This window comes from Bos mutus, chromosome 21 (assembly GCF_027580195.1).
Source record: "Bos mutus isolate GX-2022 chromosome 21, NWIPB_WYAK_1.1, whole genome shotgun sequence".
In the NCBI taxonomy this organism is placed as follows: domain Eukaryota; kingdom Metazoa; phylum Chordata; class Mammalia; order Artiodactyla; family Bovidae; genus Bos; species Bos mutus.
This window is the reverse complement of record NC_091637.1, coordinates 36,814,154-36,958,332: the sequence shown is the minus strand read 5'-3', so window position 1 is coordinate 36,958,332 and position 144,179 is coordinate 36,814,154. Positions and strand designations below refer to the sequence as shown.

The window sequence follows — 144,179 nt, the reverse complement described above, 5'->3', positions numbered from 1 at the left end:
TGGAATATTGGACACAAATTAGGGGCATAAGTTTCCTGACAAACATTTGTAGGAGACAGAAATTAAGGAAATGTGAGTTTTGGAAAATGAGAAATAGTACAGTCTATGACAATGAAAAGTAGAATAGGTATGATTAGGAACTAAAGGAGATAGAAGTTGTTGTTTTTTCTTTTCCTGACATTATTTTTTAATCTCTAAAATAATCAGCTCAACTCCAGAAAAATAAATGACCCAATCAAAAAATGGACCAAAGAACTAAATAGACATTTCTCCAAAGAAGACATACAGATGGCTAACAAACACATGAAAAGATGCTCATCACTCATTATCAGAGAAATGCAAATCAAAACCACTATGAGGTACCATTTCACACCAGTCAGAATGGCTGGGATCCAAAAGTCTACAAATAATAAATGCTGGAGAGGGTGTGGAGAAAAGGGAACCCTCTTACACTGTTGGTGGGAATGCAAACTAGTACAGCCACTATGGAGAACAGTGTGGAGATTCCTGAAAAAACTGGAAATAGAACTGCCTTATGATCCAGCAATCCCACTGCTGGGCATACACACTGAGGAAACCAGAAGGGAAAGAGACACGTGTACCCCAATGTTCATCGCAGCACTGTTTATAATAGCCAGGACATGGAAGCAACCTAGATGCCCATCAGCAGATGAATGGATAAGAAAGCTGTGGTACATATACACAACGGAGTATTACTCAGCAATTAAAAAGAATACATTTGAATCAGTTCTAATGAGGTGGATGAAACTGGAGCCTATTATACAGAGTGAAGTAAGTCAGAAGGAAAAACACCAATACAGTATACTAACGCATATATATGGAATTTAGAAAGATGGTAACAATAACCCTGTGAACGAGACAGCAAAAGAGACAGTGATGTATAGAACAGTCTTATGGACTCTGTGGGAGAGGGAGAGGGAGAGGGTGGGAAGATGTGGGAGAATGGCATTGAAACATGTAAAATATCATGTATGAAACGAGATGCCAGTCCAGGTTCGATGCACGATACTGGACGCTTGGGGCTAGTGCACTGGGATGACCCAGAGGGATGGTATGGGGAGGGAGGAGGGAGGAGGGTTCAGGATGGGGAACACATGTATACCTGTGGTGGATTATTTTATTTCTTTTAAATAAATTAAAAAAAAATACTAAAGGTGAAAACAGATGACTTGTTTTAGTCCATGCTTGGACTAGTCAGAGTTTTAGGATAAACGTGAAGTTGAGATTGCTGGTAGTCCTGGGGGAGAAGTGGTATTGTTGCTATTAAGTCTGGAACCCAGGTTTAGAAGGCTTTGACTCGGAGAGTTCTTACTTCACTTGAAAATCATTTTATATAAATTCTTGCATAAATCTCTTTTTCAATACTGAAACATCTTAGTCTGTGTCTGTCCTCCCTGCATTCACACAGGCAGTCGTACCCATCTTTCCATACATACCTAAATGTTTTATCTCTGTCTTCTCTTGAATTGTCTCCCTTCTCCACACCTAGCTCCCAAATAACCACCTCCATTTTGCTCTAATACATGTGCTGGCAGGTAACTGCACAGTATTCAGTTTCTAGATCTCACAAGCTGAAAGAAGAGGAAACTGCTTTCCATGCCTCCACCTCAATATCTCCCCCAAATCAGTTTTAATGCTTGATGTCTAGATATGGCTTGATTCTATGAGTCTTCCAGTAGATTCAATCCATAAAGTGTTCCACAAGTGAAAACTTCTGATCTATTGAAGCTTTTAGCAGTCAACAAAATTTGAAACTACTAATACACATTATAATTTGTTGAACCGTTTAAATTATTGTTAAATTATGTTCATTATTATTATGCTTGAGTATTTTTCAAAATATTAATTGCATACTTACACTTTTAAATAAAATTTTTACCATTATTGCTTTGGGGCTCTTAGAATTTCAGAAGAAACTTTTACATATGCATTCAAATATATTTACTAAGTAAAAGCAAGTCTTAAACATCTGCTTCTACAAAATTTGCTGAGGTCCAGCTGTATAACAAAAATGCTGCCACTGAACCACAAGGTTAAAACCATTCCAGAAGAGACAAGCTCAAGTAGTCTATGAAATGTGTGGAATATTTCTAAGATAAATAATTACTAGATAAATAAGAATTAAGATAAATTAAATAAATAAGAAATAAATATTTCTAAGATAAATAATTAATATTTCTAAGATAAGTAATAAATATGAAGTATAATCATTTATAATCTCTTCATCAGATTGAAGTCCAGGAATCAGAAACTAACTATATAAATAATTTTTATAGTTGTATAAATTAAATTAACAACAGAAAGCATAATTTACAAATACTCATTAAGATTTTTGAAAATATAGAATGAAAGGGTCTGTTTAAAGCTTCTAAATGCACAGTATCACACTGTCTCCAAATTTTTTTTAAGTGCCTTCTCCTTTTGTTCTATATCATTCACTCTTTAATCGGTGTTTAGGTTTCAATTACTCTGCTTTCTCCATAGAGTTACTGGCACCCTTTATAATAACTATATTATTACATTCATATTATTTAAGCCCACTCACAATGCCAGAACTAGTAATCGGTAGCACTTATACTTGTATCGCAACATGAATTCCATTTGGATGTGTATGTTCCAAAGTCATTTTTTAGGGCTTAATCAATTGAATCATATACCTTTCAGAAATGAATCTGGATACTACAGCCAAATTTCTACCAAAATATTAAGATGTGCCTTGTCTGTTTTATTAATGTATTATAAGAATTAATTAGTAATAAGTTTTCGATTCCCTTGTCTTGGCTTTATATAATTTAGAAGTGATTTCACAGCTTCCACATAATTAATTCTGCTACTATTCTTTGATCTTTAATTAACATTTCACATTCGTCTGTTTATTTCTAATGGTACCCTGCAGCTTTTAAATTTACTTTGTTCCCACTTTATTTTCAAGGCCTAAAAGCAAAGCTTAATTTTCTAGATGTAACAACAGGAACAAAACACCTGTGCCTCATTTTCAATAGTGAAAATAAAATGAGAATTAAATAAATAAAAATAATTGAAACAAAATATAAAAAAAAAAAAATACTTTCTGTCAAATCCTTAGAATCTCATGTGCTGTTCTTACAGTTTTTCTAATCTTTAACATATATTTGCTATAAATTTGTCAATTTAAAAATCATATATATTTAAGACCTTAACATAATAAATATATTGATATATCTTGAGAAAAAAAGTTGTGACGTCTAAAACATATATGATGGTTTCAGGCATGTTTTATCTCAGAAGACCCATAAAGCTCACAAAACGTACCTATATCCCAAGCACTGGTGCTATTTTATGAGGTGCTGTGTATTGAGTATATACAATATATACTGATTGTCAGAATAAAAAATATCACAATAAACATTTGATTTTCTGCCGTAAGTTATAATTGATTCTATTTAACACAATCAAACATTCTCTAAAGGAGCACACAAAAAAGTTATACATGAATTAAATTAAAAAAAAGGTGATATGATTCTATATGTAGAAAATGGCATCTGTTAAGAGTTATAAATATGAGATATATTTCAATTTTAGATATGAGAAGATTCTACTTGCAAAATATTTTACTAAATGGTAATAAAAATAAGCTATTTTTCATAAACAACTCAATTTTAACATAAGGTGATTTATTCACTAACCTTCAAGATAATAAAATACAGTGTAAAAATACTCTAAATATATTGGTAACATCTGACTGGAGATAATGCTCTTTGCAACCCCAGGGAGTGTAGCCCGCCAGGCTCCTCTGTCCATGGAATTTTCCAGGCAAGAGTCCTAGTCAGTTGCCATTTTCCTACTCCAAGGGATCTTCCCAATCCAAGGATGGAATTTGTGTCCCTTGCATTTCCTGCATTGGCAGGTAGATTCTTTACCATTAAGCCTACTGGGAAACCCAATTTAATATTTACTTTTATACAAGTTTGTATTTTGGAATTTTCTCTTACACTTTTTAAATGTATTTAATATTTACTTTTTCATAGTAAATGTGAATGCTTACTATGATCAATGTTTTTTAAATTAATCAGTTTGATAGATTTGCATAAATGTTTAGTGGATGTCTAAAATGTTCTTTTCCCAAATTATTAAAATAAGAGAAACAAATATCAGAATAACTACAAAAATGTCAATGACAATTGCTTTAGGAAATATACACATTGGTAGTTAAAAGTTATTTGCCTGAACAAGATTTAGGAGATGGAATTGAGTAAATTAAAGAAAGGACGATATAATGGCTTGGTAATTGCCATGTAAATACCCCATCATTACACTGTGAATATGTGATTGCTTCTCTTCTTTAAAGAAGACTCCAGTTTACATGGTATTTACTTAGGAACTATTAAATGTAATTACAGGGTGCATGTCAGGAGAATGGAAACAAAGTGGAATTTGGCTTTGCATATCTATATCCTCTAAAAATTAATAGCTATTCTGCAAAAGTCACTCTGTTTGGATATGAGTACATTGCTTGTCCCTGTCATTGTCTGAGAGTGTAATTGCTCAGTTGTGTCTGACTCTTTGTGACACTTTGGACTGTAGCCCACCAGGCTCCTCAGTCCATGGGACAAAAATACTGGAGTGGGTTGCCATGCCCTCCTCCAGGGGATCTTCCCAACTCAGGGATGGAACTTGCGTTTCCTTTGTCTCCTGCATTGCAGGTGGATTATTTACCAGCTGAGTCATCAGGGAAGCACGTCCCTGCCCTTAACCAATTGATAAAGTTACACAGTGATGCCAGAAGTTTTTAACATGATATAACTTTCTCAATATGTTGCACATCTTATTTTAAAGGTATAAAAATATTGCAGCTGAGGAACAAAATGGGTGCTCAAGAAATTTGTCAATGATGCCACATGATGATCTTTGTTCCACAGTTTTCATTACAATGCTCTTTAGAACACAGGTGATAATATATAGACAGTAAGACTCTGTAGCAGACATTCTGTTTATGAAACATGTTTCCACTGCCTTTTGGGGAAACCAAAATATATTTCCTAGTCTTCCTTACACTTAGATGTGGCTATATGACCTAGGTGTGGCCAAAGGTCACACAGCTCTGGCCTCTCTGACCAAGTCCAACACTGTGTAAATACTGAAAATATCCACATTGTACTTTGTGTGAGTAAGAAATAAACATTTGTGTTAAACCACTGAAATTCAGAGGTATTTGTTATTTATGCATTCACCATAAACAATTATTTACCCTAAATTACACCCCCCAAAAAATTTGACTGTAATTGATGTGCTGCCACTTAAAAACTGAACTGTGTGGCATTTGTTTAGTTACCAAGGAATGGGCAATCAGAAAATAGAAACCTAGAGATTTATGTTGAGTTGTACCAAAATTTGCATCTGCCATAACTTGGAAGACAAGTCTTATACATAATGAGACAACTGTTCTAGAGAAAGTGATTGGGAAGATGAAGAATAAAAAGGTGCGTTGACTTTAAGCTGCCTTTACCAAAATGTTTTTAGAAAGATATAGTACAAAGTTTAAAAAGAATTGGAGGATGTCCAGAAATCAAAAGTCATTAAGGATTGGCAAGTCAACTATTTTAGACTCTCCTTTCAGTTCAGTCGCTCATTTGTGTCCGACTCTTTGTGACCCCATGAATTGCAGCATGCCAGGCCTCCCTGTCCATCGCCATCTCCCGGAGTTCACTCAAACTCATATCCATCGAGTCGGTGATGCCATCCAGCCATCTCATCCTCTGTCCTCCCCTTTTCCTCCTGCCCCCAATCCCTCCCAACATCAGAGTCTTTTACAATGAGTCAACTCTTCGCATGAGGTGGCCAAAATATTGGAGTTTCAGCTTTAGCATCATTCTTTCCAAAGAACACCCAGGGCTGATCTCCTTTAGAATGGACTGGTTGGATCTCCTTGCAGTCCAAGGGACTTTCAAGAGTCTTCTCCAACACCACAGTTCAAAAGCATCAATTCTTCAGCACTCAGCTTTCTTCACAGTCCAATTCTCTCAAACATACATGACTACTGGAAAAACCATAGCCTTGACTAAACGGACCTTTGTTGGCAAAGTAATGTCTCTGCTTTTGAACATGCTATCTAGGTTGGTCATAACTTTTCTTCCAAGGAGTAAGCGTCTTTTAATTTCATGGCTGCAGTCACCATCTGCAGTGATTTTGGAGCCCAAAAATTTAAAGTCTGACACTGTTTCCACTGTTTCCCCATGAAGTGATGGGACCAGATGCCATGGTCTTCGTTTCTGAATGTTTTCACTCTCCTCTTTCACTTTCATCAAGAAGCTTTTTAGTTCCTCTTCACTTTCTGCCATAAGGGTGGTGTCATCTGTGAAGCGTGAACTTCCAGATGTTCTAGCTGGTTTTAAAAAAGGCAGAGGAACCAGAGATCAAATGGCCAACATCCACTGGATCATCAAAAAAGCAAGAGAGTTCCAGAAAATCATCTGCTTTATTGACTATGCCAAAGCCTTTGACTTTATGGATCACAATAAACTGGAAAATTCTGAGAGAGATGGGAATACCAGACCACCTGACCTGCCTCTTGAGAAACCTGTATGCAGGTCAGGAAGCAAGAGTTAGAACTGGACATGGAACAACAGACTGGTTCCAAATAGGAAAAGGAGTATGTCAAGGCTGTATATTATCATCCTGCTTATTTAACTTCTCTGCAGAGTACATCATGAGAAATGCTGGGCTGGAAGAAGCACAATCTGGAATCAAGATTGCTGGAAGAAATATCAATAACCTCAGATTTGCAGACTCTCCTTTAGAAAGTGCCAAGTATGGGGAGAAAAAACCACCAACAGTTCAGTGAAAATGAAATAGGTAAAAGAACTAAACAGCTGACAGAGAGAGAAAAATAGAGAGTAAGATAACTCAAAACTAAGTGCAGTTTGGAGGTTCCTTAAAAAATTAAAAACAGAATTGCCTTATGACCCAGCAACCCCATGGTTGAGAATATATCTGGAGAAAACTCTAATTTGAAAAGATACATGCATCCCAATGTTCATGGCAGCACTACTTACAATAGCCAAGACATACTAACAACCTAAATGTCCACTGATGAATGAATGGATAAAGACGCGGTATATATACCTACACATACACAGACAATGGAATATTACTCAGCCATGAGAAGGCACAAAATAATGTCATTTGTGGCAACATGGATGACATAGAGATCATCATATTAATAAGTGAAGTAAGTCAGACAGATAAAAGCCAAATATCATACATCACTTATATGTGGAATTTAAAACAATGGTACAAATTAACTTATTTACAAAACAGAAGCAGAACCACAGACATAGAAAACAAACTTATGGTTATTATCAAAGGGGATAACCAGAGCCCAGGGGAGAAATAAATTAGGAGTTTGGGATTAATAAATACATACTACTATATTATAAAAAAGGGTAAATAACAAGGGCCTACTGTATAGCACAGGGAACTATACTCAATATCTTGTCACAACTTATAATGTTGAAGAATCTGAACAAGACTATAAAACTAAAGTGTATTTAAAACCTTTGGGAAAGAACTGGGTGATCTTATTGACCCATGGAACTGATTGGATTCATATAGATCAGAAGGTTAGCAAGTTTTTTTCATGAATTATATAACCCAAAGAAACTAAAAGTAAAATCTAAAAATACTAGTGGCTTTTCAAGCCTTAAAAAAAAAAAAAAAAAAAAAAACTTCACCAGTAAGCACACTGCAAGCACATGTAGACCCCAATCAGGACATACTTTATTCACATAAGATATGATCACAGAGAATAACAAGAAAGGCTCTACATGCATGGTGAAGCCAAGGCCCTAAGAGAACTATGGATAGAAAGAATAAGGATGTTTGTCCCCAAAATCAAAATCAGCCTAATGAAGGAATCTTCCTAATCAACTCCCACCATGCAAGAGTCTTCATAAAACATGCCTAGCAGGATATCAAACACTGAAAGGTATCTGCAATCCTGTGTCCTCCAGTTTCCATATTTTCTTTTGTCATTCTGGACCTTCTACCTCACTGTGTATTTGATGTATTAGGGACAGATAACTTGTCTTTTCCAGTTCATTGATGTCTGGACCAGAAAAATATAGCTGGACTTGATGGAAAGGATAGAGTATCATCAGAAAAGCTTTAAGATGGATGGAACAGAAAGAAAAAATGTTGGCTTTTCTCCAAGGGTTAGTGCATCAAATATGTGGGAGACAAGTACACGTTTGTTGATGAAAAAGTCAGACAAGCTATGCAGAGATTGCTTTCCCTGCTACCTTTGTCTGAGACTTAGTTCCTCCAAACCCGACTTGGGGATGCAGATTTACAAATGAGTTTGTATACCCGTGCACAGGAATGGAGGAGGTAGGATTCTGTAAAAGAAGTCGTCAAACTGTTATGAATTCACTACAAAAGTCCCAGTCATCCCACGGGGAACGCTGAACTGAGAGGGCCCTTAACAGTTGCCCTGCCTGTGGCAAGTTGGCCAGGTCTTTATAGACCACACTGACCACTCATAGAAGGGGTAGCCTCTGAGGATCAGACAAGAACTACTGTGTCGGATCTCTTCACTTGAGGGCAACTTCTAAAGAAAGAATTAGTTGAAAGCTATCCCCTACCAGCAATTCAAGCAACTGGAGAAATAAGCACCTCAGTCCTGATGGGGGATCTGAAGGACAACGACTATTCTCCAAGGCACCGAAAGCAAAAATATATTTGCTGCTCTGACACACTTGCAGTCAGGTATGGTGACACAATGAATGGATACATCCAATTCCCAAGCCTGGTTAATAAAATTCCCCTGCATGATCCTCAACATTCTAACCACCCCACATTCCCTGCCCCCCGCCACAAACACACACACCCTGCATGTTACAGATGATACAGCAAAGGACAAGGCTCCATAGTGAATCTAGAAGGTCAAACAAACTTTGGATCCTAAATGACTGGGATGAATATTGTCACTTGACAAGAAATATCTAAGTCTGAATTTTTCTATAAGGAAAAAAAAAAAATGAACCTGTTTTGTGTTAAGGAACAGAGATTTAGGAGTTACTCCTTTTTTATTTTATTTTTTAACTTTACAATATTGTATTGGTTCCTCCTTATAGACAGACATATTATTTATGATGGGCTTCCCTGGCAGCACAGGCAGTAAAGAATCCACCCACAGTGCAGGAGACCCAGGTTCAATTCCTGGGTCAGAAAAGATCCCCTGGAGAAGGGAATGGCAACCCACTCCAGTATTCTTGCCTGGAGAATCCCATGTCAGAGGAGCCTGGCAGGCTATAGTCCATGAAAGAAAGTGAAAAATGAAAGTGAAGTTGCTCAGTCGTGTACAACTCTTTGTGACCCCATAGACTGTAGCCTACCAGGCCTCTCCGTCCATGGGATTTTCCAGGCAAGAGCACTGGAATGGGTTGCCATTTCCTTCTCCAGGGGATCTCCCGACCCAGGGATCGAACCTGGGTCTCCTGCGTTGTGGGCAGACACTTTACCCTCTGAACCACCAGAGATAGCCCATGAGATTGCAAAAAAGTTGGATGTCATCTTTGGAATAAAGATCCATATTATGACAATAAATCATATATATGTGACAATATATAATTTTATCCAAAGTTCAAAATAACAGTAGTGGTGATATAATAACAAGAAAAAAATTACAAAAAGAAAGAGACTCTGCATATTAGTAATTCAAATTGAGCTCCCACAGTTTGTTTGTTTGTTCATTGGTTAATTAAAGAATTGGATGGGATCATCCAGGTTCTTTCCAGCATTAAAATCAGTAATTTTATGACATTCTCTCTAGGATAGAATGGTGGCAAACAATCATTTTTTTTTAAACTTCATAATTCTATAAAGCTGCGTGGGTCACCCAGTGTGAAATCTGATATTTAGAATTCACGCCAAAACCCATGTAATTCATTTACCGTAAGCCCTATGCTTTATCACTGGCCAAGATTCTGACTTAGATGCTACATGTTCATGATTAATGTGCTTCTTTGGGGATGTTCAATGCCTTTTATGCCAGAAACTAACTTTGCTATTGACTGAATGAATTATCACACTTTTCTCTTAGGACTGGGTGCTTCACACTCAGGTTATCCTAATATGTAGACGATTTATACCCTAGTAGAAGGAATCTGCTCTTGCCTGGAGAATCCCAGGGACGGGGAAGCCTGGTGGGCTTCCGTCTATGGGGTCACAGAGAGTCGGACACGACTGAAGTGACTTAGCAGCAGCAGCAGCAGCAGCAGAAGGAATCTGCAGAAAAAAATGTTCCCTCTTTCCTTCTAGAAACTGGTGTTTCTTGTGCTACTAGAAAATATTTCTATGATTAAGTTCATCATAATAATAAAGGTGCTTTCTCCTCAAAAGGTGTCTTTCCTGGCTATTCATAGTTGTTTGGCCAGTCACAGTGTCAGATTATGAGAGAATCCACTGGTATAATGTGTATTCTAGGTGTAAGTACCGCTTAACAGCAAATGCACAGGGCTTCCAAAACTGTGTGCAGACAATAGTCAGGAGGGAGAGCTTCACGTAAAATTAATAGCCACCTTGTGCTTTAAAAAAAAAAAAAATCAATGTATTATTGAAACGGTACTCCTTCAAGGTTGCACACAGCTGGTTTAATGCTGATTATGCTTTAAGACAGAGAGAATAATTAAATAGGATAGAAAATGGTATAAGGTTATTCATGACAGAAAAGATGCCAAGAACACTACAACAAAGGCCAGTGCCTGATAAAAGAAACTAAGATAAATTTAATGAAAAACTACTAGTTTACAAGTTTTTTTCCCCCTCATCTAGAGTTAGCTTGGTAAAAATACTGTACACACTTGAAGAGTTCTACACTTTAAAAACCACTCTAATACACATTCTTGTTCTCATTTCTAGGTTTATATGCAGTGAATAGGGCACATAAAACCCAATCAAGCTTTTTCATATATACGTTAATCAAAATAAAACAATGTTTTTAAAGCAAAGGACTCTTAGGGGCTAAATTAAAACATAAATGAAATAAAAATTTAAGAAATACAATCCTATCACAATTATTTTAATGAGTATTCATGAAATAAACCTATATCATTAGGTAATTTTAGGGAACTTCGGTTTCATTGCTAATGTTTTTAAAAAATTTATCAGCACTTGATTTTTTCTGTCATGCCCTTTTGTTAATGATGCATTGATACTAATCTTTTAAATATTGATGCTTCTTTAAGCATAATAATTAAAATTACTCAAATATTCCAATATCATTTTAAAAAAGCAATATTAAACCCATTCATGTTGTAATTCTTGTTCTCATATTGTAGAGAGTTAACATTATGATATTTTTCACTTGAAATGACTTGTCTCATTTAAATTAGGTTATTTTAAATGTTATTCCCTTGCTGAATCCATTTCAAAAATGTACTAGCTTTGTTATTATTGGTTAATATCCGAGATCTTTAAACTATTTAGTACACAGATGCATATGACTTAAAGGATTTCAGAATCTTTTAAGAAACAATTTAAATGTATCCATTACACATATACACACACACATTCACAGAGGCTGAGGTTTGGGGTAATTCTACTCGTCTCTGATGAAATCACTACAATTTACAAATTAAAGCCCTAACTATAATGGCTCTGATAAGTATATAGAAAACATCTAGTTCTTTAGTCGGATGGTTGCACAAAAACATTTCATAGAGGAATCACAACTATTTGCTACATTCTCTTCTATGAATTTTAAACTCTCTAAGCAATGATGTATCTCCCTGAGCATCTTCATTCTCATTACATCAGATAAGGCAAGAGCAGGATTAAAATGTCTCTTTAAAGAGGAAACAAAAGTTTGGGCTGGGAATTACTATTTTAAAGAAAGAATTATTTCTGCAGATTTTGCATTGGTTCAGTGGCAAAATTGCTTCTACACTGTTTAGCTCAGCATCCCGCTGGTTGTTCAGTCTGTCACAATATATAAAATATCATTGCTCTGATACCACTGCAAGCTTTCCAAGTGATTGCATTCCAGACATAATTAAGAATAAACTAATGCCTTCAGACATGCTACTTTCTCCATTTCAAATGATCATTTTACAGAAGAATGCATTATATTTTTCCATCAGAGTTTGATTTACTACTCATAGCTGAAGGATAAATTTGATCTCTTTTATCTATTGGATATTTTAGAATAAATGCCTCCTTTCATTTAAAAATTTAGTAATTTAAATTTATATTACCTCTTCTTATCAATTCATGTTCTCCCATAATTTTCAACTCTTTTTGAAAAAAGCATCTTACAACTTTTTCATATTACTTAAACTGATTTCCAAAGATAAGGTAATAAGAACTCAAAAGGAAAACCTCATTTTAGTTGCCCTTTAATAATGTGCTTCTAAGAGATATACTGGAGTTATATAATTCTTAGCTGACTTAACAAAATGGAAAATTTCCCAGATATTATCTTGGTATTTCAGGCATCAGTGAAACAGGGATATGAATGTTTTGATTTTTAAGTCAAACAAAAAGGTGCTTTTTGAAAAGTACTCAGATGTGACCTCAGAAAAGCCTAGTTTAGAGATTTTGGGACTTCATTCTGATAGCCAAGAGCACAGATATCATATTTCATCCTTCTCACCAATTCTTGAGATACCACATTTCATAGTAAATACTTCGCAGAAATTGTCAGTCACTCTTCCCATTGGGCTCCTTACTGTAAAAAACACTTCATTCTCAAATTAACAATTTTGAATAGATAACTTCTAATGGTGTTAAATGCAGAGACATTACTTTGTCAACAAAGGTCCGTCTAGTCAAGGCTATGGTTTTTCCTGTGGTCATGCATGGATGTGAGAGTTGGACTGTGAAGAAGGCTGAGCGCCGAAGAATTGATGCTTTTGAACTGTGGTGTTGGAGAAGACTCTTGAGAGTCCCTTGGACTGCAAGGAGATCCAACCAGTCCATTCTGAAGGAGATCAGCCCTGGGATTTCTTTGGAAGGAATGATGCTAAAGCTGAAACTCCAGTACTTTGGCCACCTCATGTGAAGAGTTGACTCATTGGAAAAGACTCTGATGCTGGGAGGGATTGGGGGCAGGAGGAAAAGGGGATGACAGAGGATGAGATGGCTGGATGGCATCACTGACTCGATGGACGTGAGTCTGAGTGAACTCCGGGAATTGGTGATGGACAGGGAGGCCTGGCGTGCTGCGATTCATGGGGTCGCAAAGAGTCGGACACGACTGAGCGACTGAACTGAACTGAACTGAATGGTGTTAAAAATGCCTCTAATTCAATTCAACCAGAATATTCATTACCACCACATTTCTATTCTCAAACTTGATTATTTTGGTTAATAGGACTTTTACAAGATCCCACTCAACTATTTGCCTTGTTTGAACCCCCTCTGTACATCTGATAAATGATTCCCCTGACTATGCTGTATAAGAGGCTATATGTAAATGTCTTTTCCCAGCTTCACAATGTGAGATCTAAGGAATTCCTTTTGCAATACTCCAGTCAATGGACCTCACACATTCTATTGCTTTATCTTGATCATGGGTAGGTTTCTTGAAAAATCAAGCAGAAACAAGTTACCTCTGAAGCATTAAACTATCTACTGTAGCAAGTACAACTGAAATTATTTTCTTTTAAACCAGTTGATTTCACATGTTTTGCCTTCTAAATACATCAGATCAGATCAGATCAGTCGCTCAGTCGTGTCCGACTCTTTGTGACCCCATGAATCGCAGCACGCCAGGCCTCCCTGTCCATCACCAACTCCCAGAGTTCACTCAGACTCACGTCCATCGAGTCAGTGATGCCATCCAGCCATCTCATCCTCTGTCGCCCCCTTCTCCTCTTGCCCCCAATCCCTCCCAGCATCAGAGTCTTTTCCAATGAGTCAACTCTTCACATGAGGTGGCCAAAGTACTGGAGTTTCAGCTTTAGCATTATTCCTTCCAAAGAAATCCCAGGGCTGATCTCCTTCAGAATGGACTGGTTGGATCTCCTTGCAGTCCAAGGGACTCTCAAGAGTCTTCTCCAACTGCTGCTGCTGCTGCTAAGTCGCTTCAGTCGTGTCCGACTCTGTGCGACCCCATAGACAGCAGCCCACCAGGCTTCCCTGTCCCTGGGATTCTCCAGGCAAGAACACCACCACAGTTCAAAAGCATCAATTCTTCAGTGCTCAGGCTTCTTCACAGTCCAACTTTCACATCCATACATGACCACAGGAAAAACCATAGCCTTGACTAGACGGATCTTTGTTGGCAAAGTAATGTCTCTGCTTTTGAATATGCTATCTAGGTTGGTCATAACTTTCCTTCCACAAGCATTTAAAAATATTTTTGTATGTGTTTAAGACAAATTTATAGCTACCCTCATATAGAATACCTGTATCTATCACATTTTAGCTGAAATGAACAGCCCAGTCAAAAGACAGTACTTCAATGGAATGACTTTTTAAACTAATTTTCATTAAGGCATCAAATATTTTATTCAAAGTTCACTTCTAATAAATAAAATTGTTCTAGCAATACAAAGATAAATTTGGTATGTCTAATACTGAATATATAAAGAAATTATTTAATTTTGAAAATTATGTAATTGAAGTACTTGGCTTACTCACATGTTATATCCAATCCCTAAGAAATCAATATTCCATCAACAGAAAAAAAAAGTGCATTTATTTGAGCAGCTGTTGCATCAATTGCCAGATTCACCCTGATTCATCTTTGTTTCAGTTTCTCTCCCCCTCAGCAGCAGTTCCACAGATAAACATACACTGACCTTTGGTAAGTTATAATCAAACCACTTCTGCTTTATATTCGTTAGAACCTATAGGCTTTTATAGGATAGCTTTGAGTAAAAAAAAAAAAAAAAAAAACATTAAATTGTTTCATTTCTCAGAGTGAGGTATGACTGGAACCACTTGGGTTCATGAAAAATCATGCTGAATCCAGTGAGAGATGGCTGCTTTTAAAGGCACAGGATGTGATTCCCCTGTCACTTCATGCAGCTAGATTGCCTCCAGACTACCCGATATGAAGAGCTGACTCATTGGAAAAGACCCTGATGCTGGGAAAGACTGAAGGCAGGAGGAGAAGGGGAGACAGAGGATGAGATGGCTGGATGGCATCACTGACCTGAGTGTGAGCAAGCTCCAGGAGAGAGCGAAGGACAGGGAAACCTGGCATGCAGCAGTCCACTGGGTGGCAAACAGCTGGACATGACTGAGTGACTGAGCAACAACAAAACCTGGCCAACTTGTTTTTAAATTCCTGATTATGCCATGTTTGTTCTGATCTGAAGGCCTTCATGAATCCTATTCCCTCCATCTGAAATTATCCAATCCCACCTCTCCAACTCCACTCCCTGGAGGACATGTACTCAATGTAGCATGTCTAGCTGACCTCATTCTCCTTTTCACCCCACCTATTCTTGGTCACATGCTTTCCCAAACACATGAAACTGCTCCTTCACTCCACTTTCACAACTATGATAAACTTACTTTTACTGTTTTCTTTTTCACTCTGTCAGCCTTACCATATGTTTTAATTGCCAATAACACTGCACCCGTGTCTATTTTATAATCACTTCATTACCAATAAATGGATGTTTGATAAATGTTTAGCAAAAATCTATTCAAATAATACAGATACATTTACAGAAGTATTTGGAATATAGACTTTTTTTTTCCAACAAGAATAATTCTAAGTAAGTATTAGTGGAGTAAGTATTACTATTGTAATTAACAAAATACTTAGTAGGTGCCTTACTAGTTAGGATACATTCTGCTGCAAGAAAAAAAATGATTAAGAATTCAAATTTTTAACAGTAAGGAAACTTATGACGATCAGGCATAGGAAGAACCTAGACTTCTTTTACTCAGTGCTCAAACATACGCTGAGGGCTCCGGGTTGTATTCATTTTAGAATCATAGGTGTTTTCTCACACTAGACCACTCTGACAAATCTATATGCCACTTCCAGAAATAAAAAAGAAAAATCAGAGAAACAAGTTTAATTTGTCTATTTCTCTTTGAAGCAGAATCTTTTTTTGTCAGCTGGAGTGATATTATACACCTTCAGTTTAACCATTCACTAACAAGAAGAAAGGGATCACCACGATTAGCTTAGAGAAGCCAGGACCTACTCGGACAGCAAAAAACTGTGCCAATCACCCCTGAGGCACAAACTATCAGGAAAGAGATAAAACAAATTCGTTTTCTCTTAGGAATGAGGAAATCATTTGGGGGGATTAAAATTAGGTAGGTAGCAAACAGTGTCAGAATTAGTGACTAAAACTGTAAGGTACTGAGGAAAATAAGAATTTTTTTTTTAAGTGATACAATTTCTTCTGGCATTTTATATTTTTGCTAAAGAAAACATTAAAAAGCACATTGTGGTGTGTCTTTTTTTTAATTTCCCCAGAACATTACACAATTTTCACCTCATAATTTGTGTAAGCTCTTTTCTTCCCTTTTAAAATATAAGGTATTATAGGCTTGAGGTTTGGATAGGGTTGTGCAAGAAGCAGGGGGAGGAACAACAGCAAATATGAACAAAAGTGATTGTCCTACTGTAAAATTACAAAAGTGAAAAGAGGCAATGTGTTCCATCTATCTTATAGGACAAAGTTAGGGCAATGAAGTATCTTTTATCTTGGGAAAAATATAGATAGACAGAGATAATGTCTGTATTATCTGCATTTTCTTCTAATATCAAATAAAAGCATTAAAAAGTGACATGGAATGAGGAAATATTTCTTGAGGTGACTTTAATTATAAATTTTTTATGATTCCATAAAAAGGGTTCTAATTTTTTCTTTATTTTCCTTTGTCTTTAAATGAGCTAATATCCTACTAATGAATTCAGTTGAAATTGGATATAAGGTCAATTAACATGTGTTCCTTGCAGTCAAGAATATCGTGAAAAGTATCCTACTGCTGCTGCTGCTAAGTCTCTTCAGTCATGTCCAATTCTGTGCGACCCCATAGACGGCAGCCCACCACGCTACCCTGTCCCTGGGATTCTCCAGGCAAGAACACTGGAGTGGGTTGCCATTTCCTTCTCCAGTGCATGAAAGTGAAAAGTGAAAATGAAGTAGCTCAGTCATGTCCAACCCTTAGCGACCCCATGGACTGAAGTCTACCAGGTTCCTCCACCCATGGGATCTTCCAGGCAAGAGTACTGGAGTGGGGTGCCATTTCCTTCTCTGAAAAATATCCTAGCATGATACTAAAACCTCAATATATATAAGCAGGAAAGTTAATCACCATCATTACCACTTATACCTCATTCTGATAACTGCTGAGTCTTATAGCAGTAAATTACATAGACACTATAAAACAGCAAAACATAATTATATTCAGCAGAGAACTCAAAATACCATATACAGTAACAGCCTTAGATTTAGTGATTATTTATAAAAAAATAAAGAAAAAAAAACACTAAGTAACACTGGTTTTATCATAGCAAAAGAGATTTCAAAAAGCTCTCTAGTTTCAAACTGGATATAAGCAGCCTCTTCTATCCTAGTATCACAATGTTTTACAATTGCTCTGACCAAAGTTAATCATTGATTATTCAAGGAAAACATACCACTATGGGCACTTTTCAGGCCCCTTTGCTTCAACTTTATTGCTCTCTTCCTAATTTTGATTATTTCATCCCTCATTAACATAACCCCTAAAGGATAACAGAAGGAATGAAGCTGAACACAGTACAAATAAATCGGTCAAAGCGACGCTGGTAGAGGAAAGGACTGAAGACTTTAGTTGAATATCAACTACTGATTATAGTGCAGTATTCAGAATACATTACTGAAAGAGTTAAAATGTCAAAAATATTACTTAAGTCAAGCACAAAGTATTTGAGTGGTATATTCCCTTGAAAATTTCAGAGCACTTAACAGCATGATAAAGTAACACTGCATTAAAAGAAATCAGGAGTTTGATTATAGGAGTATCCTATAAAAAAATGATGTTTTGATACTCAAGTAAACTCCCTATCTGGTCATTCCTACATTTTGGGACACAAAGAAAAAAATATGTTCACTTTTAGCATCTTTATTGAGATACAATTGAGGTAAAATGCGTTATATCTGTTTACGTTTTCACACGTGTATTATCACCACCAACATGGTAGTGAAGACATCTATCACCCTAAGTTTCCAATGAATTTTAGAGTCAGATTTTTGTTTTTAATTGCTCAACAAACTGCATTAGAATTTTGATAGGGGTTGAATCGAATCTGTAGATCACTTTGGGAGAGTATGCCACCTTAACAATATTTAAGTCTTCTGATCCATGAATACAAGATCTTTCTGTTTATTTAGATCTTTAATTTCTTTTAGAAATTACAGTCTCAGTGTATAAGTTTTATACCTCCTAGGTTAAATTTATTCTTAAGGGTTTAATTCTTTGTGATGCTATTGTGAAAGGAAATGATTTTAAAATTTATTTTCAGAAATTTATTGTTCATCGCTAATCCACATAAATACAACTGATTTATGTATGTCGACCTTGTACCCGGTAACCTTGTTGGATTTACTTAATAATTCTAGTAGCTTTTCATGGATTTCTTAGTATTTTTTTATAAATAAGATCATGTTATCTGAAAATAAAGGTAGTTTTACATCTTTCTTTCTAATTGGAATGCCTTTCTTTCTTTTTCTAACCTGACTGGTTGGTTTAGATGGAAACTCCAGTGCAATGCTGTATATCAGAGGTAAAAATATTCATCCTTGTCTTCCTCTTAATCTTATGAGGAAAGCCTTCAGGTTTTCACCATTGAGTAACAGTGGATTTTTCATAAACATTCAGTCATGTTGAGAAATCCTCTTTATTCCTAGTTTTTTGTTTTTCTACTTGAAAATATATATATATATATATATATATCATGAAATTGTTAGGTTGAAATGACTTTTCTGCATCAGTGGACATGGCCATGCCTGTTTTTCATTCCTTCATTCTACATTGATTATTTTTCATACTATGAACTACCCGTTCATTCATATATAAGTTCTACTCGGTCATAGTATATATAGTCCTTTTAATATGTTGCTGAATTTCATTTGCTAGGCAATGGCACCCCACTCCAGTACTTTTGCCTAGAAAATCTCATGGACGGAGGAGCCTGGTAGGCTGCAGTCCATGGGGTCCCTAGAGTCAGACACGACTGAGTGACTTCACTTTCACTTTTCACTTTCATGCATTGGAGAAGGAAATGGCAACCCACTCCAGTGTTCTTGCCTAGAGAATCCCAGGGACCGGAAGGAAGCCTGGTTGGCTGCCGCCTATGGGGTCGCACAGAGTCGGACACAACTGAAGTGACGCAGCAGCAGCAGCAGCAGCAGCAGTGTTTAATTGAGGACTTTTACATTTATATTCATAAAGATACTGAAAAGATAAAGAGATCGGCTTTCTTGTAATGCCTTCAATAATGCTTCTTGTAATCGCTTCATTATCACGTTAATGAGTTAGGAAGTGTTCTCTCATATTTTTTTGTTAGATTTTGAGCAGAATTGGTAATTCTTCTTTAAATGTTTGGTGGAATTAACCAGTGAGGCCATCTCACTCTGGACTTTTCTTGGTTGGGAGGTTTTTTATTTATTCAGACTCTTCTGTTATATCTATTCAGTTTCTAATTTTTGAGTCAGTTTCAATATTTGTTTTGGTTCAGGAACAAGCCTGTCTCATGTTGGCTAATTTATTGGTATATAGCTTTTCACAGTACTATCTAAAAATCCTTTTCTTTAAGTAAGGTGATTAGTAATGTCCCCAATTTTACTTCTGACTTTAGTATTTTGAGTTATATCTCTTTAATTCTTGGTCAGTCTAGGTAAGAACAATCAATATTTTGATCTTTTTAAAGAACTAATTTGGTTGTACTGATATTTCTGTAGTTTTTATATACTCTTGTTTCATTGATCTCCATCTTTTATTCTGCTTGCTAGTTCCTTTGGTTGCAAAATTTAGGCCACAGATTTGGTACCTTCCTTTATTAATATAGACATTTATACCTATAAATTTTTCTCTAAGCAATGCTTTCACTGCATCCCATAAATTTTGGTATGTTTGTTTTCACTCATATCTAATTTCCTTTGTGATTTCTTCTTTAATGCTTTGGTTGTTTGAGCGATTTTTACATTTTAAAATTATTTCCACAAATTTGTAAATGTTCCAGGTTTCCTTCTGTTACCAATTTCTAGCTGTTTCCAATGTGGTTGGCAAAGGAACTTTGCATGTTTAGTCTTTTATTATTTATTGATGCTTGTTTTTTGACTTAATATGAGATCTATCCTAGGTAATGTTTCATGTGTACTTGAGAAGAATATGTAAATTTCTGTTGTTTGACAGAATGTTCCATATAGGTATAAAAGAGTCTCCTTAGTGTATAGTGTATTTCAAGTTCTTTATATTCTAGTTGCTATTCTATTTCTTTTCTTCATTATTGAAAGTGGGATCCCAAAGTCCCAACTATTATTATAAAAAAAAATCTATTTATCCTTTCAATTCCATCAATTTTTATTTCATATATTTGGAGACTGCATTGTTAGATGTAGAAAAGGTACATGAATACACTGAAGAACTCTACAAAAAAGGTCTTAATGACCCAGATAACCATGATGGCGTGGTCACTCACCTACAGCTACACATCCTGGGGTATCAAGTCAAGTAGGCCTTAGGAAGCATTACTACAAATAAAGCCTAGTGAAGGTGATGGAATTCAGCTGAGCTATTTCATATTCTAAAAGATGATAATGTTAAAATACTACACTCAATATGCCAGAAAATTTGGAAAACTCAGCAGTGGCCACAGGACTGAAAAAAGGTCAGTTTTCATTCCAATTCCAAAGAAGGGCAATGCCAAAGAATGTTCAGACTACTGTACAATTGTGCTCATTACACATGCTAGCAAGGGTATGCTCAAAATCCTTCAAGCTAGGCTTCAGTAGTACATGAATGGAGAACTTCCAGATGTTCAGTCTGGATTTAGACAAGTCAGAGGAACCAGAGATCAAATTGCCAACATTTGTTGGGTCATGCAGAAAGCAAGGGAATTACAAAAAAAAATCTACTTGTGTTTCACTGGACTACACTAAAGCCTTTGACTGTGTGGATCACAACAAATTGTGGAGAAAATTCTTAAAGAGATGTGAATACCAGACCACCTTACCTGTCTCCTGAGAAACCTGTATGTGGGTCAAAAAGCAACACTTAGAACCAGACATGGAACAACAGACTAATTCCAAATTGGGAAAAGAGTACAACAAGGTTGTATACCGTCACCCTGCTTGTTTAATTTATATGCAGATTACATAATGCTAATGCAAGGCTGAATGAATCCCAAATGGAATCAAGATTGCTAGGAGGAATATTAACAACCTCAGACATGCAGATGATACCACTCACATGGCAGAAATTGAAAAGGAACTAAAGAGCCTCTTGATGACGGTGAAAGAGGAGAGTGAAAAGCTGACTTAAAACTCAACATTCAAAAAAATGAAGATCACAGCACCTAGTCCCATCACTTCGTAGCAAATAGATGGGGAAAAAGTGCAAACAATGGCAGATTTTATTCTCTTGGGCTTCAAAATCACTGTGAATGGTGACTAGAGCCATGAAATTAAAGAGGCTTGATCCTTGGAAAGAAAGCTATGACAAAACTAGACAGCATGTTAAAAAGCAGAGACTAGTTTGCCAACAAAGGTCTGTCTAGTCAAAGCTATGGTTTTTCCAGTAGTCATGTATGGATGTGAGAGTTGGACTGTGAAGAAGGCTGAGCGCCAAAGAACTGATGCTTTCAAATTGTGGTGCTGGAGAAGACTCTTGAGATTCCTTTGTACTGCAAAGAGATCAAAACAGTCAATCCTAAAGGAAATCAACCCTAAATATTTATTGGAAGGACTGATGCTGATGATGAAGCTCCAATACTTCAGCCATCTAATACACAGAGCCAACTCATTGGAAAAGACCCTGATGCTGAAAAAGATTGAAGGCAAAAAAGAGAAGTGGGTGTTAGAGCTGCTGCTGCTGCTGCTCCTAAATCGCTTCAGTCATGTCCAACTCTGTGCGACCCCGTAGATGGCAGCCCACCAGGCTCCCCCTTCCCTGGGATTCTCCAGGCAAGAACACTGGAGTGGGTTGCCATTTCCTTTTCCAGTGCATGAAAGTGAAAAGTGAAAGTGAAGTTGCTCAGGCATGTCTGACTCTTAGCGACCCCATGGACTGTAGCCTACCAGGTTCCTCCATCCATGGGATTTTCCAGGCAAGAGTACTGGAGTGGGGTGCCATTGCCTTCTCCAGGGTGTTAGAGGATAGGATGATTAGATAGCACCACCAACTCAACGGACATGAATTTGAGCAAACTCTGGGAGATAGTGAAGGACAGGGGAGCCTTGCCTACTACAATCCATGGGGTTGCAAAGAGTTGGACGTGACTTAACAACTAAACGGAGAAGGCAATGGCACCTCACTCCAGTACTGTTGCCCAGAAAATCCCATGGATGGAGGAGCCTGGTAGGCTGCAGTCCATGGGATCCCTGGGAGTCGGACATGACTGAGCGACTTCACTTTCACTTTCCACTTTCATGCATTGGAGAAGGAAATGGCAACTCACACCAGCGTTCTTGCCTGGAGAATCCCATGGATGGAGAAGCCTGGTAGGCTGCAGTCCATGGGGTCACAGAGAGTTGGACACGACTGAATCGACTTAGTGGTGGTAATAGTAGTAACAACTAAACAACAGCTGAAGAATTGATGCTTTTGAACTGTGGTGTTGGAGAAGACTCTTGAGAGTCCCTTGGACTGCAAGGAGATCCAACAAGTCCATTCTGAAGGAGATCAGCCCTGGGATTTCTTTGGAAGGAATGATGCTACAGCTGAAACTCCAGTACTTTGGCCATCTCATGCGAAAAGTTGACTCCTTGGAAAAGACTCTGATGCTGGGAGGGACTGAGGGCAGGAGGAGAAGGGGACGACAGAGGATGAGACGGCTGGATGGCATCACTGACTCGATGGACGTGAGTCTGGGTGAACTCTGGGAGTTGGTGATGGACAGGGAAGCCTGGCATGCTGCGATTCATGGGGTTTCGAAGAGTCGGACACGACTGAGTGAGCGAGTGACTGAACAACACAATTTCATAACTGTATGTTCAAAATGGATTCATTCTATCACTTTGTCACATAAAAGTTTTGCTTTTAATATACAAATGCATTTTATCTGCATATAGTATTATTCTCCATATTTTATTTCCAAAGTATTCATGTTTCATTTTTAAGTAGATGTCTTGTAGATAGCGATAGTTCAATTATGTTTGTTTGTTTGTTTTGTCAGCTTCTTTTAAGGGGAGAATGTATTTATCTTTAATATAACTATTATTAAGGAAATACTTCTCTCATTTGTTTTCTATTATTTATGTCTTTTACTGTTGTTGCTAATCAATTTTTCTATTAAAGCTTGTTTAATATCTCTTTTTGCATACATATCTTGATTCCTTTCTTCTTTTACTGTGTAGTCTTATTTTATTAGTGGGTACTCTGGGGATTGTAATTATCCTAAATTCTAATTATCTTGTTAAAATTAACAATTTTGTTTCAATAGTATACAAAAAGTTGCTCATATGTAGCTTCTTACCACCCCCCTCCACATTATATGGCTATTGTCACAAATTATACTTTTTATATAGATTGTGAGCCCTCTGAGGTAACTTTATAGTTAATATTTTATGCATGTCTTTTAAATCATATGTTTATAAAGAAGAATCTTGAGGGTAGCCTTGCCAGTTATAGAACTATTATTTACCAGTTTTCCTGTCTCAGGACTTTAAAGATTTCATTCACTATTTCTTCAGGACAAATGTGGAAGTGCAAGGTGTCTCAGGTCTTTTCTAAGGATGTGTCAGATTTATGCATGGCCTTCTAAATTTCACACAACATGCAGGAGCTTTTCAAAACTGACATTTCTCCATTAATCTCCTTTCCAAGATTCTTCCTTGTCAAACTTTTTGTTCTGCTTGTTGTTTGCCGCAAATGTTACCAGGCCCTATGTGTTAATGGTTAATTTCACTTGTCTTTAAATTCTTTCAACAAATGCTGCCCTGGAAGTGATCTCAGTTCTGGGGAAGGTCCAAGGCAGATGAAATAAAGGCAAACCCAAATTCATCCTCTATGTGCGTCTCCATTCCTGCCACGCAAGTAGGTTCATCAGTACCATTTTTCTACATTCCATATATGTGTTAGTATATAATATTTGTTTTTCTCTTTCTGAGTTACTTCACTCTGTATAACAGGCTACAGGTTCATCCATCTCACTACAAATGACTCAAATTTGTTCCTAGAGCAAGAAAAAGAGAGAGTGCAAAGAGGATATATATATATATATATATATATATATATACACACACACATATACATATACATACACATACATACACACACACATATATATATATATATATGTATATAACACACATACACACACATACATACATATAAGACCAATTCACATTGTATGGCAATATAATGTTATAAAGTAATTATCTTCCAATTATAATTGAAAGATAAATTCAAAAAATATTAAGTAAATAAAGGCAAACTCTTCAGGAAACCAACAAACATGTAATGAGATACAACCACAATTTTTGGAAAATAAGATCTGTTATTCCTTCTGTAACAGCAACCAGTACCAGGGATGCAGGCTGCTGTCTTCAAGGTTTCCCCAAGCTGAGGAGTGAGAGAGGATATTCAGTTCAGTTCAGGTGCTCAGTCATGTCCAACTCTTTGCGACCCCATGGACTACAGCATGCCAGGCTTTCCTGTCCATCACCAACTCCTGGAGCTTGCTCAAACTCATGTCCATCGAGTCTGTGATGCTATCCAACCACTGCATCCACTATTGTCCCCTTCTCTTCCTGCCTTCAATCTTTCCCAGCATTAGGGTCTTCTCTAGTAAGTCAGTTGTTCCCATTAGGTGGCCAAAGTATTGGAGCTTCAGCTTCAGCAACAATCCTTTCAGTGAATATTCAGGACTAGTTTCCTTTAGGATTGACTGGTCTGATCTCCTTGAAGTCCAACTGACTCTCAAGAGTCTTCTCTAACACCACAGTTCAAAAGCATCAATTCTTCAGTGTTCAGCTTTCTTTATGGTCCAACTCTCATATCCATACATGACTACTGGAAAAACCATAGCTTTGACTAGACAGACCTTTGTCAGCAAAGGAATGTCTCTGCTCTTTAATATACTGTCTAGGCTTGTCATAGCTTTTCTTCCAAGTAGCAAGTGTTTTTTAATTTCATGGCTGCGGTCACCATCTGCAGTGATTTTGAAGCCCAAGAAAATAAACTCTATCAGTGTTTCCATTGTTTCCCCATCTACTTGCCATGAACTGATGGGACTGGATGCCATGATCTTTTTTTGAATGTTGAGTTTTAAGCCAGCTTTTTCAATCTCCTCTTTCACTTTCATCAAGAGGGTCTTTAATTCCTCTTCACTTTCTACCATAAGAGTGGTGTCATCTGCATATCTCCGGTTATTGATATTTTTCCCAACAATCTTGATTCCACCTTGTTGATTCATCCAGCTCAGTATTTCACATGATGTACTCTGCATAGAAGTTAAATAAGCAGGGTGACAATACACAGCCTTGACATACTCCTTTTCCAATTAGGAACCAGTCCGTTGTACCATGTCCAGTTCTGTTGTTTCTTGACCTACATACATATTTCTCAAGAGGCAGGTGGTCTGGTATTCCCATCTCTTTAAGAATGTTCCACAGTTTGTCATGATCCACACAGTCAATAGCTTTACTGCTGCTGCTAAGTCGCTTCAGTCGTGTCCAACTCTGTGCGACCCCATAGATGGCGGCAGCCTGCTAGGCTGCCCCGTCCCTGGGATTCTCCAGGCAAGAACACTGGAGTGGGTTGCCATTTCCTTCTCCAATGCATGAAAGTGAAAAGTCAAAGTGAAGTCGCCCAGTCCTGTCCGACTCTTAGCACCCCATGGACTGCTACCAGGCTCCTCCATCCATGGGAGTTTCAAGGTAAGAGTACTGGAGTGGGGTGCCATTGCCTTCTCCAGTCAATAGCTTTAGCATAATCATAAACCAGAAGTAGATGTTCTTCTGGAACTCTCTTGCTTTTTCGATGATCCAAACGATGTTGGCAATTTGATCTCTGGTTCCTCTGCCTTTTCTAAAACCAGCTTATACATATGGAAATTCTTAGTTTAAGTACTGTTGAAGCTAACTTGGAGAATTTTATCATTACCTTGCTAGCATGTGAAATGAGTGCAATTGTGAAGTAGTTTGAGCATTCTTTGGCCTCACCTTTCTTTGGGATTGGAATGAAAACTGACCTTTTCCAGTCCTGTGGCCATGGCTGATAATAGAGTATGTTAAAATTACAGAGTTCTCATCAAAATTCATGTTTCATTTTTTTCTTTGTTAAGCATTCTCTTGCTTGTGTTAAGTTTTTGATTAAATGTTAGAATTGAAATAGTTTATCCTGACAGTTTTGCAAACTTATTCATTCTTATTGGAGGCAAGGAGTTTGAGATTTCCCAAGGTTATCATTTTTACTGATCTAATTCTAATCATGCCATTTTTAAAACAGTTGATATTTTATTTCTTCTATTTGAGGCCTTATGTTTTATTTTTCTTGCACAATTGCAATGCTTACAATTTCTAGTAATATTACAGTGTAGCATAAACGAGGTGATAGAAGTTATCTTTATCATGTGAACTAACAGGGAAAATTTAAGTGGATCACTTTTTAAATATTTATTTAAGAATAATTTGAATACTATAAAAATTACATTCAAGTGACTTTTTATAAAGTTGCAGAGCTGTGCACCCAAAACCATATTCCAACTTTAGAACATTTCCCTTGACCTCTACCCACTTGCAATTACTCTCCATTCCCATCCACAGCCACAAGGAATCACTAATCCATGTCACATATCTATAGATTGCCTTTTCTAGAGACTGCATATTAAGAAAGCATAGCATATGTCATTATTTTGTATCTAATATCTTTCAGTTGTCATATTGTTTTAAGTTCATCTACCATGTGGAATGTATCAGCACTATTTTCTTTTATATTGTTGAAAAACTTTCCAGCATATGAATATATCCCAGTTTATGTATCCATTCACCAATCAATATACATTTGGATTGTTTTCAGTTTCTGATTATTATAAATAATGCTGCTATAAAAATTAATATAATAATTTATGTTAATATATGCTTTAATTTCTCTTGATAGATACCTAGATATAGAATTACTGGCTTGTATGATCTGCCTCTTGAGAAATTTGTATGCAGGTCAGGAAGCAACAGTTAGAACTGGACATGGAACAACAGACTGGTTCCAAATAGGAAAAGGAGTTCTTCAAGGCTGTATATTGTCACCCTGTTTATTTAACTTATATGCAGAGTACATCATGAGAAATGCTGGGCTGGAAGAAACACAAGCTGGAATCAAGATTGCCAGGAGAAATATCAATAACCTCAGATATGCAGATGACACCACCCTTATGGCAGAAAGTGAAGAGGAACTCAAAAGCCTCTTGATGAAAGTGAAAGAGGAGAGTGAAAAAGTTGGCTTAAAGCTCAACGTTCAGAAAACGAAGATCATGGCATCCGGTCCCATCACTTCATGGCAAATAGATGGGGAAACAGTGGAAACAGTGTCAGACTTTATTTTTCTGGGCTCCAAAATCACTGCAGATGGTGACTGCAGCCATGAAATTAAAAGACGCTTACTCCTTGGAAGGAAAGTTATGACCAACCTAGGTAGCATATTCAAAAGCAGAGACATTACTTTGCCAACAAAGGTTCGTCTAGTCAAGGCTATGGTTTTTCCTGTGGTCATGTATGGATGTGAGGTTGGACTGTGAAGAAGGCTGAGTGCCGAAGAATTGATGCCTTTGAACTGTGGTGTTGGAGATGACTCTTGAAAGTCCCTTGGACTGCAAGGAGATCCAACCAGTCCATTCTGAAGGAGATCAGTCCTAGGTGTTCTTTGGAAGGAATGATGCTAAAGCTGAAACTCCAGTACTTTGGCCACCTCATGTGAAGAGTTGACTCATTGGAAAAGACTCTGATGCTGGGAGGGATTGGGGGCAGGAGGAGAAGGGGATGACAGAGGATGAGATGGCTGGATGGCATCACCGACTCAATGGACGTGAGTCTGAGTGAACTCCGGGAGTTGGTGATGGACAGGGAGGCCTGGCGTGCTGCGATTCATGGGGTCACAAAGAGTCGGACACAACTGAGCGACTGATCTTATCTGATGATAAATTTGTGTTTACTTTTCCACAAAACTACCAAATTATGCTCGAAGTGGCTGGTACATCTGACATTCCCCTAAGGATGAGAATTCCAGTTTCTTCATAATCTGGTCAATATTTATGAAGTGGTGTCTTATTGTCATTTTAGTTTGCATTTCCCTAATAAATAATGATGTTGATCACTTTTATGTCCTTGATTACCATTTGAATACCTTTTCTGCTGAAATATCTAATAAAAATCTTTGAATTTTTAAATCTTTACATTTTAATTGGGTTGTTATATTAATTGCAAAGTTATTTAAATTTCTGAGATACACATACTTTAAGAGACATGATTTGTAATTATTTTCTCAAAGTCTCTTAGTTGTCTTTCCGTTGGCTCACTGGTATCTCTCAAAGTGCGAAAGTTTTTAATTCTCATGTAGTCCAATTTAATTTTTTTTAATTTATGGATTATAGTTTTGCTATTGGGATTAAGAAACATTTGCTGACTTCAAGTTCACAAAAATTATTGCTGCATTTTCTTCCAAGAATTTTATAGCTTTAGCTTCTACATTTAGTTCTATCATCCATCTTAGTTAATCTTTGTATATGCTGAATTCATTATTCTACATGTGGTTATCTGAATGTCTCCGCATAATTTCTTAAAAAGACAATCCTTTCTCCACTGAATAGCCATAACATTTCTATAGAATTGCCTTGGCATCACTGGTAAGCACCTTTAACCACCTTTAAAGTAATCAAGCACATATTTTTGTTGTGGTAATTGACATTGTTATTAGAATTACTCTTATTATTATTACACCCAGCTTTTGTTAGAATGTAGAATCCTACATTATGTTAGCACAGGGACCTTATCCAGACTCATTGTCACCAGTTGTTTCTATTTAAAAAGCACAAAGCCATCTGAACAGCTGAATCACCTACACAATCTTTTCCAGAGTTAGAATAATCCTCAATTCATAAATATTTTATAATCAAAAGATACTCATCTGACACAAACACTATCCCCTAAGAATTTAAATGTTATACATTCAAATTATAAATAATGGTGAAATAAATGCCCCAATTAAGTATATGTCAATATACACAGACACACGGACCTTACTGCTATATACTGGATACACAACAGGATATACTGCTGTGTATCCTGATATTATTTCACTCAAAAATAAAGTATGAATGTATTTACATGTCACTGGTATTCATAGACATTTTTTTATAGCTTCACAGTGTTCTATAATGTGCAGCTTGTAATATAATCTTATTAATTTTCTATTATAGAGTATTTCTCTGGCATCAGTGCCTACATGCCACTCTTTTAAAATAGATTATGCTCTGATATCTCTTCAGTCTTCAAGTCCATATCCAGGTTATAATTTCATAAAGTCTAGAAATCTGAACAGGATGCCTTTACCTTGCTCTTGTTTTATAATTGCTTTACCTATCTTGAAATTCAATTATCATATTTTGTGTTCAGGCCAAGTTGAACAAACTACTACCTAAATTATAACTCAGAAATAATGGAGTGTGCATCAGTTAGTTCATACCTATCTTATACATTTTTAAAGTGATCTTTTTTTGTGGGGGGACTGAAAAGTAACATGTTAGACTATTAGAAGTAACTTGTGTTAGTATTACTACTGCTGTGTTGTATTCAACACAAGTTTTCAGAGTAAATTCTTACCTCCTCTATGTCTCAAGCTTAGACACTTAGGCACCAGTCAAAATGAATTGGTTATTACCTAGTCTCCTGATTTCCTGAGTTACATATCATAGGTCATGTGTAGATATACATACAATAAACATTTGAATCTTAGTTTGCTGAATAATTGTGCAGGATGGATTCAACCTCAACAGATAGCTACAGCTCGAAATGTTCTTTAAAACTTACTCTTTAAAAGAAGTTTATATATATATATATTTTATTTATATTTATAGACGTGTATATGTTTATCATATGCACATACACAGAATAACAATGAAAACCAGTCATATTTTTCATTTCTTCAAGACTGCTCATTGGATTTTAGAAAAATATGGCAGAGCAGCTATTACAAGACATCTAAAAAACACTTAAAAGACATTAGTTTTAAGGAACATTATGAAAGTGTCCTCTTGGGAAGATAAGCAGCAGCTTATAACATTAAAGCCCTAAGAACTGGGCAGAGCTGGTATTTCTCTATGTTAACGACTCTACAAAGTAACAATTATACAGTTATAGCACCCAGATCACTGCATCAAAATTTTTCATTTTTATGTCAGTGTTTTCACTCTTTTTCTGTTCATTTTGGGTTGCCTTAGAAGAGAACAGTTATTCTTTGTCAGGTTGAGGGCATTCAAGTGAACCAAAAGGTCAATCTAATTAAAAAAGGGAAAGAACTTCAAACCACAAGGGGAAAAAAGATCCAGCTAAATGCCAAGGAATTTATATTACTGAATGCATGAGGTAAACAGTCAAACAATGAGATGAATGCACAAAGGTGTCAAAGAGAAAATAAAAGAGTCTGTGACCTTTAAATTATTATTATTTTTTGTAAATTAAATGATATTTACTCCTTGAAAGAGAAACACTGCACATCAGAAACATTTAAAAATACAATTAATTTTTACCATGTCTTAGTTTTGAAAAGCTTTATTTTCCTCCAATGATTCACAACAATATTTATAAACTATTGAATACAGAAATTATTCCCAAGGATACACTTAATAATTTTAATTTTTATTCTTTGCAAAAACTATCCATCATTTGCAACTGCCCTCCCCAAAGTGCTATTCAAAACACATTGTTAAAGTTGAGTTAAACCTTTACAAGAACCGATTTTAACTCTGTGGTATTAATGGCTTACAAATCAAAATAGAGAAAATAATAGTATCTGGATTTTTTCACTGTATTCCCCCCTCTCTCCCCAAGCCATCCATGTGATTTTAACCAACATGGAGCCATACACTAGTGAGTATATAGTACTCATAGAATTTAAAAGTTTAATAAAGGGTGAGGGTGCATTAACTGTTAGACTGACTACATTGCAATCTGTCACCCAGTGATTTTTAATGCATTTTAAACATATAGCTAGATGCTTTATAGTAGAAGTCTTTTGCCAACTACTAAGGACTTTTGTGTCACCAAGAACTTTCGTGTCATGGTGGATGGGAATTGAGACATTCCATTAATAATTTCATCTCTTGTTAAATTTACTGGCCCAAGCATATGATACCTTGGATCAATCTTGTTTGTTTTTTGGGTCTATACTTTAGAAAATTACATGGGGAAAAAAAAAAAAAGCATAATGCCTCTGCAAATTGATGGGTTTTGGTATTACCTGGCTTGTCAATAACCTAAAATGTTTACATTTTCCTTAGCCAAATCATTTTTATTTTTAGAGAAAACCTAGGCTCCATTGCCCAGGTGGTAGTCGGGCTCTGGAATAGATTTGAGGCAAAACATTTCTCCTACGGCTTTCCTCCTTTACCTCAGCAGTTAATTCTGACTGTAATTATCCTAATTTCCTAGGCTAATATCACAGTCCTCCACTCTGATAGCACTCAAGCCCTCAGCACGCACACTTGGTTAGACCCTGGCAAACTAGGTAGATCTTGCCTGGTTTCTTTGCCTTTGGTGGTTCCAGCACCACACACACCTGCATCTGTTCCTGCTTTTTACAAAATACCACTCAAAATCCTGGGCACTGTCCACTGAGTTGTTCCTTATTTGACAGGACCACGGATTTGCCTCTAGTCTGACTCACACCCTGGATAAATCCTAAAGTTGTTTACGATGGCTTGAATTACAGTGGAGCCCACTGTATCTTTAGTTATTTGTCCCTTGGAGCTACTGATCAGGCCAGGAAGGACCAGAGGCCAGGAAGGACCAGCCTCTATAATGAGATTAATTAGCCCCAAACTAGCCATATATTTAAGGAGTGGGTTTTGGCTGAGTCCTATCTATCATGTCATGTACTTGCTGGATTAGCAAGTAATGTCAAAGTGTTAGTATATCTTCCGTTGATGATTTCAGTTTTAAGGCCTACCCAACTGTCATTTTCACTAAAAACAGAAGATCAATCATAATGTGGTTAACTGTGTGTCTGCACATAGACCTTGTCAGTTACCCTCTGTACCACCTACGTTATATGAAAACATTTCTGAAGGAGCATTTACTATAAATAATGAATAGGATGATTCACTATTCATCATTCCAACAGGCAAAATCAAAATCAGAATTCAAAAAATAATTTAAATAGTGATATAAAGAAAGCTGAGTGCAGAAGAATTGATGCTTTTGAGCTCTGGTGTTGGAGAAGACTCTTCAGAGTCCCTTGGACTGCAGGAGATCCAACCAATTCGTCTTAAAGGAGATCAGTCCTGGGTGTTCACTGGAAGGACTGATGTTGAAGTTGAAACTCCATTACTTTAGCCACCTGATGTGAAGAGCAGATTCATTTGAAAAGACCCTGATGATGGGAAAGATTGAGGGTAGGAGGAGAAGGGGACTACAGAGGATGAGATGGTTGGATGGCATCACCGACTCAACGGACATGAGTTTGGGTGGACTCTGGGAGTTGGTGATGGACAGGGAGGCCTGGGGTGCTGCGGTTCATGAAGTCGCAAAGAGTCAGACTCGACTGAGCGACTGAACTGAACTGATACTGTCCATGTTCCTTTCTTACTTTATAACTAAAATCCCTTTATCTTTGATAACATAAAGTTGAGGACATGTATAATTTTCAAAGATAGAACCATGTCTGTAAAACTGTATTATATATAAACTAATATAAACATGGGAAAACATGATAAATGGTTATAATCTCAATAAAGTTCTCAGACACAGAATATTTTCTTTTAATGGAAATCCACTGATATTCACTTGTCAAGTCCTCTGGAGAGCTTCTAGAGACTGTTCTTTGCTATGAAAGTGCTGAGATATTTAGATTTCCTTTCTGAACAGGATAAAATCAGTGGAGGCCTCCAAAAAAAAAAAGCAAAATAAATACGAAGGCAGACATCAGTGGATCTGATTTGTGGTAAAGTAGAAGGATTTTTTTTTTTTTTTTTACACTGGAGTACTTGTGCTTAAGTAGTGATTTTCTATAAATCTTTACTGATGGTCTAAGGATTCACTATGACTTGTGAATTGTATAACTGTCCTAGAGAATTAAAAGGCTTGATGACTTGGAACATAATGTTACTCTATCTCCACTCACTGTGGCTTGTCTTATGATCCTTCCTTGAAGAAATTCTTACTGGCTATAACAGTATTCACTGACTACAATTCACAATACAAATACAGTTATGAATCCATGATGTTATTAATGAGATAAAAATATAGTTTAAATTTTCAAGAGATCCTAATTTTTGGAAGGATTCTGAAAACGAAGCAGGAATAGAAAGACACAAAATATCAACTTCTCTTGGATATCTCCTCTCATTTTTTATCTCTAATACCACACACACATTAGGCAGCCAATATTTATTTTTTGCATGAATTGATTATTAATGTTTTGAACTGACCCTTCGACTTAATGCTCACAAGCTCCAGACTTCACTATTCTTGGAAATTCGACTCATGTTGCTAGTAAACAGAAGCTAGAATGTATAGCAATGATAATTTGTACTTTAAAATCTACCTTCTGAAGGGCACTAACGTTCAGTTTAGACAAGGCACTGGAAGAACAGAATTATAAAGTCAGTCTTTTGATGAGTAAGAGCCAGAGTAGAAGGAATTGATATTTTAGCACACCAGACTTGTGTACATCATTTTTTTGTTTTTTCCATATCCCTCATGGCATGTGGGATCTTAGTTCTCTAAGGATGGAACTCGAGCCCCCTGTGCAGTCTTAACCACTGAACCATCAAGGAGATCCCTGGAATGTGTTTCGTATATTAGATACAATTGATTCTTGGGGCACAGAAGAAAGGCACTCCTAATGATGCTTTTCCCCTAAACTTCTACACCATTGTGCTTCCTTCCCCCTGAATCAACCCCCACAACCATAATGTACATATTCTTTCTTTACATGTGTCAACACTTTAAGATTGGATCTAACTCTTTCCTTATCTGGTCATGGCACAATTTAGCCTCCTAAAGAAGGTTGCCTCTCCCTATGATTGTCATTTGTTGCATGATTATAATTTAATTCTTACATCAAGTATACTGATGGTCTCCCTAACACCTTATTACCACCCTACATCTATAATCTTGTATATAAATATATGCATTGTGAGCATCTGATATCATGATTTCTTTTCCCAGGTGGTTAGTTCTAAGCTGAACACAGGAAAAAGCAGGAAAAATTTCCCCTTTTCCTCACTTCTGTTCCAAAAGCAAGATGAGGATATTCAATCCTAAAACATTTATTGTTGAGAAAAACATTCCTTTGTATCCATAGGAAGCTACCATGTAACATTGAATATTTTTAAAAGTTATACTTATTACATACAAGTTATTTCTTCCTGACCTTTGCTAAATACACACACACAGCACCCCTCAAGAGATCCAATTTTTTTCTCACTTAAGATCTGATTTTTCTTTACTATATAGCTACATTTCTATGTTTACTACATATTTTGTCACACAGTGGGTATAAGTGTTTTACAGTTATAGGAGACACTGACATTTTACAAATGGAGAAATTGAGGCAAAGGAGAACTGAAGAACTTTCTAGGGTTGACAATTTGCCAATAGTTCAACAGTAACATATTTATTTGTGTTACTCCAAGGTTACAGCTAATTAAAATAGAGTTATAAACTGGATCTGCATATGTCAAAAGAAGTTAACTTTGAGCCATATTTTTGAGGTACTGTATACATTATTTTTTACCACATACAAAAATTAACTCAAAACAGATCATAGACTTAAATATAAAATCTAAAACTATAAAACTTCTAGATGAAAATAAAATAATTGAGTTCTAGTAGTATATTCTCTAATTTATAGAATGGCATATTTAACTTTTCTTTTTCAACCTTTATCTAATTTCAGCCTACAGAAATATTGTGGAAATGCTTTAATAGATAATAAAGAATTATCATTCATTATACTCCTACACCCGCTATTTCTCTGGAATTTTAACTAATCTACAATCCTTATTTGTTTTTCTTGCCATAAGCTCTACAAATAACAGCCAATCTTTGACTTTACTTATTGACATTCACATGTTTGCACTGACGTTAAAGCCTTTTTGAGGGATACCAGTCTAGGTGTACAGAAACTGCAAAACTGAACTCAAACTCTCTGGGATCTCTGGATAAAAGGACTGTAGAACCACACATCTCTTCTCTAAAATGTGCGCCAGTTTCTAAACCCCTTTCTGAGTTTTTCACAAGTGATGAGGCACAAGGCTGATCATTACAAAATCAAGAAGAGGAAAATGATATTTTATTTTCCAAGGGCCTATAAACCAGAATTCTAAATGTACTAGTTTTATCCCTATTGCAGCAAATGTAAAACACATTGAAACCAGCATACATTGTTTCATTTATGTTAGCATGGCATGGAATTATTACTATTGTAATATTAATACCCTTTCACAGTATACACTGAATGATACTCTAACTTTTGGAAAAGTGAAAGTGTTAGTCACTCAGTAATGTCCTATTCTTTGAAACCCCATGGACTGTAGCCTGCCAGGTCCCTCTGTCCATGGATTCCTCCAGGCAAGAATACTGGAGTGAGTAGCCATTCCCTTCTCTAGGGGATCTTCCCAACTCAGGGATTGAACCTGGGTCTCCTGCATTGCAGGCAGACTATTCTTTACCATCTGAACCTTGGCTGACTATGAGAAGCTTTTGGAACTTTCCTAAAAATGGTATAAAGGATATATGATTTTAAATTCTATGCTGCTGCTACTGCTAAGTCACTTCAGTCATGTCCGACCCTGTGCGACCCCACAGAAGGCAGCCCACCAGGCTCCCCCGTCCCTGGGATTCTCCAGGCAAGAACACTGGAGTGGGTTGCCATTTCCTTCTCCAATGCATGAAAGTGAAAAGTGAAAGTGAAGTCGCTCAGTCGTGTCCAACTTTTCGCGACCCCATGGACTGCAGCCTACCAGGCTCCTCCGTCCATGGGAGTTTCCAGGCAAGAGTACTGGAGTAGGGTGCCATATACAGTACACTTATTTTACTTATACTAGCATTTTAAGATCAGAGTAATCCAATGTTTACAGAAATTTTTAAAGTAGAAAAAAATGTTCAAAGAAATAGGAAAAAATATGTAAAATGTTTCAATTCAAACTTGTATTATTTTTCTAAGTATGTTTTCTTTAGGAAAGCAGCAAATAATAAAAAGATGAAGAGTGGCGAGAGCATTCATACTTTTAATAATTTACTTTGATTTAAAGAATTAATGCTGGCATTGTGGTAACAAAATGTCACATCGTATTATATACACATACCTTGCTTTGTCAAAGATAGACAATAAGACTATTGTCTAAGAATATTGACTATCTTTTTTTAAAAGATAGTAAGACTGAGCTATAAAACTAACTTGGTATAATGAAAAAACAAAGGAAGAGAATAACATCAATTAATAAAACTTTCACAATATTGCACTACATTTGTGACTTAAAAATCTCAAAGGTTTACGCTATGACACCCAAATTTCTGGGCCAGACATTGCAGATAGAGGATGATGAAGAGTAATCTAAGCTTCTGTAAAATAATCCACAATTTCTATTCATCTATAGCAAACTTAAAGTAATATGATATAGGGGCAAAACTCAGCTTAAAGCTCTTAAAATTAATAATACAACTGACTGAAAACAAAGGCTTAAAAGGAAAAGCCTTCATAATTTAATCAGAATGACAGCAAATGTGGCAAATAGTTGTACACATAAAAAAGTGAATTTTCAATTGTTCTTTAGTACATGAGACATTCAAGAGATTTTTATAACTGATGATTAACATAATTGGCAAGTTCCAATTTCTCTGTTTGCAAACAAGCAGCTTGCATTTTCAATTAGAGATGCTGGTAGAGAAATAACAGTTTTGACTGTGAAAATCTGCTAATGAAAGCTGCTACTTCATGCTCAATGCATAGAAACCGCATAACTACTGCAGTGAACTGATAATTCTTATACCACAGAACTTCACAAAGATATCAAAGGATGTAATTCATAGCTTAGTACTTCTCAAACAACTAGTGCTGAATGAGAAAGTGACTGATCAAGATGAAAGAAATGTCAGGAGTGAATATGTACAAAGAATGCAAAACTAGGTGCTTTTAATTTATGATAAAAATTTCAACTACATAAGATTTCTCCTCCTAGATAAATATAATGAATAACCAAACCAACAGTAATATATTAAAAAGCAGCCCTATACCAGATCAAAAATAGACATAAACTATTAAATGATAAACGGAAATGTTAACACAAAATGTTGGTTAGGGTGAAAGTATATATCTATAAAAGTATTAAAAAATTATCTACAGAAATTAGCTGCCATAACACTGGTTCTAGTATTAACACTTGTACTTAGTATGTTGTTGGTGTTTAGTTGCTAAGTTGTATGCAACTCTTTGCAACCCCATGAACCATAGCTCACCAGGCTTCTCTGTCCATGGGATTTCCCAGGCAAGAATACTGGAGTGGATTGCCATTTCCTTCTCCAGGGGATCTTCCTGACCCCGGGATTGAACCTGCATCTCCTTATCTTCTGAACCATCAGGGAAGTATAGTTAGGGATATATAACTATTAATACACAACAATACACAACTATCTCCTACAGGATATTAACTTTATTTTTCTGTATATGATATCAATAGCAGTTAATATCTTAGTTATAACATCATCAAAATCAAAATAGTTAATAACATAGATTGAATAATTTATCATAAAATAACAAGATATAAAAAATTACTATCATCCCTAATCAAAATCTGGGTAAACTGAGACACAGAGACATTTAGCAAGTTGATCAAGGTCCTAGAACTAATAAATAATAGACCCAAAATATAAATTTGGTAGTTTGGAGCTACGAATGATTTAGCACAAAACCCCATTATTTGAAATAGCAGGCGCAGCAAGGCAAAGAATATGCAAATGGTTCCTTTTGTTTCCCTCTTAGTCAGGGACTTTTTCAGCCAACCATAAACTTGTGTGGCAAAGTAAAAGAAAAAAAAAAAAAAAGAAAGAAAGAATGAGGACAGATTTGCTTAAAACTCACATATGATTGAGTACAGATTTCGGCTCTCAAATATGGTTAATAAAGAAATATTTTGCTTCAGACCAACATTATCAGCTAGAAAACGTAAAAAGGAGTACATCAAGGCTGTATATTGTCACCCTGCTTATTTAACTTATATGTAGAGTACATCATGAGAAACACTGGACTGGAGGAAACACAAGCTGGAATCAAGATTGCCGGGAGAAATATCAATAACCTCAGATATGCAGATGACACCACCCTTATGGCAGAAAGTGAAGAGGAACTCAAAAGCCTCTTGATGAAAGTGAAAGTGGAGAGTGAAAAAGTTGGCTTGAAGCTCAACATTCAGAAAACGAAGATCATGGCATCCGGTCCCATCACTTCATGGGAAATAGATGGGGAAACAGTGGAAACAGTGTCAGACTTTATTTTGGGGGGCTCCAAAATCACTGCAGATGGGGACTGCAGCCATGAAATTAAAAGATGCTTACTCCTTGGAAGGAAAGTTATGACCAACCTAGGTAGCATATTCAAAAGCAGAGACATCACTTTGCCAACAAAGGTTCGTCTAATCAAGGCTATGGCTTTTCCTGTGGTCATGTATGGATATGAGAGTTGGACTTTGAAGAAGGCTGAGCGCTGAAGAATTGATGCTTTTGAACTGTGGTGTTGGAGAAGACTCTTCAAAGTCCCTTGGACTGCAAGGAGATCCAACCAGTCCATTCTGAAGGAGATCAGCCCTGGGATTTCTTTGGAAGGAATGATGCTAAAGTTGAAACTCCAGTACTTTGGCCACCTGATGCAAAGAGTTGACTCATTAGAAAAGACTCTGATGCTGGGAGGGATTGGGGGCAGGAGGAGAAGTGGACGACAGAGGATGAGATGGCTGGGTGGCATCACTGACTCGATGGACGTGAGTCTGGGTGAACTCCGGGAGTTGGTGATGAACAGGGAGGCCTGGCATGCTGCGATTCATGGGGTCACAAAGAGTCGGACAGGACTGAGCGACTGAACTGAACTGAATGAAACAAAAAGAAATATCTGAGAGGAAATCAGGAATGAGAGATCAAAATCAAAGAGAGAAAGCAACCACAAACAGGTTAATTGATACTCTGCTCACCATCCTGCCCCTTTGCATAATATAATTCTTTGTACAAAGCAATAGGCTAAAATCCACATTCAGCATGTATGCAGAAACCAGATGAACCAACAATCTTGCAAAAACAGACTTATAGTTGACCTTTAAGAGTAATAACCAAATCTAGTGAACAATGGAATGACAGCTTTATAATGCTGAAATGAAATCATTGCAAGTATAGACTTCTGTAGCCAGTAAAAATATTCTTCAAAAGTGACAACTAAACAAAAATACTTGCAGATGATTAAAAACCAAGAAGATTCACTACCAGAAACCTGATATTACACAAATACTAAATCAACATCTTCACACAAAAGAGCAATGGTCCCAAAGTACAGAAATGCAGCAAGTGAATACAGCGAAGAAAATAATACTATAAATAACAAATATAATAATGTTTAAAATATATGCATAATTTAATCCATATATGTTTAAATTATATGCATGTTGTTGTTGTTTAGTCACTAAGTTGTGTCTGACTCTGCAACCCCATGGACTGTAGCCTACCAGGCTCCTTTGTGCATGGGATTTCCCAGGCAAGAATACTGGAGTGGGTTGCCATTTCCTTCTCCAGGTTATCTGAACCTACGTTTCCTGCATTGGCAGGAGGATTCTTTACCAGTGAACCACCAAGGAAGTCCTAAAATGTTCCAAGGCCATCTGATAAATGGTATCATTACATTATTATAAGTTAAGGATGCATATTATCATATATGGGTTCACTACCACTGTATGCACTAATACCATTAGCAAGATCTTTGTGTGAACAGAGTATCCTATCTCAGACTTATCTTCAAAGGATGATAGATGACAGAAGCCTAAGGATACCAATGGGGTGGCATCAGTAGTGTCTCTTCAGTGGGAATTTTTACAAAACGTAAGCTAAATGTTTAGGTAAAACTTGTAGAGTGAGTTAGAAAATACCAATACCTGTAGGTCACAGATCAAGTTGGCAAAGTAATGACACAGATCTCACCTCCCTGCCTGAACACATCAAAAATACATCTATATGTCGAACAATTCTCACAAACCTGCAGAAGGACCCCTGCACAACCAAGGCTATAACACATCTTGGTAAGGGATGAAAGACATCAGGGACAGTCCCCTGAGGGGGAACTCAGAGGAAAAGGGAGATTACAGGGATGATCACCTCCCTGGGAAGTGAGCAATTCAATCCAAAGACTGCACATTGCAATCACTGAGTTCTACTTAGGGGAGACACAGGATTCCTCTTGACTGGTTGGAGGATCACTGGGACTAATAGAAGGAGAAGTCTAGATTCTACTCGTGAGGAGTATACACACAGACTTGCCCCCAAGGCAAGGTGGACAGAGATCTCCTCTAGTGGTTGCAGGGTTTCCTATAACTGCCTCCCGATCTGTGCCCCAGTCCAAGCCGACCAATGCTTTAAACCTACTCACTCTGTGTCACAGTGCAGCTCTGGATATGGGGCAGTCAAGACTGGAAAAAAACACCTCACTGTGAGACAAAGAGGAGATCCAGTTCCAAGGCAGATCTGGTGGGCGAGTCAGCAGCCATCATTGGCCCTTATGTAAGCAGCCGTCAGCCAATAGGGTAGGAGGTCCCTGTAGAAAGAAAATCATGTGTGACTTTCTTAAGAGAAGCCATTTTGGGCCTATGTTATTTTGTGATCTAAGCCTGGCAAGAGAGCTTGCCTTTGAATAGGTCTTGATAATGCATGATTTTAAGGGAACAAAAAAAAAAGAGAGAGAGAGAGAAAGAAATTACCATTGTCAGGAAAGAGAAATCACAATAGCAAAGATAAAAATATCATTTGTAAAACTCCCAGATCTCTTTCAGTGGTAAAGATTAGCCTGACGTACTCAATCACCAGATCAATGAGAACCTAAGGGATGTTGTTGACCTTTTTCTGACCCTTGTGACTTCAGTCTGCTAAAGCTTAGACTGTCAACCACCCAAGCAACTTCATGAATACAGTCTTAGATTAAAATTTCCTGGATTGTGCTGTTTGGAGAGAAACTGCCTTGGGAAAGATCCTCAGTGTTCTCCTTATTCACTGCAAGTAATAAATTCTTTCTTCTCCCAGTCTTTGGCTTGGTTGTGTCTCTTGGCTTGATAATCAACAAAAAACAAATGCAGTTTTCAAGTAACAACTTCTCAGAAGCAGCCAAGATTTCTGATACTGGCCACTCCACCACAACTCACAGAGTGGGCACCACCACCTGTACTGCAGAGGTCTCACACCAGGATGGGGGCAGCAGAGGCTGGAGGTAGTTCTGTGAAGAACAAAAGGGACTTACAATAGAGGTTGCATCTGTGCAGAGGTGTGGATGCCTGCACATTCAGTTCATTAGAACTGTCTGCAGGGGACACAAGACAAGAGCCCATACAAACCTCACTTACATCAGCAATCCCCCTCTTTCTAGCAAAGATCCTTGTGTGGGGACAAAAAGAAAACATACACTTAAAGGAACAGAGCCAGCTTGGGTCTGATCCTCAGGGTTTCTGCTCGAGCAACTTGGGGTCAGACCCCACTTTCCAAAGGGCAGTGATGGCCACTGACCAGTCCAGCCTCACACCAAACATCAGCTCTAAGACCTCCATCTCCAGTTCTATCCCTTAACAAGGTGAGAGCTGCCAGCACGCTCTCAGGAAAGACGTAAATTGCACCCATGTCAAATCTAGTTTTTCCTCCAAAGGCTTTAGGAACACGAAGTATATATAAGGAAACTCCCACATAAGGTCACCCTTTTGAGATCACAAGAGGTCAATGTTTCACCCAAATTCATAAAAGCAGAGAAAGTAAAGCAAAAATGAAAAGGCAGAGGAATGACTTTCAATCGAAAGCAAGATAAAATCTCTAAAAATTAATGAAACAGAAATAAACAGGTTTCCAGATAAAGAATTCAAAGTATTGGTTAAAAGAAAATAACTGAATTGGGGGAAAAAACTGATGCACACAATGAACACATTAATAAGCAAATAGAAAAAATATTTAAAAAGAACCAATCAGAAATTAATAATTCAACAGTGGAAATAAAAAACACAATACAAGGAATGAAGAGCACATTAAGTGAAATAGAACGCAGTAAGTGACTGAAAGATAAAATAATGGAAATGTCCCATCAGAACATTTTTTCTTTTCAAAAATAAAAGCAAGTTAAAAAAAAGAGAACAGTCTAAGACATCTATCAGATAAGAGTAAGCTTGAATAAATTCACGTATAGTAGTCCTAGAACAAGAAGAGAGAGAGAGAAGGGAATTGAAAACATGAGGAAACTCTGGCTGAACTTCCAAAACCTGAAGGAAGAAATGGATATCCTGATACACAAGCACAGAGTACAAAACAAGATGAACCCAAAGAAACTCACACCAAGACATATAGTTAAAATGACAAAGGTTAAAGATAGAGAATTTTACAGGCAGCAAGAGAGAAACAAAAAGTCATATAGAAGGGGACCCCTATAAGGCTGGGCTAGCCTGGTGGCTCAGTGGTAAAGAATTCACCTGCAGTGTAGGTGACTCAGGAGACATGGGTTCAATCTCTGGGTCAGGAAGATCCCCTGAAGGAGAGCATGGCAACCCACTACAATATTCTTGCCAGAAAAATCCCATGGACAGATGAACCCAGTGGGCTACAGTCCACAGGGCCAAAGAGTAAGACCCAATTGAAGCAATTGAGCATACATGCACATTATAAGGTCACCAACTGATTTCTCTGCAGAAACTTTACAGATCAGAAGGGAGTGGAAGTATCTACTTAAAGTCCTGGAAGGAAAAAATATGCAACCTAGGACACTCAGCAGAATTGTCAATTAGAGTAAGAAGAGACATAAATAGTTCATCAGACAAGCAAAAACTAGAAGAACTCAGCAACAATACACCTACTCTAAAAGAAATATTGAAGGTACTTTGCTAAATGGAAAAGAATCAAGAATGTATAGGAAAGGGAAAATTCCAATAGGAAAGGCTATATTAGAGATTGAAGGTCATTTAAATAAGCCAGCATAAAGACTTAAAGAAAACTGTAAAAGCAACTACTAACTAAAATAAACAGTAAAAGGATAACCATGAAGATGTAAAATATTACATCAAAAACAGAATCTGGGGGAAGAAAATTAAAAAATATATAATATTTTAGAATGCATTTGAACTTGCTGCTGCTGCTAAGTCGCTTCAGTCATGTCCGACTCTGTTCGACCCCATAGACGGCAGCCCACCAGGCTGCTCCCCTGTCCCTGGGATTCTCCAGGCAAGAACACTGGAGTGGGTTGCCATTTCCTTCTCCAATGCATGAAAATGAAAAGTGAGAGTGAAGTCGCTCAGTCATGTCTGACTCTTAGCGACCCCATGGACTGCAGTCTACCAGGCTCCTCTGTCCATGGGATTTTCCAGGCAAGAGTACTGGAGTGGGGTGCCATTGCCTCCTCCGATTTGAACTTAAATGACCAGTTTAAAACAAGTAGATATATTATAGGTGAACATACTGAACCCCAAAGTATCTACTAATCAAAGATCTTTAATAGATTCACAAAAACGAAAAAGGAAAAAAGGCTCACAAGCATACTTTTACAGAATCAAACCACAGAAGAAACAAAAAAGAAGAAATGAACAGGAAAGACATACATAAAAACTAGAAAACAAGTAATAAAGTGGTAATAAGTAAATAATTATCAATTATTAAATGTCAATGGACAAGATGTTCTGACCAAAGAGCATGGAAGGGTGGGAGTTTGGATTAAAAAAAAAAAAAAAAACTTCTATATGCTTCTTATAAGAGACTCCCTTCAGTGCTAAAGACACACAAAGACTGAAAGTAAAAGGAGGGAAGAAGACAATCCACGCAAAGGTAAACATGAAAGTAGGGTTAACAGTCATAAAAGACAAAATAGGTTCAGGATGGGGAACACGTGTACACCCGTGGCAGATTCATGTTGATGTATGGCAAAACCAATACAATATTGTAAAGTAATTAGCCTCTAATCAAAATAAATAAATTTAAAATAAAAAAATAAAGACAAAGAAGGGCATTATACAATGAGAGAGAGCCCAATATATGGGGAGGATATTATATTGTTAATATATATGCATAGTATGTTGGGTGTACCCAATATGCTATGCTAAGTCACTTCAGTCGTGTCCGACTCTGTGCGACCCCATAGATGGCAGCCCACCAGGCTCCCCCGTCCCTGGGATTCTCCAGGCAAGAATACTGGAGTGGGTTGCCATTTCCTTCTCCAATGCATGAAAGTGAAAAGTTAAAGTGAAGTTGCTCAGTCGTGTCCGACTCTTAGTGACCCCATCGATTGCAGCCTAACAGGCTCCTCCGTCCATGGGATTTTCCAAGCAAGAGTACTGGAGTGGGGTGCCATTGCCTTCTCCGGTACCCAATATAGGAGCATCTAAATATATAAAGTGAATATTAACAAACAGAAAGGGAGAAGTTGACAATAGTAGTAGGGGGTTTTAACAGCCCACTTACAGCAATGGACAGATCATCCAGACAGAAAATCAATTAAGGTAAAAGCAGTTTTAAATGATACAACAGACCAGTTGGACATTCTTATTTTCTAAATAGGAAAAGGGGTACATCAAGGCTGTATATTGCCACCCTGCTTATTTAACTTATATGCAGTGTACATAACATCTGGGCTGGATGAAGCACAAGCTGGAATCAAGATTGCTGGGAGAAATATCAATAACCTCAGGTATGCAGATGACACCACCCTTAATGGCAGAAAGTAAAGAAGTACTAAAAAGCCTCTTGATGAAAGTGAAAGAGGAGAGTGAAAAAGTTAGCTTAAAAATCAACATTTAGAAAACTACGATAGTGGCATCTGGTCTCATCACTTCATGGCAAATAGATGGGGAAACAGTGGAAACATTGGCTGACTTTATTTTTCTGGGCTCCAAAATCACTGCAGACGGTGACTGCAGCCATGAAATTAAAAGATGCTTGCTCCTTGGAAGAAATGCTATGACCAATATAGACAGCATACTGAGGAAGAGAGACTTTACTTTGCTAAAAAAGGTATGTCTAGTCAAGGCTATGGTTTTTCCAGTGGTCATGTATGGATGTGAGAGCTCGACTGTAAAGAAAGCTGAGCACAGAAGAATTGATGCTTTTGAACTGGGGAGTTGGAGAAGACTCTTGAGCAAGGAGATCCAACCAGTCCATCCTAAAGGAAATCAGTCCTGAATATTCATTGGAAGGACTGATGCTGAAGCTGAAACTCCAATTCTTTGGCCACCTGATATGAAGAGATGACTCATTTGAAAAGACCCTGATGCTGAGAAAGATTGAAGGTGGGAGGAGAAGGGAACAGCAGAGGATGAGATGGTCGGATGGCATCACGGACTCAATGGACATGAGTTTGAGTAAACTCTGGGAGTTGGTGATGGACAGTTAGGCCCAGCGTGCTGCAGTCCATGGGGTCGCAAAGAGTCAGATGCAACTGAGTGGCTTGACTGAACTGAAATTATGTCCTAGAGGAATTAGGAAAAGAAGAACAAACATATCCTAACGTCAGCAGATGAAAGGAACAAAAATCAGAGGGGAAATAGAGATAAAACAATAGGAAAGATCAATGAAACTAAGTGCTAGATTTTTTAAAACATAAATAAAATTGATAAACCTTTAGTTAGGCTTACCAATAAAAAAAAGGATTCAAATAAAATAAGGAATAAAAGAGAAGAAATAGCAACTGATACTACAGAGATATAAGAAATCATAAGTGAATACTATGAAGTTACATCCTAACAAATCAGACAATCTAGAAGCAATGAACAAATTTCTAGAACATACAAGCTGACAATACTGAATCAAGAAGAAACAGACAATTTGAACAGAATGACTAATAGCAGTGAAATTAAATTTGTAATAAATTAAACAAAAATAACTTCCCAACAAACACAAGTCCAGGATCAGATGCCTTCACAGAGGAATTCTACAGAAGATATAAAATAAGTACTAATAACTATCCTTTTCAAAATACTCCAAAAACCAGGAGAGGATAGAACATACTCAAATTAATTGTATTAGGCCATCAATACCCTGACATGAAAACCAAAGCATTACAAATAAATAAAACTGCAGGCCAATATCTTTAATGAATATAGATGTAAACATCCTAAATAAAATATTAGCAAACTGACTCAATCCATAATATAGAAAAAGGATCATACACAATCATCAAGTGGGATTTATTCCAGGGACACAATTACTCAACACTCACAAATCAGTGTGATACACCACATGAACAAAATGAAGGATAAAAATCACAAGATCATCTGAACAGATGCAGGAAAACCACTGACAAAATTCAATACCTGTTCATGATAAAAACAAAAACCAAGCCTCTTAACGTGTGCATGGATGGGACATATCACAATACAGTAAGGACTATTTACAATAAACTCATAGTTAACATCATACTCAATGGTGAAAAGCTAAAAGCATGTACTCTAAATTCAGGAAAAAGACAAGGATGCCCACTTCTGCCACTTCTATTTAATACAGTACTGGAAATAATACGCACCTCAGTCAGACAAGAAAATGAAATAAAAGGCCTCCAAATTGGAAGGGAAGAAGTAAACCTGTCCTATTTCCAGATGACATGATACTTCATATAAAAATCCTTGAAGTCTACCCCAAAACTCTTTATAACTAACAAATGAATTCAACAAAGTTGCAGGATACAAGATTAATATACAGAAATCTGTTGCAGTTCTATACACTAATACTAAATTACCAAAAAGACAAAGTTTAAAAAAAAAAAAACTCATTTAAAATCATATCTAAAAGAATAAAATACCTAGCAATAAACTTGAGACAAAACACCTATGCTGTAAAATCTATAAAATATTCACAAAGGAAACTGAAGATGATACAAAAATGGAAAGATATCTTGTGTTCTCAATATTACTGTTAAAATGACTGTACTACTCACACACCTACAGATTTAATGCAATCCCTATCAAAATACCAATGACATCATACACAGTGGCTGACTCTTTGTGATCCCATGGACTGCAGCACACCAGAATTCCCTGTCCTTCACCATTTCCTGAAATTCACTCAAAGCAAAGTGATGTCTCTGTTTTTTAATAGGCTGTCTAGGTTTGTCATAGCTTTCATTCCAAGGAGCAAGCGTCTTTTAATTTTGTGGCTGTAGTCACTGTCTGCAGAGATTTTAGAGCCCCCCAAAATAAAATCTGTTACTGTTTCCATTTTTTCCCCATCTATTTGCCATGATGTGATGGGACCTTAGTGATGGGATGCCATATCTTAGCTTTTTTAATGTTGGGTTTTAAGCCAGCTTTTTCATTCTCCTCTTTCATCCTTATCAAGAGACTCTTCAGTTCCTCTTTGCTTTCTGCCATATTAAGGGTGGTGTCATCTGCATATCTGAGGTTGTTGATATTTCTCCCAGCAATCTTGATTCTAGCTTGGGATTCATCCAGCCTGGCATTTCACATGATGTACTCTGCACAAAAGTTTAACAAGCAAAGTGACAATATACAGCCTTGACATAGTCCTTTCCCAGTATTGAACCAGCCCATTGTTCTATGTCCAGTTCTAACCATTGCTTCTTGATCTGTATACAGGTTTCTTAGGAGGCCGGGAATGTGGTCTGGTATTCCCATTTATTTGAGAATTTTCCACATTTTTTTGTGATCCACACAATCAAAGGCTTTAGTGTAGTCAATGAAGCAGAAACAGATGTTTTTTTCCTGAAATCCCCTTGCTTTCTCTATGATCCAACATGTGTTAGCAACTTGATCTCTGGTCCCTCTTTTGTTTTAAATCCAGCTTGTACATCTGGAAGCTCTTAGTGCATGTACTGCTGAAGCCTAGCTTGAAGGATTTTGAGCATTACCTTGCTAGCATGTGAAATTAGCACAACTGTGTGGTAGTTTCAACTCTCTTTGCATTGGTTTCTTTGGGATTGGAATGAAAATTGACCTTTTCTAGTCCTGTGGTCATTGCTGAGATTTCCAAATTTTCTGACATATTGAATGCAGCATTTTGACAGCATCATCTTTTAGGATTTGAAATGCTCAGCTGGAATTCTATCACCTCCACCAGCTTCATAGCAATGCTTCCTGAGACCCATTTGACTTCACACTCCAGGATGTCTGGCTCTAGGTGAGTGACCAAACCATTGTGGTTATCCAGGTTATTAAGATATTTTTTCGTACAGTTCTTCTGTGTATTCTTGCTGCTTCTCCTTAATCTTCTGCTTCTTTTAGGTCTTTGCTGTTTCTATCCTTTATTATGCCCATCTTTGAATGAAATATTCTCCTGATATCTCCAACTTTCTTGAAGATATCTCTAGTCTTTTCCATCCTATTATTTTCCTCTATTTATTTGCATTGTTCACTGCAGAATTTCTGATTTCCTCCTAAATTCTCTGAACTGTGAACTATTTAAAAGAGCCAAAAGAAAGAAGCAACCTACATAAACAGAAATGGATATAGAAGAAGTGGTATATATGCACAATGAAATACTACTCAGCCATAAAAAGATGAAATTCTGCCATTTGCAGCTACATGGATTTACCTAGTGATTATTATTTAGTGAAATCAGTCTCAGAAAGTCAGATACTGAATAATATTGCTTATAGGTGGAATGTAAATAATAATACAAACAAAGGCATATAGCAAAATAGAAACATAAAGATATAGAAAATAATCAGTGGTAACCAGTGGTAAGAAGAAAGTGGAAGGTATATGTTAGACAGACAGGATTAAGAGATAGAACCTACTAGAAATAAAGTTGATAACCAACAAGGGTACACTGTATAGCACACGGAATGATAGCAATTATTTTGTAATAACATTTAATAGAATATAAACTATAAATCTCAAAAAATCTCAAAAATGACAGAATGATCTCTGTTTTCCAAGGCAAACCATTCAATGTCACAGCAATCCAAGTCTATGCCCTGACCAGTAATGCTGAAGAAGCTGAATTTGAATGGTCCTATGAAGACCTACAAGACCTTCTAGAACTAACACCCAGAAAATATGTCCTTTTCATTATAGGGGACTGGAATGCAAAAGTAGGAAGTCAAGAAATACCTGGAGTAACAGGAAAATTAGGCCGTGGGGTACAGAATGAAGCAGGTCAAAGGCTAACAGAGTTTTGCCAAGAGAACGCACTGGTCATAGCAAACACCCTCTTCGACAACATAAGAGAAGTTCTACACATGGACATCACCAGATGGTCAACACCAAAGTCAGACTGATTATATTCTTTGCAGCCAAAGATGGAGAAGCTCTATACAGTCAGCAAAAACAAGACTGGGAGCTGACTGTGGCTCAGATCATGAACTCCTTATTGCCAAATTCAGACTTAAATTGAAGAAAGGAGGGAAAACCACTAGACCATTCAGGTATGACCTAAATCAAATCCCTTATGATTATACAGTGGAAATGACAAATAGATTCAAAGGATTAGATCTGATAGAGTGCCTGAAGAACTATGGACGTATGTCCGTAACAATGTACAGGAGGCAGTGATCAAGACCATTTCCAAGAAAAAGAAATGCAAAAAGGCAAAATGGTTGTCTGAAGAAGCCTTACAATAGTTGTGAAAAGAAGAGAAGTGAAAGGCAAAGGAGAAAAGGAAAGACATACCCATTTGAATGCAGAGTTCCAAAGAACAGCAAGGAGAGACAAGGAAGTCTTCCTCAGTGATCAGTGCAAAGAAATGGAGGAAAACAATAGAATGGAAAGACTAGAGATCTCATCAAGAAAATTAAAGATACCAAGGGAAACTTTCATCCAAAGATGGGCACAATAAAGGACAGAAATGGTATGGACATAAGAGAAGCAGAAATTAAGAAGAGGTGGCAAGAATACACAGAAGAACAATAAAATAGATCTTCACAACCCAGATAATCATGAAGGTGTGATCACTCACCTAGAGTCAGACATCCTGGAATATGAAGTCAAGTGGGCCTTAGGAAGCATCACTACAAACAAAGCTAGTGGAGGTGACAGAATTCCAGTTGAGCTATTTCAAATTCTTGAAGAAAATGCTTTGAAAGTGCTGCACTCAATATGTCTGCAAATATGGAAAACTCAGCAGTGGCCACAGGACTGGAAAAGGCTGGTGTTCATTCCAATCCCAAAGAAAGGCAATGCCAACAAATCATTAAACTACTGTATAATTGCACTCCTCTCACATGTTAACAAGGTAATGCTCAAAATTCAAGATGGGCTTCAACAGTACATGAACCATGAACTTCCAGATGTTCAAGGTGGATTTAGAAAAGGCAGAGGAACAATAGATCAAACTGCCAACATTTGCTGGATCATCAAAAAAGCAAGAGAGTTCCAGAAAAACATCTACTTCTGCTGCATGATTATGCTAAAGCCGACTGTGTGGATCACAGCACATTGTGGAGAATTCTTCAAGAGATGGGAATACCAAACCACTTGACCTGCCTCCTGAGAAATCTGTATGCAGGTCAAGAAGCAACAGTTGGAACTGGACATGGTACAACTGACTGGTTCCAAATCAGGAAAGGCGTACGTCAAGGCTGTATATTGTCACCCTGTTTATTTAACTTATATGCAGAGTACATGATGAGAAACTCTGGGTTGGGTGAAGTACAAGCTGGAATCCAGATTCCCTGGGGAAATATCAATAACCTCAGATATGCAGATGATAGCACCCTTATGGCAGAAAGCAAAGAAGAACTAAGGAGCCTCTTCATGAATGTCAAAGAGAAGAGTGAAAAGATTGACTTGAAACTCAACATTCTGAAAACTAAGATCATGGCATCCAGTCTCATCACTTCATGGCAAATAGATGGGGAAACAGTGGAAACATGACAGACTTTATTTTTCTGGGCTGCAAAATCACTGCAGATGGTGACTGCAGCCATGAAATTAAAAGACACTTGTTTCTTGAAAGAAAAGGTATGACCAACACAGAGAGCTTATTAAAAAGCAGAGATATTACTTTGCCAACAAAGGTCTGTCCAATCAAAGCTATGGTTTTTCCAGCGGTCATGTATGGATGTGAGAGTTGGACTATAAAGAAAGCTGAGCACTGAAGAATTGATGCTTTTGAACTGTGGTGTTAGAGAAGACTCTTGAGAGTCCCTTGGACTGCAAGGAGATCCAAACAATCCATCCTAAAGGAAATCAGTCCTGAATATTTATTGGAGGGACTGATGATGAAGCAGAAACTCCAATACTTTGGCCACATGGCGTGAAGAACTGACTCATTAGAAAAGACCCTGATGCTGGGAAAGATTGAAGGTGGGAGGAGAAGGGGATGACAGAGGATGAGATGGTTGGATAGCATCACTAAATCAATGGACATGAGTTTGAGCAAACTCCGGAAGTTGGTGATGGACAAGGAGGCCTAGCATGCTGCAGTCCATGTGGTCACAAACATTTGGACACGACTGAGTGACTGAACTGAACTGAACTGAAACTATAAACATACTGAATCACTATGTGAAGTGAAGTGAAAGTCACTCAGTTGTGTCCTCCTCTTGCGACCCCATGAACTATATATACAGTCCATGGAATTCTCTAGGCCAGAATACTGGAGTGGATAGCCTTTCCCTTTTCCATAGCATCTTTCCAACCTAGTTATCGAACCCAGGTCTCCCACATTGCAGGCAGATTCTTTACCAGCTGTGCCACAAGGGAAGCCCAAGAATACTGGAGTGAGTCACCTATCTCTTCTCCAGCAGATCTTCCCAACCCAGGAATCGAATGGAGGTCTGTGGCATTGCAGGCAGATTCTTTACCAACTGTGCTATCAGGGAAGCCTATTGAATCACCATGCTATAGTTCTATAACTAGTATTGTAAATCAACTATACTTGAAAGAAAACAAAGAAACATCAATTTATATAGTGCTTACTAAAAATCACACTTTTAGTGTAAGAAACGATAAATTAAAATGTAAGGATAAAATATACATTGTAAGTACAGTAAACTAAAGAAGGTAATTTTTAAAAGGCAATTTTATTTGATAAATAGGTTAAAATTAGAAATTAAGAGGAATTTATGACCATTAGAAAATAGGAATTTATAAATAATATATATTCAAATTATAAGAATTTAAAACTGTAAAATATGAAAATATCCAAATCTGAATTACAGTAAGAAATTTTTAAATTATTTTCACAATAACTGTTAGTACATGCAAACAAAAATATAAAAATATAAAGAAAAAAACTGAACAATGCAATTATCAAGCTTGACCTATTCAATATACCTAAATCTGCATAATCAAGAAAAAACAATGCTCATTGTTTCAAAATGTGCATGAAAAATTGACTATATAGAAGCCACAAATTAGATCTCTAAAAGCTTCAGTATAAACTGAAACACCAAGAAGAAGAAAATTAGATAATCTCCAAAAGAAAGGATGTTAGCAATATATATTAAAATAATCCTTGGATGAAAAAAACTTTTCATTGGTAGTTATAAGACATTATGTAAAGAATAATAAAAAGTATATATTAAAACTTATTGATTATATCAAAGTTATTATAGTAATACTGTATAGCCTTAAAAGCACACAATAGCAAAAAATGAAAAGATGAAATAAATGATACTTCAGGAAATTAGACTAGGATGACATATTAAAGCCAAAATATAGAAAGAAGTTAACACAAAGTTGGAGTTAGTAAAGGAAAAAATTTACTGTAAACAACATCAAACCAAAATTTTGTTTGATGAAAATATTAATACAACAAATAAACTCTTTAGAAGTCTGATTTTTTTAAAGGGTGAGAGGAAGAGGAGGCACAAATTTCTAATATCAGGAATAAAGAAGAAACATGATATAGCCTATACAAAGCTGATGCTCAGTCGTATCTAACTTTTTGTGATGGCATGGACTGCAGCACACCAGGCTTCCCTGTCCATCACGATCTCCGAAAGTTTGCTGGAACTCATATCCATTGAGTCTGTGATGCCATCCAACTACCTCATTCTCTGTCATCCCCTTCTCCTCCCACCTTCAATCTTTCCCAGTATCAGGGTCTTTTCTATTGAGTTGGCTCTTCGCATCAGTGGCCAAACTATTAAAGCTTCAGCTTCAGTCCTTCGAATGAATATTCAGGAGTGATTTCCTTTAGGACTGACTGGTTTGATCTCCCTGCAGTCCAAGGGACTCTCAAGAGTCTTCTCCAACACCACAGTTCAAAGGGATCGATTTTTCAGCACTCAGCCTTCTTTATGGTCCAGCTCTCATATCCATACATGCCATACATGATACTGGAAAAATTATAGCACTAACTAGACATTTGTTGGCAAAGTAATAACTCTATTTTTATGCTGTTTAGGTTTGTCTTAGCTTTTCTTCCAAGGAGGAAGAGTCTTTTAATATCATGGCTGCAGTCACCATTTGCAGTAATCTTGGAGCCCAAGAAAATTGTTTGTCATTGTTTCCCCATCTATTTGTTATGAAGTGATGGGACTGGATGCCATGACCTTTGTTTTTGAATTTTTAAAAATTAATTAATTGTTTTAATTGGAGGCTAATTACTTTACAATACTGTGGTGGTTTTGCCATACACAGACATGAATCAGCCAGAGGTGTACAAGTTACCCCACCCCGATCCTGAACCCCTTCCCACCTCCCTCCCCACCCCATCACTCTGGGTTATTCCAGAGCACCGGCTTTGATTGCCCTGCTTCTTGCATGGAACTTACACTGGTCACCTATTTTACATATGGTAATATACATGTTTCAATGCTATTCTCTCAAATCATCCCAACCTCGCCTTCTCCCACAGAGTCCAAAAGTCTGTTCTTTACATCCGTGTCTCTTTTCTTGTCTTGCATATAGGGTTGTCATTACTGTCTTTCTAAATTCCATATATATGCGTTAATATACTGTATTGATGTTTCTGACTTACTTCACTCTGTATAACAGGCTCCAGTTTCATCCACCTCATGAGGACTGACTCAAATGTGTTCTTTCTTATAGCTGACTAATATTCCATTGTGTATAAGCCAGCCTTTTCACTCTTCTCTTTCATCTTCATCAAGAGGCTCTTTATTTCCTCTTTGCTTTCTGCCATAAGAGTAGTGTCATCTGCATATCTGAGGTTATCTGGCAATCTTGACTCAGCTTGGGCTTCATCCATCCTAGCGTTTCACATGATGTACTCTACATATAAGTTAAATAAGCAGAGTGACAATATACAGCCTTGATATACTCCTTTCCTAATTTGGAACTAATCTGATGTTGCATGCACAGTTCTAACTGTTGCTTCTTGACCTGCATACAGGTTTTTCAGGAGGCAGGGAAGGTGGTCTGGTATTCCCATCTCTTTAAGAATTTTCCACAATTTTTTTGTGATCCACACAGTCAAAGGCTTTAGCATTGTCAATGAAGCTGAAGTACGTGTTTATCTGGAATTCTCTTGCTTTTTCTGTGATCCAACAGATGTTGGTAATTTGATTTATGGTTCTTCTGCCTTTTCTAAATCCAGCCTGAACATCTGGAACTTCTTGGTTTACATACTGTTGAAGCCGAGCTTGGACAATTGTGAGTATTATTTTGCTCAAATTGTGTTTAGAATCAAACTTCATACCCATCAGAGATGCTCAGAGGGCACAAACAAAACCCTTGTGTGCACCAGGACATTAAAGTTAATATGATACTAACATTTTCATAAAATTAGAAAATGTACTAGGAAAATCTAAAATTGCTTAAAGATGCAATCTGAATAATTCTGTATTTAGTATAAAATTTTCTAAAGGTAATCAGTCCTGAATATTCATTGGATGGACTGATGCTGAAGCTGAAACTCTAATACTTTGGTCACCTGATGCTAAGAACTGACTCAATGGAAAAGACTCTGGTGCTGGGAAAGGTTGAAGGCAGGAGGAGAAGGGGACGACAGAGGATGAGATGGTTGGATGGCATCACCAACTTGATGGACCTGAGTTTAAGCAAGCTCCAGGAGTGGGTAATGATCAGGGAAGCCTGGTGCACTGCAGTCCATGGGATTGCAAAGAGTTAGACACAACTGAGCGACTGAACTGAATTTAGTGTAAAATTATATTTGTAAATAATTTAAAATATTCCTACAGAGTCTATCTTAGCCACAAATGTCTCTACCAAAGTCTTTTTAACCACAGATGTTTTTTCCAATTATTTTATGAAAGTATTAAAGAGATAAGAAAAATCACATACGTTATACTATAATATCAAAAAATGTGGAATATTTGCTAGTTATGAAGTGAGGATAACAATGACAAACAAAATTCACAAGTTCATTACAATAAAGAAAAACCACAGTTTAATCACTATGGTGAATATGCAAGGAAATTATAAAACAAAGTATAAACAAATTAATTCCAGGTGCATATGAAGAGGATAATATAGTATGACTTGGTACATATTCTCCCCACGGACAAGATTAATTTAACATTCAATAAATCAAACAATTTGGCACATTAATTTTATATAGGATTAAAAAAATAATTTTAATAGATATAGAAAAGGCATATTATAAAAGTCAACACATTTAATATTATAAAAACTTTTAGTCAACTATAATTAAAAAGGTGCTTTAACTGAAAAGAATAACTATAGAAATACATATATCAAGTTTTATATTTAGTTGGTGAAATTTGGAAAGATTTTCCATAAATGATATGAAAACGTCCAGAATCTCCATGAACACTGTCTTGGGAAATACTAAAAAAAGAATTATAATATAGGAAAAGAAAAAAAAAAAGTAGAAATTGGGGGAAAAGATGCTACCATCTTTCATAGGTAGCAATTTTGTACATGTAGAAAACCTTAAGTAGATTATAATTAATAAATAAATGCAAAAAGACTTCTGGACAAAAGATGAATAACATCCATTTGTTTATGCATACAGACATACTTATACACACTAACATGAGCAACTCACTATTTTCAGCCTCAAATCTGCTCTGCATAAAACAAGATATTTAACTGTTTAGGGCCTCCATATCAAGGCTGGGAATTCCAGGTCACCGTGAGAGCGTCACCCACAGGGGCAAAGCAGGAAAAAGTGTGGTTTAGTCGAACATCTGTCTCAATGACAGCCTCTAGCATGCAAGGAGTGTAAATTTCCACAGCTGCCACTGGCCAAAGAGCTGTGAACTGTGTGCCAAGGAGAAAAAGCACAGCACGTGTAGGGCTCTTGCCATACATGAGGGAAACCCAGCCCTGGCCCCAGAGACGAGACCGGGCAGACCGAGCCCTCCAGCATCCTGCCAAGGCCTCTCCTGGTGGAGACAGCACTGCATTTTTCCAGAGAAAGGAGTCTGTCCCTCACCTGTGGGAACCTGAGCACCCATGCCTGTCTGGAAATTTTCTTTTCTTCATCTTTGTATCCTGAATCTTTATCAATACATGATTTGAGAAAAAGGACTATGTCTTAGTCATCATTTTATATACAAAACACAGTATTTGAAAAGAAAAATGTTCAATAAATACTAAATGAATAACAACAACAAAAAAAAACAAGATATTTAACTATTCTCTGATCCTCTGGTCCTCTTGTATACACATCACTTAAATATCTGAAGAAAACTCTCCTTAGAAATGCAGAAACCCATATACTCTTGCTTCATAGAACTTCAGAGGTCTCTTTTACCTTTCTACAGTTGGTTTCTAAATTTCTTAAAAGCTCCAAACATCTGTGATTTCACGATTATGATATAGTCAGATCTATACACTCTCATGTATATATGTATATATGTGAACATTCACCATTCATTTCGGGCCTCCTATAACACCCTAATACATCATGGTCACCCTATATTCCTAGAACATGGAAGTAGCGTTTCACTCCTTTCAGACTTACTGAAATATTATATTGTTTACAAAAGTATCTAATTAAATGAGTGCTAATAATTTCTTCCAATAATTTACAATATCTCATGAGGATAAATCTATCTACTCGTGTTATTATGCATGATAATTGCATATTATACTGTATTATGTGTACGTATACATTTTAAAAATTTCTACCTATTTCCCTTTTAAGATTCTATTTGTTGTTCTGTGTCATCTAATGTATATTTACTACATATCTTACTGAAACTTGGCTTTTTAAAAGCAATAGTGTTACACATAAATCAAGGATTTAAAATAAATACGACATTTCCTTACACAGAGGGAAAATATGTTTAAGAAGGTAAAATGGATTCATTAACCAGGATACAGGTTTTTAGTAAAGCATGACTGAGTTGTTTAATAGAGTAAAGCCATATTTGTAGTACCATAGAAGCTCCTGGTGTTAAGAAGGATTAATGTACTTAAACATACTATCCGTTAAACTCCTGCTTTTAGGATATTTCTTCTTTCTCTTTTTTTATTACTTGGAGTAAAGGTACCCTACACATCTACCATGGGCTTTGAAAGAAATGTAGAATTATTTTCTCATTTTGCAAATGAAGTCAGAAACCATCTCCAATTGATTAATAACAGTAAAATGCATGGGGACTCAGAGAGATGCAAACACGAACTGCATCTGAGAAGGTGTGGCCCCTCTACCGCCCTTGTGACATGGGATCGTTTTGAAAGGTGATAGAATCTTTTGTCACTGACAGACATCAGGTACCATCAGTAAACTCACCTTGAGTTTAAGAAGGTTTTATCCTTTACATGGATGGTTAGATAAAGTAAACTTTTAACTCACTATTTCAAAGTCCATCTACCTCTGAGGATGTAAGTTTCCACATCTGCAAAGTGAGGGCACTGCACCAGAAAGGCTCTAATATTTCTGCAAATTATAATTTTCTATGAGTCTAAGTATTTGTTAAGAAAAAAAGTACTTTTCTCAACTTTAAATTCATGTTTATGTTAAGATACCCAATTATTTCTTTACTTTCAAGTGAATTTTAGCATAAAGCAAAATGACACGTTGTCATCAAACAAAATGCAGTGCTTCACTTTAAAGTTATATCAAAACAGCCATTGTATATAAAATTAATCATTTTATGTAGGATCAGAAATCATTTTATTTCCATTCTGCTACACAATGTAGAAGTCAAATGTAACATATATGATACTGCCCAGACAATATTCCTAATATTCATAAAGCCAACTGTTTTCTGCTCCAGTGGTGCAATGAATTAATTTAAATTGAGTGTATCTTAACATAAATTTTGAAATGCCTTTGCTATGTTCCTTCTATTAAAATTTGCACATATTAAAAATTCATTAGAAACCAAGTGAGTTCCTGAAAATCCTCTTAAACCTGTTATTTTATATAGTTTATATCCATTCACCTTGATTTATACAAATTATTGATATGTGGATTAATGAGTCATCACATCCTATATAAGATCATATTTCCCCTTATTGTATTATTCCTTTATGATTAAAACATTTTATTCTGAAAGAGGAAAATATTACTGGCAATGTGGGTTTTGATGTATACATCTTATTAAGACCAGAGGATGTCAAGGCATTTTATTGTGCTGCCAAGAGAATAAAAGACATAAAAAGGTCAAATATGAGCAAACTAATAAAAGAAATTATCTTTGTGTCCCTTTAAGAATTAACTTATTTTTACTTTCATTCCTTTTAACAGTCTTCAATTTTTACCTTAATCAGATGTTTTTGTACTAAGATTCAGTTTTAGCTCTTATGATAGACTATTACTTCAATTTATAATAAAATAGCCGAATATCTATTTTCTATCTCAGTTCAGTTCAGTTGCTGAGTCATGTCCGACTCTTTGTAACCTCATGGACTGCAGCACATCAGGCTTCCCTGTCCATCACCAACTCCTAGAGCTTACTCAAACTTATGTCCATCGAGTTGGTGATGCCATCCAACCATCTCATCCTCTGTCATCCCCCTCTCTTCCCTCCTTCAATCTTTCCCAGCATCAGGGTCTTTTCTAAGGAATCAGTTCTTCACATCAGGTGGCCAAAGTATTGGAGTTTCAGCTTCAGCATCAGTCCTTCCAATGAATATTCAGGACTGATTTCCTTTAGGATGGAATGGCTTGATCTCCTTACAGTCCAAGGGACTCTCAAAGAGTCTTCTCAACAGCACAGCTCAAAGCATCAATTCTTCCATGCTCAGCTTTCTTTATGGTCCAACTATCACATCCATACATGAATACTGGAAAACCATAGATTTGACTAGACAGACCTTTGTTGGAAAGTTTTTAATATGCTGTCTAGGTAGGTCATAGCTTTTCTTCAAGGAGCAAGCGTCTTTTAATTTCATGACTGCAGTCACCATCTGCAGTGATTGTGAAGCCTCCCAAAATAAAGCCCCTCAGGGTTGCCATTGTTTCCCCATCTATTTGCCATGAAGTGATGGGACTGGATGCCATGATCCTTGTTTTTTCAATGTTGAGTTTTAAGCCAGCTTTTTAACTTCCCTCTTTCACCAAGAGGCTCTTTAGTTCTTTTTCACTTCCTGCCATAAGGGTGGTGTTATCTGCATATCCAAGGTTATTGATATTTCTCCCAGAAATACTGATTCCAGCTTGTGCTTTATCTAGCCTGGCATTTCATATGATGTACTCTGCATGTAAGTTAAATAAACAGTGTGACAATATACAGCCTTGTCACATTCCTTTCCCAATTTGGAACCAGTTCATTGTTTCATGTTGGGTTCTAACTGTTGCTTCTTAATCTGCATACAGATTTCTCAGGAGGCAGGGAAGCTGGTCTGGTATTCCCATCTCTTTAAGAATGTTCCACAGTTTGTTGTGATCCACATAGTAAAAGGCTTTGGTGTAGTCAATAAAGCAGAGGTAGATGTTTTTCTGGAATTTTCTTGCTTTTTCCATGATCCAGCGGATGTTGGCAATTTGGTCTCTGGTTCCTCTGCCTTTTCTAAATACATCTTGAACATGTGGAAGTTCTCAGTTCACTTACTGTAGAGGCCTAGCTTGGAGACTTTTGAGCATTACTTTGCTGGCGTGTGAGATGAGTGCAATTGTTCAGTAGTCTGAACATTCTTTGGCATTACCTTTCTTTGGGATTAGAATGAAAAATGGCCTTTTTTTCATTTTCTATTTAGTTAGCTATTAATCCAAATGAACTTGTATCCCTTATTGTTTAATTATAATCCTAAAAACATCATATATTGTTCTGTTTAATCTTTAGACACTCTGTCCATGTTTTTCCTTTTTAAAGACACAAACATTCTAGACTAAAACTGATGGGTAAATCTTCACTATTTTCTGAGAAACCTTATTTTATGGAATATATTAAAAATCAGACAATCTGACTCATAGGTTTTAAATTTTGGTTTATTACTAGATTTTTACCTAAAATTATAGAATTTAGAAATTTAAGATTTGTATTTGACTCACTTTTTATTAATATTTGATAACCTAATTAAGATAACATTTATATTTATGTTTTTCATCATTTATCTCATTGTTTTGCACAATGTAAATGTAGTAATGTTTTAAAATTCATCCTCTTTTTAAAATTTCCCACAGGTAAGTCAAATTCCACATGTTCAAATATGAGTTTTTAATCCTTCTTGTACTTGAATGATTCATGTTGCCATTAAAGTCATTAGCTTTCACTAGAAACTTGAAATCATCTTTCAATCCCATTTCCCTTTAATCCCCATGGCTATTCAACTTATAGTCCTAGAAACTTCAAATCTTAATTATCTCTTTAGTCTACATTTTCTTCAACCTTTATTGCTAACATGCTAGTCCACGTGCCATTATTTCTTCAGTGTTTATTTTCAAATAAACTCCACCAAAGTCCCAGCAGTATTCTAAAAACTGAAAATTCACTTTTTACACAAGTACTAGAATGATCTTCGCACACATATTATTCCCAGGTTTAAAAACTTTTACGTCTGACAGTGCCCCTGACATAAGGATCAAAATACAACCCTGGACAATCACATCCAAGCTCACCTCATTCATCTCCTGGAATGGTACTCTTCACTTCTCTCTCTGCCCTCCAGCCACATAGGCATTGCTTATTTGTTTCCAATAGAAGATGTGTTTTTTGTTGTTGCTGTTGTTGTTTCTGAGTCTTTGTACTTATTTTTTCCACTGTCTCACATGCTATCTATCAAGCTGACTCCTTATTAATAAACTATAGTTACCAAGGTTTATTGCTAATCACAGGAAGCTCCCTAGGTACCTATATCAAGAAGAGATTAAGCATCAGCAAAAGTAAATTGAAAGAATAGGAGTTTCAAAATGTGGCCACAGAGGAAAACTTTCTCTGAACAAAACAAAATCAACCCATTAGGAAAACTACTGCCTTTGAGGCCAGTCCCGGAAAGAAGAACTTAAGAGTAGTACTATATCCTTGCCTGGAGAATCCCATGGACAGAGGAGCCTGACAGGCTATGTCCACGGGGTCGCAAAGAGTGAGACACATCTGAGCAACTTTTTACTTTTACTTTACTTTAAACTAATTAGGTCTTCCCAGGTGGCACAGTGGTAAAGAATACACTGCCAATGCAGGAGATGCAAGAGACATGGGTTTGATCCCTGGGTCAGGAAGATCCTCTGAAGTAGGAAATGGCAACTCACTCCAGTATTCTTTGCTGGAGAATTCCATGGACAGATAAGCCTGGCAGGCTACAGTCCATGAAGCCACAAAAAGTCAGACCTGGCTAAGCAACTAAGCACATTGTTAAACTAATTAAGGTGTCAAGAATCCTCAATCCAGCCAATGCAATTATTGTCTCTACTGTGAATGACTCTTGGCTCTCAATAAGCTTACCAAACCTTCTATGACTCCATTTAAAGGGTGGAACTAATTCACATTTAAACCCAAAAAAGTCCATGGATTATCACCTGCTCTCTGTTTTTCTACTTAGTAAAGAACCACATCTGGGACCTCTGTGGTGCCTGATTCTAAGCCCTCAATGCAGGGGACCCAGGTTCCATCCCTTGTCAGGGAACTAGATCCCACATGCTACAACTAAGAGTTGGCATATGACAACAAAGACTGAAGATCCAACGTGCCGCAACTAAGACCCGGAGCAGCCAAATAATCAGTTCAGTTCAATGGTTCAGTTGTGTCCCACTCTTTGCGACCCATGGACTGCAGCACACCAGGCTTCCCTGTCCGTTACCCACTGCCAGAGTTTACTCAAACTCATGTCCACTGAGTCAGTGATGCCAGCCAGCCATCTCATCCTCTGTCATCCCCTTCTGCCTTCAATCTTGCCCAGCATCAGGGTCTTTTCCAGCGAGTCAGTTCTTCACACCAGGTGGCCAAAGTATTGAAGTTTCAGCTTCAGCATCAGTCCTTCCAATGAATTTTCAGGACTGATTTCCTTTAGGATGGACTGGTTGGATTTCCTTGCAGTCCAAGGGACTCTCAACAGTCTTCTCCAACACCACAGTTCAAAAGCATCAATTCTTCAGCCCCCAGCTTTCTTTATAGTCCAACTCTCACATGCATACATGACTACCGGAAAAACCATAGCTTTGACTAGATGGACCTTTGTTGGCAAAATAATGTCTCTGCCTTTTTAATACACTGTCTAGGTTGGTCATAACTTTTCTTTCAATAAATAAACAAATAAATAAATATTAAAAACAACACTGTATAAGAAGTGTGGAATGTGGACAACCCAACCCACAGTATTCATCAAGTTATCTTCCAGAGATCAACACAAATATCACTTACTTGATAGGTCAGATCTTTGACATGATATGAGGCTAATCTAAAGTCACAATTGTAGTTTAATGAGTACTTGAGTAATTACTTGCTAAACATCTGGCTTTCTCACTAGAATAGATAGAATGCAAGTTCCACAAAGGCAGGGACCAGGTTTGCTTTGTTCATTGCTGCATGAACAAATGAACAACACCAAATGAACAACTCTGTGTATGGCAAACACTCCACAGATAATTTATTGAATCAACTGCCATGAGTTCATAAATGATGAGTATTATCTTTATCATGGAAATAAAGATTTTTCTCAAGTATTATATCAGGATTAGATGAAGAATTTTGATAAAACCAGCTTTGTATAATCAGGACAGTTATTGGTACATTGCAGCAATTTTTTATAGAAAAGCCAACTGAACCCAGTATTCCTATTTTAACCTGACTAGTTTAGTAATGCAAGTGATCCAGAAGCAGAAATAAGAGGGAAAAAAGAAAAGAAAAAAACTAAATAACACTGTTGGTTTCTGCAAATATCTTTAAAAACTGTCTCAATTTGGAAATGAACATTCTGGGTTCTAAGTTTAAATAAAATAGCACAATAAAATAAATAACAGAAGCATAAAAAAATCTCTATGAATTTGACCTACATAGAATGCGTAAACCAACATGCAGACATATACCAAAAAAAAGTTTTGATGTATGGAAAATGTCATACACTAATTTCAAAAGTTGATAATTTAATTTTAAAAGTTCACCCATTTATTTTTTATTTTCTTCAGTTACTTTTACAAGACAAATCATACAAAGCAAATATAAAATATACAAAAAGAAAACCCTCACAAAGAACAAAAAAAAATTAAATAGAAGAAATGAGGGAGTATTGCATAATTTTCTAACCCATCCTTGCCAATGTCTTACCAAGTAATTGGTAAGACCGACTATGACCTTCCCGATGTCTTACCAAATAATTCATTACATTGTATATTAGAACTAATTTTAGTATAGGTTTCAGTATGGCCACTATGTAATATGTAAGTTTCACATATTTTTTTCAGTGTTAAAAGGTAGATACCCATTTTTATTGGGAGAGACACTGACAAAATTTTACTTAAATTTATAGTAAAACCTCATTTATTATCACATTTAGCACTCGCACAGATCTTCAAATTAGATACCAAAATCTGTATGTTCAGGGAACACAGATAAATGTTACTCAACAAGGAAACTTCTGGCAATCATGCAAAGTCAGGCTGGAAAGTTCCTCTACACTCTGTCAGGTAACCGTCTATGAATTTTTGCTGTAAGGATCTCATAAAACGTAACTGACAAGAAATCACTACTGTAAAAATTCAAAGCATGTAGTTTAAAATTGTATATTTGGTGAGCTATACTGCAGACTTTGGGAATAATGTTGACAAACAGTATCAGGGACAAAGCACAAGTTAAATTTTAGAACCCAGAGGTCTGAGTACTATAGTTACTCCAGGTGGATTTGAACTTCATCTTGGAGTCTAATTCCCTCTTCTCTCTAAAAATACTTATCAGAGATTTTGTCTCACGTAAATAACTCTGCTAAAAAGAAGAAATTAACAAAACATTGTAAATGAACTGAATTTCAATAAATTGTTTACATGTTTAAATTAATTAATGAATAGTACTTCATGAGGAAAGGAGAAATTATGGAAGTTGCAGATGTTAAACTTAGATTTACCAGTGGTACCTTAAGTCATTAATTTTAAACAGCTCTGATGGTCATATCTCATAATAAAATGATGGTAATGTTGTACACCTTCGGGGATGGCTTGGCAGATTAAAGTTATTTAGATGACTAATGAATGGTAACCGTTATTATTTCAATCAGTGAAACAAATCACTGAAACATAAATTTTGGCATTAAAAAGAATAAAACACTATGATCAGTTAGTCTAGTTCCTGTTGTATGGTAAAATGCAATTCTAGCCCAGATATCTGCAAAGCATCACCAGATGTATTTCACCAAGATCATTTTTCTTTAAAAAGACTTCAAAAGTAATACCAGGAATGTAAAACCTATTATGGATAGGCCTTGAAATACCATCTTAACCAAGTGATTAAGGCTAAAATCAACAGTAAACATTCATGTAGGCATTATAGGAAAGTCACTAGTCCCTGTGGTATCCTTCCCCAAAACCCCAAGTCTAATTATGAGACACAGCAGACAAACCCACGCCAAGAGACATTCTGCCATATCAGTATGTTTTAAAGTTACAAGGTAAAATAAATACATAAATAATAAAACAAGGAAAGATTGACAAACAAGGACAGATTGAAGAAGACTAAGAAAGTTGATCAAGTGAATCATGGTACCCTACATTGAATTCTGGGTCAGAAAAAGAGTATTACTGAAAACATTTGTGAAATACAAGTTTGTAGTTAGCTAACAGCATTGCATCAGTGTTAATGGCAGTTTTGAGAAGTACCAGATATAAAAGCTGTTGACATTAGGGATGACTGTATGGAGAGCATATGGGACCTCTTTGTACTATTTCAGCAACCTTTCAGTAAATCTGAGGGCTTTCCCAGTGGCTCAGATGGTAAAGAATTCACTTGCAATGCAGGAGATCCAGGTTCCATGCCCAGGTTGGGAAGATCCTCTGGAGAAGGGCATGGCAATTCCCATTCCAGTACTCTTGCCTGAAGCATTCCATGGACAGAGGAGCCTAGGGACTACAGCCCATGGGGTCGCAAGAGTCAGACTTTTTTTTTTTTTTTCACTTTCAGTAAATCTAAAATTATTTCAAAATGGAAAGTAAAAAATCAAAAACATAAAACAAGTTCCTCTTTACCACTAATTGTGACCTGAAGTTCAGCTTGTCTTTTGTTTTGTCTTACTTCGTATTGTTTCCATTTTTCTAGAACATAATTGCATTTGACAAACCTTTCTTTAGATTCTTTATAAGATTTCTGACTTTTAAAAATTGACTGGCAAAGTTCAAGAAAACTTATTCCCTGATCATTTCTTTATGCTGCCAATGTCATTCACATCCAAGATCTTTGACCTACAATTTTTCTAACTAAATTTCTACAGTGTTGACTGCCATTCAAAGAAACAAATACCATCCTCTGAGAATTGTATATGCTATATGGACAGAGAAACACCATCTCTCAAATGTTCAGTTTGTTTTAAATTCATCATAAAATAAGTATGGGGGAAAAGTCTGATATTCAGGCTGAAATAATATATTTATTTAATCAATACAGTTCCCACTTCTGGCTTCATGCCTTACTGTTCACTGTACATAGAGGAGTAGGACATAATACAGCAGAACTGAAAAAGCAGCCATCCTATTCTCAAGTAAATTACAGAATAAGATCACACATGAGTACCAACTTCAATATGTCATGAGTAGAGTTATCCTGGTAGACACAAATATCCAATAACTGTATCAAATTATGCTTTTACATTAGTCCCTTAGCTACTAATACTAGTTGTATTAGTAGGAGGGCACTGAAGAGAACTAGACCAGTTTTCACTTTCCTATAAATCAGTTTCCCCTGAGGTTCACTCTTATCTCTGATCTATACACCAAGCACTAAATGAGCCCCTGACTTAGACAACTCCCCCCCCCAAATGTTCACTAATAGCTTCCATTTACACAAAACTGTTACCAAGAAGTGAAACGACCTTAGCAACTAATCCAGAATGATGATTTCTATCTTAATGCTACTTTCATGCCTCTTTATTCATAAATCATAGTTATCTAAGAGCGAGGGATAAGCCCTATTTCTGGGTCAGAGGCAATGGTAGGTGAAGGATAAAAGGATGAAATCCAGAACCAGAACAAGCAAGACAGATACAGTGGTGAGATGGCAGCAAATGGCAAATCAGTAGGGTGGTAACAGATTAGGGAGTTTGAAAAAGCAGACATCAAGAAGGAGATACGGCTCAAAAACCATCCAACATTTAGGTATCAAGAAGTATGTCTAAAACGGAGATCAATTTGTTTAGTCAGACAAGGTTTTGGACAAGAGAATCAGATATAGCACACAAGAGATTAGAGGACCTTCAGTTCAAGAAAAATCTGACCTGACAACTGTATAGAATTTTTACCATTTCCTGCTGGAATAAGATGTACTGAGTATGGCTAATCAGGTAAAGCAAAGTCCAGTCTACTTGCTGAACCAAAGTGATTCTCTTTTCCAAACCCATATTCTGAAATATATGAAGCTAAATTCATGACATTCTATCCACAAAATGTAGTGCTTTTATCTTTATCTTTGACAAAGCCACCAGAAACACCTGCTCATTTATTCAATTGACAATTCTTTTAATTTTTCATACCCTTCTATAGTAAACAGATAAATACATCTACTCACAAATGTCTTTGACATTCATCCCCTTTATGTTATTAATTTGATTGTACTGCTCATCACTTCTCATAAGAAAATTTCAACAACCTCTTAAATGTTTTCCTTACTGAATTTCCTTTCCATACTTAATTAGTTTGCACAGAGCCTGGCATGATCACGTCACCCACAGCCCAGGAATCATTGACTGCTTCCAGGATGAGCTTACCCTTTAGAATGAAAAGTGTAGGTCATTCCTGAACAGGCTGTAACATATACTTTACAGAAAATTTGTCTTCTCAAGCAGACTTAATTGACCTGCATGAGACTCTGTCCACTGTATTTGATCACAATCTTCCCAACACTCTAAACATGTCCCGATATCTACACATTTCCCTCATTACTGCTCTAAGTAATTATCTTTGCTCCCACCTCTGCTTGTGAAAAATCTCACCATCCTTTAGAGTTCAGCTTATGTTACACTATGCCTTTTTTTTTTTTGCATCTAATTATTTTAATTTTTAATTAAATTTATTTATTTTAATTGCAGGTTAATTACTTTACAATATTCTATTGGTTTTGCCATACATCAGCATGAATCCGCCACGGGTATACACATGCTTCCCATCCTGAACCCCTCTCCCACCTCCCTCCCTGTACCATCTCTCTGGGTCATACCAGTGCACCAGCCCCAAGCATCCTGTATCCTGCATAGAACCTGGACTGGCGATTCGTTTCTTATATGATATTATACATGCTTCAATGCCATTCTCCCAAATCATCCCACCTTCTCCCTCTCCCACAGAGTCCAAAAGACTGTTCTATACATCTGTGTCTCTTTTGCTGTCTCGCATACAGGATTATCGTTACCATCTTTCTAAATTCCATAGATATGTGGTAGTATACTGTATTGGTGTCTTTCTTTCTGGCTTACTTCACTCTGTATAATAGGCACCAGTTTCATCCACCTCATTAGAACTGATTCAAATGTATTCTTTTTAATGGTTGAGTAATACTCCATCATGTATATGTACCAAGGCTTTCTTATCCATTCATTTGCTGATGGACATCTAGGTTGCTTCCATGTCCTGGCTAATATAAACAGTGCTGTGATGAACATCGGGGTACACCTGTCTCTTTCAATTCTGGTTTCCTCAGTGTGTATGCCCAGCAGCGGGATTGCTGCATCAAAAGACAGTTCTATTTCCAGTTTTTTAAAGAATCTCCACACTGTTCTCCATAGTGGCTCCATAGTTTGCATTCCCACCAACAGTGTAAGAGGGTTCCCTTTTCTCCACATCCTCTCCAGCATTTATTGCTTGTAGACTTTTGGATCACAGCCATTCTGACTGGCGTGAAATGGTACCTCATAGTGGTTTTGATTTGCATTTCTCTGATAATGAGTGATGTTGAGCATCTTTTCATGTGTTTGTTAGCCATCTGTATGTCTTCTTTGGTGAAATGTCTATTTAGTTCTTTGGCCCATTTTTTGATTGGGTCATTTATTTTTCTGGAATTGAGCTGTAGGAGTTGCTTGTATATTTTTGACATTAGTTGTTCGTCAGTTGCTTCATTTGCTATTATTTTCTCCCATTCTGAAGGCTGTCTTTTCACCTTGCTTATAGTTTCCTTTGTTGTGCAGAAGCTTTTAAGTTTAATTACGTCTCATTGTTTACTTTTGCTTTTATTTCCAATATTCTGGGAGGTGGGTCATAGAGGATCCTGCTGTGATTTATGTCGGAGAGTGTGTTGCTTATGTTCTCCTCTAGCAGTTTTATAGTTTTTGGTCTTACATTTAGATCTTTAATCCATTTTGAGTTTATTTTGGTGTATGGTGTTAGAAAGTGTTCTAGTTTCATTCTTTTACAAGTGGTTGACCAGTTTTCCCACCACCACTTGTTAAAGAGATTGTCTTTTCTCCATTGTATATTCTTGTCTCCTTTGTCAAAGACAAGGTGTCCACAGGTGCAGGGATTTATCTCTGGGCTTTCTATTTTGTTCCATTGAGCTATATTTCTGTCTTTGTGCCAGTACCATACTGTCTTGATGACTGTGGCTTTGTAGTAGAGCCTGAAGTCAGGCAGGTTGATTCCTCCAGTTCCATTCTTCTTTCTCAAGATAGCTTTGGCTATTCGAGGTTTTTTGTATTTCCATACAAATTGTGAAATTATTTGTTCTCGCTCTGTGAAAAAAATACCATTGATAGCTTGATAGGGATTGCATTGAATCTATAGATTGCTTTGGGTAGTATACCCATTTTCACTATATTGATTCTTCGGACCCATGAACATGGTATATTTCTCCATCTATTAGTATCCACTTTGATTTCTTTCACCAGTGTTTTATAGTTTTCTATATATAGGTCTTTTGTTTCTTTAGGTAGATGTATTCCTAAGTATTTTATTATTTTCATTGCAATGGTGAATGGAATTGTTTCCTTAATTTCTCTATTTTCTCATTATTAGTGTATAGGAATGCAAGGGATTTCTGTGTGTTGATTTTATATCCTGCAACTCTGATATACTCATTGATTAGCTCTAGTAATTTTCTGGTGGAGTCTTTAGAGTTTTCTATGTAGAGGATCATGTCATCTGCAAACAGTGAGAGTTTTACTTCTTCTTTTCCAATTTGGATTCCTTGTATTTCTTTTTCTGCTCTGATTTCTGTGGCCAAAACTTCCAAAACTCTGTCGAATAGTAGTGGTGAGAGTGGGCACCCTTGTCTTGTTCCTGACTTTAGGAGAAATGTTTTCAATTTTTCACCATTGAGGATAATGTTTGCTGTGGGTTTGTCATATATAGCTTTTATTATGTTGAAGTATGTTCCTTCTATTCCTGCTTTCTGGAGAGTTTTTATCATAAATGGATGGTGAATTTTGTCAAAGGCTTTCATCTGTTGAGATAATCATATGGCTTTTATTTTTCAATTTGTTAATGTGGTGTATTACACTGATTGATTTGAGGATATTGAAGAATCCTTGCATTCCTGGGATAAACCCCACTTGGTCATGGTGTATTATCTTTTTAATGTGTTGTTGGATTCTGATTGCTAGAATTTTGTTAAGGACTTTTGCATCTATGTTCATCAGTGATATTGGCCTGTAGTTTTCTTTTTTTGTGGCATCTTTATCAGGTTTTGGTATTAGGGTGATGGTGGCCTCATAGAATGAGTTTAGAAGTTTACCTTCCTCTGCAATTTTCTGGAAGAGTTTGAGTAGGATAGGTATTAGCTCTTCTCTAAATTTTTGGTAGAATTCAGCTGTGAAGTCGTCTGGACCTGGGCTTTTGTTTGCTGGAAGACTTCTGATTACAGTTTCAATTTCCATGCTTGTGATGGGTCTGTTAAGATTTTCTATTTCTTCCTGGTTCAGTTTTGGAAAGTTGTACTTTTCTAAGAATTTGTGCATTTCTTCCACGTTGTCCATTTTATTGGCATATAATTGCTGATAGTAGTCTCTTATGATCCTTTGTATTTCTGTGTTGTCTGTTGTGATCTCTCCATTTTCATTTCTAATTTTATTGATTTGATTTTTCTCCCTTTGTTTCTTGATGAGTCTGGCTAATAGTTTGTCAATTTTATTTATCCTTTCAAAGAACCAGCTTTTGGCTTTATTGATTTTTGCTATGGTCTGTTTCTTTTGCATTTATTTCTGCCCTAATTTTTAAGATTTCTTTCCTTCTACTAACCCTGGGTTTCTTCATTTCTTCCTTTTCTAGTTGCTTTAGGTGTAGAGTTAGGTTATTTATTTGACTTTTCTCTTGTTTCTTGAGGTATGCCTGTATTGCTATGAACTTTCCCCTTAGCACTGCTTTTACAGTGTCCCACAGGTTTTGTGTTGTTGTGTTTTCATTTTCATTTGTTTCTATGCAAATTTTGATTTCTTTTTTGATTTCTTCTGTGATTTGTTGGTTATTCAGCAGCATGTTGTTCAGCCTCTATATGTTGGAATATTTAATAGTTTTTCTCCTGTAATTGAGATCTAATCTTACTGCACTGTGGTCAGAAAAGATGCTTGGAATGATTTCAATTTTTTTTAATTTACCAAGGCTAGATTTATGGTTCAGGATGTGATTTATCCTGGAGAACTTGTGTGCACTTGAGAAAAACGTGAAATTCATTGTTTTGGGGTGAAATGTCTTATAGATATCAATTAGGTCTAACTGGTCTATTGTATCATTTAAATTTTGTGTTTCCTTGTTAATTTTCTGTTAGTTGATCTATCCATAGGTGTGAGTGGGGTATTAAAGTCTCCCACTATTATTGTGTTATTGTTCATTTCCCCTTTCATACTTGTTAGCATTTGTCTTACATATAGTGGTGCTCCTATGTTGGGTGCATATATATGTATAATTGTTATCTCTTCTTCTTGGATTAATCCTTTGATCATTATGTAGTGTCCTTCTTTGTCTCTTTTCACAGCCTTTAAAGTCTATTTTATCTGATATTAGTATTGCTACTCCTGCTTTCTTTTGGTCTCTATTTGCGTGGAATATCTTTTTCCAGCCCTTCACTTTCAGTCTGTATGTGTCCCCTGTTTTGAGGTGGGTCTCTTGTAGACAACATATATATGGGCCTTGTTTTTGTATCCATTCAGCCAGTCTTTGTCTTTTGGTTGGGGCATTCAACCCATTTATGTTTAAGGTAATTGTTGTTAAGTATGATCCCGTTGCCATTTACTTTATTGTTTTGGGTTTGAGTTTATACACCATTTTTGTGTTTCCAGTCTAGAGAAGATCCTTTAGCATTTGTTGGAGAGCTGGTTTGGTGGTGCTGAATTCTCTCAGCTTTTGCTTGTCTGTAAAGCTTTTGATTTCTCCTTCATACGTGAATAAGATCCTTGCTGTGTACAGTAATCTGGGCTGTAGGTTATTTTCTTTCATCACTTTAAGTATGTCTTGCCATTTCCTCCTGGCCTGAAGAGTTTCTATTGAAAGATCAGCTGTTATCCTTATGGGAATCCCCTTGTGTGTTATTTTTTTTTTTTCCCCTTGCTGCTTTTAATATTTGTTCTTTGTGTTTGATCTTTGTTCATTTGATTAATATGTGCCTTGGGGGTGTTTCACCTTGGGTTTATCCTGTTTTGGACTCTCTGGGTTTCTTGGACTTGGGTGATTATTTCCTTCCCCATTTTAGGGAAGTTTTCAACTATTATCTCCTCAAGTATTTTCTCATGGTCTTTCTTTTTGTCTTCTGCTTCTGGGATTCCTATGATTCGAATGTTGGGGTGTTTAATATTGTCCTGGAGGTCTCTGAGATTGTCCTCATTTCTTTTAATTCGTTTTTCTTTTTTCTTCTCTGATTCATTAATTTCTACCATTCTATCTTCTACTTCACTAATCCTATCTTCTGCCTCCTTTATTCTACTATTTGTTGCCTCCAGAGTGTTTTTGATGTCATTTATTGCATTATTCATTATATATTGACTCTTTTTTATTTCTTCTAGGTCCTTGTTAAGCCTTTCTTGCATCTTCTCAATCCTTGTCTCCAGGCTATTTATCTGTGATTCCATTTTGATTTCAAGATTTTGGATTATTTTCACTATCATTATTTGGAATTCTTTACCAGGTAGATTCCCTATCTCTTCCTCTTTTGTTTGGTTTGGTGGACATTTATCCTGTTCCTTTAACTGCTGGGTATTCCTCTGTCTCTTCATCTTGTTTATATTGCTGAGTTTTGGGTGGTCTTTCTGTATTTTGGCAGTTTGCAGAGTTTTCTTTGTCGTGGTGTTTCCTCACTGTGGGTGAGGTTGTATGGGAGGCTTGTCAAGGTTTCTTGGTTAGGGAAGCCTGTGTCGGTGTTCTGGTGGGTGGAGCTGGATTTTTTCTCTCTGGAACGCAATGAAGTGTCCAGTAATGAGTTTAAAGATGTCAATGAGTTTGGAGTAATTTTGGGCAGCCTGTATATTGAAGTTCAGGGCTGTGCTCCTGTGTTGCTGGAGAATTTGCGTGGTATGTCTTGCTCTGGAACTTGTTGGCCCTCGGTTGGTGCTTGGTTTCAGTGTAGGTATGAAGGCGTTTGATGAGCTCCTGTCGATTAATGTTCCCTGGAGTCAGGAGTTCTCTGGAGTTCTCGGATTTGGATTTTAGCCTCCTGCTTCTGGTTTTCAGTCTTATTTTTACAGTAGTCTCAAGACTTCTCCTTCTATACAGCACCACTGATAAAACATCTAGGTTAAAGATGAAAAGTTTCTCCACAATGAGGGCCACCCAGAGAGGTTCACAGAGTTACATGGAGAAGAGAAGAGGGAGGATGGAGTTAGAGGTGACCTGAATAAGATGAGTTGGAATCAAAAGAGGAGAGAGAAAGCTAGCAAATTATCACTTCCTTATGTGCGCTCCACAGTCTGGACCACTCAGAGATATTCATGGAGTTATACAGAGAAGAGAAGAAGGAGGAAGGAGACAGAGGTGGCCAGGAGTATAAAAGGGGGAATCAAAAGGAGTGAGACAGATCCAGCCAGTAATCAGTTCCCTAAGTGTTCTCCACCGTCTGGAACACACAGAGATTCACAGAGTTGGGTAGAGAAGAGAAGGGGGAGGGAGGAGACAGAGGCAACCTGGTGGAGAAAAAAGGAGAGTCCAAAGGGGGAGATAACAGTCAAGCCAGTAATCTCACTCCCAAGTAAAAATGGGTACTGATGATTGGGTTCTTAAAGGTACAAAATTGATAACAAATACCAAAAAGTGAAGATTAAAAATCTAGAGTAGAGGTTGGATTTTCAAAAATACAATATTAAGGAAAAGAAGAAAAAAAAGTCACAAAAATTATTTTAAAAGTATGTATATGAAGTTTGCTTTAAAAAATAGGGTTTTTTTTTTTGTTTTTTTTTTGCAAAGTAATAGTAGTTTATAATGGAAAAGGAAATGGCAACCCACTCCAGTGTTCTTGCCTGGAGAATCCCAGGGACAAGGGAGCCTGGTGGGCTGCCATCTATGGGGTCACACAGAGTTGGACACAACTGAAGTGACTTAGCAGTAGTTTATAAAAATGAAAATTAAAGGAGTAATAGAGGACTTAATTTTTTTTAATTAAAAAAAAGAATGATCATAAAAATAGTAAAAATATATCTAGGAATTTCTCTGGTGTTGTTGTGGGCAGTGTGGGGTCAGTTCATTTTTGGATAGTTCCTTGTTCCGATTTATATTTCTCAAGATCTATAGGCCCCTTCCTATGTAGTCGGTACTAACTACAGGGTTTTAACCTATTGCACCTGTCACTTCCAAGGCGGTTCCCTCTGTTTTAGCTTCTTCTGTTTGCTGGTCTCTTCAGTGTCTGATTTCTGCCCTGACACAAGGTGGGGCAGTGGTGGACACTTTTTTTAGGTTCACTTGTTCAGTTGCACTGTGGAGAGGGAGGGACGCTGCAAACAAATAACATTGGCGTGTGCTCGCAGTGCTTCAACCACACTGGGCCTGCCCCTGCTCACGGCACGTGTACCCTCCCTGCCCAGACTACTCAGGCTCTAGGTTGTTCAGCCAGGAACCGTTCGAGGCCTGCCCTGAGCTGCATGCACCTCCCAGGCCTAAGCCGCTCAGGTTCAGGCACTCGGGATAGTCCTCAGAGGCACAGACTCGGTTGGGCCTGAGTTTTGTGCCCTTCCCAGGTCCGAACAGCTCAGGTGATGAGGTGTTTGGTGAGCACAGTCACAGCAACTTATCACCTCCCCCATCCTTGCTGCTCGGTCTTCTGGGTGTACAACCGGCGCACCTCAGGCAGATGTTGACTGTCCAGAACCCCAAGAAGTCTTAGTTAACAAATAAGCCTGCTTGCAGTTTGGTAGATAATGTCTCTCTGGGGCTGCGATTGCCCCCGTCCAGCTCTGGCTGCCTGTCACAGGAAGGGGATGGTCTGCATCCATCTAGTTCTGTTCAGTCCTTTGTTCTGTGCTTAGGCCTGGTGGTTTCTTAGATTAGGGCTTTTTACGTGGTAGCTATCCCACAGTCCAGTTTGCTAGCCCAACTTAGTTCCCTCAGATTTCCCTTGGGGCATTCAGGCCCTGGCCCTTAATCTAATCAATGCAGCCCATGCTTCCCCACGCAGCCACTGCTTGCTAGTGGCCGGTACAGGCATCTGCGCTGCTTCTCTGCTGGGGCAGTTACCGTTGGGATCGTAATCTGTGGGTTTTGATTACTTATTTATTTTTCCACCCTGACTGCCGGGAGAAATATCAATAACCTCAGATATGCAGATGACACCACCCTTATGGCAGAAAGTGAAGAGGAACTCAAAAGCCTCTTGGTGATAGTAGAGAGTGAAAAAATTGGCTTAAAACTCAACATTCAGAAAACAAAGATCATGGCATCGGGTCCCATCACTTCATGGGAAATAGATGGGGAAACAGTGGAAACAGTGTCAGACTTTAACTTTTTGGGCTCCAAAATCACTGCAGATGGTGACTGCAGCCATGAAATTAAAAGACGCTTACTCCTTGGAAGGAAAGTTATGACCAACCTAGATAGCATATTCAAAAGCAGAGACATTACTTTGCCAACAAAGGTCCATCTAGTCAAGGCTATGGTTTTTCCAGTAGTCATGTATAGAAGTGAGAGATGGACTGTGAAGAAGGCTGAGCACCGAAGAATTGATGCTTTTGAACTGTGGTGTTGGAGAAGACTGTTGAGAGTCCCTTGGACTGCAAGGAGATCCAACCAGTCCTTTCTGAAGGAGATCAGCCCTGGGATTTCTTTGGAAGGAATGATGCTAAAGCTGAAGCTCCAATACTTTGGCCACCTCATGCGAAAAGCTGACTCATTGGAAAAGACTCTGATGCTGGGAGGGATTGGGGGCAGGAAGAGAAAGGGACGACAGAGGATGAGATGGCTGGATGGCATCACTGACTCAATGGACGTGAGTCTGAGTGAACTCCAGGAGTTGGTGATGGACAGGGAGGCCTGGAGTCCTGTGATTCATGGGGTCACAAAGAGTCGGACACTACTGAGCGACTGAACTGAACTGAACTGATATTGCCCTCTGTGCTTGCAAGGCTCACCACAGACTTGGCAGTGAGAGTGTTTCCTATTGTTTGGAAACTTCTCTCTTTTTAAGACTCCCTTCCCTGGATGGAGCTCTGTCCCTATCTCTTTTGTCTCTTTTTTTGTCTTTTATATTTTTCCTACCTCCTTTCAAAGACAATGGGCTGCTTTTCTGGGTGCCTGATGTCCTCTGCTGGTATTCAGAAGTTGTTTTCTGGAATTTACTCAGCGTTTAAATGTTCCTTTGATGAATTTGTGGGAGAGAAAGTGGTCTCCCCACCCTATTCCTCTGCCATCTTAGGACCGTGCCCCCACTACGCCTTTCGATCACTAAATGCTGCTGCTGCTGCTGCTAAGTCACTTCAGTTGTGGCCGACTCTGCATGACCTCATGGTCAGCAGCCCACCAGGCTCCCCCATCCCTGGGATTTTCCAGGCAAGAGTACTGGAGTCGGGTGCCATTGCCTTCTCCGCGATCACTTAATAGCTCCTATTAAATGTTTTATCAGCCTCCATGTTACTATACATGATATTTACAATCTTACTTCACACTGATCATATTGGCTTTCTTCATCAATCGATTATCAACCATCAAGGTGAAGAGGTATCTCTGGTTAAGCTCTGTATAACTCAATACCCATCTGAATTGAATGACTATTTAAGAATAAGGTTGACCAGTTTGGAAGGACATTAGAATTTGGATAGAGAACCAAGAGAAAAGCATAATAAGGAATGCATATAAGGCAAGATTTTATAAAAAGAACAACCCTGAGACTAGACTAGCCCATAAAACACACCTAACATTAGCAGAGAAAACAAACTGCTAACAGATAAAACAATAAATTTTGAATATCTGACACTGAAAAAAAAAATGTGCTTCTTCCTGTTGCTCAAAATGATGCTCCTCATTAGACTAGCCAAAGATTCTCCATATGTGACTCATAGTAAAAGTTATAAACTGTCGTTAACCATTATATACAGAAAACTACCTAAAGGTGCTGCTCTTAACAATAAACTACTTGGATGAATCATCTGCTTCTGTATATATTTTCATAGGTATGAGCCAAAGTAACCAGGATAGGAAAAACATAAACATTCCACGTGTTCAGAACTTTCAACTGTAACATTACTTTCATCTAATGGGTACTAAATAGGAGATCCAAATTCACTCATCTCCATCATCACAGGCAGTCACATTGGAATAATGTCAAACAAACTGACTTTCATCCCCATGTGTGTGACATGTACCATTTCTTCCATCTGACTCATGTTGTGTTTGTTGGGCTATACTGCCAATGCAAGAAGGAAACTTCTTGCTTCATTTCACTCTAACATAGATAGACAATTCAACATTTTTGACCGATAATTTTTCAAGAAAGAAAACAGGAACATAACTAGCAGCCCACTCAAGGGGATAATTAAAAAAAAAATCGCCTGGAAACCTGTATTTTGGGGAGAGAGAAGCTATATGGGACATTTAAATTATATTGCCAGTACTACCATCTACAGCCTTCCAACACCTGAACATCTACCTAGCTCCGCTCCTGCATACTCTCTCTAATTAAAACCAAATGAACCTGTCCCTTTAGTTCAGTTATTGTGGTAGAGACAGTACAGTCAACCACACAGTCCATGTGCTTCACTACATTACACAGACTCCCTGAAATTATGTGAGGACTTGTGAATAGTTCTAACAAATGGCCTATGAAGAATACACATCCATTCTCACAAACAGCAGAGCTCTATCCCTGTGATTCCTTCCATCATCTCAGGGACTATAAAAGGCAACAAGAAGTGATGAGGATCATTTTGTCATTATATAAAAACTTGGAAAGGTATTGGGAATCACAGTGGATTTTGCACCTGTGAGAAACGAACCGCTGCATTCAGCTGCTTAGAGGTTGAGGCTGTTACTGCAGAACAGCCTAGCCTACTCTGATGTAGTTAGGTTTTGAGCTTTCAGGACATAGGGAAGAATCAACAAATGCTGTTCATATGTGTACGGTGCTTGCAGATAATAGTGAACACTTTGGAAAATCTACTCTGAAAACAGACCATATGAAGAATCTTTATAAAAGTCCTTTCCCAAATTACATTGTGTGCACATTTGTATTACATATGCCGCTGCTGCTGCTGCTAAGTCGCATCAGTTGTGTCTGACTCTGTGCGACCCCGTACACTGAAGCCCACCAGACTCCTCTGTCCCTGGGATTCTCCAGGCAAGAACACTGGAATGGGTTGCCATTTCCTTCTCCAATGCATGAAAGTGAAGTCACTCAGTCATGCAGTGGCTCTCAATTCTGGTAATTAAATATGAAATATAAATTTAATATAAATTAAATATTAAACATGCATGATTTTATTATATGATAATAACAATAATGTAATTAAGTAAACATCAACAATTCCTCTTTATTTCTAATATACCATCTAATTTTTAGAAAAAAATCGTCCGAATCAAGAAAGCAATCAAAGCAGTAAAAAGAACATTAGATTTGGAGGGAAAAAAGAGAAAGCAACTATGTTCTAATATGACTCCTTCACTTTTTTTTACCTGTGTGATCTCAGGCAAATTTTTTATCTCTTTGATGTCAGTTTCTTCTAGAAACTTGTGACAATACCTTTCTTATAGTATTGCTCCAGGATTTCATGAAATTGTGTAAAGCAACAATCACACTATCTTAAAGCTGCTCAACAAAACTAGATAATTTTATATAAAATTGAGGATGCCAAATTGGTATCATGACTCAAGAATACACTTCACACTAGTTTGCTGAAACTTACAAAATCAGAGGCCTGTTTTTATGGTTAAGGATATACCCCCTGCTTGAGTTTCACATCTACTTTAGAATGGTAACACATTATCCTTATCAAGAGTGTATTCCCTTCCAACAGTGCCTCCCTGTTCTCTGCAGGATTCTACCTTGAAAACAGACCTTGAGAGAAAAAGCATTAAGCAAAGTATGTGGTTACCAGCCTCCCAGAAACAGAGATTGAAATGGTACTGCAGGAGAGAAATAACCTAGAAAAAGGCAAACTTTTATATTTATCTTTTAAAATTACATTTATAGAAATTTGGCCTCCAATGAAAGTGTTCTTGAGGCAATTTGAACATTTTTGGTATTATTCATTCTCCTTATGTCCTTGAGTCTTCTTTGGGCAAGTCTCCATTTCATCTGAGACCCTTGTGTAGTGCCAAGTACCAAAACTAAATTGGATTTGAAAAATACTGTGCCTTGAGAGAACTTTTGCTATAATTGTTGGGAGAGGGTCAATATAAAATTAGTTACAAAAATATGATGAGAATAGAGGAAATATGAACCAACACTGTAACAGAGGTAAGAGCATTGTACTATCAACACTTTAATAGAGGTATCAGCATTGTACTATGGGAAGAAAGAAAAACTGATAATGACATTCATCACTTAAAGGAATAAATTCCCAAGAAATAAATTTCCATTTTTTATGACTCTACAACATAAGAAAACAAAGTATTTACAGGGAGAAGAGTGGGTAAGAGAGAAGGATGGAAGAGAAATATTGTTTTGGCTCCTCCACATTCTGAACGTCATTAACATTAACACAGGTAACTGACTCCACAAGATCATGCAAAGATCTAAGCCAGTGGCTCCATTCATAGTAGATGTTCAAACTTTTCAAAGAATGATTCAATGAGTAAATGAGTGTCCTGAGTCACCTAGCATTGACTTTGTCAGTCTCCCTAAGCCTGGCCAATAATTATTTGCCCCCAATTCTCAGACAGTTTTGTGAATTTATGGATTATTGAATTGAATCTGACAGACTCTGGAAAACTGACTCTAGAAACAAGTTTGTAAAATAATGTTCTCAAAATAGGAACATTGTAAAGATAGGAAAAATTTTGAGAAATATAGTACAAATAACAGGGTAAGTGTAAGTCCCAAAAAGGCAGTTAAAATTTACAAACACACACACACATTCCATCCAAATTAAGTAAAAAACTACAAACATTTAAGAAAAGTTATTTAGGTATTTGACAGTGTATAAAAAAGTTTTTCTAGTCTGTTTCCATGTCCTAAAAAAGTCACTACACTCTTTGCAGGACATAGTATAAAATCAGCGCTACGCTGAATATTCTTACGAAGTGCCAAGTGGCTCCAAGAGTGCTAGAGAAGCTAGAAAAGACATGTGCTGAAGGAAATGGAGATGTTACTCATTTTGTTTGTCTGGTATACACTTTGCACTACAAGTGCACAGAAACAGCATTAGACATGAAGGCGTATTTAGGTTGATACATTTATATTCATTTAATTTTTTTTCATAGGAAACTTTTCTCCAAGAAACTTCAACTGCTGCTTTTTGAGGAAGTCGAGTGATTAAAAGAGCCTAATGAGGAAAAGAATCAATGGCCCAGAAGAACGGAAATTAGAATTAAGAATTAATTGATTTTGAAAAATCAGATTCAAAGGGAATATTAAATGCAGTTCCTCTAGAACCATTAAGCTTATAGTAATAAAATGAGTGGGTATTGCTTCTAAAGTGGGATATTTTGATTAGATAAGTTTCAAATTTCAAGGAGTTGGTTTTGAAGAAAGTTTCTCTGAAAGACATCAATAATGTCTTCCTTCATTAGTGAAAATAACATGAAGCCAATGAAGGGAAGCTCCTTCACTAGAAGAAAAGCAAACTCATGATTTGATATAATCACTATTTTCATATAAAAGTATGCATATTGTCATGTATTATAGGTACAGACACATTCTAATTATAAATATAAAATGATTAATTTAGCCTCTCAACCTCTCTTCCCATCTTGTCTTTGCTTTGACATGTAAATCAGATTTTCATATTTTGCCTTTGCATTAAGAATCAGTCAGTTATAATCTAGTATATTACTGTTAAAAGACTGAAACAAAGAGTAGAGCTGTTCTGCAAATACTTTCAAATTATTTCCTACTGGAAAGTATAATCTTGCTCTTGTGCTCTAAAATCAGAGACTATTCTGCAATTACTGTTGGGAAATTAGCCATCCTATTATAACCATCTTTACTGTTTATGAAATATCTTAGATGAACAGATATGTTTATGTAATTTGGCTTGAAAATTTACAGAAAATATAAAACTCCACACAAGTATCAAAAATTTATATTTAAAAAATTTAAAAATGTATAATGAGAAATTTACCATAAAAAAAAGTAACAGGTGTGGCATAGAAGGACTCTAAGGAAGTTTTATTCAGTTTTATAGATTAATGATTTAAAAGCCAAGAGTACATAATAGGATAAAACTATAGGCATTAGCAAATGCTAAGAAGCTTGATCATTATACATTCCAAAGTGAAAGAACAACTTACCTGGATAAAACTGAATCCTATGGTGAACTCATGCTTAACAGGAAGGAAGGATGTGGAGAAAGGATAGGGATTTGGGGAAATGGATAACCAACAAGGACCTAGAGTATGGTACAGGGAACTCTGCTCAGTGGCAGCTGGGATGGGAGGGAAGTTTGGGGGAGAATGGTTACATGTAAGACTGACTCACTTTGATCTCTACCTGAAACTATCACAACACTGTTAATTGGTTATACTCCAATATAAAATTAAAAGTAAATAAATAAATAAATAAACGTGTATCCTATGGAGTCACTCCTCCCGCCTCTATCCCTTCCATTTGCCTCTCTTTCCTTACCCTCTCTCCTTATTCCTCTTGTGTGCACAATAGACTATCTGAGTGCCTTGTTGATTAAATCTAACCAAAATCATGACTGGTATACAATAAAGGCAATACAACAATAGTTCATGAAAATTAAATCACTATACACTTAAAATATACAGCTAATATGTTTTCAAATTATATATGGTTATATTAAATCTTGAGGGCATCCAGAGTGTAACTCAACATTATTATCTCTATGAAAATCCCTGTCTGAACTTTCCACAACTACATTATTTACATTAACACCACCTACTATAGCACATGATATCAAGAAAATAATAGTAATAGGAAGGACCTTCCTTCTCATCTCAAACTTATCATCCCAACAAGAAAAACTATAGTTAACACATCTGTAAATGGTATGTTTAGAATATCAATTTTACATGGTATATTTACAAGTCATATGCAATATGCTACCAATGGATATCAAGTTTTTAAAAATAGCCCTTTGCTAAGTTATGAAATCTTTTCCACAAGTTTAAGTAGAAATTTATGATACTGCTTTGCCTCAGAGCAATCATTATGATTATCAGTTATCAATACAGTAGGTCAGTTTTCACTAAATCTAGGTCCTATATAAATAAAGGGCTCCCCAGGTAGCTCAGCTGGTAAAGAATTTTCCTGCAATGCAAGAGACCCCGGTTCAATTCCTGGGTTGGGAAGATCCCCTGGAGAAGGGATAGGCTACCCACTCCAGTATTCTTGGGCTCCCCTGTTGACTCAGACAGTAAAGAGTCTGCCTGCAATGCAGGAGACCTGGCACTATTGTGGCAATATTGAATTAGTAACAGAGAATAATGGATATTTCCAGCCAATTTTGAGTACGAGAAAGATGATATCAAAATACTGGATAAACAAAGCAATTCAGTATACTTTCGATTGGAATTTCTGAAATTGTATATACTTGTGTGCATATTATTTGCTTGAGGCTGGAATTAATTCTTCTGTTGCCTGAATTCAAAAAAGGGTTTTCGGGCTATTTCTACCAGTCCCATCATGAGTAACCCTATCTAAAATCTCCCCTGTCACGGGCTGAGACTTCACTGCTCCCACAATACCCATGCTCAATCATACTATTGCTTTGCTCTGGCTATTTGCCATACATAAATTAACTTAAGCCTCCTCTGGTTATATAACCTCCTCTTTTGGTTATATAGGCAAAAAAAAGCAAAAAGTTATATTTTGTGATTATTAAGAACATTAGCTCTTCATTTAGACTCCCTGTCTTTCAAATCTTACTCAGTAACTGAGTGACTTTGGACAAGACAATTAGCCTTCCTAAGCTTCAATTTCCAGTTTTGTAAATTAAGAACTCATATTTCAGCTTTATTCCTTTGAGTCTTTCAGTGTGATAATATATGTTGTTGTTGTTTTTTAGTCACTCAGTCATGTCTGACTCTTTGTGATTCCATGGACTGTAGCCTGCTGGGCTCCTCTGTCCATAGGATTTCTCAGGCAAGAATACTGGACGGGGTTGCCATTTCCTTCTTCAGGGTGTCTTCCCATCTCAGGGATTGAACTCGCATCTCCTGCATTGGCAGGTGGATTCTTTACTGTTGAGCCACCAGGGGAAGCCCATGAAAATATAGAGAGAGTTCTTAATGTTAGCTATTATTATTATCTTACTCTTCAGACTCACAATGATCTACTCTCTTCTCTTAATCTCTATGTTGGTTTTTCCTGTGTCACTTGACATACAGATATTTACTTGTGTCATGACTGGATTATAGATTTACTGAGAGCATTGACTGTACTTTGTATTTCATACACATTACTCTTAGTGACAGTTGCTCCACTGCAAAAATAGAAAATATACAGCATCTCAGCACTTTCTTGTAGTATCATTGTGGCTATAGTGGAAGAGAATGGCTTCAATAATTGGCAACAATAGCAATAGCTACAGTTATGTGAGTAAAATATAAAAAATGTATGCCAGGCAATATAGAGTATTATAAAAATTTTTCTTTTTGTAGTCACACAGCTAGTATATTGAAAATACAGTAGGAATATACATTTCTGTCATTCACAGACCAAAACACTGTCTACAAAGATATTAGAAAATCAAAATATATAAGATAATTTCCTTTTTAGAATTATATAGAATTATTTATCTTTAACTCCAATTATGGTAATTTTAGAGCATATTAGCCATGCCTTATAACTAAGCCATATCAGTTAAAGTTACTAATCTGTGTTTTTATTTACATAAAGAGAATCAAAGACTAAGTTTTGTTTTTGTTTTTGTTTTTTTAATTTTGTAAAGCAATTGTCAGAGCAGGAGTCTCATTTTCTTTGAAAGCAATTAGGATAGATAAAAGAAACAGGTTAAAATTATGTGGTTCAATTCTCAATATATTGGCTGAAATGAGGGCTCTGTTTATAGAAGAATATGAAAGGTTTTTTTTATACCTTAGTTACACCATTTAATGTCTATTATTAAAGGAATAAAGAATAGATGTACTTTTAAGAACACTAACAAATGCATATAGGTTACTTTGCATCTCTGAAAGACAGCTATATCGAGATTGAGTTTAAAAAGCAAGCAGTCATTGGAAAAAAGAGATGCATGGCATAGATTTGTAGAGTAATTTTATATTTGTCACCAGAGGACAATTGGCTTTGTAACCAACATGATTAATCATAGAACGACAAGGTGGGGATGAGGTGGAGATTCCATGAAGTCCAATATTTTGTTCTCCAAATAGAATCCAGACTAATTTATCTGAAGCAGACAGAAGTATTTCAGAGTAACCAAAAGATTATAATATGAGCAGCTACACTGAGTACTGCACGATAAGACTGTTAGAGAGTGAATTGGTAACTGATGCCATGACATGAAAAATTGGTTAGTATAAGAACCCCTTCTGGGGGAGTAAGTCTTCATTCTACACAAAATGCCCATCGCTGGTGTGATTTAACACATCACTTGCTCAATACAAAGCAACCATTTTTATACTGAAAATCAAAAGCAAAATAAAAATATTGACTTCAATGAGCAAAATAAAAGTTTCAAAGAATCCATGTTTCTACCCAACAGTCAAACTATTTTCTGCTCAGAGCCTATTCAGGAACTTCCTCTTTCTTACCAAAGTAAATAAAGCAAGACTCTACTCCTTAATCACTGTGCACAAACATAGAACCCAGCATGCTCAGTTCAAAGGCAATTAGTAAAAAGCAAAAATCAAAAAAATTGCACGTGTACCCCAATGTTCATCGCAGCACTGTTTATAATAGCCAGGACATGGAAGCACCCTAGATGTCCATCAGCAGATTAATGGATAAGAAAGCTGTGGTACATATACACAATGGAGTATTACTCAGCCATTAAAAAGAATATGCTTGAATCAGTTCTAATGAGGTGGATGAAACTGGAGCCTATTATACAGAGTGAAGTAAGCCAGAAAGAAAAGCATCAATACAGTATACTAGTGCATACATATGGAATTTAGAAAGATGATAACAATAACCCTGTATGCGAGACAGCAAGAGAGACATTGATGTATAGAACAGTCTTTTGGACTCTGTGGGAGAGGGAGAGGGTGGGATGATTTGGCAGAATGGCATTGAAACATGTATAATATCATATATGAACTGAGTCACCAGTCCAGGTTCGATGCATGATACTGGATGCTTGGGGCTGGTGCACTGGGATGACCCAGAGGGATGGTACGGGGAGGGAGGAGGGAGGAGGGTTCAGGATGGGGAACACGTGTATACCTGTGGCGGATTCATGTTGATATATGGCAAAACCAATACAATATTGTAAAGTTAAAAAATAAATAAACAAATAAAAAAGCCAAGCTCAAAGAAACCAAAAAAAAAAAAAGTGCAAACTCTAGCCAAAGAAAATTGCATATTTAAACTCATTTACTTAATTCCTTGCAAAAAGATAGAATACTAACTTATATACTGAGTATGAAGTGACAAGCATTTTGCAGAGATTAAAATTCCTTAGAAATCTTAGATATAAAAACCAAGTTATTTAATACATTTTGAATAATCATGGATCAAATAACTGAGAACATACTACTTTCAGTATATACCTGTGGCGGATTCATCTTGATATATGGCAAAACCAATACAATATTGTAAAGTTAAAAATAAAATAAAATATTTTAAAAAATAAATAAATAAAAAGTAATACCCACTTCCAAATTTGAATTTGTCACCCAACCATATTTACTAAGAGCAGTCTATATTCCAGGTTTTCTATCAAGTCCTGGTGATTCAACAGTGAACCAGAGAGGTATGAAGAATGTATACACTGCTCAGGACTCTCAGAAGTTAATGAGCAGAACACAGAAGACCCAAACTGAAGAAATATCATTTCCTTGCTCTTCTTATAATAGTGTTTTAAATGATTTATGTAAAATGACAGAAAACTAAAAATTCATATCAGAATCTATCATTTTTAGTTTATAAACATAATTATGGTATGTCAAATATATAGAAACATATGTATTATTATTATAGCTTGAGCTTAAAAGTTTGAGTTTAAAAGGTTGAATTTGAAGGGCTTCCCTGATGGTTCAGTGATGAATCTGCCTGCCAGTGAAGGAGACACAGGAATGATCCCTAATCCAGGAAGCCACATGTTGCAGATTTAACTAAGCCCGTGAGGCACAACTACTGAGCCTGTGCTCTACAGCCTGGAAGCATCACTGCTGAGTCCATGTGCCACAGGCACGAAAGCTCACACGCCCTAGAGCCCGTGCTCCCCAACAACAGAAGCTGCCACAGTGAAAAGCCCACATGCTGCAGCTAGAGAGTAACTCCTGCTTGCCACAGCTAGAGAAAAGCCTATGGAGCAGTGAAGGCCAAGCACAGCCAAAAATAAATAAATTAAAAGAAAAAAACTGAGTTTGAATTTTTAAAATGTAATTTACAACATTTCTTTGTTTTACAGACATTTCTTTATAATTGTCAGGTGTGTCGTGTGAAAGCCTCTACCACAGTAAATATTATCATCTCCAGAAATGTTACTTTTTAAAAGTTTTCTGCTAACTAATTTGTGTTTTTATTTCTGTCTTCAAAAGTACACACTTGTGCTTTGAGTCATCAGATCACATTTAGCTCTCAAAATTTCTGAAATTAATGACTATTAATTATAATAAAATACATAATTCGACTCTTTGTGACCCCATGGACCATAGCCCATAAGGTTCCTCTGTCCATGGACTTCTCCAGGCAAGATACTGGAAGAGGATAGCCATTCCCTTCTTCGGGGCAAAATTTTTCAACCCATTGATATAACCCGGGTCTCTTGCATTGCAGGTGGATTCATTAAAGTCTGAGCCACTAGGGAAGTCCAATATTGACAGAAAATGTCCCAATTTTATGACAGAGTCTTATTTTATCTACATGTATTTCCTGATAAATAGGGTTAGGGATCAAGAAAGAGAGCATCATAAGGCGGTGCTTGTACTTGAGCAAAAAGTGCTAGCACATAGGTTGGACTGGCCATTTACTAGAAATCCCATCAGTGATATAGCTTCACAGTGAGATTTCTAAGATCTTGACAAAAAGAGTTAAAGATGTGTAAAACACAGTAATATGGACATCTAATTAATCAGTTTGCACCTCTTAAACTGCTCTTTCTAAATCTTTAGTTTTCAAAACTGCTATATCAGACTACTGGACAGAGGATCCTGGCCGGCTACAGTCCATGGGGTCACAAAGAGTCAGATATCATTGAACAACTGAGCACACACACACACATATCTGACTATGATAGAGTAAAGATACATTTGTATGGAAGAAATAGCATATTTCACTCTACAGATTAGAGGCACATTAGATAGTTTTGAATATAAATATTCATATTGATAAATATTTGAATATATAGCACTTTCAGGAAGAGGAAAAGCCTATCCCCCAAATGGAGTTATTTCAATAAGATTCAGAGACAGTCTTCTAACAATGATCTCTAAGTGACATGACATTCACTAGGATAAGACATAAACGAGTAAATTGAAGAGGTAGTTTGACACAATTGTAGAAAGTATTTGTAGAAATTCAAACATTTTCCTTATAAAGTTAAAGATGATACTGAATTGTGATTGGAAGGCAAAGGAAGTCCCAGTATCACTCCATATGAAAACAAATCTAAAGTTTGAGGGAGCTTCCTTGCTGATCCAGTGGTGAAGTCTCTGTGCTTCAATGTAGAGGGCACAGGTGCCACCCGGGTCAGGGAACTAGGATCCCAAAATAAAAGAAAAGGAAACAAGCTTAAAAAAAAAACACTTAAGTTTGATTTGTGTTTCTCCTTATATCTATTTTGGTCCTTTATTTTACTCATAAAACAAAATTACATACTATTGTAGTTAGTTGCTCATGTAACTAGGTTATTTAAGATTGCTAGTTAATGTGTATGTTTCTAATATACACAGAGACAGGATAATGAACTTTTTTCTAATGTGATCTCAGATTTTAACTCTCAATTTGGAACAATTTGTAAGAACATCTACTTCCACTGAAGGTCAAACTTTAAACTCCATGACTACCAAGGGAAATCTACTGACGAATTGACAGCTTAAACCCTTGATTTTCATTCAGCTACCTCATTTCTATTGATTGTTCTCTTCATTTCTGCCTTCCACTTTCACTCTCATGTTAATATGTAACCACTTTTTGCCTGCTTCCAAGAAAAGTAATGCTTGCCAAAAGAGTTTAGAAAATTTAATTCTGAAAATAGTGTTCCTAATGTAACACTATTCTTAATGCTGACTCTCTTTTATTAGACAGATTGACATCTACCTATTCAACTCACTGGCCTAGACAGAACTGTACATTATAGTGAGAAATATCAGCAAATTGGGGGCCAAATTTTGGCCTAATCTTTAAGTTGTCAAACAGAAGAATTACAATGCTTACCCTGAAAATATTCTCATATGGGTTATCTTTGTTTCAACTTTTCAATCTACAGAATGCAATTATTTTCTACTAAGTTAATGCATATATTGATTCCAAGGAGAATATAACACCAGATTCTTGAAATATTATAACCACATTTGGATTTTTGACACGAGTTAATTAACAACCTCTCATACATGATATTAGGTGTCAAATACCTCCCATATGCTTTCTGCTAACAACCTGAATTGGCTATCCAAATAAACAGATTTAATGAGCTATATATAGTTATTATAAAACTAAGTAAAATTTAATTTTAAACATCTCCAACTAATAAAATGGATCAGTATGAATTTGCTTAAATACTGAATTATGTATTTCCTTTGGAAATGAAATTTTATGAATACAGCTAAGTAGTAAAACTAAGCTAAATATTATTTATGAAACATTTATAGATCATTTTTCAGATAATAAGAATAGCTAGTGACTTTTTAATAAGCCTTAGTATAGAAATTTATTTGGGGGGGTTAACATCAATATTTTAAATATTCTTCCTTAAAAACCTATGGGTTTATTCAACTTTAAAAAATTAATAAAAAAGTCAATGATGTGTTTCTACTCACTCATGTCCAAATTTTCACCAAAAATAAATAAATAAATAAAGTCTTAAGGAGATTTTACTTTACTCTTAGATATTCTGTGGAAAATAGAATGTTTTTGTATCCGTGAGTGAAAAGACAAAAAATCAAAGAATAATGTTTGTTTGTGATATACAAATATTTAAATGATTAAGAAAGTCTTCACAATGACTTCATGTACCAAATTAGATTGAATGTCTAGAAGTATAACTGAGTATCCTGTGAGACCTTTCAAGTTAGAATTGTTTTCTTTCTGAATGTTTTGCTGTAATTGTGATGAATGGCCAACTAGAGCAAAGGCTCAAAAATAGAACTTAAATTTAATTAGCCAATGAAAAGTCTAAGTGCTGCCATCATATTTCATGACTACAGTCAATTCCTAATTTATAGCACAGATAGGGAAGGAGACTTTTACTCATAGATAAATTAATCTGCACTATTTTAAGAGACAATCAACGTGTCCTGTGAATAGTGATTTTTTTCATAAAACAAATATACCAATAGCAAGATACAAGTTGCTGACACACTTACAACACAAACCTGTGATGATGTTTTTAATTCATGAGCCTTGAATCCATCTATTCCATTCCAGCTGGAAAACATCCAGCTTTAGTTTCACATCATATACAGGACAAAGTCTAAGAGCTTTAAAGTGGCAACACAGCTCTACATGACCTCGGCCCAGCATCCTCTCTTACCACTCTAAAATATCCCTGCAACATCAAAACCCGTGCCGTTCTCATATATTAGGTGCCTCTTCCTTCAATGCCACACTTCTCATAGTCTTCCTCTACTGAGGCTTTCTTTAAATTCTCGCTCAATTAATTCTTAGTCATACAGTAAGATTTAGCTTAACCTCACATCGAATAAACCCCCCTGATACCTCTTAACTAGAGTATTCTAGCAACTGTAGACTGGAAAAAAAAAAAAAAGCACCATGTGAGAGCTGTGAATTGTTTTATTTGGGGCAAAATAAGGATGTATCTCAGAGCTGAATGCTGTCTCCCAGGCCACAGTCCTCATTTTGTCCCAAATAAAACTTAACTCACAACTCATATACTACATTTTTTTTCCTGTCAACACTGGTTTTATCTTCTTGTCAATCACAGAACCTAGGCATACTTCTAACATGGCATTATAATTTTTCTCTATTCACAACATACTATGAATTAACTGAATGTATAAATAATCCGTCTTCCACAGTACCTTTACTCTGGCTATATATAAATACACACACACACATATGTATATACATTGGTGGATAATACATATATATGCTACATATATATGTGTAGTATAAATATTATTGTTTATTCAATAAGTCATATGCAACCCTTTGTAACCCCACTGTAGCCTGCCAGGCTCCTCTGTCCATGGGATTTCCCAGGCAAGAATGTGTATGCATATTAATATATATTGATCAGCTGTATTAATCAGGAATATTCAGGAAAACAGAAATCACTCTATGCCATACATATAGAACAAAACTCAGAAAATTAGGAAACTTAAGAACGACCAGAAAATGAAGATCAGGAAGCCTGATCCACTTGGTTTTGATAAAACTGGGGAGTTTTAGTAGTCACAAGAAAATCACTAGTTAGGTCAGAGCTACCTGCAGAACTAAAGTAGGTAAATTTTAGGAAGTTCTCATCAGATGCATGCCCATCAGTGCTCAGGAACATGCCTGCCACTGATAGTGGTTACGCTTACATGATTTTGCTTCTTTTCTCCTTTCAAATCTCAAATAAATATCTTGCAGAATCTAACCTAGATTCTTACTAGCAAGGATTCTGAAAGCATAATTTCCAATTTTTCATTTTTTGTGTGTGATAATATAGACAGCACAGAAGAAGGACTTTGCTGCCGAGCTGCCATAGGACAATCAGGCACAGTCCATCTCCTTGGTTATAAGCATCCTTATATCTCCTATCCATATTTACATTCCAATAACTAAGTTTTGGGCTTTCCTAGTGGCTCTTGAAGAGGGACTAAAAAGCCTCTTGATGAAGGTGAAAGAGGAGAATGAAAAAGTTGGCTTAAAACTCAACATTCAGAAAATGAAGATCATGGCATCTGGCCCCATCACTTCATGGGAAATAGATGGGGAAACAGTGGAAACAGTGTGAGACTTTATTTTTGGGGGCTCCAAAATCACTGCAGATGGTGACTGCAGCCATGAAATTAAAAGACGCTTACTCCTTGGAAGAAAAGTTATGACCAACCTAGATAGCATATTCAAAAGCAGAGACATTACTTTGACAACAAAGGTCCGTCTAGTCAAGGCTATGGTTTTTCTAGTGGTCATGTATGGATATGAGAGTTGGACTGTGAAGAAGGCTGAGCACCGAAGAATTGATGCTTTTGAACTGTGGTGTTGGAGAAGACTCTTGAGAGTCCCTTGGACTGCAAGGAGATCCAACCAGTCCATTCTGAAGGAGATCAGCCCTGGGATTTCTTTGGAAGGAATGATGGTAACGCTGAAACTCCAGTACTTTGGGCACCTCATGCAAAGAGTTGACTCATTGGAAAAGACTCTGATGCTGGGAGGGATTGGGGGCAGGAGGAGAAGGGGATGACAGAGGATGAGATGGCTGGATGACATCACTGACTCAATGGACGTGAGTCTGAGTGAACTCCGGGAGTTGGTGATGGACAGGGAGGCCTGGCGTGCTGCGATTCATGGGGTTGCAAAGAGTCAGACACGACTGAGAGACTGAACTGAACTGAATTGAACTGAGTGGCTCTGATGGTAAAGAATTGGCCTGCAATGCGGGAGACCTTGGTTCAATCCGTTGGTTGGGAAGATTCCCTGGAGAAGGGAATGGCAATCCACTCTAGTATTCTTACCTGGAGAACTCCATGGACAGATGACCCAGGCGAGTTACAGTCCGTGAGGTCGCAGAATCAGACACAACTGAGTGACTAACACACACACACATGCACAAAAATTACCTTCCAAATAACAATTACAATATCAGCATTTCTCAATATTATGATGTAATCACCCTTCAACAAAATATCCTTAAGCAAATGAAGACATGCTTCCCCTTGCCTGACTACTCCAAGTAGAATAGTGCATTAACCTAAGGTTCAATAGCAACTGAGCTATGATCATGCTCCTATCAAGAGGACAAAAGAATGTAATGAATAAAAAACTGAAGAGGATCTGCAAGATCACCCATCTCCAAAGAAGTAGTGACCTTTAGTACAGGAGAGTAGTTAGCATGAGCCAAATTTAAGAGTATAGTTCAGGAACAAAAATACTTTCACCTCACTCTCTCCCCTCCTTCCAATCTCTTCCAGGATTCTTCTATTACATTAGTTCAGTTCAGTCACTCAGTCGTGTGTGACTCTTGGCAACCCCATGGACTACAGTACACCAGGCTTCCCTTTCCATCACCAACTCCGAGTTTATTCAAACTCATGTCCATTGAGTTGGTGACACCATCCAACCATTTCATCCTCTGTCATCCCCTTCTCTTCCTGTCTTCATCTGTCGCGGCATCAGGGTCTTTTCAAATGAGTCAGTTCTTCGTATCAAGTGGCCAAAGTATTGGAGCTTCAGCATCAGTCCTTCCAATGAATATTCTGGATTGACTTCCTTTAGGATGGAGTAGTTGGATCTCCATGATATCCAAGGGACTCTCAAAGAGTCTTCTCCAACAACATAGTTCAAAAGCATCAATTCTTCAGCACTCAGCTTTCCTTATATAGTCCAACTTTCACATCCATACACGACTACTGGAAAAACCAGAGCTTTATATAGATGGACCTTTGTTGGCAAAGTAATGTCTGTGATTTTTAACATGCTGTCCAGGTTGGTCATAACTTTTCTTCCAAGGAGCAAACATCTTTTAATTTCATACTGCAGTAACCATCTGCAGTGATTTTGGAAACCAAAATAAATACATAAAGTCTGTCACTGTATCCACTATTACCCCATCTATTTGCCATGCAGTGATGGGACCAGATGCCATAATCTTAGTTTTCTGAATGTTGTATTTTAACCCAACTTTTTTACTCTCCTCTTTCACTTTCATCAAGAGTCTCTTTAGTTCTTCTTCGCTTTCTTCCATAAGGGTTGTATCAACTACATATGTGAGGTTATTTATATTTTTCCTGGCAATCTTGATTCCAGATTGTGCTTCATCCAGCCCAACCTTTATCATGATGTACTATACATATAAGTTAAATAAGCAGGGTGACAATAAATAGCCTTGACAGATTCCTTTACTGATTTGGAACTAGTCTGATGTTCCATGTCCAGTTCTAACTATTGCGTCTTTACCTGAATACATATTTCTCAGGAGGCAGGTCAGGTGGTCTGGTATTCCCATCTTTCAGAATTTTCCACAGTTTGCTGTGATCTACACAGTCAAGGGCTTTGGCATAGTCAATAAAACAGAAGTAGATGTTTTTCTGGAATTCTCTTGCTTTTTTGATGATCCAACAGATGTCAGCAATTTGATTTCTGGCTCCTCTGCCTTTTCTAAATCCAGCTTCAACATCTGGAAGTTCACGGATCATGTACTGTTGAAGTCTGGCTTGGAGAATTTTGAGCACTACTTTACTAGTGTGTGAGATGAGTGCAACTGTGCGGTAGTTTGAGCATTCTTTGGCACTGACTTTCTTTGGGATTGGAATGAAAACTGACCTTTTCTAGTCCTGTGGTCACTGCTGAGTTTTCCAAATTTGCTGATATATTGAGTGCAGCACTTTCACAGCATCATCTTTCAGGATATGAAATAGCTCAACTGGAATTCCATCAATCACCTCCACTAGCTTTGTTCTTAGAGATGCTTCCTAAGGCACACTTGACTTCACATTTCAGGATGTCTGGCTCTAGGTGAGTGATCACACCATCATAATTAACTGGGTCATGAATATCTTTTTTGTACAGTGTTTTCTGTGTATTCTTGTCACCTCTTCTTAATATCTTCTGCTTCTCTTACGTCCAAACCATTTTTGTCCTTTATTGTGCCCATCTTTGCATGTAAAGATCCCTTGGTATCTCTAATTTTCTTGAAGAGATCTGTGGCCTTTTCCATTGTATTATTTTCCTCTATTTCTTTGCATTGATCTCTGAGGAAGGCTTTTTTATCTCTCCTTGCTATTCTTTGGAACTCTGCATTCAATGGGTATATCTTTCCTTTTCTGCTCTGCCTTTCACTTCTCTTCTTTTGATAGCTGTTTGTAAGGCCTCCTCAGACAACCATTTTGCCTTTTTGCATTTCTTTTCCTTGGAAATGGTCTTGATCGTTGCTGCCCATACAGTGTCATGAACCTCTGTCCATAGTTCTCCGGCGCAATATCTATCAGATCTAATCCCTTGAATCTATTTCTCATTTCCATTGTATAATCGTAAGGGGTTTGATTTAGGTCTTACCTGAATGGTCTAGTGGTTTTCCCCACTTTCTTTATATCTGATTTGGCAATAAGGAGTTCATGATCTGAGCCACAGTCAGCTCCCAGTCTTATTTTTGCTGACTGTATGGAGCTTCTCCATCTTTGGCTACAAATATAACTACTTTTATTTCAGTATGGACCATCTGGTGATGCCCACGTGTAGAGTCTGCTCTTGTGTTGTTGGAAGAGGGTGTTTGCTATGACCAGTGAATTCTCTTGGCAGAACTCTATTAGCCTTTGCCCTGCTTCATTCTGTACTCCAAGGCCAAATTTGCCTGTTACTCCAGGTGTTTCTTGACTTCCTACTTTTGCATTCCAGTCCCCTGTAATGAAAAGGACATCTTTTTTGGGTATTAGTTCTAGAAGGTCTTGTAGGTCTTCATAGAACCATTCAATTTCAGCTTAAGCATTATTGGTCAGGGCATAGACTTGGATTACTGTGATACTGAATGGTTTGCCTTGGAAATGAACAGAGATCATTCTGTCATTTTTGAGATTGCATCCAAGTACTGCATTTCGGACTCTTTTGTTGACTATGATGGCTACTCCATTTCTTCTAAGGGATTCTTGCCCACAGTAGTAGATATAATGGTCATCTGAGTTAAATTCACCCATGCCAGTCTATCTTAGTTCACTGATTCCTAGAATGTCAATGTTCATCCTTGCCATCTCCTGTTTGACCACTTCCAATTTGCCTTGATTCATGGACCTAACAGTCCAGGTTCCTATGCAATATTGCTCTTTATAGCATGGGACTTTGCTTCTGTCACCAGTCACATCCACAACTGGGCATTGTTTTTGCTTTAGCTCTGTCTCTTCATTCTTTCTGGAGTTGTTTCTCCACTGATCTCCAGTAGCATACTGGGCACCTGTTGACATGGGGAGTTCATCTCTCAGTGTCCTATCTTTTTGCCTTTCATACTGTTCATAGGGTTCTCAAGGCAAGAATATTGAAGTGATTTGCCATTCCCTTCTCACGTTTTGTCAGAACTCTCCACCACGACCCATCCATCTTGTGTGGCCCTACATGGCATGGCTCATAGTTTCATTGAGTCTAACAAGGCTGTGGTCCACGTGTTCAAATTGGTTAGTTTTCTGTGACTTTCAGACTGTCTGCCCTCTGATGGAATAGGATTAGGTGCTTATGGAAGCTTCCTGATGGCACTGACTGTGGGGGGAAACTGGGTCTTGTTCTGATGGGCAGGGCCATGCTCAGTAAATCTTTAATCCAATCTTCTGTTGGTGGGCTGTGTTCCCTCCTTGTTATTTGACCTGAGGCTAAACTATGGTGGAGATAATGAAGATAATGACTGACCTCCTTCAAAGGGTCCCATGCATACACTGGTACACTCAGTGCCCCCAACCCTGCAGAGGGCACCACCCACCGATGCCTCTACCAGAGACTCTTGGACACTCATAGGCAAGTCTGGGTCAGTCTCTTGTGGGGTCAGTGCTCCTTTCTCCTTGGTCCTGGTGTGCACAAGGTTCTGTTTGTGCCCTCCCAGAGTCTGTTTCCCCAGTCCTAAGTAAGTTTTGGTGGCTCTGTGGTGGGGTTAATGGTGACCTCCTCCAAGAGGGCTTATGCCATACCCAAGTCTGCTGCACCCAGAGCCCCTGCTCCCTCCTCAGGAGACACCCAAGCACAGTTCTGTCTCAGTTCCTGTGGGTCTCTGGGTCCTGGTGCACATAGGTATATTTAAGCCCTCTGAGCATCTCTGGCAGGTATGGGGTTTGATTCTAAATGTGATTTTGCCCCTCCTGCCATCTTGCTGGGGCTTCTCTGCCCTTGGAAGTAGGGTATCTCCTCACAGTTGCTCCAGTGCAGGCTTAAACCAAACTGAAATCAGAGACTGTTGATGTGGTTTATACCATTCAGCATCTCAGAACAGAGTGAAGAATGGGGATATTAAAGAGACCAGGGAAGGGGAGTAAATGAAGATAAACTTTGGTGGTGGTAGTTTAGTTACCATACATGTCCAACTCTTGCAACTGTCTGACTACAGTCCATGGATTGTAGAGCAGCAGGCTCCTCTATACATGGGATTTCCCAGGCAAGAATACTGGAGTGGGTTGCCATTTCCTTCTCCAGGAGACCTTCCCAGCTCAGAGACTGAACCCACATCTCCTGCATTGCAGGCGGATTCTCTACTGAATCTTTACTGAGCCACCAGGGAAGCCCTGATGACACACTTTAAAATAAACTAACCTAAGGATAATCACTGACAGGAGTACTAGAATACAGTGTACCTCTGTATTAGTTCAGTATATAAGGAATCAGTTGGTAGTCTCAGCATTGAGTCTGGTGAAAACATTGTTCATATTAGTGAATATATTATTCTGTGTAAACTAAAAATTTTAGACTGATAGTATTTAACCCTGTAAATTTGGAAAGTAACATTGGTGATTGTTGTTGTTTAGTTGCTCAGTATGTCTGACTCTTCGTGACCCCACCAACTGTAACATGCCAGGCTTTCCTGTCCTTCACCCTCTCCCAGAGATTGCTCAAACTCATATCCATTGAATCAGCAATGCCATCCAACCACCTCATGCTCTGTCTTCCCCTTCTCCTCCTGCACTCAATCTTTCCCAGCTTCAGAGTCTTTTCCAATGAGTCAGCACTTCACATCAGGTGTCCAAAGTATTGGAGCTTCAGCATCAATCCATCCAGTGAATATTCAAGGCTGATTTCCTTTAGGATTGACTGGTTTGATCTCTCTGCTTTACAAGGGACTCTTAAGAGTCTTCTCCAGCACCAGTTTGAAAGCATCAATTCTTTGGCACTCAGCCTTCTTTATGGTCCAGCTCTCACATCCAAACATGACTACTGGAAATCCATAGCTTTGACTATATGGATCATGGTCGGCAAAGTGATGTCTCTCCATTTTAATACGGTATCTAGGTTTGTCTTAGCTTTTCTTCAAAGGAGCAAGTGTCTTTTAATTTCAAGGCTACAGTCACCTACAAGAGTGATCTTAGAGCCCAGAAAAATAAAGTCTGTCATTGTTTCCTTTAACCTCATTTCTATGCCATGAAGTGATGGGACCAAATGCCATGATCTTCTTTTTTTGAATGCTGAGTTTTAAGCCAGCTTTTTCACTTTCATCTTTCAACTTCATCAAAAGGCTCTTTAGTTGCACTTCACTTTCTGCCATTAGCGTGGTTATCACCTGAATATCTGAGGTTACTGAATTTTTTCCCAGGAAGCTCTATTCTAGCTTGAGCTTCCTCAGTCCAGCATTTCACATGATGTACTCTGCATATAAGTTAAATAAGCAGGGTGAAAATATACAGCCTTGACATACTCCTTTCTCAATTTTGAACCTGTCTGTTGTTGCATATCTGGTTCTAACTGTTGCTTCTTGACCTGAATACAGGTTTCTCAGGAGGCTGGTAAGGTGGTCCAGTAGTCCTGTCTCCTTAAGAATTTTCCACAGTTTGTTGTTATCCAAACAGTCAAAGGCTTTAGTGTGGTCAATGAAAGAGAAGCAGATGTTTTTCTGGAATCTCCTTCCTTCTTCTACGATCCAGCAGATGTTGGCAGTTTGATCTCTGGTTCCTCTGCCTTTTCTAAATCCAACTTGAACATTTGGAAGTTCTCCGTTCACATACTGTTGAAACCAAGTTTGAAGGATTTTGAGCATTACTCTGCTAATATGTGAAATGACTTCAATTTTGCAGCGGTTTGAACATTCTCTGGCATTGCCTTTCTTTGGGATTGGAATGAAAACTGACCTTTTCCAGTCCTGTGGCCACTGCTGAGTTTTCCAAATTTGCTGATGTATTGAATGCAGCACTTTTATAGTGCTGTCTTTTAGGATTTGAAATAGCTCAGCTGAATTCTCTCACTTCCACTAGCTTTGTCAGTAGTAGTGCTTCCTAAGGCCCACTTGACTTCACATTCCAGGATGTGTGACTCTAGGTGAGTGATCACACCATCACAGTTGTCCAGGTCATTAAAACCTTTTTTTTTTTTTTTTTTAAATAGGTCTTCTGTGTATTCCTGCCACCTCATCTTAATACCTTCTGCTTCTGTTAGCAAAAACAAGACTTGGAGCTGACTATGTCTCAGATTATGAACTTCTTACTGGCAAATTCATACTTAAATGGAAGAAAGTAGGGGAAACTACTAGGCCATTCAGGTATTACCTAAATCAAATCCCTTATGATTACGGTGGAAGTGACAAATAGATTCAAGGGATTAGATCTGCTGGAGTGCCAGATCTATGGATGGAGGTTCATAATATTGTATAGAAGGTGGTGATCAAAGCCATCCTGAAGAAAAAGAATTGCAAAAAGGCAAAATGGTTGTCTGAGGAGGCCTTACAAATAGCTAAGAAGAGAAGAGAAGTGAAAGGTAAAGGAGAAAAGGAAAGGTATACCCATCTGAATGCAGAGTTTCAAAGAATAGCAAGGAGAGATAAGAAAGCCTCCGTGATCAGTTCAAAGAAATATTGTAAAGTTTAAAAATAAAATAAAATTTTAAAAAAATGCCAGCAAAAAAAAATAAAATAAAGAAATAAAGGAAAACAATAGAATGGGAAAGACTAGAGATCTCTTCAAGAAAATTAGAGATACCAAGGGAACATTTCATGCAAAGATGGGCACAATAAAGAACACATTGGTGATTAATAGAATCAACAGAGAGCCAATCCCACATTCACGCTTAGTTCCTGAACTCACACTTTACACTTAGAGGAGAAAGAAAACTATTTACTGGCTGCTGGCTCAAAACATACACTGAATTTTGTACAACATTCCTCCACCATCAGTAAGCATATTAATAGAGCCTTTAGTAGGCCAATCCACCTTTCTGTAAGGTCAACCATTTCTGCTTGATAGGATATGTGCATAGTGGTAAAATCTCTGAAACTTAGAGAGTGAACCAATTACCGAAATATTTTTCCTTATGATTACCTCTTTGGTTGGGAGTATATTGTATAGGATTCACTTATCTTCTGCCTACACCTTAGGCTTAGTTTAACAGAAAACAAAGAACATATTTCTTACAAATGTGTATAATAACTCTGGAGATTTACTGGGCCCCAGGCTCTTCATAAGAAATATAAGAATATGGTATAATGTCTAGTTTGTATTGCAGGTTTATAAATCATCCATCAATGTATGTGTGTGCTGCCAAGATAAAAATTCAGTGATTTTAGACAGGCTCTCTATTCAGATTTTTACCATGAGAGGAATTGGTCTCATGACTGAGCTTACCATTTCTCAGGTCTGTCCACAGTGTACTGGCTTCTGTGCAGAATGCTACAGAATATCTCAGTGAGAGAAAACTTGTCACTGCACAGTGGTTTATGGGTGAGCAGCTGAAGGACTTATCAGCCCCTACAGCTTGCTGAGATGGAAAAGTTCCTTTTAGATCATAAATATACCTTAATGTAAGGTTTTCTCCCCATATAGCTGAGTAAAATGGATAGAATATAACTAGATACACTATGCCACCCTAGTTTACAGCAGTCAAGATGGGAAATGGATTGGATTAAGCTTAATTTATACAATTGATATTTTTTCTATAAAATGAAAAGGGAACTTGAAGATGAAACAAATAACTGTGGACAGTTAAATTTTGGCACTGGTTCATATCCTGAAATATCATCCCACTGTTCTTACTAAAGGGAATTTAAAAAAATAGAGAAACCAGTCTCAGTTTCTCTTTAATATTCTTTGGAGCTAGGAGGCCTATTGGCAAAATGATAAGATGTAAAGATACTGAAAGATTAAGCAACTGATTTTTATACAAAATTAATAAATTAATATACAACCTTCACTATATAAACTTAGATTATATCCAGATGAAGGTCAACTATCTGAAATATTTTTTTTAAAAATTAAGTGGAAAAAAAATAGTATAACTGATACCAAAAGAATTAATTACATTCAAACAGTCCATTTTAATTACAATAGTAGTTATTAAATAGAATCAAACTGGTTTGATTATTAACACACATGCCTTTGTAAAATTTACTGTAGCTATAACAACTTATTTTTTTAACTAAGTAGAAAAAAACACACAGGCCTCAAGCTCTAGTTATTATTCTTGTTAGCTATATTAATTCCATTCTAAAAGAAGAAAAGATTAAGACAAACTTCTGGATAAGAGGCAATGTCAACACACATGATTCAGTTACAACAAATAAATAGTTGCAAACTGTCATGCTCACCATACACTCAATACAATTTCACTGGAAAAAAAGAGTGCTTCATAAAGGGATTAAGTTATCATTAAATAGTCATTACTATACTAAAATTAAAACTTGCAAAATTTGGAGAAGCTAACCAGGAGAAAACTGGATTCAAGAGAAGGAGGTCAGCTTCTGGCAGAAGACAAGCAGCTAAAGACATGCCTTTCCTTCTACTTCTTTCTGATTACTCTAATAAAATACAGCACAGGTATAAAGTGCAAGCGCAAAAGGGTAAAGGCAAAACATAAAATAAAAAGTGTCAATAAAAGTAGTCTGTTTTTTATCCTTTGCCTTTTACAAAGACTGAAAACAGGTGTATGAGAAATTACTGATTTTTCAGAGCAAATAACTTCCAAGAACTTTTGAGAATACTTCAATTCCTACACAGGCATAAACTGATAGAAAGTAAACAAATTTATTTGTAGAACCCCAGAGGCCAGGAAGTGCAGGAAAGTGGTAGTTTGAGGTTAAAATTCAGATTTTGATTAGGATGTGGAAAAGAAGTTCCATCTACAATTATATACTCTCTCTCTCTCTTTCATCATGCAGAAAATCTGACTTTGTGGTATTGGAGAAGACTCTTGAGAGTCCCTTGGACTGCAAGGAGATCCAACCAGTCCATTCTGAAAGAGATCAACCCTGGGATTTCTTTCTTTTCTTTTTCTTTTTTTTTTTAAGCAGCAGGGTTTTTAATCTATAAGAAAATTCTAGAAATTTGGCTGGAATACTTTGTATGTGCTGGTCTAATAAATGAAGATGATAATTTTATATATATATATATATATATATATATATATATATATATATATATATAAAGCAGGTTTACAGAAATACAAAGGATCATAAGACACTACTATCAACAATTATATGCCAATAAAATGGACAACGTGGAAGAAATGGACAAATTCTTAGAAAAGTACAACTTTCCAAAACTGGACCAGGAAGAAATAGAAAATCTTAACAGACCCATCACAAGCACGGAAATTGAAACTGTAATCAAAAATCTTCCAGCAAACAAAAACCCAGGTCCAGACGGCTTCATAGCTGAATTCTACCAAAAATTTAGAGAAGAGCTAACACCTATCCTGCTCAAACTCTTCCAGAAAATTGCAGAGGAAGGTAAACTTCTAAACTCATTCTATGAGGCCACCATCACCCTAATACCAAAACCTGACAAAGATCCCACAAAAAAAAGAAAACTACAGGCCAATATCACTGATGAACATAGATGCAAAAATCCTTAAGAAAATTCTAGCAATCAGAATCCAACAACACATTAAAAAGATCATACACCATGATCAAGTGGGGTTTATCCCAGGGATGCAAGCATTCTTCAATATCCGCAAATCAATCAATGTGATACACCACATTAACAAATTGAAAAATAAAAACCATATGATTATCTCAATAGATGCAGAGAAAGCCTTTGACAAAATTCAACATCAATTTATGATAAGAACTCTCAGAAAGCAGGAATAGAAGGAACATACCTCAACATAATAAAAGCTATATATGACAAACCCACAGCAAACATTATCCTCAATGGTGAAAAATTGAAAGCATTTCCTCTAAAGTCAGGAACAAGACAAGGGTGCCCACTTTCACCATTACTATTCAACGTAGTTTTGGAAGTTTTGGCCACAGAAATCAGAGCAGAAAAAGAAATACAAAGAATCCAAATTGGAAAAGAAGAAGTAAAACTCTCACTATTTGCAGATGACATTATCCTCTACATAGAAAACCCTAAAGACTCCACCAGAAAATTACTAGAATTAATTAATGACTATAGTAAAGTTGCAGGATATAAAATCAACACACAGAAATCCCTTGCATTCCTATACACTAATAATGAGAAAACAGAAAGAGAAATTAAGGAAACAATTCCATTCACCATTGCAATGAAAATAAAAAAATACTTAGGAATATATCTACCTAAAGAAACTAAAGACCTATGTATAGAAAACTATAAAACACTGGTGAAAGAAATCAAAGAGGACATTAATAGATGGAGAAATATACCATGTTCATGGATTGGAAGAATCAATATAGTGAAAATGAGTATACTACCCAAAGCAATTTATAGATTCAATGCAATCCCTATCAAGCTACCAATGGTATTCTTCACAGAGCTAGAACAAAGAATTTCACAATTTGTATGGAAATACAAAAAACCTGGGATTTCTTTGGAGGGAATGATGCTGAAGCTGAAACTCGAGTACTTTGGCTACCTCATGCGAAGAGTTGACTCATTGGAAAAGACTCTGATGCTGGGAGGGATTGGGGGCAGGAAGAGAAGGGGACGACAGAGGATGAGCTGCCTGGATGGCATCACTGACTCGATGCACATGAGTCTGAGTGAACTCCGGGAGTTGGTGATGGACAGGGAGGCCTGGCATGCTGATTCATGGGGTCGCAGAGTCGGACACGACTGAGACTGAACTGACTGACTGAACTGATACTGTAGATCATAAGTCAGAGAACTGCAACCTCCTGGTCATATCTATCCTGCCACTGATTTTGTAAATAACTAGTGAAACACAGCTATGTCTGTTCCTTTACATTTTTTCTACAACTGCTTGTGTATGGAGGTGAATACAGTTGACCATTAAACAATGCAGGGGTTGGGGTGCTGACATTCTGTGCCATCAAAAATTCACATAAAACATACAGCTGGCCCACTGTAATCATAGTTCCTCCATATCCACAGTCCCACATCAATCAAACTATGGATTATGTAGTATTGTGTTATTTCTATTGAAAAAAAAAGAAAAAGAAAAATGCCTGTACAGTGGATGGCTGCAGTTCATACATGTGTTGTTCAAGGGTCAACTGCAGTTGTAAAAGAGACCATGTGTTCCACAAGGTCAAAAATACATACCATCTGACTCTTTAAGGAAAAAGTATGTCAACTTTCAGTCTAAATAAATGAACTAGAGGGACCCAGACTCAGATCTACCTAAAAGAGGGATGAAAGCAACAAAGGGACACTGAATATAAGGACATAAAGTGCAATTCTGGGCTTCCCTGGTGGCTCAGATGGTCAAGAATTCGCCTGCTATGTGGGAGACCTGGATTCGATTCCTGGGTTGAGAAGATCCCCTGGAGGAGGACATGGCAACCCACTCCAGTATTCTTGCCTGGAGAATTCCCAAGGACAGAGGAGCCTGGAGGGCTGCAGTACATGGGGTTGCAAAGAGTTGGATACAACTGAGCAACTAAGCACAGCACAGCACAAAGTGCAATTCTACACACTATACAGTGAGTTTCCAAATTCCTCTCCCTCTTCCCTGCTGAAAACACCAATCCAAGCTAATATTCCTAGGCAGGGATGTGTGTACATGTGTGCCTGTGTTATGTATATTTTTGTTGTTCAGTAGCTAAGTCATGTCCAACTCTTTGTGACTCTGTGGACTATAGCCCACCAGACTCCCTCTCATCCATGGGATTTCTCAGGCAAGAACACTGGAATGGGTTGCCATTTCCTCTTCCAGGGGATCTTCCCGACCCAGGGATCGAACCACTTCTCTTGCATTGGCAGGTGGATTCTTAACCACTGATACAAACATATATATATATATATATATATATATATATATATATTGTAATTTTCTGTTTGTGACAAAATTAGTACTCCACATTTTATTTTTTAATAAAACAAATTATTCCTTAATCAGTTTTGAACTGCGTAATTTGTGCTTAGTCACTCAGCCATGTCTGGCTCTTTGCAACCCCATAGACTGTAGCCTGCCAGGCTCCTCTGTCCATGGGGAGTCTCCAGGCAAGGTACTGGAGTGGGTTGCCATGCCCTCCTCCAGGGGATCTTCCCAACCCAGGGATCGAACTCAGGTCTCCCACATTGCAGGCAGATTTTTTACTATCTGAGCCACCAGGGAATCACACAAATCAATCCTTCCTCAGGGGAACAGTCTCCTTGCTGATGCTCTCTTTGATCACACTGCAGATCCCAAGGGAGTCCCCAGTGTACATGTCTCTCTCTCAGCTGTAGAAATGAAAAGCCACATGGTTCTAAGGACATTGGGATGTGATCCATGTTCTGCATGTTCTTAAAACCCACCTGGCTGTCAAGCAGGGTGGTACCACGGTATTTACTGAGCCTCCAGATTTGAAGGAAACTCTCTGCTAAGACCCTGTTGGAGAAGATCATTGAGATCATCAAGAGGATGTGACTGTCAGATGACCTTCTAGCTGGTCTTAGGAAAACATAGGCAACTTGCCTCCTCCCCTGTCTTTGGAATGTATAGCCTGCACACTGTTCCTGCACTAGGAGCTGCTTCAAGGACACACCTTTGAGAGAGTACTGTGTTCCTGGAATCATCTGGACTATGTATGTGACTCAACCCAATTAAGGTCTCTGTATAAAACTCTTAGAGAATATGGCGAGTGGGTGCAGAGATCAATTCATCTTGCAGTACCCGATCCCTTGCTTATTAAAACTGCACCATATCCATCTGAAAATAAGTTCTTAATATGCATCAGAAGCACTGATGCTGAAGCTTCAATACTTTGGTCACCTGATGCAAAGATGTGGGTCATTGGAAAAAGACCCCGAGGCTGGGAAAAATTGAGGGCAGAAGAAGGGAGCGACATAGGAGGAGATGGTTGGATGGCTTCATTGGCTCAATGGACACTGGTTTGAGCAAACTCAGGGAGAAAATGAAGGACAAGGAAGCCTAAGGTGCTGCAGTCCATAGGGTTGCAAAGAATCAGACATGACTTAGCTACTGACAACAACAAAATCAACCTTGAATGGTCTGCCTCTTTATTTGGTCTCTTCTTGTATCCAGGCCATTGTTGAATTTCCCCCAGGGAACTCTTGAGGTTGTGAACCAGCAACTGGTAAACCAAGCAAGAGACTGAAGAAATAGGTCTTGTGAAAGACATCCAAGAGGTGAAATCCTAGGTCGGCTTTGACCTCCACATGGGGAGAGGTTGCCTGAATATTAGATGCTCATGAATCACCACATGAATTCAGGGATGCCCCCCAAATGCCAATTGGTTTAATATATTTGTTTGAAGAACTACACACAGCACACTATAGCAAAGAAGGGAAACCAATGGCTCCCACGGTGGGCTGGCAGTTCACTGGACAGCCAATGCCCAATGAGAGGCTAAAAGCTCAAGTTAGAAAGTTGGAAGAGCTGAAGTAAGAGAAGGACTTAAAGTTTTCCACTACTCTGCCAGCTTCAAGGCTGGCAGACAAAGTGGGAGAGAAGGATAATAAATGTGTCATTTTACAAAACTAGGATGGTACAGACTCCCTTAGATTAAGGTCTGAGCACCTGGTACAAAGCCTGATTGGGATGTTAAGAGGTGGAGTCTCTGGGAAAGTCAGGAGAACAAGGAGAAAGATGCTGTGGTGATTGACAGTGAAACAAATGGAGCAACCCCTGCCATCTGATCCCTAAAACAAAGGAAAGAAAAGACCAGCAGCAACAACCCCAGCCAGCAGGGCAGCCTCAGATTCAGGAAGCATTCATGGTGAGAAAAGGTACATCTGCTGAGCTACTGATATTGCTGCCGAGTTCCAACAAAGGCATGAGTACCAGGCATGGCTAGTGCTGCTGTGGGATACAGGAAGCCATGACATTTCTCAGGCAGGAGACAGAGGAGGAGCAATATCACCACACACTCTGCCCTCCAGCACCTGTGTGGCACTTAGGGGGTTCAAGGGACTCTCTCCCTTATTGATTGGATTATTCTAACCTGCAATGCAACCCAGTCCAGTGATCGGGGATGTGTGGCCCTCAAAATCTATTGATGAGGTACAACAAACTCTAAGGGAGTTGGGACTAAGACAGACTACCTATATCCCTGTCTCTGAAAGCCTTTCTGGGCCACATTCACTACAGGGATGAAAGGTAAAATACTCCAGCTCATCCCAGCACTTTGTACGGGATGCTGATATCCCCATACTGAGCCCAGTTGTGGGACAAGAAATTTATGATGTTGGGCAATTCATTGGTGATCCGGGGAAAATGGATGAATCCTGGGAATGGGTACAGGTGGCCATGGGAAAGACCCAAGACAGAGACAGCTTGAGAAGCCAAAAGTCTATGCAAATTCACTGTAAAGGGTCCAGTAAAAATACTGAGGAAGTCAAATGTGATTTGACCTCATTCCTACTGGAACCCAATCTAAAAAGATAAACCAACAATTCAATGCTGTGTTGGTCAGCCTATGGAAAGCCTTACAACCTGAACAACAGTTCAGAACCGCCTGCCTCTGCCACTCCTACCATACTGAGTGCCCCACCTTGTCCTAGCAGAGTCTTCAGCAATGCAGCCTTGTTTGGCTAGCTGCCTTCCATGCCCCGGGTATCTGATACAGGCCAAGATTTCCTTCAAGTGAGAGCTGCTGAGGAGACAAGAGGCCTCAGACAGAGCTCACTATTAAATTATTAAATGTTTATAATCTATCCCACTTAAGAATATACTAAAACAAGAATAAAATAGAAAAGTATAAACACCAGTTAATTTTATGTAATGTAGGATGTGGGTAAGAAATTCTAGAGCTTCTCTGGAAGATGAAAAATAGAGGTGAGTGGACAGAAAAATCAAAACAAGGGTTAAAAAAATGTTAACAGTAGCAGAAGATACAGTATAATGGCCCTGAAGAATACCAAGGATGATTGGGTTCCAGGAATATAATGACAGCAGAGGTAGAGATGAGAAGTGATGGGAAGTGGAGGCACTGAGTTCATGTCATTGCAACTTTTCCTTCACTCATGACCCACTTTTTCTAGTCCAGTTACAGAAAATAGCACACAGATCTAAAATAAGTCATGTCTAAAGAGTTTGAACAAACAGTCTTAGAAAAAATAGAGTGATGAGATATCTGTCACAGTGATGTGTCTCCATGCTTGTTTGATGTTATGGGTTTCGGTAAACCTAAATAGCTAAATTCCTGCCAGTACATTCTTAGCTGAAGTCTGCCGGCCTGAAAATCCCATCCACTATGAGAAAGTGGATATTCAAAGCATAACCAAATATGTGAAAGAAGCTTTCAATACAAATAAGAAAGCTAACCCCTGGTCTCAGATGAAAGAATGTTATTTCAAATATTGGAGGGAAAAAAGAAAAAACCTATATCTAACTGATACCCTTAGAAAAATTCTCAAGTTTTAATTCATTAAAAAAAAAAAAACCCAGAGTGACATTCTATGAAATATCAGGAAAAAAAAAGATGGAATGCAAAATAGCCCCTGAAAATTAGGAACACTGAGAAAATGATAGAAGAACTGAGAAAGTCTTGTATAACTTAGAGCAAAACAAACTGAAGATGTGGGAGACATAAAGGTATACTCTATATTGTCAAATAGACAATAATAGAATTCCTAAAGAGAGAAAATATAGATTGTAAAAAAAAAAATAATAATAATAATAACAGAAAATTTTACAGTAATAAAAAGTGACAGGAGCCTTAAAATTGGCAGGGCCCTGTGAACATAGAAAAGGATTAAGTATATACACACATGAACACACATAGCTACAAATGACTTCAAATAAACATCTCACCATTATTTTTCCAATATGCCAAGGATGAAGAATAGGTTACAGAAAGCAAAGAAAAAACAACCACCACCAAAACAAATACCAAAATCTAAAACAAAAACTGAACAAAAGTTAGAATGGAGTTTGCATCAGAAAAAATTACATAGTGGAAGATAACAGAAAATGGAAAATTACTCCAAAGCTTTCAGTTCAGTTCAGTCGCTCAGTCGTGTCCGACTCTCTGCGAATCCTTGAATCACAGCACGCCCGGCCTCCCTGTCCATCACCAACTCCTGGAGTTCACTCAGACTCACATCCATCAAGTCAGTGATGCCATCCAGCCATCTCATCCTCTGTCGTCCCCTTCTCCTCCTGCCCCCAATCCCTCCCAGCATCAGAGTCTTTTCCAATGAGTCAACTCTTCGCATGAGGTGGCCAAAGTACTGGAGTTTCAGTTTTAATATCATTCCTTCCAAAGAAATCCTAGGGCTGAGCTCCTTCAGAATGGACTGGTTGGATCTCCTTGCAGTCCAAGGGACTCTCAAGGGTCTTCTCCAACACCACAGTTCAAAAGCATCAATTCTTAAGTGCTCAGCCTTCTTCACAGTCCAACTCTCACATCCATACATGACCATAGGAAAAACCATAGCCTTGACTAGACGGACCTTTGTTGGCAAAGTAATGTCTCTGCTTTTGAATATGCTATCTAGGTTGGTCATTACTTTCCTTCCAAGTTGGAAGCAATTTTCTCTATGAGTTATATGTCCATTAAATTAAAATTTTAAAGTATGAATACAGAATTAAACATAAGAAATTTTATCTCTTATCCATCTCCATCTAGGAAGTTACATGCAGATGTACAGAAGCAAACTAAAAGAGTAAATCAAAAAGAGGAAGAAGACAGAATACCCAGGGAAAAGCAAATAGGCAGGAGATATTGAAGGGACATGCACAATGACATTAATAATTATGCACCAAGAGTCCAGGGTAAACATTACAACTGAAAGCAGGAGAAAATAGTGTCCTGATGGTAAAGACAAAGTGTTAGAAGATCATTAGGGCAGTAAAGGCTAAAATACAATTTAAAATAAAGCATTAGAAACTATGAAAAAAATCATTACAAAAAAATAAAATAAAATAATTAGTTATAAATTACTTTGCTTTGTGATGAACCACATATACAATATCATACCATAAATGAAGTAAATTTGGTATTAAAAACCTTTCAAAATCATCTTTCCTGATGGTGATCGATAGATTCTTTCTATATGTTTGCTCTCAAGGTAAATTTCATGACTAGTAATTGTTGCACAATAAATGCTTATTCTTGCCTTTTAAAGATTTTCCTTTGGGGGAATGTCCTCTCACATTCATGTCCTATGAGCACACTGAAATTCTATTTCTTCAAACCACCATGGGTCCAATACAGACAAATGGCTTCATTCACAGGCATATGTGTTATACTGGAGGAGTTACTTTCTGAAATCTCTCTTGATTTGCATGAGTTTTCTTCCTCCTTTTTATCTCAATTGCACCTTGATTTACGTCTCTACTGATGTTTATCATCTGCCACATACAGATTTTCAAGTATTTGTTTCATCCTCCCTACGGAACTGAATATTTTCTAGGAACAGATATTCTCACTTACTTCTACATTCAGCACCTTGGCCACAACAGGTATTTCCTTGATATGTCTTGAATTAAGACAACATATTAAACCTCCTTAAGCCTTGCTTAGATACAAATCTTGGACAGAAGTTGTTAAGACAAAGTTCTAGGGAGTGCCTTTTCACAAAGCTCAGAAATTGTTTTCATATACACTTGATAAAAACGAAATTTTAAAATGCTAGGTTGCAGCTTTTATTATTTCACCCCCAATTTAAGCCCTTCCAGGGCCCCCACTATGTAATATATCCATTAACAAAAGAGCCTAATATTCAAGACTTTTCTCTGTTAGATTGTAGCTTTCAGGGCCTTCATTTTAATAATTATATAATGTACATTTGCACTCAATAACTACTGAAAGTAGGATTTAATAAATTAATGAAGTATTTAAGAATAGGAAATCTAAGCCTACCACTTCTTAGTTCAAGCAGTCATGAATATGCCACAGAGAAAACACCTGGAAGTTAAAAGTTTTTATTTCACTAAGAAAAATCCATAAAAGAGAAATAAAATTCCTGCCACCCTCACTCAGTAGGATACCACAAAGATTAATGAGGTAATGCAATAAAAAGTGCTTTGAGCTATTCATACGAATGGTGCTTTACAAATGTACTTCATTGTAATTATTCTCTGCAACTACCTTTAATGCCATATCTAAAGGATTTTGAATTAGAAAGGACAGTAACTTTCCATTATACAAAAGTTTTTTCAAAGTCATCTATTCCAATCTTGACCCCTAGGTAATTTTTTTCCTAAATTAAAATAGTCACCTTATACAATTTGTATTGTAGATTAGTTTAATAAATTAGGCCAGATGATATATATAAAGTTCCTGGTTCTGGGAAAGATCCTAGTAAATACATGTTTTTGTTATTGTCTATAATCAAAATAGTTAGAGTAGAAATTAATTTAAAAGTTCTATCCGTGAAAATTTCAGGTGCATCTGGAACAAGAGGGACGCCATTTAAAGTTGGAACATTGGCATCTGGTAGACTCTCAGAATAAACTGGGCTTCCCTGGTGGCTCAGATGGTAAAAGTGTCTGCCTGCAATGTGGGAGACCCGGGTTTGATCCCTGGGTCAGGAAGATGCCCTGGAGAAGGAAATGGCAACCCACTCCAGTACTCTTGCCTGGAAAATTACATGGATGGAGGAGCCTGGTGGGCTACAATCCATGGCATCACAAAGAGTCAGACACAACTGAGCGGCTTCATTTTCACTTTCAGAATAAATTATTTGAGATTAAATTCTTGGATGATAATTGGTTGCTTGTTTGTATACTTTTGTGCAACCTGTTGCCAAATCATATTACATTTTAAAATTGACCTTCAACAGAATAGAGAACCTAGAAATAAACCCACACACCTATAGTCAATTGATCTTCAACAAAAGAGACAAGAACACACAATGGGGAAAAGACAGTCTTTTCAGCAAGTGGTGTTGATAAAGTTGGACAGCCTCATTTAAATCAGTGAAGTTAGAACAAACCTTCAACATCATACACAAAAATAAACACAAACTGGCTTAAAGGCTTAAATAAAGACAGGGCACCACAAAACTCCTACAAGAGAATAGAAGGGAAACATTTGCTGACATAAATTGTACCATTGTTTTCCTAGATCAGTCTACCAAGGCAACAGAAATAAAAGCAAAAATAAACAAATAGGACCTAATCAAACATAAACTTTTGCAAAACAAAGGAAATCATAAACAAAACAAAAGACAACCAGTGATTGGATGACCAAGCAGGGCTTAATTTCCAAAATATGCAGATGGATCACACAAGTCAATAACAGAAAAACAAACAATCCAGCTAAAAATAGGCAGAAGACCTAAACAGACTTTTCTCCACAAAGACATACAGATAGTCAACAGGCACATGAAAAGATGGTCAACATGGCTAATTATTAGAGAAGTGCAGACCAAATTTACAATGAGGTACCATCTCACACCAGTAAGAATGACCAACATTAAAATGTCTACAACTGACAAATGCTGAAGAGGGTGTGGGCAAAAGGGAACTCTCCTACACTGTTGGTAGGAATTTAAATTGGTACAGCCACTATGGAGAACGGTATGGAAGTTCCTCAAAAATCTAAAAATAGAGTTGCCATATGATCCAGAAATCCCACTCCTGGACGGATACCTGAACAAAATTATAATTTAAAAAGATACACGCACCTCTATGTTCATATCAGCACTATTTACAATAGCCAGCACATGGAAACAACCTACATTCCATTAACAAATGAATGGAAAAAGAAACTGTGAGATAGATATATATATATATATATACACACACACACACACACACACATATATATATATGACAAAGGATGAGATGGTTGGATGATACCACTGCCTCAAAGGACATGAGTCTGAGCAAACTCCATGATAGTGAAGGACAGGGAAGCCAAAATGTGTGTGTTAAGCTGCTTCAGTCATGATTGACTCTTTGCAATACTATGGACTGTAGCTCACCAAGCTCCTCTGTCCATGGGATTCTCCAGGCATGAATCCATGGGTTGCCATGGAACTGCTGTGGGTTGCCATGTGGAGATCCTCCTCCAGGGGATCTTTTTGACCCAGGGATTGAACTCTCATCTTTTACATCTCCTTCATTGGCAGGTGGGATCTGTACCACTAGAGCCACATGGGAAGCCCCATAGGAGAATATATGTATACTTAAATAAAGTGTATACACTGTATATCAACTATACTTCCAAAAATAAAAATAAAAAAAAAACTGAATTTTGCAAAACTGTTCACAACGACAGCCTAAGTCTAACAGGCCAAGTTGTCAAAGAAGCAATTCACTAAGTGATCATTATTAAAACATGTTATTTTTTGGAATACAGGAGACATAATCTAGAGACAGACTGCTTTCAATGTAGTAGTAAATGTATCTATTAATATCCAATATTAAATAACATCCTATGTTGAACAAAAATCATGATGATAAACCTATGTGCAGTTATGTAAGCCTATAAGCATCATACTTCCTGATTTCAAAATATATTACAAGTTACAGTATTTAAACAAGTTCAGTTCAGTTCAGTCGCTCAGTCGTGTCCGACTCTTCGCGACCCCTTGAATCGCAGCACACAAGGCCTCCCTGTCCATCACCAACTCCCAGAGTTCACTCAGACTCACGTCCATCGAGTCAGTGACGCCATCCAGCTATCTCATCCTCTGTCGTCCCCTTCTGCTCCTGCCCCCAATCCCTCCCAGCATCAGAGTCTTTTCCAATGAGTCAACTCTTCGCATGAGGTGGCCAAAGTACTGGAGTTTCAGCTTCAGCATCATTCCCTCCAAAGAAATCCCAGGGCTGATCTCTTTCAGAATGGACTGGTTGGATCTCCTTGCAGTTCAAGGGACTCTCAAGAGCCTTCTCCAACACCACAGGTCAAAAGCATCAATTCTTCGGTGCTCAGCCTTCTTCACAGTCCAACTCTCACATCCATACATGACCACAGGAAAAACCATAGCCTTGACTAGACGAACCTTTGTTCGCAAAGTAATGTCTCTGCTTTTCAATATGCTATCTAGGTTGGTCATAACTTTCCTTCCAAGGAGTAAGCGTCTTTTAATTTCATGGCTGTAGTCACCATCTGCAGTGATTTTGGAGCCCCCAAAAATAAAGTCTCACACTGTTTCTACTGTTTCCCCATCTATTTCCCATGAAGTGATGGGACCCGATGCCATGATCTTTGTTTTCTGAATGTTGAGCTTTAAGCCAACTTTTTCACTCTCCTCTTTCAGTTTCATCAAGAGGCTTTTTAGTTCCTCTTCACTTTCTGCCATAAGGGTGGTGTCATCTGCATATCTGAGGGTACTGATATTTCTCCCGGCAATCTTGATTCCAGCTTGTGTTTCTTCCAGTCCAGTGTTTCTCATGATGTACTCTGCATAGAAGTTAAATAAGCACAGTGACAATATGCAGCCTTGATGTACTCCTTTTCCTATTTGGAACCAGTCTGTTGTTCCATGTCCAGTTCTAACTGTTGCTTCCTGACCTGCATACAGATTTCTCAAGAGGCAGGTCAGGTGGTCTGGTATTCCCATCTCTTTCAGAATTCTCCACAGTTTCTTGTGATCCACACAAAGGTTTTGGCATAGTCAATAAAGCAGAAATAGATGTTTTTCTGGAACTCTCTTGCTTTTTCCATGATCCAGAGGATGTTGGCAATTTGATCTCTGGTTCCTCTGCCTTTTTTAAAACCAGCTTGAACATCATAAAAACATACATATTAATGAATTAATTATAGAGCCCAGAAATAAACCCATGTATGTAAAATCAACAGATTTTCAGCAAGAGTGTCAAGAGTATACAATGGGAAAAGGATAGTCTCTTCAACAATGGTATTGGGAAAAATGGATATTCACATGCAAAAGAATGAAACTAAACCCCTATTTTAGACCACTCAGAAGAATTAACATAAAATGGATTCAAGACTGAAATGTAAGACTTGAAACTATATAACTCCCAGAAGAAAACAGAGGGAGAACCTCTTTGACACTGGTCTTAGCAAGGATTTTATGTACATGATAGCAAATGCAAATCAAAACCATAGTGAGACATTACCCCACACATGTTACAATAGCTATTATCAAAAAGTCAAGAGTTAACTATTGCTGCTGAGGATGCAGGGAAAAGGAAACTCTTGTTCACAGTTGGTGTGAATATAAATTGGTACAGCCATTATTGGAAAAAATAGTATGGAGATTCTTTAAAAAATGAAATAAAGAACTACCATATGAACTCGCAGTTCCACTTCTGGGTATACATTCAAGGAAACAAAACCATTATCTCAAAGAGGTATCTGTACTCCCTTGTTATTGCAGCATTATTCACAATAGCCAAGACATGGAAACAACCAAAGTGTCATACAAATAAATGGATAAAGAAAATGTGGTATATATACAGGAGAATATTATTCAACCACAAGAGGAAGGAAGTCTTGCCACTTGCCATAACATGAATGACCCTGAGGACACTATGTTAAGTGAAATAATTCAGAGAAAGACAAATATTTTATGATCTAATTTTTATGTGAAATTAAAAAAAAATCTTAAACTTATAGAAACAGAGAACAGATTGGTAAATGCCAGGGGTGTGTGTGTGTGTATGTGTGTGTGTGTGGATGGGGGTGGGTGGTAATAAATGGGTATAGGTGTCAAAGGGTATAAACTTCTAGCTATGGGATAAATAAGATGTAGACATCATGTGCAGTATGAAGAGTTAATAATACTGTACTACACATCTGAAAGGCTTCCCAGATAGCTCAGTTGGTAAAGAATCTGCCCGCAATGCAGGAAACCCCAGTTCGATTCCTGGGTCAGGAAGATCCCCTGGAGGGGAATAGTCTACCCACTCCAGTATTCTTGGACTTCCCTTGTGGCTCAGCTGGTAAAGAATCCACCTGCACATATGAAAGGTACTAAATCTTCAAAAAATCCTCATTGCAGGAAAAAAAAAATATTGTAACTATGTGAGGTGATGGATGCATAAACTAACTTTATCATGGTAAACACTTCACAACATCACACACATATCAAATTATAATATTGTATACTTTAAACTTGCACATATTATATGTCGATTATACCTAAATAAATCTGAATAAAAAAGTTAAAAAATAGAAAACATAAAGATAAAACTAAGGAAATGTGATAGGTTGACATCTAAAATGGTCCCCAATGCTTTCTATCTCTCAGTACTCATGTCTTATATACTCTGGGTTTTGGTGGAACACATGATTTGTTTTCCACCAACAGAATGCGACATAGAGATGGATTTCATTTCTGTGATTGTATTATAAAAGACTGTGACTTCTTTACTGCTGGCAGGTTTCACTCTTGCTTTCTTGGTTTATATGGTTGATGGAGGAAACTGCCAGGCAGTTAAGGCCAACATGGCAATGAACTACAGGGGCTCTGACCAACAGTCAATGAGAAACTGTGGTCCTCAGTCCAACAACACTTAGGAACCAAACGCTATCAACAACTACTTTCTGAGCTTGAAATTAGATCCTTTTCTAGTTGAGCTATCAGATAAAACCATAGACTTTGGCCTTGGTTTCAACTTGGTGATAGGCTAAACAGAGAACTTTGGCAAGCCACACCTGGATGCCTGAGCCATAGAAACCATGATACAACAGATAAGTTGTTTGTAAGTCATTAATTTTTGGTGTGATTTGTTAAGCAGCAACAGAGATCTGTTGTGTATTTTACATTTGGAAGCTTGTATGGAATTGATTTTTTCCTTTTTTTTTTTATGAGTATGTGACAAGTAAGTATTTGAAGAAGTTTTGCAAAAATTTAATGGAATCAAGCCAGTACCCATGAGTTGTAATACTATTAAGATCTTTTTTCTAAAATGAAAAAAGGTATGTAATTTGCAATATTAAAAGTTTACAACCTGCCTATATAGCTGTAGGACAAGGGTTTTCAAAGTTTTGTAAGATTCAGATAACAATGTTTGCTTAACTTATAAAAGAACATAGAGTTGAAACTTATTTTCTTATGAAAATAACCTTAGAAGGTCAGTAAAAATGTAGAGGAAAAAGTCTAAGACATGCCTTGATTTCCTGAGTACACTCAAAGTTGCTATGAGTAACTTCAAACAATAACATCTCTCTGAGGCAGATTTTTTCCAGTAGAGAAACTCTGTTTGGACTGGCTCTTTGATGACCATCTGTATTAAACTCCTTGTGTTACCCTTGTGTATTTATCCACTGTGTTTTTCTGCCTTTCTGTATGTTTTGCAGTTTTCCTGATAGTCAGACAAGATGTCCTGGGTAAAAGGAACGGCTATAAATAGATCTTCGGAGAAGGCAAAGGCACCCCACTCCAGTACTCTTGCCTGGAAAATCCCAAGGATGGAGGAGCCTGGTAGGTTGCAGTCCATGGGGTCACTAAGAGTCAGACAGGACTAAGCGACTTCGCTTTCACTTTTCACTTTCATGCACTGGAGAAGGAAATGGCAACCACTCCAGTGTTCTTGCCTGGAGAATCCCAGGGACAGCGGGGCCTGGTGGGCTGCCGTCTATGGGGTCGCACAGAGTCAGACATGACTGAAGCGACTTAGCAGCAGCAGCAGCAGCATAAATAGATCTTTAGTACTATGGTGGTGATGTGTGGTAGGAGAGGAAGGGTTCTATAGTCCTATGATTGGGTCTCCGTCTTTTAGTGAGCCTATGCTTCTGGACTTTGAACTTCACAATTGTTTAATTATTTTTCTACCCCTTAGGTGGAAGAGGATGACTAGAATGGGCTAGAGTTGGATATTTTCCTTCCCCAGGTAAGGCAGTCTCTGATAATATCCTAGCCATTCAGGCTTTGGTTTCTCCTGAGGACAGGCCTTGTTGAGAAGAGACAAGTGCCCTGGCTTTTTACTGTCTGCCCTCCCCACCCCCTGCCCTCCCTATACCCACCTGACCCCAACCCCTACCTCATTCCACACCAACCTCCAACTCCCCAACCCGCCCCCCAAGCAAGCCATAAAAAAAAAAAAAAAGGTTCCTTGTTGTCTCCTCCAGTACAATTTGAGGCAATTTTTCTCTGATATTTATTGTGCAAATTTCATTGAGCTAGACATAAACCACACAAGACTGCAGGGGAACATCTATCAGTGGGTGCCCATGGATTATTTAAACTCTCAGATTTCTCCACACCTAACTTCTAGCAATTCATCGATTACAGTTATGGCTTTCTCATGCAGGTACTGGTTGCTGGTGCTGATTCCCACAGCAATTTCTGCTCATGAGTCTCTGCTCTGGTAAGGTGAGACTTGGTGTATTTGCCAGTCTATCTATCCATTCTTAGGGCAGTAGCTTGCCCTGTGTCCTCCCCTCTCTTAAGGATCCACAAACAGTTATTAATTTTCCAGTCTGTTTAGCTTTTTACTTGTTGTTAGGACAGAGTGGAGACTTTCAAGCTAATTTGCAGAAAATGAAAACTAAAGTCCTCAATACCTGCTCTACATTTAGATATGTATTTACCCTCAAGGCTACTCCTCCACTTTTTTTGAAAGTTCTGGAATTTCACTGACTTATTTTCCCCCCATTGCTCTCATGATTAAATTAGATATTTTCAACATTAATATGGTGACAATCCTAAATTCTATTCACACAAATACCCCTCCAAGCTATAATAAAATCCACCACTATCCTACTATTTAAGCAACATTTATCAAGACCTCAATCTAGACCTTCTGTCGGAGGGTAGCTGAAGTTTCTACAGTAGACCACTTAGCATCAGTGCAAAGGTCTAGAATGTAGCCTACCTCGGAAACTTTAGCAACTATCCATTAAAAATCTGAGCTGCCTCAGTCCTTTCTTCTCTTTAACTTGTTTCTGTTTTAATCTTCAATCCCTTTCCATTTCATTTTAACCCATAAATTACCACTAAGCCATACATTTTTTCCAGTTCAATGTGATACATTTTATTATTCTTCCAAGTATCCACTCCCTTCCCTGAATAGTTTTATATTTCTTAATCTTCCAGGCCTCCCTATAGGATGCATGTATTAACATATCCCATGATCAGGCTTGACTATGTGAAATGGCTTGCTTTGGCCAATGAGATGTCAGTGGCCACAACAAGTGCAATATTAGAAAAGATTATTTTAAGAAGACAAAGAAGAAGACACTTTCTAACACCATACACAAAAATAAACTCAAAATGGATTAAAGATCTGAACGTAAGACCAGAAACTATAAAACTGCTAGAGGAGAACATAGGCAAAACACTCACTCTCCGACATACAAATGGGATCTAATTAAAATTAAAAGCTTCTGCACAAAAAAAGAAATTATAAGCAAGGTGAAAAGACAGCCTTTGGAATGGGAGAGAATAATAGCAAATGAAGCAACTGACAAACAACTTATCTCAAAAATATAAAAGCAACTCCTACAGCTCAATTCCAGAAAAATAAATGACCCAATCAAAAAATGGGCCAAAGAACTAAATAGACATTTCTCCAAAGAAGACATACAGATGGCTAACAAACACATGAAAAGATGCTCAACATCACTCATTATCAGAGAAATGCAAATCAAAACCACTATGAGGTACCATTTCATGCCAGTCAGAATGGCTGCGATCCAAAAGTCTACAAGCAATAAATGCTGGAGAGGGTGTGGAGAAAAGGGAACCCTCTTACACTGTTGGTGGGAATGCAAAGTAGTACAGCCACTATGGAGAACAGTGTGGAGATTGGAAATAGAACTGCCTTATGACCCAGCAATCCCACTGCTGGGCATACACACTGAGGAAACCAGAATTGAAAGAGATACGTGTACCCCAATGTTCATCGCAGCACTGTTTATAATAGCCAGGACATGGAAGCAACCTATATGTCCATCAGCAGATGAATGGATAAGAAAGCTGTGGTACATATACACAATGGAGTATTACTCAGCCATTAAAAAGAATATATTTGAATCAGTTCTAATGAGGTGGATGAAACTGGAGCCGATAATACAGAGTGAAGTAAGCCAGAAAGAAAAATACCAATACAGTATACTAATACATATATATGGAATTTAGAAAGATAGTAACGATAACCCTGTATGCGAGACAGCAAAAGAGACACAGATGTATAGAACAGTCTTTTGGACTCTGTGAGGGGGGGATGCTTTTGGAGAATGGCATTGAAACATGTATAATATCATATAAGAAATGAATCGCCAGTCCAGGTTCGATGCAGGACACAGGATGCTTGGGGCTGGTGCACTGGGATGACCCAGAGGGATGGTACAGGGAGGGAGGTGGGAGGCCAGTTCAGGATGGCGAGCACGTGTACACCTGTGGCAGATTCATGTTGATGTATGGAAAAACCAATACAATATTGTAAAGTAATCAGTCTCTAATTAAAATAAAAAAAAAAAAAATCCAGGCTTTCTCCACGTATAAAAAAAAAAAAGAAGACAAAGAGTAGAACGGAGCCAAACCTAGGCTGACCTGAAGATCTGTCATCAAAACTTAAAAGCTTTTTGCCATTATCCACTAAGATTTTAGGGTTGTTGGTTGCCACAGGGAGAGCTGACTCATGTACCCAAATTAAGCCCCACTGGCCAAGTATCTGTCACCAGCATTCTCTTCTCCTCCTTGACTTTCTGCATCATGTGCAAAAAGTCCTCAAAAAGATCTCCATCTTTAAATATGGTTCCCTGTTGCTGCTAAGTCGCTTCAGTCATGTCCAACTCTGTGTGACCCCAGAGACAGCAGCCTACCAGGCTCCCCCGTCCTTGGGATTCTCCAGGCAAGAACACTGGAGTGGGTTGCCATTTCCTTCCCCAATGCATGAAAGTGAAAAGTGAAAGTGAAGTTGCTTAGGTGTGTCCGACTCTTAGCGACCCCATGGACTGCAGCCTACTAGGCTCCTCTGTCCATGAGATTTTCCAGGCAAGAGTACTGGAGTGGGGTGCCATTGCTTTCTCTGATGGTTTTCCCTGACACCAATTCACGTTCTAAGAGCTTCTGATAAAAATTATAGAAATATGTACTTGGTTGCCATTATAAATTCTAAGTTTCCAAACTCAGACCTCTCAAATAATTTATTAATCTTTTTAGTTATCCATGGTGAGCAACTTTTATTATTGTAATTGCTATTCCAGACCTCCTTCCCTCAAGTCTCCTACTCATACAGCACACCCTTCTTTTTCAGATTCCTTTGCATCCATCCTCATATACACATTAATCTTGATTTAGGCACTTATTTACATCTGTAGCCATTCTTTCCTTCTTTCTCCCCATCTCTGTAACCTATACCACTTTTCCACTTCAAGAGAAATACTACTACTCATGTTTTACCTCATTACTACCTTATTTGACATCTTCTTGGATTTTGATACAATTTTACCTTCTTTCTAAGTTATAAATGTTCCATCTATTATTTGTCCATCCTACAAAGCAAAAGAGCTCCCAGTCCCAACTATGGGCCCTTCCTTTATCTAATTTCTCTCCACTATCATGCCCAATCTTTTGAGTATGGACTATAATTGTTCCTCCCTTCTCAATTACATTTCAGCCCCTTAAACCCAACTTTTATCTCCACCCTTACATTTAAGCTACTTTGACAAACTTATTACCTCAAATTTCTTAAAACTTTATGTTTAATTCACTGTCACTGTACTTTTCTATTCTGCATTTTTTGACACTTTGCAAATGGTTTTCTTTAGGTTTCATTTATTTCAATGCAGCTTTCTACCTTTGGTTTCTGTGATACCACCTTTTCCCTTCTCTGCTTTATCTTTGATGAAGGAATACATTTTTAAATATATTTTTGCCATTGTTTGTATTGTCAATAAATGTATCTCATGATTATTATTTTCCAAAACTGTGTATAGTGCATTAATTAGGGAAAATTAAATAAAATTAAATGGCCCTAAGCCATTAGAAGTTTTCCCTAAAAATGAAAATGCTTGCAGTCAGTCTTGAAGGATAACAAAGCACTAACTAGGTGCACAAAGAAAGAAGGGAACTTCATGAAGAGAGAAAAACATAGATAAAAATATATCCAGTAATGTTGAATTTATTTGTCAGGACTGACTCACCATAGATGAAACATGTAGGATTGAAAGTGAAAGTGAATTTTCTCAGTTGTGTCCGACTTTTTGTGACCCCATGGACTATAGCCTCTCAGACTCCTCCGTCCATGGGATTTTCCAGGCAAGAGTACTGGAGTGGGTTTCCATTTCCTTCCAAAACTGTGTATAGTGCATTAATTAGGGAAAATTAAATAAAATTAAATGGCCTGAAGCCATTAGAAGCTTTCCCTAAGAAATAAAAGAATTTGATAGTAGTAAGGCTGTAGAACCTCTGTTACAATATTGTGGAAAGACCTCCCCCTGCAGAACTAAAACAAGAAGGAAAATCATCAAATCACAAAAATAATATTTGTACATTATGTATTATGCAGTATTATATATGTATGTGTGTATATGTATGTATGTGTGTGTACATATATATATATATATATGTTGCTCAGTCATGTCCAACTCTTTGCGACCCCATGGACTATGCTGTCCATGGAGTTCTCTAGGCCAGAATACTGAAGTGGGTAGCCTTTCCCCTCTCCAGGGGATCTTCCCAACCCAGGAATCTAAACCAGATCTCCAGCATTGCAGCAGATTCTTTACCAGCTGAGCCACAAGGGAAGCCCAAGAAAACTGGAATGGGTAGCCTATCCTTTCTCCAGCAGATCTGCCTGACCCAAATATCGAACTGGGGTCTCCCGCATTGCAGGTGGATTCTTTACCACATATATCAGCAGCTTCTTGAGAGAATATATATATATATATAAAATTCTTAATCGGGCCTTCCCAGGTGGCACTAGTGGTAAAGAACCTGCCTGCCAATGCAAGAGGCATAAGAGACTCGGGTTAGATCCCTGGGTCAGGAAGATCCCCTGGAGGAGGAAATGGCAACCCTCTACAGAGCTTGGCGGGCTACAGTCCATGGGGTTGCAAAGAGTTGGACACAACTGAAGTGATTTAACATGCAATAGTTCCTGTATCACTAAAGTATATAGTAAAAAAGCTTCAAAGGAAAAATCTATCATAATGAAAAGTTTTACAAAAATGCCTCACTAAAAATGTTCTAAGAACCTTCTAATATGTTATTTTCCTAAGTGAGCCAAAAACTGAAACAACATAATTTGAATCCTATATTATATGAAACTGATATTGGGAATACACTACTTTTCCTAGGCTAAATAATACGGAAAATAATCACAAATAACTTAGCTATCTGCTCCATGAAGTACATACTCCTGTAAAACTATGACGCAACCAAAAAACCTTACTTATAAAAAAATGACTTTTCAAGTCTTGCTTAAAGACACTTGCTCTCCAATCCAAAGCTATTAGCTCGCAAACTCTATCAATACCAACCAGTTTCCTAACTTAGAAGTCACCATGTAATCATCTATCCTTGGCTTTAAGAATCCTATAAATATCCTTTCCTGAATTCTCTCTTCTGAGACACCACTAAAACTGTTAAAATGGTACTCTATCTTACTGTGCTAAGTGTAACAAACTTAGATTTGCTTCAATATATTTTTCTGGAGGTCTTTTGGGGAGCTCATCATACAGTTAATTTATTGATACACTGCTAAATAACAGTGAATTTAACAGTACTATGATTTATTTATATTTAACTGGTGCTGGGAAATATTCACGAGCTATATTAAAATTTCAGCTGAAGCTCACTGGCTCTGGAATCATCCATTTTTAGGACACTGGAAGCTAAATCACCAGAAGGATACAGCTTTGAGAAAGATCTAACTTTTCTGTTAGTGAACACTATGAGAGATATTCTGTGTTTTTTTTGTATACATTACTATAATCTTAGGGTCTCATATTTTGACTGGCACATAGCAGGACCTAAATTTTTAAAAAATGTACCACTGAAGTCATCAGCATTCTAATATGTGAATTAGCAAAATTCCTTTGGTGGTATTCCCATACATTTGAGGTTAGCAGAAAACTTATTTCAGGATAATAATTAATCACATGCTATTTGGTGATGGAACAACGAGTGGTTACCAGGTTCTTATATTCTTGGGAGAAGATGTGATCTTAACCAACTGGATGGTATATGGGTAACAGATTTCACCGTCTCACATTTTATCTATATAAATACTTGCAGTATTGAAAAATGGAACAAGAATTTGTCCTGAGGGTTAACCTTCCTTGCTTAAAAATGTCTTTGATGGAGAAAAGGGCTATCGTCATAGTCTACATGGAAAGAGGAAAATGAGGGAGTACTAAATTACTTTGCCTCAGAAATACATAGAATCTTTTTGTTTCTTTAATGCTTTCTCCATAATGAAAAGGGAAAAGAAAAAAAACAATGTCCTTATGTCTGTGTCATGAGGACAGACATTATCTGAGCAGCATGACAAATGAATAATTACTAGCAAAAAAAAGTTGGGGGGGAAAACCCTACTTTTAGAACAAAAGCTATTATTTAGTCAGAAATAGACAATGTGAGGGATGTCGTTACTGTTCCCTAAACTGTTCAGTAAATTATGCAGCACACACAAATACCTCGTGAGACTGTATGTGTAATTTTATGAGTGGACAGTTCATATCCAAGTGTGTGTGTAATGGGAAACAAGGATATAATACTCAGCTGATCCATGAAATTAACGTGTTGAAGAAAAAGCTTTAAACAGAGAAGATGTATGCTGATGTATAAGCCACAAAAGTAACTATCCTAATTTTGAGGCACAGGTGAGTGGGTGTAGATTGTCATTGATTTATTTTGTACAACATAAAATGTGGATGAGCCAATATCATGGATAATTTAAGGCAGAGTGACAATAGCTAAGAGCTAAACTCATTTAAATAAGAACAAAATTCTAAAACAAAGACCACCACAAAAGTAACTCCACATATGGAACATACTAAAAATAAGTGTTTCCATACATTTATCTGTAGGTGACATTAATATTTTTACACATCCTATAAAATCTCAGTCAAAACTGAAGAAGAGTACATAGAGTATATTATTAGTTATCATTTAGATGGTTTCATATTATACAATGTAGTCTCTGCTAATCTGATTTCATATTTAACATTAATAATATTTTTCCATAGATATAGACTGTCTTTTGAGATGCAGATTTGATGAAAGAATGTAAAATAATGAATTACACATTGAAATCACCACATCAATTAAAGTATGATCTTTATACATTTTACTAATTTCAAACTCTACCATTAAATATGAAATTCAAATCATCACAATAATCTAATTTGTTATGAGCTTAGGCTCTTCAGCTATATAATTTATTGACATCAACCTGCTTGTAATGCCATATATTTAAATTCTACTTTCATATTCTATAGGATGTCTATCATATAGTCTCCTTCCAAAACTGAAGCCAAAATGGAAAAGTTAAAAGTATAATATGCTGATTTCCTTTTAAACATGAAAGAGAATGAAGGAGAGAGAGAGAAGAAAGAGAATAAAAAAGGTAAGGAGGGAGAAAAGGTCCGAATACTGGAGACTGAAGAAATGAGAGGCTTAGACTCATTTTGAATATATCATCCCATTAGTTTCCATTATAAATTATTAAAATAACACCTCCCAGGTTCTCTTCAAAATGGCTTGGAATTTGCATGCCATCCATCTGTAAGCCTCTGAGTGGATTATTTACAAATCTGAAATGGCCAATAATAATTCATTTTCCATTTTAAAGCCAGCAAGTTTCTCTATAATTTGTAGAGAGAAGGAAAAAAAAAAAAACACTTTTTGAACCATGTCATCTTGAATTCAAAATAAAATAAATAATCCTGGATTTATTCACTGCAAGATTTTTGTTTTATCTATTTGTTTTAGCACTTTTCTAATAGCCTTCGAGATCCAACCAGTCCATCCTAAAGGAGATCAGTCCTGGGTGTTCACTAGAAGGACTGATGCTGAAGCTGAAACTTCAAATACTTTGGCCACCTGATGAGAAGAGCTGACTCATTTGAAAAGAACCTGATGCTGGGAAAGATTGAGGGCAGGAGGAGAAGGGGACGACAGAGGATGAGATGGTTGGATGGCATCTCCGACTCAATGGACATGAGTTTGGGTAAACTCTGGGAGTTGGTGATGGACAGGGAGGCCTGGCGTGATGCGATTCATGGGGTCGCAAACAGTTGGACACAACTGAGCAACTGAACTGAACTGAATAGCCTTCCTCAAGAAAAATAAAACAATTCTCTGTACCAGAGAGTTCATAGCCTGATTCTTTGAATAACAGGTATTCATTGAATAAAAGGACTGATCACTGAACAGTCCCATCTGATGCTCTTAAAACCAAGATGCCTTGATAAGATATTTCTGTAATACAATAATTCCCTGAATTCAATAACTTGAAAGCAAGACAGGGATGACTGGTTATTGAGCACACAAGAACCTCTCAGGTTCTCTTCAAAATATCTTGGAATTTCCATGCCACCGATTTGTATGGATGCTTTATGTTGATAGATGTTTTAAAATTAAATTCCAAAAGGAAGCACTTAACCAAAACCAAAAATCTTACTGGCCATAATAGTGGAGAAACATAACTACCCAAATTATGAAAATGGAAGAGAAAGTGCTATCTGTATATTCTTATTTGTCTTCTTACTTTTGTCTGCTAAAAGGATGAGGAAGACAGTGGATTTAGAAATAAGAATTAAGCTTTGTTTTTATTAATGCAATTTATTTCCACAGGATAATACTGAAGCAAATAGTTCAAAGCATTAAAAATGGATTTGATTTAGTTAATGGAAAGAGAACCTGTAGTTATTTTAGCTGGGGATAAAACAATTTAAGGCTTTATGTTTGCATGCTTCAGTAATAAAATTGAAATGCTAAGCTGGGGAGAATGTTGCCTTTTACTCTGGTTTGTGATAAGTCAATATATTCTAACAACTAGCATAGCCTTACAGCTTTGGAAATTATATTAAATGATCTATGATAGACTCCTATCCAGGAATCCAAGGGTTTCTATCTCAATGAAAATCTTATGACTACTCCTTAAATGACCACAGTGAAACAGAATGAAAAGAATTATGATCACTTTAAACCTGGGTGGCATTCATCAAATGGTAACACAAGGGTGAAAGGTCCTATATCCCATTTCCAGTTCTTTAACCTATCTACTGAAGTAATGTATTTTTCTCTTTAAAATGTCCCAAAAGATATAAGACGTCACTGTGCTTATAGGGTTTCGAAATTTTATTTTAAAGAATCAAAAGAAATTTGCTCTGTGAGCAGGTTTTTAAATTTGGCTTGAGGCCTCTGATTCAGGGAACAAGCAATCTTCCAACTCTCTCTTCTCCTGGAGAGATGTCCCCTTTCAACCTGTGCCTTTTGGTCCAGTACAAATCAATGAACTCAAGACCCAATATACCATGTCTTAAAAACCCATTTAGAAAACAACTGCTCCATTCAAAGTTCAGCTCCTTCTTTTATCAGAAATTGCTGGAAATGTAATTTTGCAGCAAGCATTTCATTTCTTGTCTTGAAATAGATTGAGATAAATGTGAAGTCAATGATTAGATAAACGTAATGTCTTGGTTTGATGCCATGATGCAATATTAGATGTTGTGGTCAGTACTGATGGATGTTTTGTATAGTTACTCAGCTGTATAATGGGAAAAACTCCCATGACTATATTTAAAATACCATGTGGTTCCCTTTCAATTAATATTACCAAAAGTACTTTGGCACAAATACAAAAAGCATGAGGGATTAGTGCTGAGCATGCAAATGTAGTTATCTTTGCTCTGGATAGAGTTCTTCTTTATACAATAAACTATATCTATGTACAGTTTATTTACTGGGCTGCGCTGCATGCAGTACATAAAATTATTCCTTCTTCAAAAATCTCTTTCATGAGGTTATAAAAAGAAATCTCAATAATCTCCTATACTTCAGTTAAGGATTAAAGGTTGATGAGGTTAACACACATACACCAGCACAAACACAGGTACTATGGCCATAGAAACAGTGTTTATGAAAGCCTCTTCTATGTTAATAGCAAAGAAACATATTTCTCCCCTCCATTCCCTGATACCGAGGTGCATACCATGCAAAATAAAAGAGAAGGAAAAGGAAGAGATGACTTTCTTTGAGAAGGAACACAAACCAGAATATCCACAGTGCCTATCAAAATGTTTTTTGGAAATGTAGAGGCTAAATTTTCTGGCACACTGGTACCAAGATTGCCTAACATAGGAATGAATCAAGGGATAAAATATTAAATACCTTTATTCAACTTTTGCTTTTTATAATGGCTGTTCGTTGGTAACTGCATTTCATTGTTACATAAAAACTAATGATTATCAGGGATGATACCCAGTCATTATCATTTGCTGCAGTGATCAAAATAGTAAATTTCCACAATTTACCTTTTTAAAAATTAAAATGTGTAATATTTTCTAAACATCTAACACTTAAATAATGGTCAATACATCAACATTTTACTTTCTAGCACCCTTAGGTCAAACACAAGGTACTTAGTAATTTAGAAAGATTTGTTGTCTCTCCTACTGAAGTAATATGTGATCACTATTTGCAACACATAGAATAATTTTTCTGATTATTTTCGTTATTAGTATTTATATTAATCAAAATCCTAAATGTGTACTTACTTCAGCAGCACATATACTAAAACTGGAATGATACAGATATTAGCATGCCCCACAAAAAGATGACATGCAAATTCATGAAGCATTCCATACACACACACACACACACACACACTTGCTAAAACTATATAACACCTTGCTTCATATCATGAAAAAGAATCTTGATATACATAGGGAGGCACATGCCTATGCCCAAGACTTACAAATAGATATGTTTTGAAATTTTTGTAATTTTCTAATTTTTTAAGTCAGTCTTTGTAAATAACTTAAAAAAATTTCATCAGAAATATTTTAGATTTTTTTTTTTTTTCTGTAATGCTTGAATTCTACAATCACACAATCTGATGTTTTGGTGTCTTTTCCTTTTTCCCTGTAAAAACTTCTCTCTGTATTTCTGATATTACAAAATTGCATGATAATGGTATATTTTGGTTGGGACCATTTTAATTCATGGGGCTGGTACTTAGTGAATGACTTTTCAATATGGAGCCATTTCTTCTTCCTGTTCTAGGGACTTCATGAATTATTTCTTTGTCAATTTTCCCCCACCTCATTTTCTGTGATATTCTAAAACTTCCATTAGACAATAGTTAAGCATATGGATCTTTTCTCTACTATTTTCCATTGCTTTGCATTTTTCCCCTTTTTAGGTTTCCTCTCTCTTCCAAACTTTCTACAATTTTTTTTTCAAATAACCTTTAAATCTATTGTTTTGTACACAATAAGCAAACACCTTTTCTTCTTGAGGTTATGAGTTAGAGATTTTTTTTTTTTTTCCCTCTGCATTCCCTCAGGTTCTGAATTTTTTGGTTTACTTATTTTTGTTCTTCGTTTTTGTTGTTGGAAGCTTTACTAATGGTGGCAATCAAACAAGTTTCAGTTGCTAAAAAGCTCTCTCAGGACTCGCATTAAAACGCTTCAGAACCTGCATTAAAAATAGCAGCGGCACAGAACCTCAAAGCAAGTTACTGCCAGGAAGGAATACAAAATAAACCAAACCACCCAGTAGGCAGAGAGCAACTAAAAACCCGGGGCCCTAGTCTAGGCATGTTCCTGTTAACCAGCCGCAGTGGCAGAACCCTTCGAGAAGTCTTACTTACACCAGGTGTAAACCATCCGCACCGCTATCCATAAACGACGCCTCACAAGCCTCGATAAAGCACCAGAAACTCGCCATGGCCCCTCAGTCGAAAAGCAACGCTATTAAATCACTACCATTCAGCCTTGACTAGGAGTCAACACTGTCTTGGTCCGTCTGTTTTCACCAAAACATTCCAGGCGTGCTGGAACTAACTTTCACAGCAGAGGCTTTCCATAAATAAAAATATGCCACCGAAATATCGACAAATTCTGAATACACATGCATCACTTACCTCTAAATCCTGGTGAACAGACAGTTTGGAGAATACCAAGTGGAAACTTGGAGAATTGTTATCTGAGGCAATTCAGATTCTCCAGAGAAGACTATGATCTGAAAGCAGTTAAAAATGGCTCCGGCTGGACTCTAACCAGACATCAGAAGCCAGGGAGGGTAGCCTGGCCCATACCGCCCTCCCTCCTCACAGCTCTGGGCTCCTCCGTGGAATCTCAGCCACGCATGCTCTGAGCAACTACGCTCCTCACCCCACGTTTGCAACGGAATTACTATATTGGCAATTGCTGGGGAATATTTTCAATTGTTGCTCCTGATACCGACTGAGTGGGTTCTCAATTCACACCTGGAGCAGCCCCAAATGTTACAAATCAACAAACAAAACATTCCTTGGAGGCAGAGGTTTTCTTGGAGACTGTTACGCTGACAAACATTATTGAAGCAGGACTAAAGATGTAGAAGCTTTCCAATATGAAGGCCATGACCTTAGGGGCCATTGCTGCAATGCTGTTTACAATCCTCTATTCAAGGTGCTTCTTTTTATACTATGTTTACAGAATCCTCGGGGTGCCGAAGGAAAGGGAGCCCTGTACAGCTTTGATCTGGTGGCATTAGCAACTCTGAGATTTTCCAGGTGAAATTCACAACTGATCCATATATGTGAAAGGCAAGGAGATGTAAGAGAAAAAGGGGTTGGGGGGGCGACACTCCAGATTGGTAGACAGTTTTAATAAACGAGGGAACTTACATATGAGGCTTGTTTTGGGTGGCCACAAGAGGAGTAGGTCACTACACGTGCCCAACAGAATCTTAAGAGATTATATGGAGGCCTTAAGAGTGTTGTCTCCTCTGTGGTCCAGAAGGTCTCAGTAACACAGTACTCTCTCAAGGCTGTCTCCTGAAGTAGTTTCTAGTGCAGAGCATACATCTTAAGGACACAGGAGGGGGTAAGGAGCCTCCGATTATTGCCCGGCTCCTACTACAGGATCAACCGGCTGTTGGCCATATCTTTTTGATGATCTTCTCCATCATGCCACCCTTGGTGACAAGCTCTTACAAGCTTACCTGCCCCACCTTCCATACGGTGCCCTGAGCAGTCAGAAGGTTTTACTTCCATGGAGGTGGCTCACTTGGCTATTTGGTTGTCCGGCAGGCACATGCAAGAGAAAAAACAAGATTAAGATAATAATTCCCAAAATAAGTAATAATTTTTTCCACCCTGGATCTGAACCACTGATTTATTAAGTCCTCTAGGCTGGGAGTCAGGACACTCACCACATTCACTTGTGTTCTGCAGACAATCAAACTGTCAGCGCAAAAGTCTAATGGCCACGGCTCCTGAGTGATGACCAGCAGAACCTCAGGGTTCAGTCCACCGGCTGCTTCACTTCATTCCTCTTTCCACCCAGATGGTGTCAGTGTTGGGCTGAATAGTGACTGCAGTTCATATGCATGGGTTGCCCTGATTAGACTCATTTGTGGAATGTCCCACTCTGTGGGAATGTCCCCTCTTTCCTCTCTACAGACCACAGAGGCTGCCATAGGAATATAGGTGGGGGTGCCGGAAGAGCCTAGTAGAATCTGTAGTTATAGAGACAGTAGGCTGGCAGACAGGGTACCCCTCTGATGCAAATAGGCACACTGCTTAGTCAAAGTGAGAAGTTGAACCTTGGTAGAAGTGGGCTAAGGGGACCCATTCTCCATCTACCCTTTGTTAAGAAAGGATGTTCTTACCATGATATGCTTGCTGTTCCTTCATGAGAGGCTCTACCTGGAGGGGTGCTGTGTTAGTGGAGAGGAACAGTTGCTCCACAGGAATATACCAGGTTTCTGCCCCCTTCCAGAGCTGGGGCCAAAATTCAAAGGGTTCTCTCTCCTTCTGTTGTCTCTGCCACAGCCCCCAACCCACACCTTCCAGAGTCATGGACACATTTAACTCAAATGGTCGCCCTACTTGGGAGATGCCCAGAGCTTTCATCTGCTTCACTGGTATTTTTGCTTTCTCAGAGGCGGCTGTTGCTCTGATTCCCTATGCATCCTTGAAGGAACTATTCTGCATTTATCAAGTGAATGTAAAACTGATATGGTCATGTTATTTTATTCATTTATATATTTCACTGGTTTCAAAAGTTAGCTTAAGCAACAAAATGCATGCAGTGAAAGAAAAGAAAAGAAGAAAAGCAAAATAAGGAGAAATAGAGACAGTGGATCTATACAGAAGCCATTATTAATGTGGCTAATGTCTGCACATGCTGTAATATCAAAATTCTGAAACTTGTGAGAATTTACTGTTGTTACATGATGAGATTTGTGTTCTTACAGCCATGTCTAACCACTCTTCAGTGTAATCACTTGGAAAAGTTCAATTAATATTTGAGGGAGATTTTCCCAAATTTTCTTGAAACCAAAAGACTTTCATTAAATACACGAGTGTCAAAGTTCCTAGCTCTGTTGTTGCTACACTAGATTTTATAAGATAACATCAACATATTGTATATTTCTCATACACATGTATACATGTGTATTGTATACAATATTGTATATTGTATATTTCTCCCACTGTCCTAGTAGTACTAAGATTATCATATATTTAAAAGTAGTATGTGGGAAGTGTGGACATAAATTTTCATTAGCAGGTAATGAAAACTCTGCTTGTATGGTGTTCTAGTCTATATGTATTAATATAAAAATTATCCCTGTATTTGGGAGAGTTTATATAAGGGCTCAGCATAGATACAGCCTATGTCCATTGTTATAAATGTGATTTAATTATGTAACTGAAATAGGATGTCAGCAGCCTATGAACATTTTAAAAGAAGGTAATATTTTTTTCTCTCAATAAGGTTTCTATAAATTTTAGATTAAAATGGCACTAGAATGGTCTACCTGAAATGCTTCCTTTTGTCAAATAAAGGATGATTTTCTTCTTTCTACTCCTGATCCATTGGGCTTTATGTTTTTCAGCATTCCCTCTGAGATCTTGCCTAGTTAATTATATCCCCTCTTTCTGATAGCTGCAATCTCCTCTGGCTTCCCTAGCTAAAAAAAGAAAAGAAAGAAATTAAAAGGCTAGATTCTCCTATGAAAATGAAAACAAAACAAGCACACAAAACACCCCTTTGATTCTTAATCTACTATCATATTTATTTACTCCTTTCTCATGTAACTGTCTAAATGCTCACTGACTCCTCAACAAATTAAATTCTGAGTTCTTCCTCTCTTGCTTTATTCTAAACATGTTTTTGCTAAAGAAACTAAGGGTTTATTAATTGTCCAGAACTAATCTCACCTTTTTAATTTACTGTAATATTTCTCACTCTAACATTGGTCCCTAGTGAATATTTCATATTTTTCCAACTCTTTCCTAGACATCTATCAGAATACTCATTTTTGGCTACTTCATACCATTTTAACTATTTTCCCCCCTCTCCCTCCAGAGCATACCCTCCTCAATTATGGCCTTCTCTTGGGAATCTGCTTATAGCCCTCAGGTTTTTCTCTTCCTATATATTCCCCAAGGTGACTTGCTTCCATTCCCATAATTCAGTACATCATCTCCCAAATGTAAGCTATCTCCACTCATTCTGTTGAACTAAAAACTGTCATACTAAAACTGACAGCTTTTAGTATCCTAGAAATGACATCTCTCCATGTGACACACCAATACATTAAACACATGCCTAAGTCAACTGTTTCATCTTTCTCTAAAGGCCCATTTTTCTGTCACTGTATGCATCTGTGATAAGTTGCTTCAGTCGTGTCTGACTCTTTGAGGCCCTGTGGACCGTGGCTTGGCAGACTCCTCTGTCCATGGGATTCTCCCAGCAAGAACCCTCCTCTAGGAAATCTTCCTGACCCAGGGATCCAGCCCACATCTCTTATGTCTCCTGCATTTGCAGGTGGGTTCTTTGCCACTAGCGCCACCTGGGAAGTCTTTTTCTGTCATTAGTGCATTGTTAAAAATTATGATTTATTTAATTGTAAATTATTTCCTGTTTTCTTTTTCTAATTCTTCCCCCCCAAGCCATACCCACACTCTCTTTCTCTATTACTAGGACCTGAAATATCTATCTTCAAAATATCTCAGAGTAAACAACTCATGTATTAAATTCAAAATTCTATCCTATTGCCCAGTATAGTTTATAGCTCATATTAGACTCACTCTCAATAACTTGAGTAAATGAATGAAATATTACGTTTTTTCCCGAAACTCATTGTCACTGCTTATATTCAGGCCTTCAGAGCCACTTCTCTACACATCACCATAAACATTCTCACTGTTCTCTTTGCTCCTACGCACCATAGTCAATGCTCTGTATACTCTATCAAGATTGCTCTTCATATATATATATATATATATATATATACACACACATTAATATTTATGCATGTTCTCCAGTAGGTGAAGGGTTCTCCCTAATTCCCAAATTCTAAGAGCTTATGATAGGGTACATTAAACATTTTCTTCACTATGTTTTAACCAATTATCAAGACTTTCATATGATATTTTTAAAGATTTTTTTGATATTGACCATTTTTTTAAATCTTTACTGAATTTGTTACAATATTACTTATGTTTACTTTTGGTTATTTGGCTGTGAGATATGTAGGATCTTAGCTCCCCAGACAGGAACCAAACCTGCATGCTCTGGCAAGTCTTAACCACTAGACTGCCAGGGAAGTCCCATGTCTTACATATGCTTTTAAAATGCATGATATAAACCATGTTGCTATTGGCTTAGACAAAGAAATCAGGGAAATATCTATTAGCATAGTCCTTGGTTTCTAAAAGTTTCAAAAAGGTAGAAAAAGTAGACTTTATGAAAGAAAGAAGTACTGGGGAAAAAGTAACATTTTTATGTTTTCCCAATTTTAAATATATATCATGTTGAAGTTTTAATTAGCAAATTATGTTTTTATAATTAATTGCATAATTTTTTTCTAAGCAAGTGTTACTGAACTTAAAGTACTATTGTTCCTCAAAGCCCTAAAGGTGTCTATACTGTAGAGTTCAGCAATGTAGGATTCTATGAATGGCAAATGTATATTATCATTGTTTCATGAGTCAGTATTCAGAATAAGGGCTTCCCTTGTAGCTCAGCTGGTAAAGAATCTGGCTGCAATGCAAGAGACCTGGATTTGATCCCTGGGTTGGGAAGATCCCCTGGAGAAGGGAACAGCTACCCATTCCAGTATTCTGGTCTGGAGAATTCCACGGACAGAGGAGCCTGGCAGGCTACAGTCCATGGGGTTGCAAAGAGTCAGACATGACTGACAGACTTTCACACACAGACACATTCAGAATAAAGTAAAATTTATCATAGTATGTTAAGGCTTGGAGGCTCTAGATATGTATGTATGAACAAAGAATCTTAGTCAAAGTGATATTTCCTCATGTCAATGCCAATATGTGGAGTCAGTGATTTTTGGGTTTTTTTTTTTTTGGTTATCCAGAGCTGTCTTATTATGATGCCAAGAAAGTCCCCTATTTCAGGCCCACACCTAATATTCTGAGATCTGTGGCCAGAGTACAAATCAAGATGCATACTCCAAATATTTAATGTGTAAATCCAGGTATACTTATGACTTAGCTGGCATTCCTACCAAGGGCTCAGAGCCCATTCAGCATGAATTCCATTCCAATCCAAAGGATCTGTTTGTCCCCAAGGCTAGAGATTTCATGGAGCAGGGCTGGGTAGGGCATTGTATAAAGTGACACTGAGCCCAGGACTACTGGACAGTGACTGTACTAGCCCCAGTCCAGATGTTAGTGAAGTCGGCCAAGCTTCCCAACTAGCCAGGTTGAACTAGGTCCCCTCCACCTGCTCCACTTCCCCAATTCAGAATTTCCGGGGCAGTTTTAAGGGCTTCTCTAAACTACCTCAACCAAAAAGAAGTAGCACAAACCTAGAAAACACTTCAGGCATCTTTGGACAGTGAACTTTTAACAAAATCACCACCTTTTCATGTGTTTCCCAGGGCATAAGCTTGAATACTTTCCTTTCCCTTCACTTGCAAGTGAACACTTAGAAATGCACAATCCCTTATCCTCTTGCCTGTGGACAGCAGTTTGGTTCAAGTGACTTTTTAACACAATTGGAATTTGTTAGCAAACATTAAAATTTTTTAAATTGGGCATAATAGGAAAAAATGACGTATTTCAGTGTTAGTGATTTGCAGAGGATCTGTAAAGAGCTACTGATGCTTGTAGCTAAGAATGGACCTGCCTTGGTTTCTAAAATTTGCAATCTTGATATACATTTATTATAACAGTATTCAGCATAAAGTTTTAAAAGATCTCAGGCTTTTGGCATGCCTAGCAGTGGAGGGTTCACATTGATTTTACACTGTGTATAATCTGCTGAGAAGATGGATAAGGTACATCAAGATTTTCTAACCTTCTTAAGTATATGATTATATGCCAAAGAGATTTGTATTTACAGATTTCCCTATGTTTTCCAAGCTAGTAAAGAATTCACATAAGAATAACTATAATTATAAAACACTCATAAATCAAAGCAATGTCTGTCACATTTTAAAATTGTTTGTGGTACTGTAAATATGTTAGAAAAAAAGCTCTCTAGCATTCAGTCAGTTTTCATTCCAATCCCAAAGAAAGCCAATGCCAAAGAATGCTCAAACTACCACATAATTGCACTTACCTCACACACTAGCAAAGTAATGCTCAAGATTCTCCAAGCCAGGATTCAATAGTACATGAACCATGAATTTCCAGATGTTCAAGCTAGATTTAGAAAAGGCAGAGAAACCAAAGATCAAATTGCCAACATCCATGGGATCATCAAAAAAGCAAGAGAGTTCCAGAAAAACATCTACTTCTGCTTTATTGACTATGCCAAAGCATTTGATTGTGTGGATCACAACAAACTGTGCAAAATTCTTCAAGAGAAGGAAATACTAGACCATTTGACCTGCCTCCTGAGAAATCTGTCTGCAGGTCAGGAAGCAACAATTAGAACTGAACATGGAACAACAGACTGGTTCCAAATCAGGAAAGGAGTATGTTAAGGCTATATATTGTCACCTTGCTTATTTAACTTATATGCAGAGTACATCATGAGAAACTCTGGGCTGGATGAAGCACAAGTTGGAATCAATATTGCCGGGAGAGATATCAATAACCTCAGATATGCAGATGACACCACCCTTATGGCAGGAAGCAAACAAGAACTAAAGAGCCTCTTGATGAAAGTGAAAGAGGAGAGTGACAAAGTTGGCTTAAAACTCAACATTCAGAAAACAAAGATCATGGCATCCTGTCCCATCACTTCATGGCTAATAGATGGGGAAACAATGAAAACAGTGACAGAGTTTGTTTTTTGGGGGCTCCAAAATCAGTGCAGATAGTGACTGCAGCCATGAAATTAAAAGATGCTTGCTGCTTGGAAGAAAAGTTATGACCAACCTACACAACATATTAAAAAGAAGAGACATTACTTTTCCAACAAAAGTCCATCTATTCAAAGCTCTTGTTTCCAGTAGTCATGTATGTATGTGAGAGTTGGATTATAGAGAAAGCTGAGTGCTGAAGAATTCACACTTTTGAACTGTGGCGTTGGATAAGACTCTTGAGAGTCCCTTGGACTGCAAGGAGATCTAACCAGTCCATCCTAAAGGAAATCAGTTCTGAATATTCATTGGAAGGACTGATGCTAAAGCTGAAACTCCAATACTTTGGCCACCTGATGCGAAGAACTGACTCATTGGAAAAGACACTGATGCTGGGAAAGATTTAAGGCCAGAGGAGAAGGGGATGACAGAGGATGAGATGGTTAGATGGCATCCCCAACTCAATGGACATGAGCTTGAGTAAACTCGGGGAGTTGGTGATGGACAGGGAGGCCTGGCGTGCTGTGATCCACAGGGTCACAAAGAGTTGCACATGACTGAGCGACTAAACTAGAGTGAACACTGAAGTTCAGTATACAAAATGCAGTGCACACATGAACACTTTGACTGACATTAGGTTTCCATTGTTAATGCCTGTAATTTCCATAAAATTTATTATATTTGGACTAATTATTTTAAAGGTAAAAATAAAGACACATTGTTCCTTCAAACTGTAGAAGTTGGACTTCGAATAACCATTTCTAGCCTTGGTTCCAGTTATGATAAATACCATTAAGTTGTCTGTCCTTGAAATTTAGACTCAATTTCATTCACTGTTTAAACCTGATTTTACAAATCAAACTCAAGTAAGGAAACAAATGGAAATGCATCTGATTTCAGCAGCATCTTCTGTCAGTATATGATAAACAACATCATTTGCAGGACATGCATTATACCATTTACATACAGAGGAAGAAAAATGCTGATTAAGCTGCCATTTGGTCCAGGCCTTCCAATACATAGTGTTAGGCAATTTAATCTTTGTAGTTTTAAAACCACACACATCTCTAATCATAACATGCCAGAAGCAATAAAGCTGCCAGAATGAGTGGGGCTGTTTGCTTCTGACACATTATAACATCTTTGAGCCAGCAGTGTTCCAAAAACCTGTGTTAGTATCATCTTTGGATTGACAGCTCAGCACCCAAGGGTCTCCTCCTTTCCCCAAGGTTTGTTTTTAAAACCCACAAAGGGCTCCCTTAAAATAAGGGTAAAATTTTATTTCCCTTTCAGTGACTCATTCACTTGTTTAAAAGAAAAAAAATCATCTGTTTTACAGTCAAATAACCTCTATGTTTGGAGCAGGGTTAAACAGTAACAAGAAAACTGCTAAACGTTTTGAAGTTTTGTTATCAGATTTGGTGAAAGAGTTGTGCATGCATCAAAATTGTTCATGTTTGTTTTTTAACATATTAGACATGGTGATATGCCTAGAGGAATACCATGGGTTTACAGCATAAAGATAAAAATACAAAGAAGAAACCTCACTACTTTATGATTTCAAATGATAAAATAAATGCCTGAGTTGACACTGATCTTTTCACTAATTATGAAGGAAATATCCCCTATGTATTTATGACAGTAGGAAAAAAATTTTAAAAACCTGCAGACTATTAGATCCAAATCATCTGTTATTTGAAAAACTGTTTTTAAGTACTCTCTAGTATTCTGAAGTAATTTTTATCTTATCATGTGTTTACTTATAAATCATTCATCTGTTCCTTAAAGCAATTTCCAGCACATAGTCCTGACATTCAATTTTACTTATCCAATGTTGTTAAAAAAGTAAAATATACATTTTTAAAATGGCTTGCAATTTAGACTGGCTTTAAATTAGTCCAAAATACTCAGTTTGGGCTTTTTTTTCTTTTCATTTTAGAAACTCTTGGTTGGCAGCTATATTCTTTCTTTATTATGCCCCATTTACTTTAATTACCTTGAAAAAAATCTAAGATGGGAAAGGAGAATACTCATGCCTTAAATTATCCCTTATTAAAATTCAGAAAGAAGACAATGTGGACAATCAGTTCTCATAAATAAAGATTGTAAAATAGGGAATTGACAAAATTAGGCTCTATCTGAATATGAATAACATATTTTATATCAGTAAAATCTGGAATTAGCTAAGAAATTTTATTTTTGTTAGTTATAGTATTTTAGACTTTCCATGCTGAGTTGTGGTAAATGTTGGGGTCGGGGGTGGTGCGGGCCGGGGGGTGGGGCGCATGTCTGCACGCGTGCACGGACTGAGCAGGGAGAGAAAGACTGCATGCTAATCTGGATTGCCTTTAAATTCATTACTAGTGTGATATTCTGACCATAACTTATTGTCTTGATCTGAAACAAAGAAGGGCTCAAATATAAGCTTAGACTACTCCTAGACATTCTGTTTTCTCTTATTAAAATCTACCACTATTATATTATGGTATGTGCATTTATCACACACTGCCTTGTAGACTGTGTGTGCGCATCTGTATATGTGTATTTAATTTATCTGTATATTTAATGTTTTGCTTACTCATGCATCTTTCAGGTACAATACACGTTTAAATGTCACTTCCTCTTTAAAATCTACACACATGACTCCCAAAGTGGGTCAAATCTATTAATTATATACGCTCACAATGCTACACTTGTCTTTTAACACCTTTTTTAAAACTATGCTTGAATAAGTATTTGTGTGTTGACATATACAGTTTTCTACTCTTGACTCCATGAGGGAGTGACCTTCTCTGCTATTCCATGCCTGTCTCACCAGGACCTAGTGCAATGCTCGGTCACAGAATGGGAGTAGCTCCATGATGAATCAATAGAAGTATGAATAAGCACACAAATGAGTAATATTGTAAGATTCTCGAGAATCACAGAATCATAGTTTTGTATCTGGGTGCATATTCCTTGCAATTACTAATAGAATAGAGTTCCAAAATCTGTGCTAGGTAGTGAGTAAGGTATCTGCCCCAGTAGACCTATGGTATAAGAAGAGAGAGAGGTTAATCAAATAACTACATAAATGAATATTAAACATCATGGCGATTACTGTGTGATAGTAAAGAAAAGATACATGATATGTGGTAGATGGCACAATGAAAGGTGTATTAGGCTGATTTCCCTAAGTCAGGAGGAGTTACATCAGGCTTTCTTGACTGAACTGAGGTCAGGAGGAGGCTTTGGGTAAGATTGATTTAATATAATCAGATTTCAGTTAACAAAACTAGAACCTAGGAATGTTTATAAACTGTCCATATATGCAGCTAATCTGTGGAAGGGCCAAGGCTAGATCTCAGGGAGAAGTATAAGCAACATTTATTGAGGCATTATCAAGTATTGGGAACAGTTTTGAAAAAAAATTTTTTTTCATACCTTATTTAAAGTGTCTTTCCCCTCTTCTCTCTCTCTCTCTGGAAGGAGTTTCAGTCTTTTTTATTCTACTCCTTGGCTTCCCATACAGGGATGGAGAATTAATCATCTGAATGATTAATACCTAATGATTGATTAGTCTATAGTCACTACTAATTATGATCACCATTCTCTGAAAAGCAAATTCATACTAATTCATGGATGATATCTTTTATACTTTCTCTGGGTATCTAGCTATCTCATTAAATTAAACTGTGGCCAGTTCTGGAGTTGGAACTGCTTCATTCCATCCATCCCTACTATATCCAGCATGGGTGCTTGCTTAGTGGGTGCTCAACTGCCTTCAGAGCCACACCAACACTCTTCACCTCTACCTGATTGTCACTGTTACTCTTTTTTGTGGGATATGACCAGAAAAAGATCAATAATATCCAAATAGTCAGATTCTCTTTTGATGTAGACAGAAAAGAAACCCCCATTTTGGCCCATATGCTTATCCATGTGATTCAGCCAGGTAGAGCCATAGCTTAGCATTGGAATTTGCTTGATTTCAACCCTCCTAAATTGGTATTTAATTTCCCATATGACTCCTGCTATTGTGTGTATTCTTCTTGGGGACTACTTAGGAAGTGGTAGATATAAGATTCAGTCACCTCTGATTACTTAGTTATAAAATCTTCTAATCCAGGGTGTCAGCAAATTCCTGCCCATAAGCCACATTCCATTGGCTCCCTGTTTTGTGAAGAAAGGCTTTTTGGAACATAGCCACACCTATTCATTTGTGTATCATTTCTGGCTGCTTTTATGCTACAATGGCAGTGTTGAGTAGTTGTCAGAGACTGTATGGCCTGCAAAACTGAAAATATTTACTAACTGATCTTTTATAGAAAAAGATTTAAGACCTTAATCTAAGCTAACCTTTACTTCTAATAATGAGTACTGTCTACTGAATATTTCCTATTATTAAAGAAACGAAAAACCTTGACTGAATCATCTGACAGAAATACTGAAGATTTATGGCAACCTAATTTTGTCAAGAAGAAATTGTGTGCTTCCAAATAAAAATAAACATTCTTACCAATAATTGATATATCTTGGAGAGACTACAGGGTTTAGATATATTAAAACTTGAATTTCCCTCTGCAAGAAGTGGGGGGTAAAAAGATGTGTGGTATACAAAGGAACACTTAGATACCTTGTATTCCCCTATTTTTGTACATCAGCCCTTTTGTGATTTATTTCTTTGTTTGAATTTCTCCTTAGTATGTATTTCAACTATATTTCTTCTGTACTACCAAAGTAGACTCTGAAACTCACCTTACCCTAGGGAGTTTCTGCCTGAGGAGCCTTGATAAACAGCATCTTTCTGGACTGATGATAAGCAAAGTGCTGTATAGCAGGGATATAGGAGGATCAAGGTTGACCCTTGGCTAGTTGGCTTTGCCAACAGCAGTCATCTAGTTATGAGCTGGCAGACTAACACAACTATGACATGTCAAAACAAAACAAAACAAAAATACATCAGAAATACACTTTTTAAATTCTTTATGAATCAAAGATTTTTCATGCTGACACTTTCAAATTAATGGAACTATCATGCAGTATGATATATTTATGAAATGCTCCAGGATATTCCTATAGAGAAGCTGCTTCAATTTTTTGTGAAAGCAATCTGAATTAAAACAAGTATAGCCTCTCTCTCTCTTTTTTTTTTTTTGGTGTGAACAAGAGAAGAAAAATGTTATAATCGGATGCTTCTGTTAAGCACGTAACAATACTAAAGAATTTCCCCATTATTATGATTATTTGCCAATAGAAATTTCTCATGCAAGTCATTAACCTCCAATGGTCTCATGTATTTCTCCTCTCAACATTGATCAAATAATATACAACATTTAAATTACCTACAGTTGATCTAAACAGATTATACTTCTATCTTCTGGTATATCAAGTATCCTCAGAACATTCATGCAAGTAATATAAGACTGCATACAACTGTATTATTTTATAGGTAGAGAAACCAAGAAGGTTCAAATAAGGTTCAATAAGGTTCAAATATACTTTTAGCTCATTTGATTATTAAGGATACAAGATTACAATAAAAATGCAACATAGACTATCAGTACTTCAAGTACTCTTCTGGGAGAATATTAAATTTATGGAAATTTTATGCCATTTCTTTTGATTTTATTTTTACTTCTAACTAGTAGTTATATATAGTTTAAAGACTCAAATAATACTATATGACTTATAACAAAAATCAACAATTAATCCTTACTTCAATTTACCTGAAGAGGTGACCACTTTGATCTTTTAAAATTTATTATATATATATAAAATATATTCTATATAAATTTATTATATATATATGTATATGTATATACACGTATGTAAATAATGGGGCTTCCCTGGTAGCTCAGCTGGTAAAAATTCTACCTGCAATGCAGGAGATCCCAGTTTGATTCCTGGGTCAGGAAGATCTCCTGGAGAAGGAATAGGCTACCCACACCAGTATTCTTGGGCTTCCTTGGTGGCTCAGCTGGTAAAGAATCCACCTGCAAGGTGGGAGACCTGGGTTCGATCCTTAGGTTGGGAAGATACCTTGGAAAAAGGAATAACTACCACTCCAGTATTCTGGTCAGAAAATTCCGTGGACTGTATAGTCCATGGCATGGCAAACAGTTGGACACGAATGAGCAACTTTCACTTTCTTTTCATGTAAATAACATTATTATTTAAAAATATTTGATTTCTAGGCATTCTCTGTTGGCATCCCTTCATGGAGAATGAGTATCTAGATGTCATTTGCACACTACCACCTCTCCCTCATAACTCCTCCCCCTACACCAATACACACTTCCTAAACCCTCCTCCTTCTGATATAGTTATATTGTCATTGTAATTTAGGTTACATAAATGTTCCCTATATGTGATTTGTAAATATGTAAACGTATTGATAATTGAGTACTGGCTCACTACAGGTGTATGATATGCCTGCAACTTAATATTCTTCTCTCTCTTAATCTCTCTCTCCCTCTCCCTCCTGTAATTTCATTCTTTATTTGTTTCTGCATATAATAATTATTATAAGTAATTCAAGTCTATGCCCCTACCACCAATGCCAAAGAAGCTGAAGTTGATCAGTTCTTTGAAGACCTAGAAGACTTCCTAGAACTAACACCAGAAAAAGTATTCAACACTGGGGATTAGAATGCAAAAGTAGGAAGTCAAGAGATACCCAGAATAACAGGAAAGTTTGGCCTTGGAGAACCAAATGAAGTGGAACAAAGGTTAACTGAATTCTGCCAAGAGAATGCACTGGTCATATTAAATACCCTTTTTCAACAACACAAGAGACGATTTTACACATGGACATCACCAAATGGCCAATATCGAAATCAAATTGATTACATTCTTTGTAGCCAAAGATGGAAAAGCTGTATACAGCCAGCAAAACAAGAC

The 144,179-nt window shown here is 37.3% G+C and overlaps 1 long non-coding RNA gene and 1 other non-coding gene across 2 annotated transcripts; one reads left to right on the top strand and one right to left on the bottom strand.

The window, feature by feature from the left end:
* Nucleotides 1-41,021: 41,021 nt before the first annotated feature.
* LOC138984357 (uncharacterized) lies at nucleotides 41,022-131,362 on the bottom strand. Its single transcript, XR_011461621.1, has 3 exons — nucleotides 131,223-131,362; nucleotides 131,013-131,081; nucleotides 41,022-41,178 (listed from the first exon to the last, which is right to left on the bottom strand). It is a non-coding gene; the product is annotated as an uncharacterized lncRNA (long non-coding RNA).
* LOC138984555 (U6 spliceosomal RNA) lies at nucleotides 128,571-128,672 on the top strand. Its single transcript, XR_011461836.1, has one exon. It is a non-coding gene; the product is annotated as a U6 spliceosomal RNA (small nuclear RNA).
* Nucleotides 131,363-144,179: the final 12,817 nt, after the last annotated feature.